At 42.6% G+C, this 144,179-nt stretch overlaps 1 protein-coding gene and 3 long non-coding RNA genes across 9 annotated transcripts; 1 reads left to right on the top strand and 3 right to left on the bottom strand.

Moving 5' to 3' along the window:
• Nucleotides 1-24,701: 24,701 nt before the first annotated feature.
• On the bottom strand, nucleotides 24,702-28,656 carry LOC131489922 (uncharacterized). Its single transcript, XR_009250823.1, has 2 exons — nucleotides 28,459-28,656; nucleotides 24,702-24,975 (listed from the first exon to the last, which is right to left on the bottom strand). It is a non-coding gene; the product is annotated as an uncharacterized LOC131489922 (long non-coding RNA).
• Nucleotides 28,657-28,663: 7 nt separating this feature from the next.
• On the top strand, nucleotides 28,664-29,385 carry LOC131489921 (uncharacterized). The gene is made up of 2 exons (XR_009250822.1): nucleotides 28,664-28,955; nucleotides 29,204-29,385. It is a non-coding gene; the product is annotated as an uncharacterized LOC131489921 (long non-coding RNA).
• Nucleotides 29,386-31,288: 1,903 nt separating this feature from the next.
• CBLN2 (cerebellin 2 precursor) lies at nucleotides 31,289-123,105 on the bottom strand. Of its 5 annotated transcripts, none has more exons than XM_058691827.1 (5): nucleotides 37,443-37,617; nucleotides 36,824-36,868; nucleotides 35,074-35,599; nucleotides 32,033-32,152; nucleotides 31,658-31,769 (listed from the first exon to the last, which is right to left on the bottom strand). In XM_058691827.1, exons 2-4 carry the CDS (start codon nucleotides 36,830-36,832, stop codon nucleotides 32,079-32,081), a joined length of 609 nt encoding a protein of 202 aa, XP_058547810.1. In that variant the 5' UTR covers nucleotides 36,833-36,868; nucleotides 37,443-37,617; the 3' UTR covers nucleotides 31,658-31,769; nucleotides 32,033-32,078. The 5 variants fall into 5 exon arrangements, with proteins under 5 accessions (XP_058547808.1, XP_058547811.1, XP_058547812.1 ...); XM_058691826.1 differs by lacking the exon at nucleotides 37,443-37,617 and adding an exon at nucleotides 37,204-37,427; XM_058691825.1 differs by lacking the exons at nucleotides 36,824-36,868; nucleotides 37,443-37,617 and adding an exon at nucleotides 122,981-123,105 and having other exon boundaries at nucleotides 31,289-31,769.
• A 17,994-nt stretch (nucleotides 123,106-141,099) lies between these two features.
• LOC131489748 (uncharacterized) lies at nucleotides 141,100-143,627 on the bottom strand. 2 transcript variants are annotated; one of them, XR_009250712.1, is made up of 3 exons: nucleotides 143,554-143,627; nucleotides 141,941-142,114; nucleotides 141,100-141,648 (listed from the first exon to the last, which is right to left on the bottom strand). It is a non-coding gene; the product is annotated as an uncharacterized LOC131489748 (long non-coding RNA). The 2 variants fall into 2 exon arrangements; XR_009250711.1 differs by lacking the exon at nucleotides 143,554-143,627 and adding an exon at nucleotides 143,433-143,501.
• Between the last annotated feature and the right edge of the window lie 552 nt (nucleotides 143,628-144,179).

Below are 144,179 nucleotides of genomic sequence, written 5' to 3'. Positions count from 1 at the left end.
GTGGCCGCAGATCGGGATTGCAGAAGAAAAGGTGGAGAATCGGATAGCCTGGGACTGATGCAAAACACACAGTTTTCCCTTGGTTTGTCCATAAAAGAACAACGAATATTTACATGGTGCTTCAATTTATGAGGCCATATTTTTTATACACTACTGCTTCCATACCCTTCTATTTAATCACTGTTCCCTGTGAATACTGTTTTATGGTTACAGTAGTTGCCCACGCTTAGAATATCGGTCCACGACAGACAAGCGCCTGAACTGAGAACTCTGATCTTCAGAGTTCTATTGCCACCATGACTGAATCTTACTTAGCATCCCTTTGAATGCTACCTGAGAATCTGGTTTCTTCTAGAGCCATAAAAAAAAAAAAAAAAGAAAAGAAAAGAAAAAAAAAGATAGAAAACAAGAAGAAATATACAAAACGGGAAAAATGGTTTACACACTCTCACGTGTAACCCATTAATGTATATAGCTGGAAACTAAAGACAGAGTTATGGTCCACAACCTTTGTTGAGAGATATTCAGATCACAACAATTCACTCAGGTTCCCAGTGTTCCTACCAGTGTGGTTCTTTCTTCTCTAAGAAAAGGATCCATAAACAATCCGTACTACTCACCAAATGGTCCAGTTCCAGGACCTAATTCAAGAGCTCTCTGATATCACCCAAAATCAGCAATTTGATATTCACCATTTTTAGGCTCAGGGTGGAGCTATTCTCTGAAACATTTTAACAAGAAACATTTTAGAGTTCTAGGGGTACTTGATAGATATATTTATTAGCAGCTCACAACCGGTACATTTTTATAAATTTTTATTAAAGATATAATTGAAGGTAGGGTGATCATGTACTTCCTTGGTTGTTTTTATCAAATCTCTTATCAAATCTCTCTCTCTCTCTCTCTCTCTCTCTCTGCTTTTGAATGAGAGTACTTCACCTTCAACATATTATACAATTTTCTTGAAAAAGGTTTATGTTAGGTTCATTTCTTCTTATCTATGATTCTATCATGTCCTAAATTAGGTTTTATGAAAGTTTAAAATCTCTTGTCATATTAAAAGACAAACTTATTCAATAAAAAATCATCCTAAGCTCGTTTGTAACTACGGCAATGCTACTCTGTAAAGTCCTATCGAGTCACTTACCCAGTCGTTGAAGTTCAAAGATAAAAGAGCAAAAACAATGTGTCAGGAGGGATCTATCATCTAAAGCAGAGCTGACGAATGAAATTGTTCAAAATTTCTACTGGCAAAAGAGAAAAACAGGAAAAGAAAAAAAAACCTCCTCAGATTTGAACATATTTAAAAATAAAGATTTGATTTTTTTCTGATTCATTTCATAATATTTCCTCATGGTATAAATCACGTAATAGGGGTGCCTGGGAGGCTCAGTTGCTTAAGGTTCAGACTCTTGATTTCGGCTCAGGTCATGATCTCACAGTTCATGAGTTCAAGCCCTGCATTTGGCTTTGCACTGACAGTGAAGGGCCTTCTTAGGATTCTCTCTCTCTCACTCTCTCTCTCTCTCTCTTTCTCTTTTTCTTCCCCTCCAGCACACTCTCTCAAAAATAAGTTAATTAACTCAAAAAAAAAAATCATGTAGCAAAGATAGCAACCATGATTTCCCCAATTCCTTTTGAATTAACCAATTTATCTTATATGCTAGCCATGTTGGTCTATACAACTTTTTTTCTAAGATTTCTGAAAGGCCAATTGCATGCCCTTCCTTCCAAGAGGGAGCCTATAAATAGTTTGAAAATTTCACAATGACCTCAGTTATTCAGCTCAAAATATTCACTGGTAATGGCCATCTATGCTGGCAAATCTTGTTTTCGACATCTGTACTATTTAAATGATAGAGAAAAGTACTTATGGTCTAATTTCCTAGGTGATGAGTGTGTGCGTGTGTGTGCGTGTGTGTTTAGAAATCACTGGAACAGAAAACATGGCTAGGATACAAGTAAAAAGAAGTCACACAGGAAAAAAGAAAAAGAAAAAGAGTTCCTTGTTCTGTTTTTCCTTGTTTTTAGTTTTTCTTTGTAATGTAGAACATTATACATCCCTTGTTTTATTTTCAAATTTCTTAAGAGAGCCATAATCACTTTAAGGAACCCCCTTGCTAGTATATATTAGTGGATCATAAAAAGATAAGTGGAAGATTAATTAGAAAGGACTCCTGTAGCCCCTTTCCTTCCCTCCCCGAACCCCACCCAGTGAGCAGTTGGGAAAGTTATGAAGACCATGGTCCGGGAAGGTTGATACATAGCAAATGAAGAGAGATGGTTTTGACTCCAGAACATTCCTCATCTGCTTGGCACTAGTTTGACTTGTAGTTTTGTGTGGGGAATAAGCCTAGGAATTCCCTGAGTTTGCATCAATGGTTAACAAGGCATAAAGAATTGGAAAGTCACGGGGTGAACACACCCAAGTTTGGGTAAACAAGATTAGGTAAATGGGGCAAAGGTCCCCAGTATAGGACAAAGGTATAGGAATAGGAAATCTGAAGATGAAAACATCCAAGATGAGGTAAACAAGATTAGGTATTCAGGGCAGAAATGCCCCCCAACTTAGTCCAATGGCAGAAAGGTGATTTCACAGAAAGGAAGGACCAAAATAGGTAAACAGGAAAACAGGACTTTAGACCACAACAGGGTGAAGTTGCCCAGGGGGGAGCTAATTAGCAAAAGAAAGGTGCCTTGTTGACCCTGAGGTAGCAAGCTGTCTTTCTTGTCCCCTAGGCCAGTTTAGGTAAACAGAGGTGGGGCCTCCTGTCTGCTGTAAACAATCATCTGCCCAGCTCCAGGATTTTGTTTTGTATTGACCTAAACCCCTAACACCACGTATCTTCAAAAACCCCCTTTTCCCCACGTCCATGAGTTAATGCTCAGAGTTTCATTGCCTCTTTGCGCACGTCCATCACGCTTGTAAGTCTTCTGATCCTAATAAAAACGGAGCAAGGACGCTTACTCGGGGTTCTTGTCTCCTCCCAGACAGTAGCCTGTCACATTTTCAATCCTGCGCCCTGCTCTCTTGCTGGACAAGAGAGAACTTCAGACCCAGAGTCCAGGATAGTTTTGTTTCATTTTCTGCTTTGTCTTCTTTCTTCGAAGGTCTTCTCAGCACTGAGCTCAGACTTCACTGGAAAAGCTCGCTGCCCTACCTGAGGGGAGGAAAGTCACACAGCATCGCAAAACAAGACCATTGTAATATTTTGATGTTACTGTTTCCAGACTTAACATTGCTATTTTTTCCTTTTTTTTTTTTTTTTTTCCCACCCTTGCCTGGAACAGTGATGTTTTTACTTAGTGGAAAAAAAGCAGAATCCTGTTTTTATAGTTTTGATAAAAAGTTCTCCAGATCCTACTGACCTCTTTCTAGGACCCAGCTGCAGTTACTGACCTCCCTTCTCAGGTTCATTATATGCTGCTGGAGGTTCACCTGACGCCCTCCTGAGCGTCCATTTCATTTTCAAAGGGTACTGAGGATACAGCGGATGCCTTCACTACCGGTCTAGCCCCTTGAGCAACAGCAGAGCTGTCCAGTTTCTGATGAAGCACACTGCATTCGGTTGCACGCAGCCCCGGACAGGGAACATTTCCGCGTGACTCCCGCGCTTCCTGGGCTTGCTGAACGCTCGGTGACAGGGAGGAGGGAGGATCAGGACCTGAGCTGCTCCCCGGGGCCACCCTTTACCCATCGAAATTCTAAACCATGCATTAACAAAAATGCTGAGACGAACAGAGGAAGTTTTAGCCTAATAGTGTATAATCTTCAGCCAGGAACCTGCCGTTTGGGGTCATTCTGTCATCCATTTCCTTCCTATTACTTCCCACTCTTCTCTCAAATCCAGTAAAAAAAAGCCTGTGCACGTATTTCTAACACATCCTAAGAGGTGAGCAATCAACTATTTCCTGTTTTCTTACGATCCTCATTTTATTCATCACCTTTTATGACATAATACACATGCAATGCTATCTATGTATAATAAGCTAACTGATTGCTAAAAATAAGTACATTTTAGTGTGCATTCTGCTAAGTGTAACAGTGTTCTCAAGTGCAACTTCACTGAATCTTGCTACATAAAAAAAAAAAAAAGAAAATTAAAGCTGCCTTCAGTTTAATTCTGTCTCTGGAGGCAAAAGGACTGTTAAACTAATAATAAAATGAGGGGCTTAAAGTGGAAGGCATGGTAAATTAGTAACTTACACTCAAATATTTACACACAATAAAAGAGCATGGTCAAAGTCTTTTAATTAACAAATTATTCTAAGCAACAAACTCTACATTTATAAGATATGTGGTAGAAAACGTTGGGTGGTGACCCATTAAACTCCACGTATGATAAGAACAACACTAAATGAGATAATATTTTTGGCAAAGGCCCTTCATATTTTTTTGGTAGTGAAACATCATGACTCGATTTACAATGTATTCTTGTAAGTAGAAAATTGATGCCTTGACTTAGAATTGAGGAAAATGTCTTATTAAAATTGATGACAGGCATCCTCAGATATGAAATAAAAGAAAGGAATACAGTTATTAAATTTAATTTTTTATCAGAATATGCTACTTAGAGACATGAACCATGTTGTTTTCAAGAGGGGCTAATATCAAAAACCTGCTCGATCAGGATATATATCATCCGGAAGGGATAAAAAACACTATCTCACGCGGAAAAGTTTTGAAATTCTTACTTTACTGCATGTTGTCCGACACTCATGTGTAAAGTAGGTACATGTTGGCTTTTGATATTTATCTTTACTAATTTTAACTTGACTTCATGCATGAGGTGTTCTGGGTCAGAAGCAGTTTTATTAACAAGCACATCACCCCCCTTCTTCAGAAGAAGACACCATGAGAGCCAGGCCACCTGTCCCATGCAGTAGCCAGGTGCCCCATGGTGGAGGGACAAGGAAAACTGACTTGTCCTTGCTTTCAAAGGGGCTGGAGGCTGCTGTTCCTCTCCTCTCTGAAAGCATATGTCCTTGGAAATGTAATGGTTCTGAAATCTAACCCTAGCCCTCGGTATGTCAATAAAATCTCTCCAGGATCCATCAAGAGTCGTTTTGTTTTGTTTTGTTTTGTTTTGTTTTGTTTTGTTTTTGTTTGTTTTGTTTTGTTTTGCTTTGTTGTTTTCCGGTTTATTTATTTGGAAAAAAAGAGAGGGAGATCAGGCAGGGGAGGGGCAGAGAAAGAGAGAATCCCAAGCAGGCTCTTCACTGTCAGCAGAGAGCCCAACACGGGGCTTCAACCGATGAACCAGGAAATCATGACCTGAGCCGAAAGCAGAAGTCAGACACTTAACCAACTGAGTCACTCAGGCACCCCAAGAGTCTCAGCTTTTAAGATCAAGATAGGTCGGGGGCATCTGGGTGGCTCAGCTTGTTGAACAACCGACTTCGGTTCAGGTCAGGATCTCATAGCTCATGGGTTCCAGCCCCGCATCGGGCTCTGTGCCGACAGCTCGGAGCCTGGAGCCTGCTTGGGATTCTGTGTCTCCTCTCTCTCTCTGCCCCTCCCCAACTTGTTCTCTCTCTCTCTCTCTCAAAAATAAATAAACATTAAAAAAAAAAAAAAAAAGATCAAGATAGGTCAGTCTCCAAGTTCCGGGGCTTCATTGCAATTTTCATCTCTTCTATAGACCAGCAAGGGAGCCCTGGATGAGAAACTCCTGGCTGACCAGTGCTGGGGCACTGACTCATCTTTCAGGAGTCTGGCTCAGGCAGCTATCAGGCAAATCACAGTCCCCATGCAGGCCCCACTCAGAGTCACAGTGTGATGGTGTGTCATCCCAGAGGTCCAGCCAAGGGCTGGAGCCCAGAGTCTATGCAGAGGCAGGGGCACCCAAGGCCAGGACCCAGCGGTGAGCTGCAGCAGGAACAGGCAGCAAGTCTATCACCTTCCAGGAAGCCGAAGACCACCCCCCCACACACACACCCCATCAAACTCCCAGGCAATGACAGGGACAGCAAGGCATGGAATCTTGGGTCCCCCACCCCACGTCTGCCAAGGTCCAAGGCACTAGCGTCTTGAACACAGGGTTCCATTGCACATCCTTGCAGTTAATTGTTCCTCCAGGCAGAGAGGCATCCAGAATTCGTTCCAGGAGATCTTTCTGCCTGTACCTCTAGCTTTTCCCCTGGAGAACAGCCTCAGAGCCTCCATGGTCCTCTCTTTCTGACCCAGCTCAACTGTCAGCACCCTGTAAGAGGGGAGCTGGGTTCTCCACCCAAGCCCTTCAATCAGGAAATGTTCTCTTTTGGACACTGTGGTGTTGTTGGCCTTCATTTCTTGGAGACCAGCATAGGTCTCCAAATTCTAGGGCTGCATCTCTTACCATAAATATTGAGGAAGAAAGTGCTACGGTCTCAGGTATTCTGGGACTTAGACCGGGCTGTAACCATTTGGCCCTATCCGGGACAAAAGAGAAGCCTTATTATCTATCTTTTCCTTTTGGGGTCAGAGAAATCAGCTATATAAGTGGCTACAGATGTAATTCTTGTGATATTTAAAGAGCCTTTAGCCCTGTGAAAACCAGGGAAGTTTCATTTTCCCATAGTATCCCTCAATATTAAGTAATTTTACTTAATGAATCTAATTATATTAGAAGAAATTGAAGAATGATCGCTCTTTATTGTAAAACTTGTATGGGGCGCCTGGATGGCTCAGTCGGTTAAGCGTCTGACTTTGGATCGGGTCATGATCTCATGGTTCATGAGTTCGAACCCCGTGTCGGGCTCTGTGCTGACAGCCTGGAGTCTGGAGCCTTTCTCAGACTCTGTGTCTCCCTCTTTCTCTGTCCCTCCTCCACTCATGCTGTGTCTCTTTCCCTTTCAAAAATAAATAAACATTAAAAAAAATTGAAAGTACTTTATATATATAAAAGCACAATCAAACAGTTAAACAAAAGAGACATTCAACTTTGAAACAGAGAAAAGGGGCCAGTTCAGATATCTTTTAAGCATTTAGAAAATATATTTTAAAATCACACTCGTGTCAAATCACCCATCAAGAAAATTACTACTAAGTGAAATAACTACTCCCTTTTTGTTTATTAATTCATGGCAAATCTATACTTTTTAAGGACAACAACAACAACTATGCATGGTGTGCAGATTGAATAGAACATGTTTCCCTGGGCTTTCTCCAATTAATGAGAACACATTAGGGCGTCATGCAATGATAATTTAAATCTATAGTCTTATATATATAACTGAGAACGGTTCTCAAATGTCTTTACTTACCTCATAGCAATGCAAATTGCTAATGATAGGTCACTGGGATAGATAATTTGCAAGATGCAGAGTCTGGTGTCATATGTTTCATACAATACCTCTTTTATTAATTTCAAATTCCTGATATATAAAAGCATACTTTATTCTATGAGACTCCATGATTAGAGTTAACAGCATTTGTTGTTAGAGTATTGTTTGCTCATGCCTTTTGCAAACATGGGAAAAAAGTAAAGTCAGGTGCAGAAAAAGGAAGGTTTCTTTATGGAAAAAAAAAACAAAAACAAAAACAACCATAGCTCAGGGCCCTGATGATACATCATCTAATTAGGTGAGTCATTAACACCTCATGATACTAAGGCTTACCTACCTAAGTGTTAAGTGCATTTCAGAAAATCAGGGCAGTTTTCTTCTATAGTAAGGTAAGGAAGGTAAGGAAGAAAGTATTTTAGAAGTATCGCACGCTAAAATTATGCTCAGTTGCCGAGTAGGGTGTAGAAAATAACCTGGACACTCAGGTCCTGAAAACAAGCTCCGTGAAAAGGCACCTAATGAATACAGATGCTCTTCTAGCCTCATTACTGCCTACAAACCTGCACACTTGCTGCTCCCCACACGCTTTTCCTTTATCATACGGGACACTGTCCTGACTCCTGATGTCATTTAGCTGATCTAGAAACGGACATTTAAAAATGCAAAGGATCCTTGTGTTCCCGGTTAATCGACATTCCCTGTTGACATTTCCAACAGGGTATTTGCAAGGAAGTTGCTTTTTAACCAAATGGCTGACCAGCCATCCAAAAACGGAGGGCGCCTCCCAAATATGGAATTAGATATGGGAATATGAATAAACGCCTTTGGAGTTCACTGAACCGCTTTGTACACTCCCTTTTTAGCCACCGGGGTGACTATTAGAGAGATGGCTTGGACACTTCTAGGAAAAGTCATAAGTTGTTCTGATGGAGGACCAAATGCAAGGTCAAGAACTACTGCAGCCTGGGCCTTGCATCGTACATCTTTCTGCCAGGAGAGCCAAATATTTTCTGCAGACAGCCACGCACTGACATTGCTAACTTCCTTCTTAACCACATCAGTTAAAAAAAAGGGGGGGGGATTATTTTCATCAGGTGGTCTTGCAGAGGTGTAGAGATGAGCTATTTGTTGGTCCTAGCCTATCAGTTACTCCAAGAAAGTTTTCTCATTAAGAGAAAACAGACAGACAGACAGACAGACAATTAGTCCTAACTGGGATTCTTACTAGCAACCCAGAAAAACCCAGTAAGCAGAGAGAGTTGATCCTTTCAGCTAGGAGTGGAATGGGGCCACCGTAGCAATCGTTGAGGGTTCTCGGTGCCTATCAAGGGAAAAGATAAGATCACGACAGGCAGTGGCACACATTTTGTTAGGTCATACTTAAACAGAGTGGCATGAGAGAGGCGGTGCCTCCCGGCATGGGACTGGTCAGGAGTGTCTGGCCAGGGGGTAACCGGGCAGAGTGGGAGGGGCAAGGGAACTTCCGGGAGAGAAAATAAAAGACGAAGCTGGAGTCCAAAAGGTGCTGCCAGCAGCATGGTGGGGGGGTCTCCGGTCACAGACCCTGAAGGACAACAGCTGCTTGGGTCTTGTCATCACAAGAGTATTCCATCAATGGTCACTAGATGCTGAGTGTAGGTTGTGCAAAGCAGCCAGGCACTAACATGGCTAAAGATCTACTTTTCTCCTCTTCCGGACTAGTGGAAAACCACTGAACGTGCAAAATTTTGAATCTGGAGCCTGTGGGGTTTTGAGCTAGTGGGTGTCAGCCTGTTGCGAAGTGGCCAAAAATGCCTGGAAGCCAATATACAGAGCGCCTCTTTGGCTCATTTATGTAACAAGCCACCGTCTCGAAAACAATGAGAATGACAGTCCTCAGTGCCACCTCTTGAGTCTGAGGACTTTTTCCAAAACGATAGATTAGTGATAAAAATGAAGATCCAGAAAGCACGGTATTCATACAAGTCCAAGCAGAGAATCCCTAACACTGAACATTTTACAAATTAATGACCTTGTCCTTGATCAAGCACTTAAAAGAAAAGCCTCCCATATCCGGTTACTTTCACGTTATTACCATTGTGCATCGAGTCCCATCTGCCACTTCCCATTGAATAGTTTATCTGCCTTCCAGTGTATTTTCTCCTTATTCTTTCCGTAGGCAGTATCTCCAGAACAAATTTTCTCTTCCTTTCCTCCAAAAGCTGCGTGACGCATCTCCTCTTTACTTTTTCTTTGCAGGAGATCTCCATAATAGTTGCCCTTTTCCTGGTAAGAATCCTTCAAAAGCGGCTCAGCAGGAAATATTAGGCTCTTCTTTTCATCCCTATACACTCTGGCGTTTCGTCCAACGTCATGACATTGCTTAACGTTCCTGAGCTACGGGAGGGGCGGAAGAAATAGAGGCTCCACATGCGACCCGTGGGACCCAGGGACACAATGGCTGCTGAACACTGAAGCTGAATTAGAACATCAGAACATACTCTCCCCAATTCTCCGCCACCAAGTTGATGAGCCCCAAGTAACAAGTTAGAGCGTTTTATTGCGGAAGGCAGGACTATCCAGGGAGACCCTCTCCACGGCACCGCGGAAAGGGGAGATTTAAAGCTAAAAGTGAAGCCGATATTGAAAAAAAAAAAAAAATCTTCTGCTAAAATAACTCACCCTAAATACCAGTTAATGTGGAAGAATTTGAAGCATGTGGTATATTCAGAGTAACCAGAGCCACAATAAATTACAAATTCAGCTCCACCCCTGATAAGGCTGATTCAATACTCTGCAATAAAGGCCTAACAGAAGAAAAGCCTGCCAACTTCCAGGCTTGATAAAAATCTCTTAAAAAAGAGATATCTCTCCATCAACGAAAATTTATAAGGTGCAAAAATGAAAGGAAACCAAACCAAACCAGGCAAAACAAGGAAAAGAAAGGAAAACAAAACCCACATCCACGAACAAAATAATCAACATAATCAGGGTCAGGTATGACACAGATATTAGAATTACCAAGAAGGAATTAAAAAATTCATAGTTAATATGTACAATCTTTAATGGAAACAATGGAAACATGAAAGAGCATGAGGGCAATTTCATCAGAGAGACGGAAAGTATAAGAAAAAAAAAAAAATGAGGGGGCAGGTGGATGGCTCAGTCGGTTAAGCGTCTGAGTTTGGCTCAGGTCATTATCTCATGGTCTGTGACTTCGAGCCCCGCGTCGGGCTCTGTGCTGACAGCTCGGAGCCCGGAGCCTGCTTCGGATTCTGTGTCTCCCTCTCTCTGTCCCTCCCCCACTCACGTTCTGTCTCTCTCTCAAAAATAAATAAACATTAAGAATTTAAAAAAAGAAAAAAATGAAATTTCTAGGAATAAAAAATAGTAAAAAATATTTTTTCTTGTAATTTTTTTAATGTTTTTATCTATTTTTGAGAAAGAGAGAGAGAGAGCAAGCAGGGGAGGGGCAGAGAGAGAGGAAGACACAGAATCCGAAGCAGGTTCCAGGCTCTGAGCTGTCAGCAGAGAGCTGGACGTGGGGCTCGAACTCACGAACCATGAGACCACGACCTGAGCCGCAGTCAGACACTCAACTGAGCGAGCCACGCAGGCGCCCCATAAAAGATGTTTTTTATAGGCTCATCAGGCTCAACTTTGTCAAGAAAAGAATCAGGAATTTAAACATAGATGAAAAACATTATCCAAAATTAAAACATAAGGGAAAAAAGTGAATACACACATACACATGCACACCTATGTGGGAAAACACCAAATATGATTAAAATACGTGAAATTGGAGAGAGAGAGAGAGAAAGAGAGAGAGAGAGAGAGAGAGAGAGAGAGAGATGGGGACAAAGAAATATTTGAAGAAACAATTCCCAAATATTTCCTAAAATTATTGATAGACACAAAAACACAGATCCATCTAGCTCAGAAAATATCAAGTGAGAAAAATAAAATGCACACCTAGGGGCGCCTCGTTAGCTCAGTCGGTTAAGTGCCCAGCTCTTGGTTTTGGCTCAGGTCATGATCTCGAGGTTGGTGGGTTCTAGCCTTGCATAGGGTTCCACACTGACAGCGTGGAACCTGCTCTGAGATCATTTCTCTGCCCCTCTCTCTGTCCCTCCCCTGTGCTCTCTCTTTCAAAATAAATAAATAAACTTTAATAAAATGTGCCCTTGGATTTATCCAAGTCAAACAAACTGCTAAAAAGCAAAGCCAAGAGAAAATCTTACTGGCAAATGAGGACAAATAAATATTACCTGTCACAGGTAATAAGTACAGACTTCTCATCATAAGCCCAGGTAAGGAGGAAGACAAGTGTTTGAAGTGTTGAGAAAATATAAAAACTCAACAACCCAGACTCTATAGCCAGTGAAAGGATCCTCCCGAAATCAAGAAGAAACAAAGGCTCTGTGACCAAGATACACTAGGAGAATTTATTGCCAAAGACTCGCACTCTGAGGGATTTTAAAGAAAGGTTTGAATGCAGAGGAAATGGAAAACCAGATGGAAACAGGGATCTAGACAAACAAATGAGGTGTGCCAGAAATGGAATAAGTTACAGTAATTTTGAAATTTATTTTTTCATATTATTGATTACTCTAAAGGATGACTTCACTGTCTAAAGCAAAAATAACAACATATTTTGTGTTTGTGATGTATGTAAAAGTAAAATATATGACACAAATCTCAAAAAAAAAAAAAGTGGCAGGGAGGAATTAAAGGTATAGTGTCTCAAGGTCCTTAAACTACATGGAAATTATTTGAAGGTAATTTGATTAATAAAGGTGTATATTTTAAATCGCAGGGAAATCACTAAAAGCAATTTTAAAAGAGAGTTATAAATAATGACCCAAGAGTAGAGATAAAATGAAATCATAAAAAATAATCCAAAACAAAGGTAGAAATAGATGAAAAAACAACAACAAATAAATAAAATAAATATAAAACAGTTAGCAAGATGATAGATCTTAACTCAACTATATGAATAATACCATTAATGTAAATGGTCAAAAATCACCAATTAAGGGACAAATTGTGAGACTGGTGGGGAGAGGAAGGAATATGTCCCAGCTGTAGATTGTCTACAAAATAACACACTTTATGTAAAGGCATAAATGGGTTAAAGGTTAGGGAATATGTTTCAACACTAATCAAAATAAAGCTGGAGTGGCTATCTTAACGTCAAACTTGTCTTCTGAACAAGGACCACTGCCTGGGATAAAGACAGACATCACATAATAACAAAATACTAATCGTCCAAGAAGACATAAGAATCTTTAACATGTAGGCACAGAGTTTGAAAGTCCATGAGGCTCAAACTAAATTTGAAAGGAAAAATAGGAATTAAAATAGCCAAACAATTTTGAAAAGGAAGACAGAAAGAATTGGGATGATTCACACTTCTTTATTTCTGGACCTGGCAGAAAGCTGTAGTCTAGACACTTTAGACAGGCATATGAATGACACAGAAGAGATTCTAGAAGGAGACTCACACATACACAGTCAATTGATTTTCAACACAGTCCCAAAGACATTCAATGGAGAAAGCATAGTCTTTTCAACAAATGCTGTGGGAACTTATGGATATTCTTATGCAGGAAAATAAACATCCATCTATATGTACACCTTGTTCAAAAATTAATTTAACATGAATCATAGAAAGTGCTGTGTTTGTAAATGTGTAACAACCGACTTTGTTGGGGGAAGAAAGAAAGCTTCACATTTCTGCATTTGTTGATTTTCAGAGTGTGAATAACACTGACGTGGCTTACCTTCAGTTAATAATATCATCAGAAAATTCACAAAAGTCTGTGGCTTTAACAACTGGTTCTTGAGAGCCAATAGGGTCTAAGTATCCAGAGCATAACACTTACTCCTAAATGAAAGACATAAACTAGAAATGACCAAGAAGAACTGAAAGGAGAAAATGTTGTGCCCTTGGATAAGGCAAAGATTTCCTAAATACAGCTACAAAAGCATGAGCCGTAACAGTCACAGGTTCTTACCCAAATGTAAAGAAAACGGCTTTAAATAAAACCTGCACTTGGATGTTGATGGTGGCAATATCGGTAATTGTTGAAAAAGAGAGTACTGGTCAGCAGTTAGAAGAAATGAACACCTATAGACACAAAAATGTATTTTACTTTATTTTTTTTTATTTTAGTTAAATCCAAGTTGATCAACATATAGTGTAATAATGGTTTCAGGAGTAGAAGTTAGTGATTCATCACTTCCATATAACACCGAGGGCTCATGGCAGAACTCTAAAGCTGCATAGATCAGTGGGTTCTAGAGATTGGGCGTGGAAGGGAAGGCTGACTATGACAGGTAGGTTGGAATTATCGAGAGTGATGACACTGCTCTGTGCCTTGACGATGGTGATAGCTAGACTCCACAGCTGTATCAGAACTCTCAGAACCGCAACTTAAAAAGCTGGGTTTTCCTCTATGTACATTATGGTTTAATAAAAAATGGAAAATATCTAAACATTCTACAAGTTTTAAAGAAATGAATGAATAATCAAACATATAAAGCAAACTATAGCCACCCAAATATAGCACATGTATTTGTTTAGGTACAACATGGCTTATGCATTGGCCTCCAAGTTATCCTGGAAATCAGACTAAAGTTGCCTTTTTTCATACTACTACTAGTTTTTCTTTGAAAATTACATACGCTGCAAGGGATAAATTGTGACAGGCTGGGACCAAACGAGTGGTTACTGGGCATGTCTTCTGTGACTTCACGACTAATCCGTGTTCAGCTGGGACACCAGTACGTGCACTTTTACAAGGGACGATGGAGGAAGGTGTGAAAGCAGAATGTTAAATGTCAACATTACGTAATTCAGCTTCTCCAAACTATGCGTTCTTATATTCGTGTTGTAACAGCCTCATCAGAGTGATTTAGATTTGATCTTAGCACTTTAATTCTTGGGGCACCTGTGTGGCTCAGTCGGTTGAGCATCCAACTCTTCACCTCGGCCAAGGTCAGGATTTCATAAACCAAACCATGAGATCGAACCCCCACATTGGTCTCTGTGCTGACAGCATGGAGCCTGTTTGAGATTCTCTGCCTCTTTCTTAAAATAAATCAACATTAAAAAAAAATAATTCTTAAAACTGTAAAGAATTTGCCTTTAAGCTAAATTCCAGATTCCTTTTCATGTCTCATGGGCTTTTTCTCTACCTTCCTATGTCTGCTCCAGCTCTTCTCCTCAGGGAGACTGTGCTGATTATACCTTACCTATCCCTCTCAACCTTCCTAGGAGGTAAACATCACTTCCCTAGGAAGGTTCCCCTATGGATAGGATGATTGTTTCTCTCATGTGTCTCTGCTCTGGGAGCCCTATGCCTCTCAGTGTCCCAACACCTGTTGTACAGAGTGGTAGTTAGATATCTTCTTAGCAAAATCCCCCCAGACCACACGCCCCATGCATCGGGACTGTTTATGTCATCATCTAACCCCAGCACCTAACCCTAATACATAAATAAGTGACATATTGGGAACCTGGGTGGCTCAGTTGGTGAAGTGTCCGACTTCTGCTCAAGTCATGATCCCATGGTTCATGGGTTCGAGCCCCGCATCGGGCCCTGCGCTGACAGCTAGGAGCCTGGAGCCTGCTTCGGATTCTGTGTCTCCCTCTCTCTCTGTTCTTCCCCTGCTTGCTCTCTCTCTCTCTCTCTCTCTCTCTGTCTCTCTCTCTCAAAAATAAATAAAGATAAAAAAAAATAAGTGATCTATTTGAGTCTGGCTGGCAAATACATTAAGCCATCAAGTTAAGCACTTCAGTGCTGGGATTTAATTTGGCATTGTATACTTGGCCAAAAAATATTAAATTCATAAATAAATTTTAACCTCAGATCCATTTAACTTACAAATGTGGTGAATAATTGATTCATGGAGTGAAAAGGAAAACTTTTGCAAGATAGGCGTCTGGCCACAATAATCAATTAGAGAAAGGAGTTTTCAGCCCTTACTGAATTTTTCCGAGGCCAGCTCCCCACACGGGATGATGCCATAATCCACAATCATAAGGATCCTGAGTCAGTCAGTCTGGGCTCAGACCTTGGCTAGGATGGCCAGCATAACCATGATGATCAAGTTGACTAACCCCTCTACTTCGGCTTTCTCTGAAATGGACTGGAGAAAGTGATAGAACGGGGCTCATGACAAGACATAATCCCAGTTGAATGCTTACAATGGTGCCTGGGACCTGGCAAGGTTTTAATAAATGCTAGTCACTTACACTAGTGATATTGATTAGCCTCTGAGGGACAGAGTTATAACATAGAGGCCAATGAAACAAACCCGCTAATAGTTAACGTTTTGTTTTGACGTTAACGTGTTTTAGGTAGAGTCTGAAGCCGGTTCAGAACTGAACTAATATGAAGCAAAACTGCAGGCATCGTTACCACAATTAAGACTGAAAAAGCATCTTAATACCGCAAGTCAACTGTGTTCCTCATATCTCCCGGATAGGTGACTGGTTTTCTGGAATTCTAGCTCATGATATTTTATAGTTCCCTAGTGCCAGGATTGGGACTCGCAACCAGCCCCAGGAGTCAGTGGCTCAAGCCTCAAATTTGACTTGACAAGGAATATTAAACTGCCATCGTGGCAGATTCCGTTCCACGTTTTGGACCTAAACTCCCGTGTAGTTAGATGCAAAATAACAGGGGCGCCTGGGTGGCACAGTCGGTTAAGCGTCCGACTTCAGCCAGGTCACGATCTCGCGGTCCGTGAGTTCGAGCCCCGCGTCGGGCTCTGGGCTGATGGCTCGGAGCCTGGAGCCTGTTTCCGATTCAGTGTCTCCCTCTCTCTCTGCCCCTCCCCCGTTCATGCTCTGTCTCGCTCTGTCCCCAAAATAAAAAAAAAAAGAAAAAAAAATAACAAAACCCACCAACCATGCATATTAATTTAAAATGAACCAGTCTTGACAGGTAGAATTTGTTCATTTAGGATGCCTCACGGAGGAAAGCGGGCTAAAGTGTTTCATCCCTAACTCCCCGAAAGTTACACTGAAACAGAGATGCCTCTGTTTCAAAATCAGAGCTTCACAATATCTCAAGGGTAAAAGATTCTCACTAAGAATAGATTTTACCAAGATATATATCATGCCACATCCCTGATTTCCCTAATCCTATCCTACGTCCCATTATGTTGCTAGTTACCCACGTCCTAAGCCTACCTGGATCTGTCACCAAGCCCAGTTTCCGCCCTCTGTGGCCTCCCCCGTTTTTAATCAAAGATTACCAAAGTTTACACACAGGCGTCTGCTGTCATTAGAGCGGGCCTGATGTTTGCACAAGTGCAACAAGCATGGTAATTGACCACACAGGGCTTTTTAGGTTTGCTTTGCTGGAACTTCTCATGAAAGATCGCCTCTCTTTGGAAGCCTCTCTCGGCTACAAAGACAAGCCAAGAACTCACCATCAGGTGATTTGGGAGAATTCCTCTCTTTTTGAGGTCCCCCAGATATCCTCAGATTCCCGGGCCTGCCAGGAAGTAAATTTCCTTCCTCACTGTAAGGTTAGGAAACCCGTCAGTCAGGTACCAGGCTGTTTTTTCCAGAAGGGCTTTGTAATCATTGGCTCCATAAAGTCAACCTTAGTTCCATTAAACTTTGTGGTCATATCTGATTCCATGCACATCGTTCTCAAATATGATAGGCCAAAGTCTTGGTTATATAACCTTTCGTTTTCTAATTATGTCCTGTTATAAAGAGAACAGATTCCTATTGAATTTCTGCAAATAATTATATTGGCATGAAAATTAGAACATTCAATAAGAGTTTGTAAATCCTAGAGGGATCAAGCAGGGAGAAAAAGAGAAATGACTCGTTTCTCTTTACAAAAGTATCCTCTGCTACATTGTTACTAGTTATAGATAGCTTAAGAGAAAAGCAAAAGGGGTTCCTCATATCCAGAAAACAGAGCATAAAAGAATCAGCACTGTTCCGCACAAAGGCTGTAAAAAAATATTATCATTCTTCATCAGTTAATTTAGTCCCATGTAATTAGGTCTTGTTCGGCTTGATCTTGGATTAGCAGTTTTATGAACTTGTCAGCTTCTCCAGGAGAGCACTAGAAATCCTCACTCAGTCCAGTGGGATGGTCTGAAATATATTTAAACAAAGTCACAGGAAGTCTATATTCCGGGGTATCTGTCATCATTTTCTCTATGGGTCTCTGAGACAACCCCTTTTTATTGAAGACAAAGCATTCTGGTCTGCAACTGATTGCAAAAACTTTTGAAAAAGAATAAGAGTGAAATAAAACCTATCTGTGGATGTCAAAAGACTTTAAATGACTGTGGTTAAAGATCTGGTGAGAATTCATTTGACAAAGAAATTTGGTTCTTTGTTTCTTTTTTTGTGTTTTTTTTTTTTGCTTTATTTTTTTATTTTATTTTTAATGTTTATTTTTTTATTTTTTTTATATGTATAATTTATTGTCAAGTTAGGTAACATACAGTGTATACAGTGTGCTCTTGGCTTTGGGAGTAGATTCCTGTGATTCATCACTTATATACGACACCCAGTGCTCATCCCAACAAGTGACCTTTTCAATGCCCATCACCGATTTCCCCTGTCCCCTTGCACCCCCGCCATCAACCCTCAGTTTATTCTGTGTATTTAACAGTCTCTTGTGGTTTGCTTCTCTCTCTGTCTGTAACTATTTTTTTTTTCCTTTCCTTCCCCAGTGGTCTTCTGTTAAGTTTCTAAAATTCCACAGGAGTGAAAACACATGATGTCTGTCTTTCTCTGATTGATTTATTTCACTTAGCATAATACCCTCCAGTTCCATCCACATTGTTGCAAATGGCAACATTTCATTCTTTCTCATTGCCAAGTAGTATTCTATTGTATATATAAACCACATCTTCTTTATCCATTCATCAGTGGATGGACATTTAGGCTCTTTCCATAATTTGGTCATTGTTGGTAACATTGCTATAAACATTTGGGTACATGTGCCCCTATGAACCAGCACTCCTGTATCTTTGGAATAAATTGCTAGCAGTGCTATTGCTGGGTCGTAGGATAATTCTGTTTTTATTTTTATTTTTTTAATTTTTTTAATTTTTTTTAATGTTTATTAATTTTTGAGACAGAGAGAGACAGAGCATGAATGGGGGAGGGTCAGAGAGAGAGGGAGACACAGAATCTGAAACAGGCTCCAGGCTCTGAGCAGTCAGCACAGAGCCCGACGTGGGGCTCGAACTCACGGACCGCGAGATCGTGACCTGAGCCGAAGTCGGATGCTCAACCGACTGAGCCACCCAGGTGCCCCATGTTTTTAATTTTTTTAGGAACCTCCACACTGTTTTCCAGAGCAGCTGCACAAGTTTGCATTCCCACCACATCCTCACCAGTATCTGATATTTCCTGAGTTGTTAGAAATTTGGTTATTTCTGTGGCATATAATGTTTTTAAATAATAGCCAGAAGTAGGACTGATAACATTATACCAGGACATGTCATGAACAGCAGGGGCCTTGGCAAATGTCTAAGAACTTCATATAATTTCTGAAATATTTATATTATTTACATCCACCCATCTATATAGAACCTATGGGGAAGGTTAAGCATCTCTTCCTTTTTCAAAATAATTTTCATACAATTGAACATACGAAGTAAATTTAATTACTCTTTTTGCAGGATGAAAAGACAAGTCCTTTGAGATTTTCCAGGGGCCCTCCGATAAATCTCAAAGTCGGTTTGAGATTACAAAAGATCTCACAATTTAGAATTTGACTTTGGAAGGCAAAATATCAAAAATGTCAAAAGGTTTGAACTCTTGAATAAGTAAGACCCTGGGCCTAAAAATATAGTTACCTACCTATTTAACCAAAGTAACAATACAATAATTCAAAAGTAAACATAGAAGGGAATAAGATTGCAAAAAAAGCAAAAGAAGACAAAAGCTTAATTCAGTATAAACGTGAGAATATTCAGTTTTCTTAAATATTGAAGAACGTAATAAAGTCAATACAAAGCACAGGAAGTTGTTCTGCTAAGACAAGAATCTTTGTTTTCTAGGTAGGTTACTTACAAAGGTAATAAATAAACAAATAAACAAACAGCAAAAACTATAAACTTTTACAATCTCTTCTTGAGAGAAGACCAATAATCAAAGAATACTTTGTTGCTATAACAGAGAAAAAAAACAAATTCTGGTTTTGCATTTGTGTACTATTAATACTGAAACTCTTTAAAAAAAATAAGAAAACAACTTACAAATAAAACCACCTAATCTTATCCAGGTTTGATCTCACAGGACAAGATTCCGTTTTCAAGATTCCTTTTTCCCAAACTGCCTGTAACTTTCTCTTTTTTTCCTATTTTTTTAAATATTCTAATTTTTTAGTTTTTTTAATTTTACTTTATTTATTTATTTATTTATTTATTTTGAGAGAGAGAGAGAGAGAGAGAGAGAGAGAAAGAGAGAGCTTGGGGGAGAAGGGCAAAGGGAGAGGGAGCATATCCCAAGCAGGCTCCACACTATCAGCACGGAGCCTGATTCGGGGCTCAATCCCACAACCCTGGGATCATGATCAGAGCTGAAATCAAGAGTCAGATGCTCAACTGACTGAGCCACCCAGGCGCTCCTGCTTGTAACTTGCTTATACATTCGTTTTTGTCCTTTATTTTCACCTTTTACTTTAGAACAAAATTACTCTTTTCCCAAAACAAAAACACACCCTATATACTGTGCATACTTTGCATACAATGTTTCCCTTCACCCTGATCGTTACTAGTAGTTTTATTTTCACATATTGATTGTAGTTTTTAGCCATTAGTAACCTTTACTTTCTTACAGAGAAAACTAGGAAATAAACGGTAGTGAATTGCAGCAGACTGCTAAATTTTATGAACACACATGTCACAATTTTTATAAGTATATTCTTCCTTAGAGTATATTTTTTCAATGTGACAAAAAGAACATGTTTATTAACAGATTCAAATATATTTAGCTTCTCTATACTGTATAAAAATATGAAGCCCAACCTATAAAAACTTTAAGTGTAGTCTTAATAATTGTTTCAGTAGACTCTCTTACTTAGAAATTATTAACTGGGGCGCCTGGGTGGCGCAGTCGGTTAAGCGTCCGACTTCAGCCAGGTCACGATCTCGCGGTCCGTGAGTTCGAGCCCCGCGTCAGGCTCTGGGCTGATGGCTCGGAGCCTGGAGCCTGTTTCCGATTCTGTGTCTCCCTCTCTCTCTGCCCCTCCCCCGTTCATGCTCTGTCTCTCTCTGTCCCAAAAATAAATAAAAAACATTGAAAAAAATTAAAAAAAAAAAAAAAAAGAAATTATTAACTGTTACCTACTACCTAACTCTAAGGTTATAAGTTTCCAAACAGATTTTCAGGCAGACATGTGACAACACTAAACAAAGCTAGACATCATCTGGAGTTATTATTCTGATAACTCTTTGTTACGGCACATCCATGTCAGGCAAGGATCACAAAAGCAAAAACCTAAAGAAAGTTAAATACATGGGGTTTTTATTCGTTTTACCTCCATGCTTGATCTCCATCATCTATCTATCTATCTATCTATCATCTATCACTTATCATCTATCTATTATCCATCTATTATCTATCTTTCTATCATCTATCATCTATCTATCCATCATCTGTGTATCTATCATCTATCTACCTATCATCTATCATCTATCTATTTTCTATTTATCTATCATCTGTCACCTACCATTTATCTATCATCTATCTATTCATCTATCATCTATCTATCCATCATCTGTGTATCTATCATCTATCTATCTACCTATTATCTATTAGCTATTTTTCTATCTATCATCTGTTGTCAACCACCATCTACCTATTGTCTATCTATTCATCTATTATCTATCTATCTATCATCTATCTATCCACCTATCTTCTTCACATATGCATTTAAATCTCCATATCATAATCAGCAGCATCAGTGCCCTGACGTTTCTGCGTAATACACGAGAGTGCTTTTAATTCCCAAATGTATGTTCTCAGTGTAAACGCTGGTGCGCTGAAGGTGATGCACTTTCTCAAAACATGCAGGACGGAAAATGCCACAACCTACCAGACGGGCAGGAAGGCAACAGTGCTGGCTCATCACCTTCTGTGGCGACGAAGCCTGGCGAGACGTGTCACATTAGAGGAATCCTTACCTTGTTTTCTAACTACAGGAAAAAGCACCAGGGTTGGCGGGATCAATTCCGTGATGCCAAAATGCCATCAGCAAACCCCAGCTGCCCGTTCTTCAGCGGTGCGATTATGAAGTAGCATTAACTGTCTTGCAGGCCAACAAGCTGAACTTCATGATATTTAAGGGGCACTGACCCATCCCAAGTCATCCATAGAGAGTTCTCAATATCTTCGATTCGAAAACCTTACATTATCGAAATCTATGTTTATTTTATGTTCATCTGCGATTTTATTTTTTTGATACCCTATCACGCTGGAAAGTAAAAGATCCCTGTATGTAACTGTTACACTTTTAGCTAACCTACCTTATTTTCAGTTGTATTAAGAAATGGAGGGTCTGTCTGAGGTTCTCTCTCCGGTGGGAGAGCCCAGCAAGGAGCCCAACGGATACCGGCACCCAGTAGGTACTCACCTCTTCAAACAAACCACTTCATTACTCTCCAAGACTAAGCCCCTTATTGTAAACAAATAGCAAGTTGTGAAAGGTCCATTTTGCCTGACCTTTTTGAATGGAAATGTGGCACTTCTAATATTTTATAGGGTATAAAAAGATACCTGTGAAAAAGCATTTTATATAAATATTTTATATTTACATCTAATATCTAACAATATAAAAGATAAAATGAGAGGCACCAAAAAATAAAGTAACATTCTCAGAAACACATTTGGTGACATATTTTGTATTGCCTTCTTCCGATGTGACTCCTAAAATGTATTTTCCTCTGATTAGAATATAGCAAAACCACTCAATCCAACCAAGTGACATTTGCTATTTCCAAAATCGACTTTAATTTTGTTCAGTTAGTTTTAACTTTATTTTTAAAAACTAATTTTAAAGCTAATTATGTTTTCAGGGCAAGAGATCTAATCTCTTAAACACTCCCTGACTCCATGTTCTAAGAGATTTCTGTAGCCAGAGGTTAAGCTTAAAGCTTTACGAACAGCTTTAAGACAAGATGCTCAATTCAAGCCTAGCTTATTTACCTTCTGTCCCGGATTTCTCAGATTTTACTCTAGAAATCTAGAGAGTGACCTGTGTCCTTTAGAAAATATACAATATTGTTGAGAAAAAGAGCTATTTATATTTATATATTTGTGTATTTTCAGTTCCATCTTTGCAAAAAGTTTTGGGGCAGAACTAAAGGGAAAGAAATGTTTCCAGCATCAATTTCTGCATGAAAATAGTGAGAGCTCAGACTGTGGTGTTTCTGGTACAAGAGGGTCAGTAAATTCACAGCAGCTGTTGTAATTTTTCTCTTATGATTACAATCAAGCAGTTTGTTGTCCTGGTGGTTTAATTTAAATATTGGTTAGTTAATACACACCGCAATATTGGTTTTAGGAGTAGAGTTCGGTGACTCATCACTTACATAAAACACCCAGTCCTCATCACAAGTGCTCTCCTTAGTACCCAACACCCATCTAACCACCCCCCCACCACCCTCCAGCAAACCCCAATTTGTTCTCTATCCTTAGGAGTCTCTTGTGGTTTGTTTCCCTCTCTTCTATTCCCCCCCCCTCCCGTGTGTTCATTTCTTTTATTTCTTAAATTCCACCTGTGAGTAAAAACAGTTTTTATGTTTGCCGAATAGAAAGATAAGCTGTCCCGTTTTTTAAACAATGAGTTTTACTGAAATAACCAGGATGCAAACAGTTTTGATTAATCATCGCACATACAGAGATCTTCTTCAAGAAAATCTTTTTCTTACTTTAGCTCTCCAGCTGAGATACGGTAAAATACAATAGATGAGAGAACAGGTTCTGAAGTCAGAAAGCCCGCAGTCAGATTCCTACCTCTGTGACTCATCTGCTGTGAGATCTTGACCACATCCTCGAATCGCTTCAAACCGCATTCTCCACCATCTAGAAAATGGTGATAATGAGAGTGCCTACTTTGTACAATTCTCATAATGATTCAATGGAAAGGTAACTGTAACATGCTAGACACAGTGCGTGAGCTGTGCAAAGGGTTGATGTATTATGGTTTCTCATTAACAGCGGTGATGGCATCATTCTGCCAGGATGACTCTGGCATCTGCAATTTTTCCCCGTAAATATGAAGGAAGCACTCTATTTCTCATTTCTACTGTCCTATTCACATTAGGGCTTTACCTGATAGATCCTTGAAGCATTACGGGGGGGTACAGAAACTTGGAAGGCCATTCAGTACACTTTTTGGCAACACGCAATTTCGTTGGAGGTTATGTTTCAAAGAGACTTGTGATATGAACAATGGAGATAAAAAGTAATTTCTTGACCTCAAAAGATCAAAAAACCCTTCTAGTTTTCAAATTATACAATTACGTCAATTTGCGTTCAGCAAAACCGAAGCCGCGTTTTTGTCTTTCTATAACTTGATGTAAGGGAATTCCCAGAGGCCTCTCTCTGGAGCTCTTTTGCATACTAATTATTCAGCGGTTTAAATCACAGCAGCAGCACCATCTATTGGGGAGTTTTTCCTGAAACAAATGTTTCTACAATTCTGGAAACAAAAAATATCACAAAATAAATTTATGTTCATTTCAATTTTTCATCGAGATAAAAAGAAAATTTATTTCAGTAAAAGAATTTCTTCCAATGAACATAGTCAGGAATTGGTAAGAATCGCAAGTCAATGTCTCATGACAGTCACTGTTGAGACATTACAACCAAAAAAAGGAAAAATTAAGTATCAAAAGTAATAGGCCTTAGGGGAGAATACTTCTTCCCTAATTATCACAGTCTGATGCACGCATGCCTTTTGCCTGCTAAATGACTGGGGAGATGTGACAATCTTCGCTGAAAATCCAGCCCCTTGTCACTCCTTTGTGCCAAGGTAATTCAGATGCAATGGATGAAGACTAGATTAGACCATGATCCACTGATCATAGCTTTCTGTTGGGTTTATAGCACCAGATGGCTTAATTATTCTCAACAGTTCTCAATCTCTGTCTGTCAGGGAGACCAGATGTAATTTCTACCTTCTGGAGAAATAGATGCCTACGATTGAATACAAGAAATAAAATATGAAACAGACCCAAGAATTGAGGTGAGTTAGTAGAAGTAAGTCCACGTACAAAGCAAAGTCCGTATCACCTCCCTCTTCCCTGATAGCAAGGGTTCAGTGCTGGCACAGCTGGAGGCACATGGGAAGCATTTTGACAGAGGTAAGTTGTGGCTACACCCATTCGTTTATATTCAATGTTCGCACACTCACAAACACACACATATTTGTGATTAGCTAATAAAACACACATAATTCATGTTTTCTACCAGTGCAATTTGATTTCACGTTTATTTTTTGTGTCTTAAGTTAGACATTGAGTAATGTCCCAATGTATTCATTGGGTTAATAGCTTGTAAAATACGCCAAAAGGCTAGATAAGGTCCTCCATCCAGCTCTGTTTGTGATGGACTTCACATCATGCCTTACTTGTGTCTTGATTTAGATCCATCTTCTAAGGGTTTGACTAATTCTAGCATGCCTTCTGTCTTCTCCAGCAACTCACCACACAAGGCAAACAGAAATAAAACTGTAAAAAAAGGGCTATTATATCTTAACCTTCATGTGTTAAAACAATGGAAATTCCCCATATCTGTCCCATTCCACTTCAGTACATTCAAGGTTGGCTCATGAGCCCTAGCCTGCCATATGTCTGCCAAATACCCAACCACATTCAGCGTGGGAGGAGAGGTCGCAGGGAGCCTTTTGGTCGGAAGATTAATGGATGTTCAGTGTATTCAATGTCAACACCCAAAGAGCATTCTCCTCTTCATGTGTGAAAAATGTTTTTCACTTTAGTAAACACGCATTCAAATTTCTAAGGTTCCTCCTAAGCTCACCCCAGCCTACCCCTCACCATGAGTTTACCCTGGATATCCTCCAGGCTATATATTTAGCGAGGACTGCAAACTCTTGGCACACACAATGTGTGTCTTTATTTTTCTATCATCATCCCTAAGCACGCTATCCAGCCCCTAAGGAGCAATATGTAAATGTTATGGAATGAAAAGGAAACATCTACACCTTGACCACAAAAGAATGGATTTTTTTAATAAATGACGTAACTGCTTTTTCCGCTGAAAGTTTATAGTTCCAGAACGAAACTATGTTACAGTATCCCTACATGGTGCTTGGGAATATGAAAAAAAATGATAGTATCACATTTTCATGTCCTATATTTGTTTTTCAGTGATAGACGTCTCTCTAAAAGTATACCACTTATGATCTAATAATTACATGATTGCAAAAAAAAAAGATATGTTAGCAATTCAAAGATAAATATTGATTTTAATTCAATATTTATATTTATTTTAATGTTAATTTGAAAGCCGTTAGGAATCTTTATGATCCATGCAAAACATTGTAAAAACAAACCACGTCAAAAAACATTGCAAATGAGGAATTTCAGTAGTAAGGAATCTTTGCCAATTTTTCTGGTTAATTTGGTTATATTTAAAATATTATTCTTAAGTCAGTTCCATAGCAAAGTACCCAGAGTCACAATAAAAGCTCATAGATAGTACAAAGTCAAGGAGATGGGAGGATGCTCCATATCCTGTTGGTCTTTAAAGAGCATAAGAAATTTAAGGAAGCATTTTAAGATGAAAAATTAAGAGCAAACAGACTTAAGCAAAACACTCAGGAGTCCCACATCCCCAGTGCATTGCCAACATTCTCCACACTTTCCATCTCAGGCGGGGTTTGTTTTTGTTTTTGTTTTTGCCACCTGGAACAAATTCAACAAGAGAAATGAGCACTCCTGAAAAATACGAGGGGGCAATAATAAAAGTTAAGGCGTAGCCAGTGGGTCGCAAAACTGGTGGTGGCTCATTACTAAGTAGGTTCCATTGTGTTAGGATGGCTCCAGTGCAAAGCAGCGTCCTAACCCCGGGGGGTTCCTGCTGGAGGCATTAAGAAGAGGGAATGAAGATTTCTTTTCCAAATTAAGTTGTCAAGGAGCTCATTTACACTACACAGTGAGTGTATGTGGGCGAGTTGCTGAAGATGATGATTTATGAGGCTATAGACACTTAAGTGATTCTGGTGATGGAAATCCACAGCAAAATCCACTTAGGAGGACAAAACAGAGCTCCTATTATCTGTGGGAGGTAAAACCACACGGCTTTTGCCCTCACAAATTTCAAGTTACCCTACTGGGTTTGGGAATGGAAAGAAAGCTCATTTACTTAGAATTCATGTTTTGGTGTAATATTATTACACAAAAAAGTGTTTTTTTTTTTTAACTTGATATTCATTGGATCTAATTTAAAGGAATTTTGAAAAGATGTTTCTTCTATTTTTGAAGGGAGGATGAGGACTGGACTGACCAATCACATCATGGAGAGCTAGGTAACAAATACACAGTTAAAATATCTAAAGGTGAATGAATTGTAGCTCTCCATCTTCAAAGGCAGTAAACCTCCCCGCAAAAAAAATTATGTCTTAAAAGGCTAGGCAAATACATAAACGTACTTGATTAGTGTATGTGGCCATTAGCAGTTAACCTCTTCACGGTGTTTTCTTTAAAAAAAAAAAATTCTGAGCACAAAAAATGTAAAATGATAAAACCAAAATGGAAATTGTAGCTTAGCTTTCTCCACTCTCTTTGGTGTGCATGCTCTTTAAATGCCAAGAAAATTAATTTTAAGAGTCTTATGAGAACTTATAGGCTTTGATCTTACATGTTAAGTATATTTGCAATATCCTATTTTAGTAGCAAAGTGTGAGTCCCCTTGACAAGTAAATTCCTATGGAAACAACGGAAAATGGAAAAATTCACTGTAGTGCTATGGTTAATCTAGTCTTACATTTTTTACAAGTGTTTCTACAGAGTGCGCGGACGAACCTTTAGAATAATTCTATGTCCCCTGCTTCTATGAGTTCTAACTTTTATATACACCACCTTCAATGTAATGTAACAGCTTCTCATTCATGTGCATTCGATTATTATATACTTCCTATGCTATAGGAATGGAAGCACTAACTACTTATTCACGCTGACATTATCTTATTGCATTATTCATTTCCTTATAAAAGATTACAAAACCGCGACCCCAATTGACAGCTTATTCTCTGCTCCTTTTGCTACGTATGAGACATGCTGAAGCAGCCCGTGCTTTTGTTTTGCTTGTATGAAGGAATTCATCAAGGTCTCCCCTCACCTAGTTCCAGATTCCAGGGGAACGTGACCAATCTGCGCATTTTATTTCATTCACTGATAAAAATCGGATGTATTTGTTCATGTATTTAAGGGCAAACGATATACATGTTACTGTGTATGTGACGATACCAATTAATACAAATAAAATTAGGGATTCGGGAAAGGTTTTGGTTTGCTTTTATGTATCTTTTTTAACTCTTCTGATGCTTGATATAACTAGATTCTCCAAAAAAAAAAAAAAATTACAACATTTTTTTCCCAAACAAGTAAATATGTAATCTCTATAGGATTCCATGAGTCTTCATGCCAATATTTGATCGACTTTTATGACCTTTGCTTGAAGAAGTCATAGTAATCACAAACTTTGAAAATGTAAATAATTTCATTATGCATGAGTACATAAATAAAAAAATATTAAGATGCAAAAAGGGTTCAGGAATTATAGACAGTAAATACAGTTTCTCAGGACGTAGAGTTGAATCAGGGTCATATTTCAAATTAGAATAGATTTTAAGTTAAAAAATAGTATCGTTTAAAGGCATTTACACTTTAGTACGATTAACGTTTGTCAGCTAGACCCACTCGCTATTATAATGCCAAAATGTTGATAACTCAATTTTTACTCGTGTTAAAAATATTAGTTTTATATTTTTGTAAAATGTGGATATCGCATGCTGGAGCAGAAAGGTGGGCTTGAGCCACATAGGACAGTGCAAGAACATAATTCAGAATTGAGTTAGTATGAAAATGCATAGATTTTGACATAGTCATATTATCATCATTCTTAAAAATCAAATTAAACTTCTGGAGTGCTACCATTTTAATAAGCTCGTGGGGAATATGGAAACTTACTTTCACATAAAAGTGTCCTCCTGTCGGATGTTCATTTTAAATACTTTTAATAAATTGCATATTGAAAAAAATCTCACTTTCTGGAAACACCCTCCCTGCCACATAATGCCTCTGGTCACCACGGTGTCCTGTAGATCTCACAGAGTGTCCCTGTGATCTCACGATAGCCTCGTGAGTTGGGCAGGAGGTGTGGGGGTTCCTGAACTGGCTCCACAGATGGGGAAACTGAGGCCCAGAGCCAGGGAAGCATGGATCAGATGGTGTATATTCCAGATGTCACTCTTTCCTCCCCAATTAAAGGAAAACACATTTCAAACTTTGCTCTGATGATGTATATTTTTATGGACCACACACAGGAACTTCACCTCTGTCAAAGATCCTTAGCCAAACAACCCGCACAGCTGTGACTGCGGGTGACAAATGACTTCGGCAGCACGACTGTCATGGCTTCTCCCTAATGCAGTGTTTGGCATCCAGCTCAAAACAGAAATAAATAAGTAAGTAAATAAATAAATAAATAAATGACAGGAGTGGAATCAACAGGATGAAGCTGTTTTCCTAATATAAAACAGACTCCTGAAATATACGTCTTTTTAGCTTGATCGATTCAATAACTTATTTATTAGACAGCATAACCAAATAACAACCTGTATGTAGTAAAACTGTAAATACAAACAAATATATGCGTTACATTTTAGTAAGCAATAAAAATAACAAGTACTCATATATTTTTCAATCTCCAAAGGGCGGTATGATCCGCTAATGAAGTCTGCTGCTTGTTTGAAACCGAACACTGAACAGAAGGTTGAAAAAAATGAGGGACCAGAGGACTAACTCACCAAAGGCAGTAAGACACAGATGAAAAATATTCGCTAGCATCGAGCTGTTGGTGTTATCAGCATTAATAAACAATGCCCGTACTTAGAAGCGTGTCTCCTAATCACAGAGCCAAAATACCCAAAATGATGTTTCGTTGATGTTTCTTGATTTTTTTTTTTTCCTAACAAAATGTGATAGCATTTCAATTCAAATTAATTAGATTATTGAGTATCCTATTATGCTGTCCATCTAAGACCAGGAAAACTTAGAGCCTTCATCAAAGTATACTTTTTTCATTTCTCTAATCCTCACTGCATTTATTGTTTGAAAATGGAAGCCAATGTTTCCCCATGTTCATACCTATCTTAGAAACAACTGATGCCATATTGAAATGTCAGTTTCTTTTAGACCCATGCCCTCTGACTGAAATACTGGATTGGACCTTGTATCACATCAAGAATTCTATGTGATAAAAGCAGACTGCCTGTCCATAAAGCATTAGCTGTCTGGTTCCCATAATATCTCTCCCAAAAACCTTCCTGGGTGACAAATACATATGTATAAATAGAAATGTATTTCAGTGTGCAGTCTCCATCTAGACCCACGGCTAGATCTCCACATGGGAGTGTGCATTGGAGTGTGTGTTTTCAAGAGGTACGGTGTGCATTTTCCCTTCCCCAAGTCCTTCATCCTTGGCCTTCGCTTGCACACATTTTAGGAGTCGAGAGACAATTGGAAGGCGTTAGAGCAAGCCAGACATCAAACCCATTTATTCTGAATCTTAAATTATGACTCTTTATCATCAATATTTTGGTTACAGTGTTACACAAAAGACAAATTAATGTCCGCTGTGAGGTCTCTTCTTGGATTGCTTTGGGATTAGCAACATTTCCTTGGCCTATGAACCCTGCACCCATCATCTCCCAGCCGCGTCTTAACACTATTGTTGTACAAGGTGCCCAAACAGGAAGGCTTTGCAAAACTGCTCCCAGGGTGCCTCTGCCAATACCTGTAACCGCTGTGACTTCCAGGTGGCTTCTCGCCAGGTGCTCCCAGAGAGTGTCAACACGCCTCTTTCCTTGGAGGATCAGAGGAGGATCCTGGAGGAGAGTAGCCCGTCCTGCTGGCTTTGAAACACCTGATCCGGATGCACTCACGGAGGGGTGGACACAGACAGATGAAGACAGGCAGCTGGGAAGACCGAAGCACGCTGGGCCAAGGAAGTGTGTGTTTAGAACACTTGGTCATTACAGCTCCCATGCTTCTCTTACGTGATTCAGGCCACCCAGGAACATCAAGTTGTTAAAGTATTCCAGAGAGTTAAAAAAAAAAAAAAGAGAGAGAGAGAAAGAAAAAAAAAAAACAACAACAATCCAGCTGGTTAGTTCTAAAGGTGCATCTGAGAGAATGTCTTTGAAAGAAGCAGAATTGTCCGTCTGCTACTTGGACTCTGAGATACGGGTACCTTCTGTTTGGTGCGGTCTCATCCACAACAAAATACACAGGTATGTTTCTGTTTTGTTTGTTTGGTCTCATTCAAGAAATCGACGTATGTTTCTCTCCCCCATCCCAGGACGAAAAATAGAAGTAAGGGTAAGGAGGGAGAGCTGAGTGTGGAAAGAAAGCAAAGCTTTTCCAAAAAAAAAAAAGAACAGCGACAACCAAAAAAACCCACACACACGTAAACAATACAAAGCAAAAGTCGCAGTCCCATCGTGCAAAATTTGCTTCTCCAGATAAAGCGCTTCTTGACAGATTCACAATGTCCCCTTCCCCCTCCCGAGGCCTCCCGTCCACCCGGGGGCAAAAACAGAATGAAAGCAAAGCCGTTCTTTTCCTTAAGGCGGAACAGACACACAAAGAACACATTTCAAGGACTATCCTGCCGGTGGTGATTCGTGGGGCTCTTGCTCTGAGCCCCGCCTGCAACCTGCAATCCATCCTGGAGATCGACGGCACTCCTCGCGTGGGGCAACAATACAACGTACAAACAAAAGGAAGAAAAGTCAATAAAATCCAGTATTGACTTTACGATCACAGGTACAAATTGCTCAAATCGATAAATTCGTTTCTCCTTAAGACCTCGTCGTCTAAAACTAATTAGAAGCCAGGTTCCCGAGGAGTGGCCGATATGCAAAGAAAATACTGGAGATTTAGAAGGAAATCATTCTTCTACCTCAACAGTCTGAAGGAGGTTGGAACCAAGTGGTCCTGTTCTGGCAAGTTCAAGGTGTTCGGAAGGGCAGACGCCTGGGTCCAGATCGCAACTTCCCCACCGTCTGGGGGCTCTGTGTTCATAGAGGGAAAACCAAGAAGCCCGAGAATGTGGAGTACTTCCAGCCTCCCATGAGGTTGCCCCTCTCCAGTTTGAGATGCACGGTGTCCTCTTTCTCCATCAGCAGCAGGACACCATTGCTGGCGGCTTCTCTGGTGACGTCCTGGTCCCCCGCAAAGGCTGAGATCACTGGGTAGCCGTTCTGCATCAAACTGACCTGCAGGGCAGACGGTAAAGGTCAGCAGACTGTGCAGGACCCCACCTGCCCGCACTTGTCCTCACCTCCCCCGCGCCCCACCCCTTCCAGGGGAGCCCCGGCCAGAGCCTGGCCCAGAACGCGAGGCAGGCCCTGAGCCCAGAGCCCTGGGTCAGCCAGCTCCCTGGCTGGCGCGGGGTCACAGAGGGGGCGCCAGGACCTGTGGCCACGGGGCGTTAGTAGTCCGACGCTGGAAGGGTCCAGGCAGCTTGGGAGCTACCCACCTGGATGGTCTGTCTGTTGTACACTTTGACCACGTGGAAGCTGAAGCTATAAATGCCTTTTCTCGGTGCTACAAATATGCTGGAGGCAAGATCGAAATGGTTGCCAATATTTACTAATACCTGAAAGAGAAGAGGGAATACAGCACAAACGTGGCAAGCCCCTCCTCAGCATCTGTTTTACCCAGACTGGCAACACCTCCCACCGCCAGGTGCTCCAGGAGCCGCCGAGCCGCAAGCCAGCGCCCAGGCAGCGAGCCAAGGCTGCCCCCGGGGGGAGGAGCTGGTGGTAAAATGCCCTGCATGGGGAAGGGGCTGGAAAAGAATCCTCATGGATCGCAATGAACAAGGATGTTTAAAAATGTATCTCGCCTGTGGATTGACAAGGTGCGTGCAAATTTCGCGCGGTGAGGGCCAGGGCGAGGGAGAGGAACGGAAGACGATAAGGTCAGGACACGAGCAAAACGGAGTCTGTTCAGACGTGTGTGGGATTCTGGGGACTTCGAGGTGAAGTTCAGTTTCGCAGAAATAGAGGGCCGCGCCAGACTGAATGGGGACAACCGGGCCACGGGGTCATCAATACCAAAGCCAATTCAATGAGATAACCTCCAGCCTCTCAAGCTTGGAACTCCACTCCATTGAGCCCAGGAGAGAATGGACGGTGTGACGTTCTTGTCCCCACGTGTCCCCAGCCCCTGGCACCCTCCGTGGCAGTGCCCAAGAGGTTCTGGATCTCGGGTACTCAGTGGAAGACCCCACAGGGGTAGGCAAACCCTGGCTGCAGCTGATTCCCTGCACTTTCCTCTGAGCCGTGCGCTTGCTCCCTTGGCTGAGCTATGATGTCATGCAGAAAGGCTTGAGGAAGCAAACGGTGTGCGGGCAGCACTTGGATACTCCGAGCTCAAACTGCAGGAGGGAGTCTGCAAGACTAATGACAAAATTAACCGGAGGATACGAGGTCACGTGACCCTGCAGCCGCCTTTTCTCAAACAAAAGGGGGGATGAGGGTGTTACAATGCCATAAGCAGACTTTGAAGAGTGGAGGACCCCTCATAATGACCCAGTGCCCTTTCAGATGGTTAAGGCAGAATCTGGCCACTCTATCTGGATCCTGTCCCCATTCCTACTCACACACAAATGCACAACTCAGTTAAAATCATCAAACGGCCCCCCTCGGTGCTCTTGGGCTTTTAAAACAGACAGCCAGCAACAACAAAACCCGAGATTAGGGATCCTGTCATCTGTTCAGAAAAGGAGTCTCAGCTGAACACCTTCTGCTGTTATTTCTCACACACTCATCACAGATGAATGATGTGCAATCCCCCAGCCGTGTGGGAGGTTGCCCCTGAGAAGCGCCGTAAGGACTCGGGAAATAAGCCTGGAGCCAGCTTCTTCGACACAGCTCAGGGCGCCACTCAGTCCCCCTGCCTGCCGGGCTCACGCAGACACTCCGGGCTCTATTGTCCGAGACCTTGTACTTCACAACGCCTGTCTGTCTCTTCAAGCCTGTGCTCTCTCTCTGTCTGCCTTACAACACTTTATGAGAGAATAAAGCATTCTCCTTCCAAACCCTCGGGGCTGTTTCCTCCACCTCAACGACCTCAACTCTTTTCCATCGTTTACATTCAGGGAACTGGTAACTTTGGGGCCCTGTTGTCGATGAGAGGACACCCAAGGAGCCCAGAAAAGCAGGTTTTCCGTACACCCTACCTGCGGAGCCAGGGAAACATCGTTTAGCCTGTCCTGCCATAGTTCGCGTGTCTATAAAATTAGAATCTTCCTACAACGTGTCTTGCCCTACATCACACCAAATGACACGATGGATTAGCAACGCTGTGAAAACTATTTGTAGGACCTCGGGAGATGGCTAATAATAAGGCACGAAGAAAGATGCATTAATAGTGTACAGAGGTTGCAAATACCCATTTCATTATTGTCTACTGTACCTGGACATCATTAAAATAAATAATTTTATTTAAAAAACAGATTAAAGAACCACCCCCCCCCCCAAACCTCCAAACCTCAAGTAGATAATCCTTAGCAAGAATGAACATAAATTAATACTCTGGCCTAAAAAGAGGCAGTGGTATGTGTAGGTTTACTGGGTGTGAGAATCGGTTAACAGAAAGGAAGTTAATTAAGTGTGGCTGGTGAGCCCAGCCCTTTGTTTTAGTGGCAAAAGGAAGGCACTGAGCAGGTAAAGTTTGGGAACCGCTATAAGGTTTTCCATTTGTTTCTGAAAAACAACAGTAACCAAGACGGGAGGGCACAGGACGAAGGTCACAACCCCCCATCCTGAGCCCAATGACCCAGAGAAGGGATTGCCAAGGTCTGAGCATTCAGTGACCCTTGTGATTTGAACCTAGAAAGAGAAGTGGAATGGCCTAGGGCAACATAAGTCACTAATCCCTACTTGTTTTTTTCTTAATCTATAGAACCACACTATATATAATATTTACGGGCAGGGTATATTTGCGCATTACAATGCATGTATCATATTTCCTATCTATTCCATTTCTCTAACCACACTCTATTTTGTTTTGTATTTATATAGCCATCCCTGTTGTTGCCTCCACATTCTTCCCAACTTTTTTTTTTTTTTTTGAAGATAAGCATCCTGTCCCCAAACCATCCCCCAATAAGCAATAAGCACATAGTTTCTGATCGAGAACCCTCTCTTTGGGTGTGTTATCAACGCGCTCAATCCTCAAGTTGGCCACCTGGGGGGCTGAAACCCATCCACCCCAAACGACAGCCCTCACCCCAGAGGAGAGTAAAATGGTCAGTTTCCTTTTGGGGAATGCATTCCAGGTCTCTCGGCTTTAAGGGACTGTCAGTCGTCCCAGTGCGAACGGAGCTGATGGTGATACAAAAAGCTACAATGTGAACAGGGGAAATGGCAAGGAGGGCTCACTCGAAAAGGCAGGAAGGACAAGGGCAGGGCGGAGAGGCAGGGAGAGCCTGGAAGTCCCCAGCCCACGCGCCGGGGCCCCCGCCCTCTCCACCCCCGGCGGGAGGCGAGGCGGCCCGGCCGGCCGGCTGACCTGGTCGAAGTAGATGGTCATGGTGCGGTTGCTCATCTCGGACGGCTCGTGGTTGGTGCTCCGCGTGGCGGAGAAGGCCACCTTGGCGCTGCCCGAGCGCACGGAGATGCCCAGGGAGGAGGTGACCGCGCCGTCCGCCGACGGGCTCGAGTCGCACACCACCAGGCACTTGCCCTCCAGCACGATGGGCTCCGTGTCGTTCTGCGCCCGCACCGGGCAGCCGGCCGGCAGCAGCAGCAGCAGCAGGGCCAGCGCCGCCCCCAGGCAGGAGCCGCAGCCAGCCGGCTCGCGCAGCGCCCCCCGGCGCCCGGGCATGGTCAGCGGCGGCCCTCGGGGGCCCCGGCCGGGCGCCGCCATCCGGGCAGGGGGGGGGCGGGGGCGCGCGAGGGCGACGGCGGGCAGCGGCCGGAGGAGCGCGGGAGGGCGCGCAGGACTGCGCGGGGCCCGGGGAAGCCTCCTTTGGCCTGCGTCCCCTGCTCTGCTGGTCAAGGCCAGGGTCGTCCTCAGAAGAAGGGCGCCAGCGGACCTGTGAGGGCAAAGAACCCAAACCCTTAGACTGGGAGGTGAAGCTGGGGGGGGGGGAGGGGAGGGGACGCGGGGAGCAGGTGCCTGCAGCGCCAAGGAACCCCCCTCCTCCCTGGAGGCCACCCTCTTAGTCCCGCGCAAAGCTACCCCCTCCCCGATTGGCACAACAGGTCGGAGGAACGCCCCGGCGCACTGGGCTGGGCATCCCTGAGGGCTCCCGGGCTGCGCGCGCCGGGGGTGCGGTCAGGTGCGCGGCCCGAGGTTCTGCAGGGCCTCGGCCCTCAGACTCGGTCGGTGACCTCAGAGACGCCGTCAACGCCACCCCCGGGCCCATTCTGCAAAGGTGGAAAGGGGCTAGGATGCAGGCAAAGGAAAAAAGAAAAAGAAAAAGAAAAAGAAAAAAAAAACTACTAAAGGTTTATCGCCTTCATTTTAGAGGCATTTTCTTGAAAGCCACACCAAGAAACCTCTTCCTCTCTCTGCTTTCCCTTTCATCCTCTATTTTTCCATCCTGGAGATTTTCTTTTCTTTTCTTTTTTTTTTTTTTTTTTTTTTCCTTAAGCAGTTCACTTAGTTAATAAGATCGTATCCATTTTCCGCCCAACAAATCCCAAGGAAGCTCCTTAGGGTGAGTAAGATTAAGAGGAAAACATTTGAAAAAGAAGAGAGACTCTAAACGCAAACACCCACTTCCCATGTCCCCAGAGCCAGCAGCGAGGTCCTTCGTTCTCGAAGCCCCTCCGATCGCCCTCTCCCGCGCAGGACCAGAGGACTGCACCGAGGAGCGTCCCAAGCTTGGCTTTATGGTGCGGCTTTTGTTCCTAGACTCCGGGCCCTTTCCTTCCGGCCTGGGAGGCAGCGCCGGAGCTCTCTGCTAACTTGCGCGCGCGTTTGCACTTTTCCCCCCCGGCCTCTCTTCTCCCACGACACTAGATAGGTCATTTCCATGCCCAGTCGGGAAAGGAAAAGCAAAGACGCCTCTCCCCTCACCGCCCACAGCTCCGCACAACTCCTCCGACAGTCCCTCTAACCGGAGAGAAGTTGCTTCCCCAGGAGTGGCCTCTCCCCAGCCCCACTACGAACTGATTTCGATATGCTCGCTCTCTCTCTCTCTCTCTCTCTCTCTCCCTCTCCAGATGGCAGACTCTCGAAGGTCCTTATTAAAATAGATGCATGGATGCAATTAACGTGCGGACCGTGGCGGGCAGGCTCGGGTTTGGGTTACCTGGGACATCCATGATGAGCGAGCAGCGCTGTCCTCGAAGTTGTTCTGCTTAAAGAAGACGAGCGGGAGCTGGCGGGAGGAGACTCGGAGCGCAGCCCTTCTCCCCGCGCCTGGCCAATAACCGCGCCGCCCCGCCCTGCCCTTTTCCCGCGCCGGCCCGCGCCCGCTCCGGGTACGCCCCGCGCCTCGCACCCTCGTGCATCGCGCCGCGCCCGGGATCCGCACGCCCCGCGCCCCTCGCAGCGCCGCGCCTCCGATCCGCCGGCCCCGCGCCCCGCACCGCAGCGCGCCGCGCCCGGGACCCGCGCGCCCGGCGTCCCGCACCGCGCAGCTGCTCAGACCCTCGCGCCCCGCGCCGCGCCGCGCCCCGCTCGTCGCACCGGTGTGTTCCGGGCACCGCCCCCGGACCCGCTGCCCAGGAGGGCCCTTCGCGCCCAGCGCGCCCCCAGGGTGTTGCTCTCCGCCGGGCCCCCTCAATCCCGGCCTCTCCTCCGGTCTCCGGACGGCACAGCCATCGCGATCGCCCGGAAGACGCCGCGCACCGCCCCCTCCTGGGTTCCGCACCCGCTCTGCGTCCGCACCCCCGCCGCACCCTGCACCACCCAGGGCCGACTCTCACCCAGACACCCCGAGCGAAATCCGCCCAGACGCCTCGCTTTTAATAATTAGGCACCCTCAAGGCACCGGTCGCGCCTCTTCTTTCCAATTCCTTCTTTTCTTTTCCAAATTCCCTCCAAGTCTTTATCCTTAATAGCGTGACCACTTTCATAATTAGGGGGTAAAGCAGTTTTCTTGGGGGGGGGGGGGAAGAAAAAAAAAAAAAGGACTGGGATGGAGAGGGGAAAAAAAAAAAAAAAAGCGCCTGGGATTTTAATGGCTTAAAGGCGGTGGTTCCGGAATCTCCAGTTTGGGAAATGTCAGCTTTTGGCAGGGATTAAAGAGGCGCCTGCGTCTGGGTTTATGTTTCTGCTCCTCTGAACCTCGGCGCTCCCGGAGCGCGTTGGCACTCGCGCTTATTTATTAAAATGCCTACTCTGAGCTCTAACGACCTGGGGAGACGCGCCGCTTTCCCAGCTGCGTCCAGAGCGGCGGCGAGAAGCGCCAGCACGGACGAGGGGCGCCACCTACGGGCGCTGGGGCCTCCCTGCCGCAGGCTTGCGGGCCAGCCGGCTGGGCCCGGGTGGCGGAACCCTAGGGGCGAAGGATGAGGTTTGCTGATGGTCTTCTTTGAGCCCAAAGAGCAGTCCTGCCCTCTGCCAAAATACAACAATCAGCGATCTTGCCGGTATCCTTCGGTGCCCTCGCTGTGACAAAGCGTGGCGGCGCTCCTGGTTTTGCAGATCTTTCGTGCTCGACCCAACCAGTCTACGCTGCAGTCCGTTTATCATTGGTTAGCACGGTCCGCAAAACGTTTGCACAGGCCACTGAGCTGCAGTCTGTGCCTCCCTTAAGCAGCGTTTAAACGTACACTCGCTTTATGCCCGGACTTTTAAAAACATTGTTAAAAAGATACTGAAGTCTTTTGACTTGCATAGTGTGCCCTTGACGACAGGCTGATCAAAAATAGACTGTAAATCGGCCAATGCCGTTCACAAGAAGGGAGCGGAAGTATTTCCTATTCCCCCAGACCTCACACCAACCCTCTTTGGTGTGAAGGTTTCAGCCAGTGTGCCGGTTCCACCCCACGGGCTGAGTCTTTTCAGGTAGGGGGGTTGCAAGGCTTTATTTCCCAGAGGCTCTCACGTGGCTCCGCTCCCCATTTAGAACTGACAAGGCCTCATATCTAAGCACTGAGATTAGATTCATTTCGAATTCGTTTAACCGAAATGGATGCGTGGGAAGACAGGGGCCAAGTAAAAACAGAATTGCGTATTGTTACATGAGACAAAATATTTAGGATGGTTGTAAGAATGTGATGAAAAGAACTTCTGAGCCAAATGTTTTCCACTTAACATGCAACATACTAAAAATGTAAAACGTCCTCCAAATCTGTTATCCTCCCTAGGATATGCGCTGAAAATTAAGTGCTTAATTTCAGCGTTTGCATCACATGCACATCAGACGGACTGGACTTTGCCAGGAGACTGTTTCAAAACCATCATGTTTCACTGCCATTTTTTTTTTTTTAACGTAGCGGAAATGGTGAATTCTTACTTTCAGGTAGTTACATGATTTCAGTGTTGCATCGACTTGACAATTTCTTATTGTCAAAATAGGCACAGCTCTGTCCTTCCATCATCGTGAGAACTGGTTTGCGCGCAAAACTAAACAGCAAAAGACACTAGGTCTATGAAGAAATGTGAGGCACAGACTGACAACTAGACCCGTTTGGGGATGCTAATTAAGTAGCAGTACCTCTCACACATCTATAAATCTTTAAATAACAGCTCTATTAAGCAACTGTCTTAAATGTTGTGCCATAAGCCTTTCTTTTGACTAACGCAAATGCGAACGCACATGAACCAGATTATTATCATCACCTTTGGGGGGGAATAAAACAAAAGCTCTTTTCCATGTGGCAACAAAAGTATTTACATTCCATAAATCAGGAAACCTTTCATCGACATAGGGAGCTAAATCATGGACACAGAGCAGGAAGCATTCTTATGTAATGGGGGAAAAAAAACAGGTTAGGCTTACATTTAGGCTTGAGGCTTTTTTTTAAGAGAAAGTCATTGTGAAAAGCAGCAGACTGACAGAGAAAGGGAGCATTATTTATTCACTGATTGATTCTTCTATCCATCAGGAGACATTGAGGTTGTCTCCTTAGAGGTTGTAATGGAATTACCACCCATAAACATGCTTAGAAAGATTTTCAGAATATAACTTAGATGTAAAATGTAAATGTCTTCTGGGTATCGCAGGAATTACTTCTGTTCTCTTTTCACGTTACTAGAACTTTCTGCCATTACTATTAAAACAGTGGTAGAGCCTTTTGTCTTGAAGTCTAGGGACATCCCCATACACAATAACCATGCCAACCGTGTCATTTACTGAGGATCTATTATGTCTCAGAAATTGTACCATGCCTTTTATCTGCCATCTAGAATACAGGGTAACACCCGCATCACCCTGGGGTAGACAGATGGCCACATAGAGCTTAAGAGAAAAGTATTCTAATGTTTAAAAGAATGTGGGAGGGGAAGGCTAGGACCATATCGCCCTTTCTTTCATTTGTCCTAAATATTTATCTGTAGTGGAGCTTAAAATTGGTTTCTTTGTATGGAACCCATCACTGAAATACATCTGTAGCATGCATTGCAGCCTTTTCTTGCTTCTTTAAATTAATACATAATACGTATGATTGTATTCTAAGCCTGTGAAAACTGCAACCTGCTACGTGTTTCATACTCTTGGATGTGAACGCCGTGTACACACTTTTACAGCATAAACGTGTAAGCATTGATAAACAAAAATTAATTTTATTTTTAGGGTTACTTTTTTTTAAGAATAATTGGCAAATATAACCGTATATATTTAAGGTGGACATTTTGATGATTGGATATACATGCACACTGTAGAATGATTACCAAGATCAAGATAATTAACACGTCACCTCACATAGGTAACGGAGTTCACTCCTTTTTTAAATTTATTTATGTGATGACAGTGCTTAACAACTACCTGCGGCAACTCTCAAGCCTACGAACGGTATCAACTATAGTCATCCTGCCGCATAGGAGATCGTCAGAACTTACTCTTCTTTTTTTTTTTTCAACGTTTTTTTTTTTTTTTTTTTTTTTTTTTTTTTTTTTTTTTTTTTTTTTTTGGGACAGAGAGAGACAGAGCATGAACGGGGGAGGGGCAGAGAGAGAGGGAGACACAGAATCGGAAATAGGCTCCAGGCTCCGAGCCATCGGCCCAGAGCCTGACGCGGGGCTCGAACTCACGGACCGCGAGATCGTGACCTGGCTGAAGTCGGACGCTTAACCGACTGCGCCACCCAGGCGCCCCAGAACTTACTCTTCTTACAACTGAAACCGGGTACCCTTTTTCACCCACATCAACCGTTTCCCCCCCGCCCCAGCCCCTGCCGACAACCGTCCTATTTTCTATTTCTAGAATCACATGTAAGTGATGTCATGCACTGTCTTTCTCCGCGTGAATTATTTTACTTGCCATAATGCCTTCAAGATCCATCCATTTTTGTCGCAAATGGTAGGATTTCCTCCTTTTTTTTTTTTTCTTTTTGGCTGGGTACTATTCCATTGGGTAAATATGCCACAGCTTCCTTATCTATTTATCCATTGACAGACACATCGGTTGTTCCCCCACCTTGGCTATAGCGAATAACGTTGCAATGAACACGAGAGTGCAAATGTCTCTTCAAGATTCTGATTTCACTCCCGTCAGATATATGCCCAGGAGTGTGATTGCTGGCTCATAGGTATTTCACATTTACTTTAAGGAAAGTATACATTTCTGAAATTATTAGTACAGACACTTCCAATACAGTATAATGTTATTCTCGCCGGTTATTAAGTTGTAGAAAATAATTAATAATTCAAAATATTGCGTACCTTTAAGTTATACATACCAAATTGTGTAAATATCCAGGCTCACATTTATCAGTGCAATGATAAACACATTGACATGTGTATTAACTCCAACATGTATAACAACAATGTAAAAGTATAGGGGCATTTGGGTGGCTCAGTTGGTTAAGCATCCGACTCTAGATTTTGGCTCAGGTCACGATCTCACTGTTGGGAGTTCAAGCCCCACATCGGGCTCCATGCTGACAATGCAGAGGCTGCTTAGGATTCTCTCTCCCTTCTCTCTGTCCCTTCCCGTCTCTCTCTCTCTCTCTCTCTCTCTCTCAAAATAAATAAATAAATAAATAAACATGAAAAAAGTATACATACCCCATGTTATGTGGGCATTTGAATGAATTACCAACATACAAAAAAAATCTTTACAAATTGAAACCAGTTTTCATTCAGTTACAGAAAGAACAAAAGTTATCAAAGAAGCAACTGGTTGATAATTGTTTACCGAAATTACTAAATAATCATAAGATTCCAGGCAAATTAGCTGAGAATTCCTTGACAGTTAAAAGTCCAGATTAGCTGAAATCAAGTCAATTATGACTCGGGCATTATGTAGTCATGTTAAATGAAACAAATTTCTTCTGTCATTCAAAGATCACGCTGAAATGAACTGTTTTCGAAAACCTAAGCCACTAATTTTTCTTATATGTTTCAATATCCCATAAATATTCTTTAAAATATGATTTTTAATTTTGCTTTTGTGAGCAGACTGATAAAATATAGAGCAACCTTTGACCACAACATACTATTTCTATGGTATTATGAAGTGAACAGATTACGTTATACAATAATCCACTTTTCATTTTCCAATGCCTTTTAAACTTCAAAATATGAGTCTAGACATCTGTGTGAGGGTAAATATTAGAGTTTATGAGATTTTATAAGGCAAGGGTATTCAAAACATACAAAGCGATCTAGTTTCGTGCCACTCCAATGTCATATGCTACTCGATTCTTAAAACGGCATATCTGAAAATCAGTATACAAGGCAAATTAGCAACTTTATGGACTCCTAACCTTTTGAAAAAGGACATATCATCAGACATAGAAACTACTGGTTAGCGAAGAAAACAATTTTTCAGCTACGTCTCATTGTCTTATGCAATCCTAGGATTTAATTTCTTCTATTTTCTGATAGGAAATGTCTGTATTGCTTTACCAAATTGGGTCAAGTGCCTCACGTTAGTCATTTTAATTCTATCAAAATGCAATTTTTTATCAACAAGGACACTGTTTGTCAACTCTTCTTTCTCAATCCAAGATAGTGTTACTAGATGAAACTTCCTTCTGCAAGATCTTGCTAAAACAAACAAAATATCTAGTGGCCGAGAAGGTATAGAGAATCATTAATATGCACCTAAAGCATTTCCTAAATTTTAGCCTAAGCACTATTTCTTGTAGTGTCATTGTGTAACTTTCTTTTGGGAATGAGCTACCTATATGTTTTCAAGGCTCTTTATACCCAGAAAATTTTGCATGCATGTAATATACATGAATCATATATTTTTACTAGAAACTGATTTCAAAGTAGGAACGTGATTTAAGAAAAAAAACTGTTTGCTGGTGTACTTTCAGAAATATTCATTATGGGTCAATGTGTATTTTTCTCTCATGCGTTCCTTCCCCTATAAGAATAAATTATAAAGGCAGGTTGTGTTTGTAGGTGTTCAATAATGCTTTAAGTCCAAAATTTTTGTGAACACTCAAGAATATGGGGCATGCAACCATTTTAGCCTTCTGAAATCTATTTTATTTTCCAATTGTTATTTAACAGAGAGGCTTTTTTCTCCAAGGACATGCCCACGTCCTCAAAAGCCAACCTATCAGAAGATATGATGGAAGCAAAGGAGTGAAGGGTCGGTAGTTTAGGGGAGAGATATCTGGTAGGTTCTGGGTTTGAAGGTGCGAGATCTGAATGTGGGACCAGTTTTTGCAGCTGGTGATCGGCAGTCAGCAGCTCCTTAATGAACTCCTTGTCACCGTTTCCTAGCTGAGTCCCGCTAAGCTCCCTTCCATCACCCTAGTGACCTGGGAACCGGAAGGAATTCCTTTTGGGTCACTGCAGTGCACTGGACTACGGATGGGATTATTTTAGTCCAACATAAAATAAACGTGCAACTCAAACATTGCCTAGATCTGAATAGAGTCTCTTCGATTGTGGCTTCAGAAGCTATTGGATAGCAGTAACTTTTTCATGCTTGATATTAACTGTTGATCGTGGGACCATTCTTTGGAAATAGACCCTCCCAATGGAATATTAAGCAGACATCCATGGGATTGTTATCTTTTAATACTGAGCAACCTGAAGGCTCAAGTTTCAAAGAATCACATCTTGCCTAAGCTAAGAAGAGCTGGGTATCTCTTAGGAGCCATTTTTTTTTTTTTTTCTGATGTAACCCACTATAAAAACTATTTTACACTGATCAGGAGTTTTTAAGAGAAATATGGTTATCCGCTGCATGGATATCACAGTGCAGGAACTCATATATTTTAAGAAACGTTTCTCCACCTGAAAGCGAATGATGCGCTACCTGGTTGTTTGAGCGAGAGCGAGCAGTGAGCCGGCAACTACTGAATTCTTTTTCTGATCCGGTACCCGCAGCCTCGGTGTTTCATGACTGCCCCCTGCCCACCACGTTCACTTGCTACCTTCACCGTAGGTCGCCCAGATGATGGAGATGTATACACAGTATTCGAAAAAGAAAAGAAATCACAGTGGATTGCAATCCTATACAATTTTTTTTTTTTTCTGGAAGCTCAATTTTGGCAAGATAAATTAAGGACAATTGAGAAAACAGGAGAAACAGCTTTCTAAATGCATTTTTAATTGACACCGAGGGACAGTTTATCATCCTACGTAAGATGGTTCTACGAGGAGTTATTACCCCATAAATGTCATGACAGGGTTTCAGTTCACATGCATGTCACCAGGTAAATACTTATCCAGGGTTGAAAGTTTTATGATGTGTTTTGGGAAATGTGTAATCTTCCTCTGTCTCCTGTTTCAAAGGTGTCATGGTTCGTAGCAGCAAAGGCAGAGGGTGGTGAGATTAGTATTTGCATCTGCTAAGAACTAGTAGACAGAAATCCTGCAGACTGAAACAGGCGCAAACATTCTCCCGGTTGCAACGGCAAACTATTCTTCTTTGTGTGGATCTCGGGCTTCATTTGCTCGCTGCCGGAATGATTGCAACTTAAAAGTTAACTTTAAAATAAGCAAAATCAAAACCGAAATTGATCCCTTACCGGGCTGACTAGATTTCTCTTTGATAAATCATCATTCTGATTTCTCCTGATAATCTACAAAGAAGTATATGGGTCTCCCTTCAGGAAACTCCTCGTTTCCAATAAACATAACCATTTGTTAAATTTCTAATGTATCTGAGGCACAGATTATATTGTATTATCATCTCTCCAGAGGAAACTCTAACCGCATCGGGAGGTAAGGAAGACATTTGAATGAGTCAAAATGCAAAAATTCAGGGAAGTGCTGACTTACCCTCCGTGCTAAGAAGTCAGAGGATGGAAAAATGTTTGAGAGCTGGCACTGTTGCATGGGGTCATGGGGAAGGTGGGCTTTGAAAAAGACAGGTACTTGCATCAGTAAAGGGATATTCATATTAAATATCCTAGACTGTGAGCCCTAAGCCACGAGATATATTTTTACCTAGATTTCAAACATCTTGTAACAAAAAGTTTGTATCATGAAAAATAGTATAATATGAATTGCCTCACTTGACAGTGAGATTTGTTGCTTTTTTTTTTTTTTTTTTTTAGTTTTTTTCAAATCTTCTATATGCCTTCAGGAAACTTTCAGCGGATATTAAGAATTAGATTAAGTTTTGGCTTCATTCATAATGTTATTTCACGATGTTCTGAGCGGAATAGTTTCTGAATGTTGGACTAATACTAATATATTCCTTGATTTAGTTCTATGTGTTAACTAATTTCCTCAAATGATATATGGTTATATGTATATCATCTAGTTCACATTATCGTTATGGTGCTTATGTGAGTCCTACATTCGGATTACTTCTTTATATATCTTGTCCATTCACAGACTGTAAATCCTTTGCAAACAGGTACCGTGACTTTTGTGTCTTGCTGTTTTTCAGCACATCTAACATATACCTTTGCTTGTTGGGAGTTCTACGTATATTTGCATATTGATAAATGGATTCAGCTGCTCATTAAATAGCAATTTTTGGTAATTCTATCATATGTCTTCCTGTGTAGTTTGAGAAATGCCTAATGGGCAAAATGATTTGAGTAAGTCAAAAAAATACCAAATCCTGATAAAATATATTAACTCATTCAGGAAAATTAGATTGAAGAGATCTTGATTTTGTTAGTGGACTGTTTTTTGTTTGTTTGTTTGTTTTGTTTTGTTTTGGTTTTGGTTTGTTTTAGGTTTATAGAGGTTTCAAATTCTGTAGCCTGGCCCAGGGGACACCTATATGCAACCAGAAGATTGGAGCATACTTGATTTTTTTATTTTTGTAAGTTTATTTATTTCGACAGAGAGAGAAAGCATGAGCAGGGGAAGGGGCCAAAAGAGAGAGCGCAAGAGAGAATTCCAAGCAGGCTCCCTGCTGTCAGCACAGAGTCCGATGCTGGGCTGGAACTCAGGAACCGTGAGATCATGAGCTGAACTGAAACCAAGAGGCGGATGCTTCACTGACTGAGCCACCCAGGAGCCCCTGGAGCATACTTCAATCTTGTTTCTGTTTGCTAGCATTTGTATTTCTGAGAGATCCAGTTCTAGCCTGAACTAGAATTGAGTGTAAGACCACAGAATGGGCAGACTGCAGGTTTCACAAAGCCTTCAGAAATGGAAGATCTGTCCCCTCTGTGCCCTTCAAGCACACATCATCACTAACCTCTATACCTCTTCATAGAGCAGGACTGGGGTTTGGGTCTCTATTCCCATGTCTCCATGTGGTATGGCTTCCATAGAAACAGGAAAAAAAAGAACAACTATCGATCAACTGTAGTACAACAACACTGGGGTTTTTCAGATATGTACATATCATGACATTGTGTAACACCATGTATATAAAACACGTATTAGTCGTGGAAGTTTATATTCATGAACTTGGCTATTTATATCCTTAAATACATAAATCATCCTAAGCTGGCTCACTGGCAACAATTGGAAAGCTCAGCTGGAACTTTGAACTCAGAAGTGCAACAGCTTGGGGAACCCGGGGGGCTCAGTCGGTTAAGCGACCCACTCGATTTCAGCTCCGGTCATAATCCCAGGGTTGTGAGTTGCGGCCCCGTGTCGGGCTCTGGGCTGACAGTGAGGAACCTGCCTGACATTCTCTCTCTCTCCTTCTCCCTCTCTGCCCCTCCACTGCTTGCACACATTCCCTCTCTCAAAATAAATAAATCAGCTTTTTTTAAAAAAAGAAGTGCAACAACTTTATCTTTTATGATTTTGTGGTTGTACAATCGTGCCCATCTTTCGTGTAAAAGTCAACTATTTTGTTGTTGTTTTGAGCTTGTTATCCAGTCGCTGTGTTCTCTTAACCTTTTGTTTCTCTTTTTTCTATCATGTTCTTTCAGTGTTTTTGTTTTGTTTAATTTTTTTTTTAACATTTATTTATTTTTGAGACAGAGAGAGAGCATGAACAGGGGAGGGTCAGAGAAAGAGGGAGACACAGAATCTGAAACAGGCTCCAGGCTCTGAGCTGTCAGCACAGAGCCTGATGTGGGGCTCGAACCCACAGACCGCGAGATCATGACCTGAGCCGAAGTCGGACATTTAACCGACTGAGCCACCCAGGCGCCCCTCTTTCAGTGTTTTCTGAATTTCACTGCTTATTAGCATTTCCCTCAGAGAGGCAGATTTTTTTCTAATAGAAGAAGAAGATTTACATAAGGTCATCAAACAAGTATCTAATATTTTAGGTTTCTTTTCAAAATGTATAAAAACCAACACACTCCTTGCTTAAATGCTTGGTGTTTTTATTTTTTAAAATGTTTACTTATTTATTTTGAGAGAGAGAGAGAAGGAGCATGGTCAGAGAAGGGGCAGAGAGAGAAGAGAGAGAGAGAGTCCCAAGCAGGCTCCTCTCTGTCAGCACAGAGCCTGATGCAGGACTCGATCCCACGAACCACGAGATCATGACCTGAGCCAGAATCAAGAGTCGGACGCTTAAGAAACTGAGCCACCTGGGCGCACCTTAAATAAATGGTTTGAAACAAATTTTTCTATGATACGATGCTAACCATTTGGTAAAGGAAAAATGAGAATGAACACACAGATATGGGGGACGGCCAGTGACACTTATGCTCTGTTTCCATAAAAGATGCTGTGATGCTCACTGAAATTATGGTAAAAGAGTACATTATATTCAAGTACAAAGAAAATCAATAATATAATGAAAAATAATATATTTCTCAAATAAAAGAGTCTGGTGCCATTGAGCTAAATACCCATCTTTTATCAGGAAATAAATAGACATTGAATAAAGTTGATAAAGTTAGGACTAGACTGCATGATGTAGACTTTGGGAAATGGGGGAAAGGGGAAAATCTGTTTTAAAAAAAGATCGCTGTGGGGTCGGCTGGGTGCCTCAGCTGGTTAAGAGACTGACTCTTGATTTCGGCTCAAGTCGTGATCTTATGGTTGTGAGATTGGGCCTTGAGTCAGGTTCTCCGCTAAGTGTGGAGCCTATGGGGGATTCTCACTCTCTCTCTGCCCCTTCCCTACCCTCTCTCTCTCTCAAAATAAGTAAATAAATTAAGAAGAAGAAGAAGAAGAAGAAGAAGAAGAAGAAGAAGAAGAAGAAGGTTGCTATGGGCATTAAGCTGACGTGAGAGGAAGCTGCTATTAGCTTCATATAATCCTGTGTGTTTCTGTATTTTGTAATTTACGGCCATGTGACTGCATTACTTTGGACTTCCTTTGTATTAAAAGGCATGAAATACATTTTCTTAATGTATTATTTTGTGATATAAGTGCAAAGAGAAGGTGAGGAGAACAGATTGGATTCTTGAGATCCCCCCTATACAAGCAGAAAGAGGGAGACTCGCTCAGGGGGCAGAGAGGGAGGGGAAAGTGCACCCTGGTTCTAGTTCTTTCCCGGGGCTTCACCCCCAGGACCAAGATTTTCTCTCAGAAAAGAACAGTATGGGGGTGTCAGTTGGGTAAGCATCCGACTTCGGCTCAGATCATGATCTCACAGCTGGCGAGTTCAAGCCCTACGTCGGATTCTCTGCTGTCAGCATGATCCTCTGCCCATCCCCCCCCCTTGCCCCCCCCCCCACTCATTCTCTCTCTCTCCTAAAAAAAAAGTCAGTATAGATCTCAGGGCCAGCAGTGCCAAAGGAGTTTTGGAAAATAAAACTGGAGCCCATGTGCAGAGCCCCACTTCCCTCCAGGGGTTCAAAATGGAAACAAGTAAATGAAAGAGGCTACCAATTCCTTTTTATAGGTATCAAGGGCAGATAAGAAAGATAGCCCAGGAGGGGCGCCTGGGTGGCTCACTCGATTGAGCGGCCGACTTCCGCTCAGGTCATGATCTCACGGTTCGTGAGCTTGAGCCCTGCGTCGGGCTCTGTGCTGACCGCTCAGAGCCTGGAGCCTGTTTCGGATTCTGTGTCTCCCTCTCTCTCTGACCCTCCCCCGTTCATGCTCTGTCTCTCTCTGTCTCAAAAATAAATAAACGTTAAAAAAAAAAAAAAAAGCTAAAAAAAAAAAAAAAAGAAAGATAGCCCAGGAAAAATAATGAGGCATCAGAACAGACCAAGTATTGTCAATGGACGACCAATTTCCAACACTGTGTGTGTTTTAGGGAAGGCTCATGCAACAAACATGTAATTTTAATAGAAAAACAAATATACAACATATTTGAGAGATGCAAAGCTCCGATAAATCTCTATGTTTGGATAATTTCAGTACCAACAGCTAATTTACCACCTGGTGTATATATGACCCAGCTGTGGGAAAACCACCTGATCCAGGCCACGGGATTCGAGATGCCACAGAAAAATGCAGGCAGAGCAAGGTTACAGCCCGTAATTCAAGCCTGGAAAGCCAACCAAAAATATGTAAATTCACCCCCAAAATCACACTATTAATTCTGATTGATGTGATAAACTCTCATAAAAGGTTTGGACTAGGGGAAATTTGAAACATTTGGCTAAAACTAGATTTGAAGACACCTGTCAGATTCAGTTTTCAGCTTTCTGCCTATCCCTCATTACCATGCCTCAGTGCGGACTGATTGTCACTGGGGAAGCACATATCTCTGTAATGAAGAAATATTATAGCATCCTTTGGTTCTCAATCCTGCAGGGAAAGAATTAATAACTAATCACATAATCTCTTCTATAATTTATTCTTCATAATCCTTGGAGTATAACAGGACTAATAGTGTAAAGGAGGTGAAAATCATGAGACTATTAATATTTGTTGTTTTCATTAGACTCTTCTTATTTTGGTTTGACTGTGATGAAAGCAGTCAATTTGAAATGTATTATAAAATTTGAAATCTATTATGCCTGATTTACCTAGCGGATGTTCAAAAGAAAGTGACAAGAATAATTTTGAAGAGCAAAATAAACTCTTTTGTGAGCCTTTTGGACTTCTGCCAAAACCAAAGCAATAAAGAATATGAAGGAAAAGAAAAAAAAAAAAAGAAGAAAGAAGAGTTTGAGGATAATGATTTCTAAAGTTCCTTTAACTGGGGACATTTTTTCCCTTTCCTTCCAAGTTTCAAGTAATGGAATTGAGTGATGGAGTTTAGAATTACTTCTTAGAAGTGGTTAATATTAAATAGTTGTTCCCAGGGCGCCTGCGTGGCTCAGTCGGTTGAGCGTCCGACTTTGGCTCAGGTCATGATCTCATGCCTCGGGTGTTCGAGCCTCGCGTCGGGCTCTGTGCCGACAGCTCGGAGCCTGGAGCCTGCTTCGGATTCTGTGTCTCCCTTTCTCTCTGCCCCTAACCCACTCGCATTCTGTCTCTGTCTCTCTCAAAAATAAATAAGCATTAAAAAATATTTAAAAAAATAAATAGTTGTTCCCATTAACTGGGTGTGTTAAAAGAAAAGATTGCCATAAAGGACTTTTGAGCTTAGATAACTCACCAACTAAGCAAAATCAAACGCCTTCAGAGAAAAAATAATAGGAAATTCAGTGACAAAATATGAAATATAATCTCTGAATTCTCCCAAGCTGAAATGCCAGGCCACGCACTGCATAAAAGTTGAATTATACACGGGAAAAAGTAAGAGGGCTCATCTCTCACCACTGCAACCCCTATTTCTCCTCAATGTTGATTAAAATGAGAAAAAATAAAGGGCAAAAAAGGGCATTTACATCCCCGAGCCCTCCGTATGACAAGGGTTGTGTTTAAGACGGGGAGACACTTTGCTCTGAATATGCCCGTTAGTGGCTTCCACGGATGCCACACAACCATTTCCCAGTGTGTTCCAGACCTTCTGTTGTGTTGTCACTTCATGAACTCAGTTAAAGGAAACTAGCTACTTCTGGAGGAAAAAAATAGACTCTAGTAAAGAACATCAGGTGAAAACATCATGAACGTGTGTGCGCACGTATGTGGGTCATGATGGAGGAGGTATAAATATAATACACAGTACGTATATATAAATACATATATATATATATATTTTACACAAAATCCAGAACCACATTTTACATTCCTATTTAATTTATCACGAGCACTTTTAAGAAGTCATTTACGGAAATTAGCGTTTGTGTTGTAAGTTACTAGGGTTCGGGGACCGTGGGTTACTGCAGTGTGCCCGGGGCTCTACTGGTGGGGATGTCCGATTTGCTCCGTCCAACAAGCTAATAAATGTGGAATTTTTATGTCCCAGGCCGTAGGCAAAAAGAAAAAAATAAAATATTTAAGGAGACTAATTTGTCTAACTAGCAGATGCCAGATCTGTGATTCCACACCGACCCTTTCTATTATCAATTTTCTATGTGTATGTCCTTGAATGTTTCATTGCACGTGTGTGAGTTTCAACTAGGAATTGCTACTATTCATTATTATCTCAAAAAAGAAAGAAAGGAAAGAAAAGAAAATGCCACACACGTGATTTAAAGGCCCATTTGCCATGAGTTTGGTGGGTGTGAGGAAGAAGTATTCAATACTAAGCACTAGAAACAGCCCTTTCCTGCCTCTATTTCTGTTGGGACCACTGCACGGTAACAGAAAGATGTTACTGTTGAGACAATTGGCTCTGCGAGTGAAGGGAAATGTAGGTTTTCCTTTAGACTACCTTGAAAAAAAAAATGAGGCAAGTGAACAGTAAACCAACTGAAAGCAAATGACGGATAGACCCATTCTGAGTGTTTGTGACACCCAGGAGCTAAAAATGCAGACCTCTAATGAAGGACATGGGACAAAAGCCCGGGGCAGAAGGAGTCCTTCCAGCAGAGTAATAGTTAAGGATGGGAGATAAAAGAGACAAATCATACACGCATACACGGAGGTATGTTTTCATTTTTTTTAATGTTTATTTATTTAGAGACAGAGAAAGAAAGTGCATGTGCACAAGTGGGGGAGGGGCAGTGAGCGGGAGAGAGGGAATCTCAAGCAGGTTCCGCGCTGTCAGCACAGAGCCCCATGCGGGGCATGATCTCATGAACCGTGAGATCATGACCTGAGCCAAAATCAAGAGGCGGACACTTAACCCACTGAGCCTCGCAGGTGCCCCCCGATGTATGTTTTCAAACCACACGTAACAACGGAAAATGGTTTTGTTTTTCTTACATTGACATCTAAAGAGTTATTGAAGAAGGAAAATGTATTATTTTCTATCCCCCCACATATCAGTACTTTGAAATCTACTACAGGGTCTTTCTCCTGCAGTATTTCCGATGCAACACTTGTTCCTGTTTGAAGTATAAACATACAAAAACATGACACAGAGCATGCCAATTTACTTTGCTCTAATTTTATTTACTTATTTTTTATTTTAGAGCAAGAGTGGACGAGGGGCAGAGGGAGAGACAATACCAAGCAGGCTCCATGCTCGAGGTGGAGGGAGCCTGTCCTGGGGCTGGATCTCAGGACCCTGAGATCATAATCTAAGCCCAAATCGACAGTCTGACAGTTAACCAACTGAGCCACCCAGACACTCCTTGCCCTAATTTTAATTTGATATTTAAATGTAACATCTTTGATTTTCTCATCAACTCAATTCAGATCGAATGAAAAGGACAGAACAGAAAGACAACGAGGGTCAGAACGTGGGAAGAAGATTAGGCAGACTGACCACTCAAGAGCAGAGAGACGACAAAAGGGAATAGGTTGTATGAAATATGTCAGTGAAAGGGACCTTGACGAGCAGGGTGACCAAGAAGTTAACATCCAGGACTTCCCTAATGAGCGTAGGATGTCTACAACTTTCAGATCCCGTGTGGAGGTCTACGCCAATGGTGTGCTTTACGGTGGGGGCCATGTCAGTCAGGTCTATGTGACCAACCCCCAGTAAAATCTCTGGACACCATGGGGTGGGTGGGTGTCCCCAGTTGGCGATACTCCATGAGTATTGTCACACACCCTTGCTGTTCTACTCCATTCAGGGCGTCCAACTGGAATCTCCATGCCCGCTCTCTCCTGACCCTGCTCTAGGCACCTTTTCCACCTGCTGGCTGTAATCGGTATCCCTGAACTGTAATAAGATGCAGTTGTGAAGGTAACAGCATTACCCAATTCCGTGAGTCTTCTCATTAAACCTGAGGGTTACCTTGTGGACTTTCCAAATTCACAGATGTTCTTAAGGGCGAATGTGGGAAGGGTCTGCCTTTGTCACTCCAGCAGCCCATCATACAGCTGTCTGGAGGAGCACAAGAGGGGAGGCACACGTTGGAGCAAAGGATGGACGTGAAAGCCAAGGGCTACTCTGGTGTCAGAAGTCAATTGATAGGTAATCTTCTAAATAATGTCTCGTGTTTTTGTACACGTATGAAGTTTTAAAACATTGCCACAAATGAATATAAAGTGCAGTCTCAAGCAGTGTGGTATGGCACAACCCACCGGTACTCCCTGGGCTAGCAAAGTGTCTCTGATGGGATTGTTCTGGAGGTGCACACAGCTAGGCGTTAGACATTTTGTCTAACGTGCAACACAATCTGCGGGGGGCCAACTACCAATGTTCTTGGCAGTTTGCAAGTCTGCTTTTCAGAGGATGAAAGGATGGTTTCCCTGCAGCCTGATGGCCCCAGATGAAGTGAGGATTCAACAAGTTTGAGAAGCAGAGAGAGACTTGCTCGGACGACACCCCCCAAGGGGTGCCATTTTGGATTTGATGGCGCTCATGTGGGTACAGTGTGCTTTCATTTTAATACAAAACGTAACTTTATTGAATATTCAAATAAGCAAATCCTTCAGTGATAATCACAGCGGAGGATAGCCTGAAAGAAGGGTAGATGAAACACAGTTAATGTGGGGTTGGGTGTGTGTTTGAAAACTAATTTGGGGGAAGCACCTTGTGTCACTGGCCACCAGCCTGGATTCAAAATGGCATCCAACGAGAGCAGATCCATTTGACTTTTCTGAGGATAATGCAAAACTAGGTAACACACAGACACAGATGACATTATTTTGTTTAGACTTTTAAAGGGCACTTCCTATGGTATAGGAGATGAAAAGCCATTTGATGAAATGCAGTCTCTTGAGGTTGGTGAAATCAAAGTGCATTGAAAAGTGGTTAAAAGAAAGATACAAAGCACCTTGATTTTGTGGCCAGTCTCAGGCACGCTCTTCGGTGACATTTGTTAATTTTTTATACACTCATTGATTAAATATCTATCATTGTGATCCTTTTCTCCATGGGGATAATAGTGTCAGCTCTTCACAATGAACCCAGGAAGGAGCTCATTGAACAGGGATTGGGCAGAAAAAGGTGCTTATTCTACTCAGCTCCCGATTGTTCACTGTCTATATGCTGCTCCCAGGACCTAACAAAGCTATTGTTCTCCAGGAGCTGAAGGGCGCTGGGCACACACATCCAGCAGCCCCCTTGCCTACCCTCCCTTTTTTAAAGAGAATGGGTGCTGGGTGGCTGGGTCCCCTCTTGCTTTCAAAAACGAACCCGCCATGGAGATTGACCACCTATGCAGATGGACAAGGGACTCCTTCTGGTCTCTGGTTACACGAGCAACCCACATGTATCCATGCAGAAAACTGTGCTGTCTTCAAGCCTCTAAAGTATAAGACGTTACACACTTTTTCAGCCAAAGGAGAATTCCCGAAGACTTTTTAAAAATGTTACAATGACCCGGGGGGGTATAGGAAAAATTCGGAATGAGCTTTAGTTTGGATTAACTTTTCCTTAAGATAGGAGATGACAGGCTATGACCCAGGGACCAAAGCACAGTCCCCCTGATTCATTCATGAATTGTCCTCTGATTTCATCACAGCGGCAGAGTTGAGCAGTCGTGACAGAGACAATATGGCCACAAAGCCTAAAATATTTACTCTCTAGTCCTTTATTGAAAAAGTTTGCCGATCCCTGTATGAGGAAATGTACACATACGTGAAGGTTGATATTGTGAGAGTTAGAAAATAAAACACAGTTATTGCGTATTCCATTGTGAGATGTATAAGTAGTATTGGGATGAAAGACCCTTATAGATATATGTATATGTATGATATATATCATTTATAATACATATACAGTGGTGCATATTTTCATTACGTTAAAAAAACAGTAAACTAGAAGTCATTCCCGGGACACAAACAAACACAGCTAAACCCCAGGTATTTGAAATTCACTTTCATAAAGTTATGGAGAATATGAAAAAAATTAATTTTCAAACCAGAAGGGAAATAAAAGACAATATTATATAAAAATATTCAAGGCTTGGAACAAAACTTTTTGATTACTTAAAATTTATTTCTTTTAGTTCTTAAAGCAAAAGTAGCATCCATGACGTAAACACATCTTCAGTCTTCTTCCTCCCCGCCCCCCCCCCCCACCCACTCCAATTTAATATAACACTTCTCCGATGATTTGGCACAATTTTCTCCCTAACAGGAACTTAAGATTTCGGATCTATTAACAGTGCATACATTATTTATTAACTTGAATCAGGAGTAATTTTGCAATTGGCAAGCTTCAGAAAGCTCCAGAAAATTATCATACCACCACCATCATGTGTATTACCTCTCAGCAGTCCATGACAGATAAAAGCATTTGAAAAGAACCTTTCTTTTCTGTCCGGTGGATAGGGAAAGTATAACCAATCGGCTGTTTCATTCATAATCGCCCCTCTGTCTATACAGCAGTAACTCGTGCATTAGCACAAAGGCTTAAAAGTACATAAACATTCATCTTAAAATGCTCTGGGGGGCCCATATGAACTATTTTTATTATGCATCAGGTAGGGGGAAATAAAAGGTGTCCTAGCTGTGTTTTTTGCAAACTTTGGCAGGCGGCGGGTCGCTCGGCCACAGGACCACTGCCAGGTGACCCAGTCGCCTGTGATAACTGATTCCAAGCAGAAGCAGCTCACAGAACTAGGTCTACAAGCGCATTGCTTGTTCTGTGTGCCTGCTACTACCTTTAGGGAGCAGTCAGCAACGCGCACGTTTGGGACTTCATTTACAACAGATGACAGCTATCTAAAACCAGCTACGTATCAGACAAATTGAGTGCATGCGTGTGATAGGTGAGGCTTGATATCGTGTGTCAGCGGCGTGGCTGTGATCGAAGCTGGCAATGCAGAAGATGCGGGGGCAAAATAGAACTGAGAAATGGTTGCAAAGGAGGACGGACTACACAGGCTCAGGAATGCACCGCCCAAGGAAGAGAAGGGAAACATCCGAGAGTGAAGACCATATTTGCTCTGCCCAGGTCCCAATTTCGCATCCGATCACCATTTCTCAGTGTATCATTCATTTTATTAATGTGGCAGGAACCCATGCGACCTGACGTGACTGGCGGGTTAAGGCACCTCTCGTTGACTAGCTTTGATACAAAAAAAAAAAAAAAAAAAAAATAGTAAAAAAAAAAAAAAGTCTCACTATTTTGTTTTGCTTTTATTTTGAGTTTTAAAAGAAACCAGGATAGCACAAGTGCCGAATGCATATTTAGAGCCCTTGGAAGCAGACAATAGTGGAAAATGAATCCTACTTTTAAGGAGGCAGTTTAAAATTTCAGTCTTCTAAGCATAATTTAGGTTTGACATTATGAGAAAATGCCTTCATGAGTCACAGGGTTTTGAGAAGCTGGTTACCTTAGTGATTTTATTTATCTCTCTGACACTTGAAATGTGCTTGGTGATACCTGCTGGCAGCTGCTAGTTTTAAACTACAGGAAATTGAAATCAAGTTGCTTCTCGGACATTGGGCTCAGAATTCCTTTTCCGTTTCGGCAAATGGAGCACAAATAGCATCAGTCACCCCTTTGCAAGACTTTTGTCTTAATATTTAGGGAAAGCTCGCCTGGAAATCAGCAATCTTACAAGACTTACATAGATTTTTTTTTTCAATATATGAAATTTATTGTCAGATTGGTTCCCATACAACACCCAGTGCTCATCCCGACAGGTGCCCTCCTCACTACCCATCCCCCACCCTCCCCTCCCTCCCACCCCCCATCAACCCTCAGTTTGTTCTCCGTTTTTAAGAGTCTCTTATGCTTTGGCTCTCTCCCACTCTAACCTCTTTTTTTTTTTTTCCTTCCCCTCCCCCATGGGTTTCTGTTAAGTTTCTCAGGATCCACATAAGAGTGAAAACATATGGTATCTGTCTTTCTCTGTATGGCTTATTTCACTTAGCATCACACTCTCCAGTTCCATCCACGTTGCTTGCTACAAAGGGCCAGATTTCATTCTTTCTCATTGCCACATAGTACTCCATTGTGTATATAAACCACAATTTTTTTTATCCATTCATCAGTTGATGGACATTTCGGCTCTTTCCATAATTTGGCTATTGTTGAGAGTGCTGCTATAAGCATTGGGGTACAAGTGCCCCTGTACATCAGTACTCCTGTATCCCTTGGGTCAATTCCTAGCAGTGCTATTGCTGGGTCATAGGGTAGGTCTATTTTTAATTTTCTGAGGAACCTCCACACTGTTTTCCAGAGTGGCTCCACCAGTTTGCATTCCCACCAACAGTGCAAGAGGGTTCCCGTTTCTGCACATCCTCTCCAGCATCTATAGTCTCCTGATTTGTTCATTTTGGCCACTCTGACTGGCGTGAGGTGATATCTGAGTGTGGTTTTGATTTGTATTTCCCTGATGAGGAGCGACGTTGAGCATCTTTTCATGTGCCTGTTGGCCATCCGGATGTCTTCTTTAGAGAAGTGTCTATTCATGTTTTCTGCCCATTTCTTCGCTGGGTTATTTGTTTCTCGGGTGTGGAGTTTGGTGAGCTCTTTATAGATTTTGGATACTAGCCCTTTGTCCGATATGTCATTTGCAAATATCTTTTCCCATTCCGTTGGTTGCCTTTTAGTTTTGTTGGTTGTTTCCTTTGCTGTGCAGAAGCTTTTTATCTTCATAAGGTCCCAGTAATTGATTTTTGCTTTTAATTCCCTTGCCTTTGGGGATGTGTCGAGTAAGAGACTGCTACGGCTGAGGTCAGAGAGGTCTTTTCCTGCTTTCTCCTCTAGGGTTTTGATGGTTTCCTGTCTCACATTCAGGTCCTTTATCCATTTTGAGTTTATTTTTGTGAATGGTGTGAGAAAGTGGTCTAGTTTCAACCTTCTGCATGTTGCTGTCCAGCTCTCCCAGCACCATTAGTTAAAGAGACTGTCTTTTTTCCATTGGATGTTCTTTCCTGCTTTGTCAAAGATTAGTTGGCCATACGTTTGGGGGTCTAGTTCTGGGGTTTCTATTCTATTCCATTGGAAGAGTTACATAGATATTGACACAGACATACATAGACCTGTATCTCCACACACACCCTCACACACCCCCCCTACGTGTACCTTTAGAAAATAATAAGCATGTACTGTGGATCCAGAAATTAAATTACAATTGAGTAAATCCAGGTTTACATTACGAAAAGGGAAATCTAAGATGTGCAATAGACACAATTAAATTAAAGGGAACCTGTGGAATGGTTAGTTTCATCAAACCAGACCAATTTCATGAGTCGTTGATATTTGCATTATTTTTATAAGCCCGGATAGATGAGTAGACAATCCTCCTCAGTGGAGGGGGCTGTGACCTGAATATTTTGTCCCCACTCAACTCACATGTTGAAACGCTGTCGCCTGATGTGATGGGATACAGAGGTGGGGGCTTTGGAGGTGATTAGTAATGAAGGCAGAGCCTCCCAAGTGGATTAACGCCTTAGGAAAGAGACCTCACAGAGCTCTCTAGCCCCTGCACCATCTGAAGACACGGTGAGAAGGTACCCTCTGTAAACCCTGAAGCCCTCCCTGAACACCTAATGTTCTAGAACCTGGCCCTAGACTTCCAGTTTCCAGAACTGTGGGAAATTAATGTGTGATACTCATAAACCCATCTACGGTATTTTAGCTGCCCGATCAGCCTAAGACATAAGAGATGTCAAAAGTGTGGTTTCACTTAAACTAGGGTATCTCTGCTTCTGGAAATTAAAAAAAATGAATTCCCTCCAAAAATCCATGCCATACTGAATGGAAGCTCGAAGCTCTTCCTAAAATTTCTGTGAGTTCTTGAGAAGCTTATATTCTAGCAGTCACCTCTTATTCCAAAATCTTTCTCTTTTTTTTTTTCTCCCTTATTCCAAAATCTTGCCTATGTGGACTTGTTATTTCCATTATGAGTCATCTCACTGCTGTTATCTGAGTTACCAGCGTCAGGCAACCCAGCTTCCTGCTCAATCCATACACCTGCCCAAGCGCGTGAGCAGACGCGCGCCCGTGTGCACACGCGGGCCCCAGCGTGCAAGGGATGGGAAGTGGAATACGGAGGCGTGGAAGGGACACGGACAAAGCAACGTCGTATTGAACGTTTGCTAACCTTATGCTTCATTTCGCTGAGACCCCAGCCTCTTGGACCATTTCTCCTCCATCATCCTCCCTTTCATCTTCGAGACTCCTCCCCCCCGGATACTCTTAGAACTCCCAGGCCTATGATGCGGAAGAGTTTGGGTCTTTCAAGCCTTCAGGCTTAGGTGAGACCCTTTTTGCCTTTGAAACCTCTCACAGTGTTTAGCTGATCCAAACGTTTCTCTTGTAACGAGACGTTAGAACGCAGTTGTAATTACCCCTTGCAAGTACAGTCTGCCTTCCTGTTCATCTTCCGCACGAGTTAAACCCACGTAAGGAGCAAACACTTTCTATAGAAATGAAGGATTACATTAACTTTAGTGAGGTTAACAGGACCTATCTCACTTCTTTATTAAAAAACAACAACAACAAACTTCGTTCAACTCCTTTTCTTGCTCAAAACCTTCACTTCTTATCACTTTTTTTTTTTTTTTGAGTCCTCACCTCCTTTGTCAAATACTGCTGTGCCTGTTATCCTCTAGGTATGGAATCTGTGTTTAATAAAATCATGCTCTGAACCACTGAGACTCTCTCTAGGATCATTATTAATCCGCGCACCGGCTCCAGGCTTCAAAACCAATTAACTCGCTAAGCACTAACTCAGCAGTTCTCCAAGTTTGGTCTCAGAACCTCTAACCCTCTTAAAAACACGGAAGGCCCTCAAAGAGTTGTTGTTTGTGAGGGTCATATCCAGGGATGCGCTGGGACAGGCCGGCAGACTCTCAGAACTGATTTTGCGCATTGACTCCCAACTCTGCATTTGGCGAGCCCCCTTAGCGGCCTGCAAACGCCCATCCAGGGAGTCTGCCGGTAACGCGGTGCATTCTATCTCCCAAGAGAACGACTGTTAAATTTTCCAAAAAAATATTTCAAGGCAGTCTTGGCAAAGATTTCTGGTCAAAAATTAAAATCCACAAACTTACAAATACTTTATATTAAAAACAAAATTAACACATGCTACTACATTTTTCTATGATGTTCTCTTGAGGTTATGCGCCGTTTGTCAGTTAAGTGGAAACATTATATGGTGTTGTGCTATCATGCACCTCTTCACGACTCCTTACTTGGTGATGCGAGGTCGCTTGGAATTGGCAGAGGTGAGAATATTTACACCACAGCAATTGGCAAATGCTACCAGGCACGGCTTGATTTGTTGCTTTGTTGACGTAAGAAGATATTAAGAACGAAGACTACGTTTACGGTGTTTCGAGTCTGTAGCCGTTATATTACGAAGCATGACAAAAAATTGAGGAAATCACCTTCTATGTTATTCAACCTAAAAGCCATTCCCATGTAGAAGAAGAGCTCCAATTCGGAGATTTGTTGTTTCGTGGTTGTCTCACGTGTCCATGTAGACATTTATATTGGGATTCTCTCAGAGAACGAGTTATTACATGTTTGCCATCAAAGCACTGGAGTAGTTACTGCAAGGAAATTGGCACACCTCAATCCACATCAGAATTTTTTCTCCCACGGACCAGATTACCAGCTCGCGGCTGTTTGTAATTAACCATGTTCACTATTTGTAATTAACCACATTCACCGGATGAGAACAATTCTTATTAAATTTAAAAATAATTGGGGCGCCTGGGTGGCTCAGTCGGGTAAGTGTGCAACTTCTGCTCGGGTCATAATCTCACGGCTTGTGAGTTCCAGTCCCACATCGGGCTCTGTGCTAACAGCTTGGAGTCTAGAGCCTGCCTCAGATTCTGTGTCTCCCTCTCTCTCTGCCCTTCCTTCGCTCTCATGCACACACTCTCTCTCTCTCAAAAATAAATAAACATTAAAAATATATAAAAAATAAATAAAAATAATAGCCCAGTAAATGTTGACATGAATAATATCACCAAGGAACTGATAACATACCTATAATTTTAACAAAATTAACCGTATTTACCAAAACAAAAAAAAATAACTTAGAATGGTATTGGCTTACATTTTTACAAAAGACATTTTTAATGTCTTCTTAATGGCTTAAGAGAAAACAGCTAGACAGCTAGATTCTTATACCTGCTTTTGCAATCAATGTTTGCAATAAATTATTTTGCTTTAACTATATGAAGAAACATCAGTGTTACTCAGATATGTAGTTTAAAAATAGAGAAACTCAGTGGTGCTCTGATGGCTTCTCCAGGGCTCTGTTATTTAATAGAGACTGGTGATTCATCAACATTGAACTCGAGGCCAACCGCACTATAGCTCATGCCTGAAGGAAGCTTATGGAATAGCCATGTTTTCTTTATAAGGCACACCTTAGCCTTCTTGTGCTCCAGAACTGTTAACTAATCAGGGAGGTCGTTCCACGGCTGTGGCTCTGATGCCAAGTGGCCTTCCAGAACAAATCGAAGTCTAAGCCTATGAATGCCTCGAGTTTACGCAATTGAAACACTAAGGAGAACCAACCACGAACAGCCAGCAAGGCTTTAAACTAGAGCCGGTCAATAATTTCCCGACAGTGCTTCCGTCTTTGTTTCCCTGAGGTCTGGCTGGTGGAGGGCTCCCGACCACCTCCAGAGGGTGCTGCCCAATTGGAACCCAGTTTTGCTCAAATAAACCAAAATGGTTAGTCTGCCTCAGTTTATCTTTTAGCGGAACACGAGCCAGCACTTTGGCACTAACTCTTGGGGGCCATTTTAAATAGCGACATCACGGACAAAACCCCACAAAGCCCTAAAAGAACCTGGCAGAAAGTAAGGTGCAAAAAGGAGACTGGAACACAGCATGAGAGCTGAGACCTGCAGGCCGAACCTAGAGCAGCCCCAGCTGGGCGTGTGTCTGCTCTGGGACATCCGAATGACTGAGCCCCAGTCTTGATTTGGGGTGACAAATAAATTATGGCGAGCGGGTGAATTTGCAAATACAGAATGCATCAGTAATGACGATCGCATGTATATGTGTGCATATATAGCGTAGATATTTTAAGAAATTAGAAAATACACATCTATCATATATAGGATGCCAAGTATTTTCCTAATTTCTTAAAATACACAAAAAGCAAAGCATGTCTGGTTCACCAGGGCTCACTCCGTTAAGCATCTGACTTGGGCTCAGGTCGCGATCTCACGGTTTGGGAGTTCGAACCTTGCATCAGGCTCTGCACGGACAGTGCGGAGCCTGCTGGGGATTGTCTCTCCCTCTCCCTCTCTCTCTCTCTCTCTACTCCTCCACCACTTAGACGTGCTCGCTTTTTCTCTCAAAATAAATAAATAAATAAACTTAAAAAAAAAAAAGTGAAGCGTGTTTTCAAGGGCCTTGTTTATCGAACTAGTACAGCATGCCCGAGATTTTTAAAGTCTGCAATGCCAACACTTCAGAACCATTTTTCCGGCACAGATTTTAACAAGGAAGTCTTAACACACGAACGTGACAGAGCAGTCAACACGGGAACACAAATCAGTTATATTAAAGCTTAAAGAAAGTGCAATGCCATAGATCGCTTCTTCAGTGAAAATGAAGGCAAACGCTCATTGCCGGGAAACGGGTACAAAGGAAAGCTGATTGGTAGCAAATTTAGAGATGTGGGAAAAGTTAGAAAACAGGAGGGGGGAGACAGTGGAGAAAATCGCCTCGAAGGTGGTGGCCACGGAAGAGACAAACGTGGTGGACAAAATGGAGAAATTGACGGAGGGAGTAAATTACAGACACCCCCTTAAATGCAGTGGAAGAAACTACGAGGTGGGAAAAATGAGCGGAGGGATGGCCACGTTGGCGACTGGTGCATGTATTCTCACACCGTAAGGTTTTGTTCAGACAAAAGAAGGCACATCAACTGCTTGATTCCACCCCTTTTCGTGAAGATTCCACTCGGGACGACAGCAAATTAAATCATGAATTCTAACAGTGTATTCACGTATGCACAAAGAAATTCCGGGACAGAGCTCAGTGTATTCTAGCAGAATGTCAAGCACGTGGATTCTTCCTGTAAGAGGCAAAGAGAAAAAAAAAAAAAAAAGCAAAAGACATAGTAAAACCGACAGATGCAAAAGACAACTTTGACTTCTTCACTGACAGGGCTGAAAGCATTTTTAATGATGTTCTTAATTTAAGGTAAACGTAACAGGACCCCAAACAGTCAAAGCCAACAAGTGCCTTCCAAATCGCTGAAAAGAAATCCCTCATTTTATTTGATGGCACGAAGAGGTGACAGGCCCCGCTTGAACACACATTGCTAATTTTAACACTAAAGGACAGTTGTTCCCTAAATCGTGTCCTGGATGCTTTTGCGCTGACTAATGTTGTCGAGTCGACCATCCGTGGTATGCTGTCTCCAGGCACGACCTCCGGCAGCCGCCCCCCCCAGCCCCCTGCCTCTTTATATTCTGGACTATCTGAAAACGTGGGGCATTGCTAACTCATGCACTTGGCTCAACGGAGATTTGCTCGGTGATAACAACCGAGGATCGAGTTTCTCACGGGATCGTTGACAAACAATTAGAGCGTTTCATGCTCCAATATGAATATATTTTTAGGGCAGTGGCTTTGGCATTTCAAAGTCATGATGCGGCAAGAGATGACTAGTGGCATATTTTCAACTATAATTAGACAATCACAAAGTTGAAAAATAATTTAGCACTGTGTTAGGAGACGTGTTCCTGACTATTGTGTGAAGTCTGTAGAATTTTTCATTGTGAGTTCATCTATCCTGCTTCCTGAATGGCTGCCAGATGTGTCCACGGCAGTAATCAATGCAATGGTGATAACTTGAGTTAGAACAGCGTTACTGGTTTTAGTGAGATAAACCTAATAAATCTCATTTTTTAAAAAGCACTTGGTGATTAGAATGTTATTATCTGAAGTTTTTAAATTTAGCAAATCTTACACATTTCTTATAAAACACAAACTTACATTATATTACTTTTTTCATTTTATAGGAAAAACAAATTGTCAGACTGCAGGCATATCAAAGAATAGGGAAGACTGATCTGACGGTGTACAACTTCCTTGCATGAAACAATGTGACATTTTTTAATTTATTCCAGTGTCATTTTTTTTTTTACTTACAATATTATATGCCCATTTAAAAGTTTTTATGTAAGGACTTCCATAGAAAGCTAGATTCATCATTCATAGTCTATAGAAGACATTTGATTTTATTAGAGAATGATATATTTAAAAAAAAAAATTTTTAATGTTTATATATGAGAGAGAGACAGAGTGCGAGCAGGGGAGGGGCGAAGAGAGAGGGAGACACAGAATCGGAAGCAGGTTCCAGGCTCTGTGCCGTCAGCCCAGAGCCCAACACGGGGCTCGAACTCACGGATCGCGAGATCGTGACCTGAGCTGAAGTCGGATGCTTAACTGACTGAGCCACCCAGGGGCCCCTAGAGAATGATATATTAGTGGGGGCATACTAGCTGCTCTAAGAAAGAAATTCCCAAAAATTTAATTCAGAATGAAAAAGTTCATTTTTATCTTTCATATGAAGTAAAAAAAAAAATGATGTTTTCTTGGTCAACAAGGAGGTTTTCCTGCAAGACGTAATTCAAAGACTCGGACTTTTTCTCTTTTGTGGCTTTGTGATCTTCAACAGCATCGCCACGCTTGTCTTCAGTAAGTCATTGGAAGACGACGACAAAGAGACATGCACATCTTAACCGCCTGGGGCACGAGCACATCACTTCTGCTCAGACTCGGTTGTTAAAAGCTGCTCAGACAGGGCAGCGTAGTTGTGAGAGCAGTTGGAAACTGTAGTCCAAGTTTGGTTGCTGGTATCTAGCAAGAAACCTGTATTATTTAGGAAAACAATTTGGGGGGGGTGCGGCACTAGAGAACAAATGAAATATGAACTTTAATAAATTAAACCTGATATCTTATTAAAAGGGGAATAGTCAGCAAAAGGGTGTAAGTATCTGAACAGTTACACTGCCCTAAAAGTTCTCTGTGCCCTGCCTACTCGTCTGTCCCTCCCCTCAAGCCTTCTCGACCACTGATCCTTGTACCGTCCTTTCTCCAGAATGTCATAGATTGGAATCCTACCATATACAGCCTTTTCATATTGACTTCTTTCACTTAGTAACATGCATTTAAGGTTCCTCCATGTTTTGTTCATGGCTAAATAGCCCATTTCTTTTTAGTACCGAATAATATTCCATTTTGCGAATCCACCACGAATAGTTATCCGTTCACCTACCGAAAGACATCTTGGTTGCTTCCAACTTTTGGCAAGTACGAATAAAGCTGCTATAAACATCCATGTACAGGTTTTTGCGTGGACATATGTTTTCAATCCCTTGGAGAAATACCAAAACGCATGATTGCTGGGTCATCTGGTAACAGCATATTTAGTTTTGTGGGAAGCTGCCAAGCTGTCTTCCAAACTGGCTGTGCCACCTTCCTTTCCCACCAGCAATGGATGAGAATTGCTGCTGTTTCACATCTTTGTCAGCATTCGGTGTTGTCAGTGTTGTGGATTTTCACCATCCTCATGGGGGTATGGTGGTATCGCATTGTGTTAATCTGCACTTCCTATCGACATTGGATGGGGAGCATCTTTTCATATTCTACCGGCCTTCTGTGGATCCAATCGGTGATGTGTCCGTTCAGGTCTTTCGCCTGTTTTTAAATCAGGTTGTTTGTTTTCTTACTGTCGAGTTTTAAGAGTTCTTTGCATATTTTGGACAGCAGTCCTTTATCACGTGTGTCTGTTGCAAATGTTTTCTCTCCGTCTGTGGCCTGTCTTCTCATTCTCTTGAGGGTCTTTCAAAGTTTTTAATCCTAATAAAGTTTTATTGATTACACCTTTGGGGTAGTATTGAGAAAGCCAGCACCAAACCCCAAGTCATTCGGCCTTTCTCCCATGCGATTCTCCAGGAGCTTCGTACATGAGTTACTTCTTTCGGGGGGCTCTGTTACCAAGGGAGCAAAGAAATGTGGTGGTAGCTGGGGGCGGGGCGGTCAGGGGGTGAGGCCAATAGCAACGTTAATGAAGTGATTATGTCAGGAGCAGGGGATTACTGAAGTATATCTCTGTACACGTGGGAGGCGATGGAAGCTAGTGCACAGATGGAGGGGACAGCCTTAGATGGGATCATGGTTTGTTCATCTATGTGAACAGCAGGGACGCAGAGTATGTGGGTGCAGATGCCGGAAAGTGAATAGATGTGGTAGTGGGAGTTTGCAAGATTCTATTCTGAAGCTTGATTTCCTCGGTGAACAGAAAGCCAAGAATAAAAATGAGAAAGTGGTGCCTGGGGTTTGGGGAGAGAGAAGAAGAGAATGGGAAGGTAAGCGAAGTAGAAAAGCAGACATGGCTGCCAGAATCAAGGGCCGGTTGGAGCTCCCAGGGATGAACTGAAAGGGCACGTTCAGTCCTCACGGTTGTGTACAGTGCTTGAGCCATGTTCCCTGTAGAAATGCAAGAGGGAGATGACGGGTTGGTTTGGACTGGCGTGTTCTCAAGAGAACAATGAAGCGAGGAGGAGGGAGAGGGGGAAAATTGAGAGTGTTAACATGGAAGTGACTATATGGAGTAATCCTAACACTTAAGCTAGGTAGTCCAGGAGAGGGGCTCATCGAGGACACACGGCCAAGAGATTTAGGACCTGGTGAGGTTGAACGACGCTAGGAGTCAGCTGCCAAAGGGACCGGGAAGCCTTGGAAGGGAATGTGCTGTGTGAGGCTGACATCACAAAGGATCTGCACTTCTGTGGGGGGGGGGGGGGGGGGGGCGGGGGTGAGCCAACCAGGAAGTGAGTGTGGGCTTAGCAATCTCGGCAGGGTGCGTGGCAAGGTCATGGGAGATCATGTAAACAGTTGATTAACACGTATTTGGTATGTTATATGTATCAAATACTGTATTTCTACAATAAATTAAGCCAGAGGGGAAAAATGTTAAGAAAATCACAAAGAAAAGAAAATCTATTTATAGAACGGCACTGCAAAAAATCCACATATAAGTTGACCCACACAGTTTGACCCTGTGCTATCCAAGGGTCAACTCTCTAAGCCTGGAGCTGTATATATGCTAGAAAACAAAGCACATAAAAATGTTGAACTTACAGCTAGAATTTACACTAAAGCTAAAATGAAAAACTAAGGAGTTGACAAAATCCTGGAGTTTTGATACACGAGCTTCTGGAGTCTCTGTTTCTCTCCGTGGCCTTAACATGCATGGCTTATTAATGGGAAATTTGCACCCCGTTTTCTTCCAGAACGCGAGCATTGAGCTGTGGAACAGACCAGTGAGAGAAGCAACGGGTATGGGAGAACGTGAGTTTCGCTCAGAACATGTAAAGCAGCTTCCTGGCTTGGTACCAGCCCAAATGCCACACCCAAGGGAGGTCACAGCTTATACACTTGAACTTTTGCCAACAGTTTTAAAGTGTGCAGTGAAATATATCACAGTGAAGACACAAATAGGTTAGAAACATATAAAAATGTTGCCTCTCACCGTTAAGCAAAAGTTACACACAATGAAATGAGAAAACGCTAATTCTGAAAGCTAGAAATGTTTTAAGATGAGTCTCATCAATGCTGTGACAATAGCATTTTCAGTGTTTCTGGCAGGACTACAAAATGGTTCCGTTTCTCAAAACAATATCAGTCAACTCAGCTCTAAAATCATTTTTATTAAGTACCAATGCTGTGCCAGATACTGTACTGGGATCTGAGGAAAGAAAGAAAAATGCTGAATACTTTCTCCCTAAAGGAACTTTTGAGATTTTGGAAAATTACTCAGAAAAGTATTTCAAAAATTTTAAAGATATGTATCCTTGAAAACTCCGTAACTCTACGTCTAGAAAACTGTCAGAGCATTATTTTTAAAACATGAGTGTAATGTATGTACAATTATTTTCAACTTAGAATTATTATAAAAAGATTTTAATGGAGATCATGGAAATTGCTTGAGCATATTTGCTAAATTCATAAAAAATAAAATCATTAAAGATTACATTAACAATGTTAATGGTCATGCAAATGTTTGCAATTAAATATTAGCTGGAAAACATGCAATTTCAAAATTATATAAACATATTTAACTATATATGAAAGAATAAAAAATGTAATGTTAGCAATTGTAATCTATAGAATATTTTGATTTTCTTACATATATACTTTATCTTTTAAAAAAGATATTGTACAACTGCCATAAATTAGCTTTATGTCATAAAAACCATGTATTTTATTTATTTTTTTAATTTTTGTAATGTTTATTTATTTTTGAGAGAGAGAGAGAGAGAGAGAGAAAGATAGAGACAGAGTGTGAGCCAAGAAGGGGCAGAAAGAGAGAGGGAGACACAGAATCTTGAGAAGGCTCCAGGCTCTGAGCTGTCAGCACAGAGCCCGACACGGGGCTCGAACCCATGATCCGTGGGGTCACGACCTAAGCCGAAGTCTGGCGCTTAACCCACTGAGCCACCCAGGCGCCCCGAACCATGTATTTTAAAAGTGTAAAGTTGAGGAGAGAAACTTGCTCATCTTTGTACTTTATCATCTACATTTTTATTGTATTAGTGTATCATGACTTAACGTAAACAAACGATGATACCTGAGGAAAAGTCAAGTCTAAATCAATCCATATGTTTATGGTAACTTCTCTTTACCACAGTAAAAACCCCCATTTAACTTTGAGCCTCAGCAATAAAGAAAAGCAATTGCATTGCTATCCAATATCTAAATGATTCTATCTTATGTTACGAAATTAGCGCTCTGGTGTTTCTCAAAGACGTTAACCTGTGCGACGGCTGCAGCCGGGCGTAAAAGTCCCCAGGTAGGCTTTGGCATAGTTCCTACTGGTCTCATTTTATTTCTGATGTACCTTTTGCTGTAATGATACAGATGGATTCATCATAACTGAGTTCACTTCCATCTCAAAAGTGCATATGTAAGAACTATTAAGACATATGTCGGTCTCCGCATATGAGGAACGCTTCTAATGTGATGGTCTGTACGAAGAGTAACTCTGTCACAATCAATAATATAGCGGGGTAAAGTGAACAAAGCAGATTCAGGCCATCTCACATCCGGTTCTGATCACTGATTGAAAGCGAGGTGTTACTCTTCAAACGTGGCGGTATGCGTCCTTTAGTAGTTAGCATTCAGGCTTTACCGTGGGACAGAGCAAAGGAATTACTACCAGGTCTTTAAAGACACTTACATGTTATTCAAGGATGATATGACCCATATATACAAAATATCTCCACCTGCCTTGAGATAATAGAGACACTGAGCATTGAGACACCGAGCAGCGAGAAGAAACATGGCTCGAAGCCCTTCCGTGAGGCACAGACGTGTGAGAACAACATCCTACACTGTTGAAGACCACCCTTCCCATTTGTTCCCTCCTTCGTCTATGAAACATGCTTATAAAGTTTGCTTTGGAGAAACCTTCCCTGCTAGTTTCTTTTCGTGACGTTTGCCATTTAAACCATTTTGACTTTTGTTTTTCAGAAGCCTTATTATCGAGCTATGAGAGTTCATGGTCTTTACTACACCGTTGTACAGAAAAAACTCAATGTATACATTTTTCATACCTCGGTCCTATAAAAATTATTTAGTGTGCTTATCTGCCTGGCAAATGCAATAGCGGTGGAGGTTTAAGGAAAATGTGCTTCCCCTGAACCATATTTCATTGCAATATATAAAAGCACAAATAAAAATCATGATGGGGCTCAACTTTTTTTTCTTCCTAAATGTACCTTCTCCTCTCATTTTCTCAAAGTGGTTTAAAGGTTAAACCTAACCATTAACTGGGACGCTCTCTCTCTTCGATTGAGGCCATGTGTCACCAAGCTTCCATTTCAGATGGATCCTTATGAGTTATATCTTCTCCATTTTTACGCCCCAGATCTACTGCCATACTTGTCCTTGATAGATATTCATGTGTTGTTTTTGAGTGAGAGAATTAGGACAAAGGGTCAGACCGTTAGTTGGACCGTTAGGGTCAGAGAATAACACACCTGCCTTTTTACTCTTAGGAACTATTTCTAAAGAAGATGGTAAAGTCTTCTCTGGAATTTGAAGTAGAAGCCATTCTGATTTGGGCAAGAGTTCCCACCAATGTTTTCATGTTCCCAAAAGCGTAATAAAAGTACCAATTAGGAAAACAATAAACATATAACCCCCACCCCCTTAACTAAAATGGATCTATTTATTTGACGTAAGGCTTTTAGGCGAGCTTTTGGTATCACTAGGTCAAAAAATATGGCTAGTAATTTCCAGTTTCAAAAATACAAGGTATCATCGATCTTGAAGAACTTAGGCACATTCTAGAAACTAGCAATTGGAAAAAAGTTTCCCCATGGCTTTTCAAGGCCTCTCCAGAAACCACTGAGTTGATCAACATAAAGATTTCTCATCATACTTATGTGTGTTGCAAAAGATTTAGCAAAGTCAGTTTTGAATTCAGAGAATGTAGAATTTAGGACAGAAAGAAAATCTTTTGGAATTGCAATGGTCAATGATTAATACTCCTGGGTAGAAATATGAAGCCTGGAGTTTAGTCCCCCTTTCCTAAAGGTAGTACAATTGTAGAGGCACGGTCTACCCATTTAAAAAATATAGCATAAGGAGGGGCGCCTGGCTGGCTTAGTTGGTAGAGCATATGATTCTTGACCTCAGGGCTGTGAGTTCAAGCCCCACATTGGACGTAAAGCTTACTTAAAAACAAAACAAAATAAAATAAAACAAAACTCTAAAAATTACAGTGTAATATATACATAGGAAAAACTAGGAAAGTTTTTGCCTAGGGTCATCCCAAAAAGTGCCCTCTGTAGTACGCATTACAATTTAGCCCATCCCCCTGACCACCTTTCCTCCAGCAACCCTCAGTGTGTTCTCTATAGTTAAGAATCTCTTATGGTTTGCCTCCCTCTCTTTTTTTTTCCCCTTCTCCTACATTTATATGTTTGTTTTTTAAATTCCACATACAAGTTACATCATACAGTATTTGTCTTTCGGTGACTGACTTATTTCGCTTAGTATAATATACTCTAGCTCCATCCACATTGTTGTAAATGGCAGGATTTCGTTCTTTTTGATGGCTGAGTAATATTCCACTCTATCTATCTATCTATCTATCTATCATCCATCACCAAAGTATGGAAGGCACCCCGATGTCCATCAACATAAGATAAAGAAAATGTGGTGTATATATCTTCTTTATCCTATGTTGATGGACATCAGGGTGCTTTCCACACTGTGGCCATTAGAAAACTTAATTTTAAATATTATACTTATTAAAATGCCTAAAATTCATTTGGATAGGTTTTAAACCATTTTAATGGGAGGTATAAGCTCATGCAGAAGAGCGCCTTAAAGACAACTATTCAGCATATTGAATTATTGCAGAGTAAACCACCACCTACAGCAAGGGCTGGACCCTCACCAGGAAACTGGCATGCCATCACAGGTTTGTTTCTATCATAACCTCCTTCCTACCTCCTAAAAGTAACCACTTACCTGAGTATGATGTCATCAATTCATTGTTTCTTCTTTACTACCTAAGTATATATCTCCAAATATAGTATAGCTTTGCCTGCTTGTAGATTTTATATAAACGGCATCGTGCACACATATTTTTTTTTACCTGCCATTATTTGCTTATAGTAAACATGCTTTTGAGATTCATTTATGTTTTTTGTACAACTCTCAGTCATTTCAACATTGTAATGCACTGCATGGTAAGTCATGCCATAGCTCATCGGTTCTGCTACTGTTGATTGATATTAGATTATTTTGCCTTTTGCGAAATTATGAATAAGAATACTGTCAGCGTTCATGTTCGTGTCGCTCCTAGGTTTGGGTGGCGTATTAGCAAAGGCTCTTCTTGACCGAACTTTCAACAGGCTCCCCTGCCATCTTCTCGACTAGACTTCAGCCTTGACCTCACCCCTCAGATTCCGTCTACCTGAGTCTAAGTGAGAATACTGTTAATCGGTTTAGCTAGAATTCCCCAACGTCTGCAATCCGATCACTCTTGATCTCTAATTAAGTTCTTCATCCTCCACTTTTGATGTCTGAGTTCTTGACCTGCCTTTAGCCAGAACCCCCTACCCTTGACGTCCCCCACTCCGTTATTTTCCACCATTGACCCCTACTTTGCCAGTTGGCTATCAATCCCCGGCTTTCTTTACTGTAATTAGGAGTTGAGTCCTATCTCTCCCTTACTGCAATGACCCTATCACAAGTAGTCTTGAACAAAGTTTCCCTGTTTTAACGTGTGTTGGAATAATTTTGTAACAGTATATGCTGAAGAATGAATTTCTCAGTCATAGGGTACCACACCTTCAAATTAATCAATCTTTTCTATTTTCTGCAATGAGTATAACAATTTCTACCTCCACCATCAATATATGAGCATTTCTGTGGTCCCCCATTTCTGCCACACCCCATTTCTGCCATCTCCCGGTGGTGGGAATTTTAGCCATTGTTGGGGATGGACCGTGAATTTTATTGCTTAGTTGATATTTCTCTGGTCACTGATGAAGTTAAGTACCTTTCCATATGTATACTGACCACTGAATCATTTGAATAGCCTTCTTTATGTCTTGTTATGTTTGCTTATGCTTGTTTGTATTTTTACTTCATCTTCTCATGGGTCTTCTGTCTCATTGAAATGTAGAACTTTCCTATATATTCTGGAAAGGGCACTTTGTGACTATGTGTGTTGCAAATAATATCTTTTTCACTCTTGTAATGCTGAAATTGGCGAATAAGAGATCTGACGTGCAATGCCGTTCAGTGTCTAATATTTTTCTCCACGGTGAATATGTTTGTATTATGTTTAATATTCTTCCGTTCTGATGTTATGAAGATAGTCTATTAATTGCATTAAATGTACATATTTGTTTAGTTAGTTCATGTTTGTGTGTATGGGTGGGTATTGCCTTTATACTCACAATCACTGTGGAATTATTTCTTTGTGAATGAAATGCAGGAGGGTTCAAGTTTGTTTTTCTTTTTTGCCTTTGAGGACGTTCTTTTGTCCACACACCATTTGTGGAAGGACCACGTTTCCTCCACTGCTCTGATGTGCCATTTATGTCATAAATCCAGGGTCCACACACACGGGACACTTTAGAAGCTATTTTCCCCTGTTCTCTTTGTCTACCCTTGCCTCAGAACATATGTTTTAGAATATGTTTTTATATATGGCAGCTAAGTCCTCCCACAGTCTTGTCCTTCAAGAGTGCTTTGTCTATGTTTGGAACTTTGCATATCCATGTAAATTTTAGAAACATGTTGTCAAGCTCCATCTACACTTTTATTTTATGGAGATTGTATTAACTATATCGATAATTTGTGATGATCTGACATTTTTGCTGTGTTGAGTCATCACATACGAGCATGGTCTATAGCTCCAATTATTACGCTTATTTTAAATTCCTTAATAGTGGTCAAAAACCTTCTGATATTCTGTGCACCTTTTGTTAGACGTATTTGTAGGTCCACGTGATTCTCATTACTTTGGTCCTTACGTTCCATAAGGTCGCCAGAGACCGAAGCTGCAACCACTGAACCACCACTGGTCCCAGGTTCCTATGAGCCTCTGGCTCCCATTTTTGTCAACTGATCCAGACACACCCTGGTTTTATGTGTGTTTCTGTTTAAACACATCTTATTTACTAACGAGTAGCTAACTCGTCCATGAAACTTAACCAGTAGTAAAGAATTATAAATATATTTGGTTTTCTATTTTGGAAAGAAGAGAGATCATGGCTATTGGTCCAGCCTCATGTAAGGTTTGCTTTGAAATTATTTCATTCAGTACTTATTTAGGATATATTTGTCTCCTACTTGCAAAAAAACTTAAGAGAGTTTAGAGATTTTTTTTTTTTTTTTTTTTTTTTTTTTTTTATGTCAAGGTCCAGCGTGCCTGGATGGCTCAGTCGGTTAAGCATCCGACTCTTGATTCTGGCTCAGGTCATGGTCTCCACCTGGTTTGTGGGATTGAGCCCAGCATTGGACTGTGTGCTGACAGCTCGGAGCCTGTTTGGGAGTCTCTCTCTCTCCTTCTCTCTCTCTGACCACCTCCGTCAAAATAAATGCATAAAATAAACTTGAAAGAATGTCAAGGTACGAACTTATACGTAAAGGAAAACAGGAGAAATTTAGAAGATTAAAAAAACCTGTTTAACTGAGCGGATCAACTTAATAAAACTTAAGGCAAGTACAGGGACGTAGAGTTTTCTGAAAGACACGGAATAATGTAAAAAATTCACATTACGTGCTTCAAGAGAAGGCACAAAATGCAGGCCAAAGAGAGAGTCAAGATCTCGATAGACAGGGGTTAACGAATGACTCGATGTGCAGCCAAAGGCCATTTTGTGTCGCCTCGGGCAGTGGCAGTTGGAGGAACAGCGTGAGGTTTGCGAGGAAGAAAGATAACATCACCCACCATGACTTGCTCCCACCACTAAAGGCTTCCTCGATCTGAGACTGGTTCATTCACGTGTGGGAAAAGCATGAGCCGTTGGGCGCCGGGGTGGCTCAGGGGGTTAAGGCTCAGACTCGGGCTCAGGTCCTGATCTCCCAGCCCCTGAGTTCCAGCCCCACCTGGAGCCCGGAGCCTGCTCTGCATTCTGTGTCTCCCTCTCTCTCCGCCTCTGCCCCCACTTGCACTCTGTCTCTCTCTCCAAAACAAACATTTTGAGCAATTGAAAAAGGAAAGAAAAGAAAAGTATTAGCGGCTTCATGGTGTGTGCAGGCAGACGCATCTTGTTTCCGTGCACGAGGCGAGAGACGCGGAGCACCTGTTCCAGGGGCCTGGCAACCGGGTCCCGGAGGGAGGTTCCCCGGGGCTTGTGCTTTGCCAGCCCTGAGCACGGAATGCTGAGTTAAAGAGCTGCCCGGGGATGTTCAGCCGATGCGCGTGATGTGCGTCAGGTGCAGGACCCAAGAAGGAGCGGACGGTGGGAAGCCCGTTGGCAAAACAAAACACTGGAGAGGACGGGCGAAGGGTGTTCTGGGCGTCGACACAAAAACATGAGGTCTAGGGCCGGACGGTACTTAGTTGTTAGGGAAAACACCGCGATCTCACTTGGGGTCGGAAGGCTCAACTTAGACCTACAACTGACATGTGTACCCTACGTCTAAACGTGAAAAGGTTCCAGTGGAGCTCACACGGCGAGGCCTGCACCCCCCCCCCCCCCCCGGAGGAGGACCCGGACCGGCCTTCTCCGCGGTGGGACCACCTCTGCGGAGGCTGCACGTCAGAGTCCTGTCCCAGCCATACCCCCCCCCCGACCGCCTTCATCTCTGGGGGTGGCCCTGACACCGTTCACGAGTTCCCAGAGCAACTCCGCTGTACGGACAGGGCTGACCCCACTGGTCGCACGTTTATTAAGCGCTTGCTCCTTGCAGGATAGTCTGCCAAGCACTTTGGACGTATTTCCCTGCTTGCTTAACGAAACCTCTCCTCGTCTTGTCACCATGACCTGCAGGGCCCGACGTTCGCGGCCTCTTACCTACCAAGCTCACTGAACTGACGTTCCTCCCCCCCACCGCCCATTCTCCAGGCAGTCCGGCCTCTGAGTGTTCATCCAGGCAGGAACATCCAGTTCCTGATCTAAGGCCTTGGGTCACACGTTCCTGGGGCCTAGAAACGTTTCCCCAGGAATCCACGGTCATTGCTACCTCCTTGTTAGAGCCTCGGTTCACAAAGCTCGTCCTCAGTTGGGGCTTCTTCACCACCTGTCCCTCGTTCTTCCTGGTCTTCCTAGTCCTTCTTACTCTTCCACAATTTAATACCCCCTCCAGCGGACCATTTGAGTAGAGTATACTGAAGGTGGGGAAACTGCTGCGGTTATCTTCACCATGGTGGCCGTAAGCTCCCAGATGGCTCCAGGAGACCAGCGGGGGACAGCAGAGGGCAGAGCAAAGGCGACATCACCACCAAACCAGTCGCCAGTCTTCCCAAAGAGTCACCACCGCAAGAGAAGGAATGGCCCACCTCTCCCAAGTATTCTCTCATCTCATTTTAATTCATGAACTGTTCAGCATTCAGCGTAAGGCGAACTCGAACACTTTATTGATCCGCTCAACGCTATTCATGAAGATCATTTGTACTCACACAGTCCGCCCGTGAGTGATGTTATTAGGTGAAAATGGGATCTAGCTGAAAGGAGAAAAAGTAGACGTATATTGGGGAGAAATTACCATATAAATAGACATTAACTATCTAAGAGAGTTCTCCAAGGTGGAATAAGTGAAGCAGGCCTTTGGGGGCGTGATTTCTGAGATCTCAAACTGGAATGGTATTTCAATTCCAACACTAGTTTTTTGGTGTGTTTTTTTTTTTTTTTCTTTTTCTTCCTTTCTTTTTCTTTTTTTTTTTTTCTTTTTCTTTTTCTTTTTTTTCTGCACTAACAGAAGAATAAAACTCCAAATGAGAGGCTGAAATTTTCAGATGTTCAAATTATAGCTGCAAAATGTCTATATGAACCCACTATCACGTTACAATGTGTGTAAAGGTAAAAGGTTAGATAAAAAGCTCAGCATTTTTTAAATATGGAAATGACAGTACAATACCGTCAATATTCAGATAATACAAACACATGTATTATAGAGGTTTAATAAAGTTGCATGGATTCAAAAACATAGCTTTAATTTATTACTCTATTTTTTTTTCTTAACGTTTATTTTTGAGACAGAGAGAGACAGAGCATGAACGGGGGAGGGTCAGAGAGAGGGAGACACAGAATCGGAAGCAGGCTCCAGGCTCTGAGCTGTCAGCACAGAGCCCGACGCGGGGCTCGAACTCACGGACCGCGAGATCGTGACCTGAGCCGAAGTCGGACGCTTAACCGACTGAGCCACCCAGGCGCCCCCATTACTCTATTTTTAAAATCTGTAGAAGCACTCCCCAAAACCACTCTGGCATGAAGTGACAATATTTTCCAGATAAATAGAAAATATGAGAGAAAATAAAGTCTTTTAAATGTAATTCCTTATGGAAGTGAAAATACGCGGATTGACGTCGCTGTTCTCTTAATGTGTAACTTGAGACCGAAGTCACTCTGTCACTGTTCATCTAAAATGTGAATTAACGTTCTTACCCCAATAAAACAACATATAAAGAACAAGAAGGATAAGGATAATTATCAGTTAGATTTGATTCTCTTTATGTAGATGGACCAATTTTTCTGTAGCCAAAAACAATAACAAAAAAAAAAAGTGAATTAAAAATATTTAACTGTAAGCGCAGCTGATATAAAAAGACTATGGAGTTAGAAAAGTTTTTTTTTCTCTTCTTTTTTTTTAATGTTTATGTTTATTTTTTGAGAGAGAGCATGAAGAGGGGAGGGGCAGAGAGAGAGGGAGACAGAGGATCTGAAGCGGGCTCCTCACTTACGGCAGTGAGCCCCATGTGGGGCTTGAACTCAAGAACCTCAAGGTCATGGGGCACCTGGATGGCTCAGTCGGTTGGACATCCGGCTTCAGCTCAGGGCATAATCTCGCAGTCCGTGGGTTTGAGCCCCATGTCGGGCTCTGCGCTGACAGCTCAGAGCCTGGAGCCTGTTTCGGATTCTGTCTCTCTCCCTCTCTGCCCCTTCCCCACTCATGCTCTGTCTCTCTCACTCTTAAAAATGAATAAATGTTAAAAAAAAATTTTAAAGAATAAAAAATAAATTAAAAAACCCGCAAGATCATGGCCTGAGTTAGAGTCGGAAGGTGCACAAAACCACCCAGTCGCCCCTTTATTCTCTCTTCTAATTTCTGTTGTTTATATCTTTAACATCCCATAACTCCTGCATATTTGTGGAGGACACAGACTCCTCTCTCTGACGTCAAGGGCAATGATCATTTGCATCTGGACAGGGCTTCACATTTTAGGAAACAATGCAACATACTATGAAACGTAGTAACTCCATGAAGAAGGAAAAGCTCATGGAGCGTGTGCTATACGCTTATAGTCCAGAGTCACGAAAAGCTATCGCTGGGGCTCCAAGCTATGTCTTCTGGTCTCAACTTCTGTATTCTTACCGCTATCCTAAGCTGCCTCGGAAATAATGTAGCTGGTAACTGTTTAAATTAACGGATTATGTCTCTCCTGCAAGCCTGTATGTCAGCTACTGTGAACAGAATCCCTGAGTGTTGGCTCAGAGGGCTTGGCCTTATCTAATATCCTTACAATAATCTTGATAAAGATTACTTTGCACTTGAACAGGACGTTAGAGTTTATAAATTGCTGTTACGTAAGTTGGCTCATTTAGCTATAAGACAAATAACGTGGCTTAGTAATTCGCCACATTACCTCACCCTAAACAAATTCACATAGCAAATTTCCCATCTTCTCTCTTGCTCGGAGCTAAGATTGGCGAGGGAGTCTGTTACCACGGACTTGGGAAGCTCACACCAGTGAGGAGGCAATGGGTGTTGTGCACCGGTCCCACCATCAGTGGGTTCCTGCCTCTGAAATGCTTCACTGTCTCCCTGAATTCAATTTTTAGTCACCCACTGAATCTAAATGTTTTGAATGCACAGTTAGACAAATGCATGTATTAGTTTTTCTCTTTTATTGAGGTGAAATTCACATACCATAAAATTAACTTTTTTTTTTTTTAATTCGAGTTAGTTTATATACAGTGTAGTCTTGGCTTCAGGAGGAGAACCCAGTGATTCAGCTCTTAACATACGACTCCCAGGGCTCATCCCAAAAAGTGGTCTCTTTAATGCTTATTACCCATGTAACCCATCCTCCCCCCACCACCTCCCCTCCAGGAGCCCTCAGGTTGTTCTCTGTATTACCATTTTATTATTTTTTTAAATTTTTTAATGTTGATTTTATTTTGGTGGGGGGGAGAGAGAGGGAGACACAGAATCCAAATCAGGGTCCAGGCTCTGAGCCATCAGCACAGAGCCCAACGCAGGCCTCGAACCCACGAACCGAGAGATCATGACTTGAGCCGAAGTCTGACGCTTAACCGACTGAGCCCTCCAGGCACCCCTGTATTAACCATTTTAAAGTGAATAATTCAGTGGCATTTTGGACACTCACTATATTGTGCCAAAGCCACCTCCATCTAGTTCCAAAATATTTTCTACTTTGAGCTTCTACTATGTTTTGTGCTAAGCTCTGGCAAAAGGCTAAAGGGACCCCCCTTCTGAGCTCAAGAATCTCCCATACTCGTGGGGAACTTCCAAAGGAAGTTTTCAGTGCTCTGTGGTGGTGCCATCAGGGGTGAGTGAGCAGAGGGTCCCATGGGGTTAGGGGGGTAGGAATCTATGCTGGGGGGCGGGTACCAGTGTAGGCCAAAGTGCAGCTGGTCACCTCTGAGTGGGTCTTTGAAGACCAAAGGACTTAGTCGTCCAAGGAGGGGGAAGCTGGGAGGTATCTTATGCAGAGCATAATCTGTAAATGACACACAGGAAGAAACCATGGGAGGAGATGGGACTGAACCAGGGGCAGAGGCAGATCACAGTGCCCTGGCTGGTGGAAAAGCACACTTGTTGGGCGCTGGCGAGCTCCGTCTGGCCTGTGATAGGCAGCCACGGGTCTATGCGAGCTGCGCTGGTCAGAGACTCGTGTTAAGTACATCATCCGCGGCAGTGTGGCTCAGGGACTGGAGGAGGGCAAGGGTGAGGCAGCATTGGGACAAGGCTAGTACTTGCCACAATTATTGATCTCCCTAGTGCCCAAGGTCACTGGTAGGGGCAAGAAAGAGAACAGTTAAGAAACATTTAGGGAGCAAATTCCGCAGAACAAGAAAAATTAATTCCATACGGTTACTGCGTGCAAGAGAAGTTAAGAAGAGTACCAGGTTTCTGGTCTGGTTGACAAGAAAAAGCTTGTAACAGCCTTTTTGAGCTCATTTGCTCAAAGGTAAAAGAGGGTAAATGAGTTAATTGGGCTTATAGTGAGTTTTAATTCAGACCAACTGCATTTGCGTTGCCTGTGCGACGTCCTAATGGAGCAATCCCGGAGTTTGGGGTAGAGGTTACTGAGTTAGCAGATGCGGGTTGTGGTGAAACTCACCCGCAGGCAGGGGTGAAGCAGCTTCAGGAGTTAATGCAGAATAAGTAACCGGGTAAAAGCAAAACCAAGGCATAGAAGTATCATAAAATAAGGGCTAAAAGCGAACATGTAGCAATTGGCATGCTGTTATTGGTGAGACCACTAGAATCGTTCTGCATTGAAGACACAAGGACTTGAGACGTGAATTTCAGGTAAAGAGGCTGAGACAAGATACGATCCAAAGATCGCGGCAACCATGGATGAGACAGGAAGGAGTAGTGAAAATAAGATACCGCGTGAGATCTACAAAGGCGAGTGTGGGGGGCGGCTATCTGGGGCCCTTGTTACTTCAAAGTTGCGATAGTATTGATCATGGCAAGTGAATAGGAAAACAGATAAAAGATAAGATAAAAAGATAAGAAAATATAAGATATAAAATATAAGAGAAAATAAAGAACAATTGTGTACTGGGGCGCCTGGGTGTCTCAGTCGGTTGAGCTTCCGACTTCGGCTCAGGTCATGATCTCACGGTCCGGTGAGTTCGAGCCCGGCGTCGGGCTCTCTGCTGACAGCTCGGAGCCTGGAGCCTGCTTTGGGTTCTGTGTCTCCCTCTCTCTCTGACCCTCTTCCATTCATGTTCTGTCTCTCTGTCTCCAAAATAAATAAACATTAAAAAAATTTAAAAAAAGAACAATCACGTACATAATATTCCAATAGATCACTTTGTCATATTTGTCCTGCTTAATTCATATTATTTCTCTAGAGAATACTTCTTGAACATTTATGACTCTATCTTCGTGGCATTGCCTAAGACAAAAAGCTTTTGGCGTCTTTGATGGCTCCTTGATATATTTGGGCAATTTTTAGCCGAAAGGATGTGTTTTCTGAAGCAAACCATCAATATGATAGAAGGCAGCGAGATAGGTTTTTTTATCTTCAGCAAAGTTTGTAGGAAAGGGGGATTAAAATCAATTTTTATCATGTAATTGGTATACTGATGACCCAGCTAGATATAAATTTTGAACCACTAAGTACAGTTACTGTCTTCTTTATGAAGCTTACTCTAACCTGATTAACTTGAAATGATAAGTACTACAATGTGAAAAGGACAAAGGATAAAAAAAAAAAAAAAGCCCAATACACCTATGAGAATCATTATCAATGCCATTACTGCATTGCATAACTTAAAAAAAAAAAAAGCTCTAAGGTGTCAGGGAGTCTACTGTGGTGGTATTGCGGAGTTCTCGGTCATTATCGATTTTAATTTTTTAATGAAGTATTTTTTTTTGTGAATTTACTCCTTGAAATGTCTATCATTAAATGAAAGCAAGATATTCTTTCTCTAAATTTAATTTATTAAATTTCATTTATTAAAAATAAAAACATTGGAAAAAAAAAATTTAAACGGTATTACTAGACAAGAATGGCAATTGGACCACCCGACCAGAAAGGTCATGGAGATGAACAGAAGGATGTCATCATATTGATCTCTGATTCTGCTAATGCAAATCCTGACAAGAACGCTAACTTAAACATTTTTAGTACACGGGTATATAAAGAATATGATCTTTTTGGGTGTATCTTATTTTAATTTAGATTTGAACTTTTCACTTCTGCGGGCATAGTTTTGTATTTCTCCTAGAGGCATATTATTTGCTCCTGAATCACATTAGATAATCCTAAATGACAAATAAACTTCTTGAGGTTTACCCGGGGCATCGGCGTCAGGGCTCATTTTTACAAGGCTGTGACAAAGAGCCAGTAGGAAAAGAAACGAGCAAACAAAAAGCAGCTGACGACCCTGGGGGAAGAAAGATCTGATAAATCAAGTTCCTCTGAAGCAATCTGAGGGACGAGGGTCAAGGGCACCAATGAGGGTTTGAATTGCAATCCTAGCTGGAGATGGCAGGAAAGGCGCTGAGAGACGGGGGGGGGGGGGGGGTTCAGAGCTCTGCTCTCTCCAGGGTAGGAGGGGGCGTGGTCTGCAGGGGGCGGAGCTGCCTGAGGGGCGTGGCCTGCGGGGGCGGGGGCGGGGTGTTGGGGGGGCAGAGAGACTGGGGGCAGCTGCCCAGAGAGGACCTGGCCTTGGCTGCTGCAGGGAGGATCCTGGGTAGCACGAGGCCATGCCCGATGCCACCACTCGTGGCCTGGCATTTTTTTTCCAGCAATGCACAGAAACCCAGACTTCCCACTGGAATAAATTAGGTAAATTTAATGAAATGTTGGTATTTGAGTTTATTTTCTTTAATGTTACAATACGTTGATCATTGGGGAATGTAAACGTAGGCATTAAAATGATTGAAAGAGAAGGGAGAAAGATGATAAACTCCATCCTGAGCTCTGGGGTGTGTGAGGGAGGTGGCTGTGAAAGCCGAGAACAAAAGGGAGTTAGAAGGGGGTAAGTAGGAGCTGGGCTGATATGGGCTACACATGGGGGGTGAAGGAAGAGGGGGAAACCAAGGTAGAGGACCGCCATAATGCATAATAGAAAATACCACAGGGATTTGGATATAAGCTAATAGTAAGGCCATGTGACAAAGTGTAATTTATTAGAGGTCAAGGTTTCAAAAATGAAAGCTTTCCACGTGCAGACAAAAGCCAGCTCACGGTGTGGGAGGTAGTGGAGAGCGGGACGTCGGTTCAGCAGTGTGAAACTCTAGGAGGTGAGAGTTTGGGTACAAGGACTCCTGCGTGGTTCCCTAGTGTAATGATTAGCCCTGGGGACTCTGCCAGAAGGTAGGATTCTCCCAGGTGGGTGGGAAGTTTGAGCGGAGGAAAATGTAAGGGCGTCAGTGTTCGAGAAGAATACAGATTACTTCCTAACTGAAAAGCATGGGCCTCTGAGAGCAGAGGGGAGGGTCTCCCACTGGAGTGAAGGAAGTAAGTGCAGGAAGCCCAGTGGTCTGCTAAACCTGCTCTCCCCTCTTCCCTGTTTACTCGCTGCCATAAGCAACCAACCTGCAGCTTTCCCCAAGCGTTGCTCCTGAGATGTCCTCACTGTACGTGAGGGAGAGCAGGATAGTTCTGGGTTACAACATGCTAACCCTCTCACTTTGTGTTCTAGTGATTCTTTGGAAGGCAGGCTGCTTGCTGACTGCAACCGATTCCTTCGGTTGGCACAGTAGAGACAGAACAATTCATTACCAATTAATAATTAACAATTTACCCCTTTCTGACACCCCCCCCCTTTAGTGAGGGTTCTCCAGGGAAACAGGACCAATAGGGTTTATACAGATATATGTAATAGGGGATTTCTAGAAATCGACCCACATGGGAAGCTGAGATATGACATGATCTTCCCTCAGAAGGCTGGAGAATCAGAAAAGCTGGTGGTATAATGTAGTCCAAGTTCAAAGTTCTGGGAACCTGAGCGCCGCTGGTGTAGGTTACAGAGTCTGAAGAAGTTTCAGCCACAGGAGAGGACAAAATGAATGACCCAGTTCAAGAAGAGAGAGAATTTTCTCTTCCTTGGCCTTTTCATTCCATTTGTACCCCCAACAGATGGGATGTTGCCCACCCACAGTGGTGAGGGCAGATCTTTTCCTCCGTGTACTGGATCATGCGCTAATCTCTTCCAGAAACACCCTCAAAGACGCACTGGAAACAATGTTTTACCAGCTGTTTGGGCCTCCTTTAGACCATTAAGCGGACACGTACAACTCGCCATCACATACCCTTTCCCCAAAATGAAGGTGGTCAGCCTTTTAGATTTTAGTTTAACTTCCATGCATTATTCATATGGACACATAAAGGACTTCTCCTTTCAAACACATTCTGGGATCCAACAGGTCCTTGAGAAGATAAGGGAGTGGAGGGCAGGTTATAAAGCTCATTGCCCGTGGCTGCCCTGGGTCTGGAGAGAAGAAGGATTCTGTTCACAGTGTCCCCCACACTTCCACTGTGCTTCTGTTTATCCTATTCAAATAACATTCTCACTGTTTTCCAACTATTTCTGATTTTTTAACACTCTTTTCTCTTTTTCTTTTAAATTTTTTTTAACATTTATTTATTTTTGAGACAGAGAGAGACAGAGCATGAACGGGGGAGGGGCAGAGAGAGGCAGACACAGAATCTGAAACAGGCTCCAGGCTCTGAGCTGTCAGCACAGAGCCCGACACGGGGCTCGAACTCACGGACTGCGAGATCGTGACCTGAGCTGAAGTCGGACGCTTAACCGACTGAGCCACCAGGTGCCCCTCTTTTCTCTTTTTCTACTCACTTCTATTTCTAGTTTTTACTAAAGCCTTTTATCACCCCTGTATCCCCATTCCCACATTCAAAGACACTATGATGGTCAGTTTCATGTGTCAATTTATCCAGGCTCCAGGCTCCAGTCGATCCAACAGTAACCTAGGTGTTGCTGCGAAGGCATTTCGTAGATCTGATTAAAACACATAATCACTTAGCTAGTTTTATATATGGAAGATTATTCTAAACAATCTGGGTGGGGTCATTTAGTCAGTTGGAAGATCTTAAAGGGGGAACCGAGGTTGCCCAGAATTTCTGACTATAGGCTGCAACTTCAGCTCCTGCCAGAGACTTTTCAGCCTGTACTTCCCAACAGTCAGCCTTGAGGATTTTGAACTCACCTGTCCAGCCTCCCAGTCATGAAAACTGATTTCTTGCAGCGAATCTCTTTAGATAGATAGATAGATAGATAGATAGATGGATGGATAGATGGATAGATGGATGGATGGATAGATAGATAGATGGATAGATAGATGGATAGATGGTTGGATGGATGGATGGATGGATGGATGGATGGATGGATAGATAGAGATAGAGATAGAGATAGAGATAGAGATAGAGATGATAGAGATACACACATTCTTCTGATTCTTCTCTGGTTGAACACTGACTAGCACACACACCTTTATATATTTTGCCCCTGTATATTGTGGTGGGGCCAACAGAGCATTGCCACTTACTGCCACCAGTAAGGTCACATAAGTGGTTTGATCACCTATAAAACATAATAAAGTCTGTCTTCCAGACTTACTAGAAGGATTAAATGAGAGTACTTCTACATATGTCATACCATAAGGACGATCTCAATCAATTTGTTTCATTTCTTACCCCTGCCCTGTTTTTCCTTTAATTATTTACATATTTCCTCTCCTTGTGACATACTTTACAATTTGTATTTAGATGGTGTAAAAACCTTTCTTTATTTAAATCTCCAATATCTATAAATAATAAAATATCTCTTCAATGGCATGGGGCCATTCGCACTGGCCGGGGGGGGGGGGGGACAAAAAAAGCCTAAGGTCGTCAAGACTTTTAGTCAGACCTCTGCATTTTTCAGGTTTTAATTCCATAAGTGATTTTTTTTTTCTAGCCAAGGATTCACGATCTAAATTACTAAATAGCCAGCATACTGCAGATCAATATGTGAAAAGTGGTCACTGTACAGTCTTGAATCATTCAAAGCTTTCAAAGATTCCCTTAAAATGCTAACCCAAGCATTTGTATTTTATTATTTTTCTGCTCTTGCCTGGTTCAGAATAATAGACTTTGGATCATGGAAATTATACCATTTCTTTTCTTTTCCTTGAGGCCACCAGTCCTCTCTCAAATCCTTTCTCCGGTCACCTGTGTGAGAGCTTGACTTCCTTCCACACATGCTCTTTGAAATATTTACAAGCTAGGAGTTCTTTCTTTTTTTTTTTTTTTTTTTTTTTAATTTTTAATGTTTATTGTTGAGAGAGAGAGTGCATGTGAGGAGGGAAGGGGCAGAGAGACAGGGGAGACAGAGAACTTGACACAGGTTCTGCATTCTCAGTGCCACACCCGACATGGGGCTCGAACCCACGAACCGTGAGATCATGACCTGAGCCGAAGTCAAGAGTCGAATGCTTCACCGACTGAGCCACCCAGGTGCCCCAACGAGCTAAGACTTCTAATCCCAAATGATTTCCCAGTGCATCATCAAAGGAAATAAACTGATAAAATAAAAATTTATTTATAGTTTACTGAATATATTTCGATAGGAAACCCAAAACAGAAAAGACATTAAACAATGATTTGAAAGTGCCGAGAAAAAAAAAAAAAAGGAGTATTGTAATGACTCAACTGTCAATTGGAAAAATATAGCTTCTGGAACTCACTTTCTCTGAGAAATACTCCCTGTTATTTTCTAAAAACCAGAATATTACTCACACCGGTAGCTTTCCAACTTCTCTGCACATAGAATCACAGAGTGTCCTTCCAATACCCTGATTCGCAGGCTCGCATCCCATACCAAGTACAACAATGTCTTGAAGATGGGGACCAGGAGACAGTTTTTATCAAAAGGTACAACCAAATCTGAGAATCAGTGGTCTACTTGGATCTACTACTCTTCCTCAAAGTGTGATTCAAGGCCCACTGGGGTGGTGTCACCTCACGGGGACCTTATCAGACTTGCAGATACTGAGTTTATCCCAGACCTGTTGAATCACAGTCTGCTTTTTAAAAAGACCCACAGATGATTCTCCTGCTTTTGCTAAACCACAGCTTTGTTCCCACTCATTTGGCCAAATGCCTTCCATAATTTCTTCATTATTTCCAACAAAATTAGGACCAATAAGGTTACATTCTTCAAGAATGTAAACGAAACCCTAATAGATCACTTTTCAAAGTATATTGATCTTGCAAACGCAAACTCTTTATCTATCTGCCTATCGACCTGAGGAGCCAGCTTTTTAAGGTGAAGTAAATGCGTTTTAGGAGACACATGGCTAATCAGTCACATGCTGTCCTTAGAGATCTTTTCTGGTCTAGCCAGACCAGGAGGAAAGACATGCACTTCATTAGAATAAAAGGCCAAAATGGTATTGCTTTAGACCTAAGCCTGCCGTGGAAGAAAGGAATTGGGCAGATTAGAGACAATTTCTAGAATAATCACCCTGTATTGTACGTAATTAGAGAAATTTTCTAGGAGCATAGTCACCCCGTATTGTACATATCGTATGTCATTGTCAAATCTAAATAGTTCACCCTATCTTTCACGACAAATTTACATTTCCTTCTTCCTCTCTCAAAAGAAGTTTCATTGAAATCAATTCATCGTCAAGCAAAACGTGATGGCTTTACCCACGTCCCCACTTGTGCATCTTGTGCTGCAAGGTGACTTTTGAACACGGTGCAGAACTGCAGGCATCCTCCTGTTTAACGAATCTGCACAGTCTCCTCTCTCACCTTCCCCTCTTGGTAGGCACCTCCGTGATTTCTGCTTAACGCGATGCAGAAGTTAATTACTGACCTTCTGCTAACAATACCAAGCAAGTCTGGGAATTGAACCCAACTGGCGCCTACTAATTTCTTTCCATTTCGCATAACAAATGCATAGAGATAAAACAATAAATAGCTTGAAACATGAAATAATGTGTTTTTATTAATAGATTTTTTCTAACTCGTGTAATGTTTTTTACTATATGCCAATGGTGCTGTTTCATACTGACAATAAAGAGTGAAATATAACAGCAATTTAGGGACTGTTTTCCAAGGGGTCTCTGGAAGACATTGATTAGACATCTATCTGGGGCTACGTCAAATCCCTGTTATGCGTGGGTGGGCCAAGAACTCTTATGCACTAGCTAAGAGTCTCCCGACTTACGGTGCTTCCCCCTAATGTGAGTCACCCCCGAAAGGCAAAATCTCCTCAAAGAGACAGCTCACAGCCTATCTTTCCTTCTCCGCTTTTCAGGGTTACTTTTATGTGTACACATCCAGGCTCATGGATGCCACTAAATGCTGCAGTGGCACAGAAAAGGTGTGGTTCCAGCCCTTCTAGAATGATGCCCCCCGTGTCACTTTTCCCGCCTGGCCCTTGTCACTTTTTCCACTAGGTCCTTGAGAGTCTTCCCTGAGGTGAAAGCTTTGAATATTTGTAAGACATCCTTAGCCAGAATAGGGACGTTGTCTTCTATCTTTTTCTCTTATATTCTCTTTGATCTAGTATAATATTTTTTTAATTATTTTTTAGAAAGAGAGAGAGAGTGTGTGAGAGAGAGTGGGGGGACAAGGGCAGAGGGAGAGGAGAGAGAGAGAGAGAGAGAGAGATAATTTTAAGTGGGCTCCACACTCAGCAAGGAACCTGATGCAGGGGCTTGGTCCCAGGACCCCGGGATCATGACCTGAGCCAAAATCAAGAGTCAGACGCTCAAATGACTGAGCCACACAGGAGCCCCAATCCAGTAGAATCTTAATACTTTAGTTGGCCGCTATTTTAATCATCGTTACACCATTTCAACACAATAGTCGTCAGAAGCCATTGTTGCCAAGTCTATGCGTTTTCTTTTCTATTAATCCACAGCAGGTTAATTACATACTAAAATAGCCACTTATAGAAGATTTAATTTCTTATATATTTTATATACCCTGTAGACGTTAATGTATTATATACCAACATACAATTTCTCATTTATTAATCTGTTCCTTTTTCTTTGGGAGGTGGCACTCCCCTGTAAACATACCTCTGTGTGCCCCAAATTACGGACATATCTGGGCGTGGCTGAGGCTCCCGTGGAGTATGCTGGAAGTGATGATTCTGAGTGCACCGAGTCCTTCCTTCCCTTAGCTCAAGTCCTTTGAGACTCATCTAAAATCTCTGAGATATCCAAATCAAAGAGCAATGATGTTCTTGGTCTGTTTTGTGGTGGGCACAAGTGACTTCCTATTTAAGCATAGAAGGGACGTCACTGCTTGAGAAACAGGCCACAGCGGACCAGCCCGGCCTGGAGAAGACATCAGCTCGGGTGGGCGGGCGTGCTGCCCGGGGTTTCAGTGAGGATGGGGCAGGGCTCCGGTGGCCTCAACAGAGCCTTGGCTGGTGGGAGGTTTTACAACAGCCATTACACAGGAAGTCAAAAGCGATGAGACAGAAATCGGCAGGCTCCAAAAGGGAAGAAATGGGCTTTGCTCTTTGAAACACCCATCATGCGTCCCCGATACAGGTTGATTTTGTTTCCCCCACCCCAAATTCACATATGGAAATCCTAACCCCTGGAATGTGACCTTATTTGGAAATAGAGTCTTTCCAGAGGCGACCAAGTTAAAATGAGGTCGTTAATCTGATATTGGGCCTTAAGCCAATATGACCGGCGTCTTTATAAAAATGGGAAATTCGGACATGGGCACTGAAACAGGGAGAATGCCGTGTGGACAGGAAGGTGATCATCCATAAAGCAAGGAGCAGGGCCTAGAGCAGATTTCTCCTTCACCACCCTGAGCTCACCCCTTGATTTCAGACTCCCAGCCGCCAGCCTGAGGGACACATGTCTGCTGTCGGAGCCCCTCCCGCCCCCCTCCCGGTGATGTCAGCCCTGGCAAGCTCATGCAGATCCCATGGGGTTTCCGGGATCAGAAGCCACGGAGACGGATCTCCCTCCCTCACTTGGCAATGCACGTGTTTGCATTTCTCATTCAAGAGATAATGAGCATCTTTTCTAAGGAGAGAGATTAGCAGGTGTTTGCTTTCTCCTGTAGGATCCGCAGGGGCTACCTTGTTACTCAAGCCAGGACAAAAGGAGAAGAGTCCCCGGGCTTTCTCCTTGCTTCTAGACCATCCCAGCAAACACAGGGTCCGGGCTTCCTTTCTGACACCGGTGCTAACCCCTTCATCCTGTAGCATTCCACGTACGTGCGTCACCAAAACGAGATGTGACCCAAACCAGTGCCGAGAGGGGCTCTGTCGATGTGTAAATTTAAAAATCTGAGCCGGCGATTGAGTTTGAGCTCATTTTTGGTTGAGTTTTTGAATTCCCTCATTCCCCACCAGGCTGTCACATTTGTTGGGAGCATCCAACATATTACAAGCTTTTTCTCTAGCCGCGACCGCCGTGGTCTGGTCAAGACCTGCTTGGCAGTTGCTTTCTTTCCAACATATTTGAGACATACGTGAAGGCATATTCCCTTAACTCTTTCAACACGCTTGCAACCTCGTATCTGACTGTTTTTGCCAAAATGAGCCATCTATATATCTGTAATTTTCTCTCTCTCTCTCTCTCTGAGGCTTATACGACTGTAAAAATCTCTTAGAATTATTCGAGGTGAATTTATAATAACAGTCCCCGCAATACTTTTCATCAGGCAGCTGCTTTGTTCCTTGTGAGCAAATCTTGGAAAGAGAAATCCTTCATAAGAATCCTTTCTTCTCCCTTATAGCTTTTGAAACGTGATATAAATCTCCATTTTAACTTCCGATTTCTGAAGAATTGAATGCAGGGAGAAGAAAGAAGCAGCAGGTCCTGTCCTCTTATTATACTTCTCTCTGCCCTCACTTTGGGGACCCCACGCATCACCGCGCCCTTCTGAGCCCTCACCTAGCCGCCCGTCTTTTCCCTGGGGAGTTGATGCACCAGGTGCGAGGTTGCAGGTGGAGTCATACGGACCCACCCGTGCAGGCCTCCTTCCTGTGGGTCTCACGCGTCTCTAAATCCCTGGCTAACGCTCTGTCAGCCAGCAGAAAGGGCGTCAGGCAAGCCTGCGCACCTGAAGAAAGGACACGCTTCTCACCCCCACGCCTGTACGAGGGGCCCCGTGCACCATGACAAGCACTGCAAAGAGGTTTTGCTCACGTGTGCCTGGGGCACAGGTGTGGGGCTGACTGGAAGCAGCAGAAAGGAGGGAGAGAAGGTTCTGCGCCCAAGCACAAGCCTAAAAGAAAAGGTGACCGACTTGTTTTCACTATTAGAACATCGATACATTTTCACGGGAAATGTTCCGGGCTGGATTGTGTCCCCCACGAGTTCACGTGCTGATGTCCTAACTCCCAGGGACCTGGAGCACAAACTGCATGTCTGTTTGGAGAGAGGGGGTCTTTAAAGAGGCGATGAAGGTGAAGCGAGGTCACATGCGTGGGCTCTACCCTCATACGACTGGTGTCCTTGCAAGAATTGTTAATCAGGTCACAGGCGCAGAGGCAAGGCCACGTGAGGACGCAGGGAGACGACAGCCGTCTGTGAGCCAAGGAGAGAGGCCTCAGGAGGAACCAGCCCCACTGACGCCTCAGTCTCAGATCTCCAGCCTCTGGAACTGAGCGGCAGTACGTTTCTGTTCTTTAGGACACCCAGGCAGATGATTTGCCAGAGCAAGCGGTTCTAGAAAACCATCTTCCTTAGTCTCTACTTCAAACTAAGAGAAGCTGGGGCGTCTGGGTGGCTCAGTTGGCTAAGCATCCGACTCTTGATCTCGGTTTCAGGTCATGATCTCATGGTTCACGAGACTGAGCCCTGCCTGGGGCTCTGCACTCATAGCACAGAGCCTGCTTGGGATTCTCTCTCTCTCCCCCTCTCTCTCCCCCTCCCCTGCTCTCTCTCTCCCCAAATAAATAAATACACATTTAAAAAATAAAAAATAAATAAAACTAAGAGAAGCTTTAAAAGGCAGGGTTTCTTTAACATTTAATGGATCGATTTAATAGAAGAGGCTCCAATTTGCCACACCGGGTTCTCACCCCATCGGGCCTTATCATTCCCTATAAGCTGGATGGAGACTTAATCCCTTTCCCAAGCGAACTTGGGGTACACTGACTTCTGGAATGTCTTTCCGACATCTGGCAGTCCTTGTCACTAGCTGGTGTACAGAAATGTCACTCCCTTCAGTATGTCAGTCGGTCTTTGGAGTGGTTTTACCTCCTTCACAACTGTTTTCCGGGAAGGGAGGGTCTCCCTCTGCTTCCCACGGTACTGACATTCTTGCCATCATTCCTCGGGGACACGTAAGTTCACTAAAAGCCTCTGCTGTGTGATGACCTCCCTCCCCTGAGTTTCAATCCAAGGCCCACTTGCCACCTTAACTCTCTGCACCATGAACGGCCTTCCCGGGGAATCGTCCTGAAACTGTATCAAATATCCGTGAATCTATTTTTGGGTATTTCTCTCCATTGCAAGGTGCAGTCTTGCCTCCTGAAACACGTCCATTGGCAGTGAGTGGGATTTAAAGAGTCAGATGCCTATTCATCCACGTGTGTGTCTGTGCGTGTGAACGCGTGCTCGCATACGCTCGTCTATGGCTTTGTGCCTACGTGTGCACTCGAAGAACATCAGAGGTCCACTGTCGCCAGATTACAGGTAAACCCCTCAGCCTGACATCCGAAGACCTTTGCGGAAGGGCCCCGGTTTCCCTTGGGGGGGGCCTTGTCTTCCTAGGTTGAGATGTACATTTTTTTTTCCTTTAATTTTTCTGTGCTTGATGTCTTCCTGTAGTCAAACACCTCCTCTCCATGCTACGCAAATCCCTGCCTCACCTGCCCCAGTTCCGTCAGTTGCCTCCAGGTTTCCTTTGACTGTTACCCTTCTCGGTGGAGATTTTCCCGGCCTGCGACGCCCACCTCCCCCCCCCCCCCCCGAACTTCAAAACCTTATTTGACCCTGCTTCCTCTTTCCTCAGGACTCGTGTTCTTGCTTTGTATTTCACGTATGGGTTTTTGCATCTCGTTCTCCCCCAGAATAAAGGTCAAACTCTGTACGGGTTTGCTAGAGCTGACCCAACAAAGTAGCCTAGACAGGGTGGCTTAAATAAGAGAAACAGGTTTCTCTGCAGTCGTGGAACTCAAGTTGCAAACCAAGGTGTGGGCTTGCGTTGCTTCAGAAGGCGAGTCTGCAGTCCTCTGTGCCGGCGCTTGGTGCTTGGCTGGCAACCTTTAGCCTTGCACTGTTCCTGCTCCCTCGTCCCAGTCTCTGCCTCCATTTTCAAATGGTGCTCCCCTTGTGGATGTTCCTGTGTTCAGCTTTCTCTTTTTCCTAAGGACACTCCCGTTGGATTAGGACCCAGCCTACCTCAGCATGACCTATTCCGACTAATTACATCTACCGAGGCCCTACCTAGTTCCAAATACGGTCACCTTCTGAGGTGCCGAAGATGAGGACCACGACATATGAGTGGGGGTGGGGGACCCAGTTCAACCTGTAATTCAACGACCTCCTTTGCAAAGGCTCTTCCTTTCCTTTCTTTGTACACCACAGCGCCCCACCTGGTTTCTCAAACTATAGCGACTCCGTAATTATGTCACTGAATTGAAAGATGCCATTTACACTGGACCGCAGTGCCTTTCCCAACAGCTGGCCCATAGTTGCTCTTCAGCAACATATTTTCAGTTTTTCTTGGCCACAGTGACTTTGTTCTTATATATTCTGCTTGAACGTTTATCCTGCCATCTCATCTCCAGTTTTCTGCGGCATGCCCTACTGATGCAAGCCTTCGTAGAAGCTGTGCACACTCACAATAACCTAACACCCAATCGCGGTGCGGTCAGGAGGAGGGTGGTTTTAATTGGGTGAGCACGAAAGGAGATGAGATGGCAAAAGGGAGGAAATATGTCTCTTGGCAGATATTCAGCTTGCTCAGAATGCAGAAAACCACCGATTTGAACAGTATCACCGCAGTGGGCCCCAGGGACACAATCATTTACATGTTTTCCTCAAGCCACTGCCCATCCGTCCAATCCTTTGAAAGCCTTCTAGATCCCAAGCTTGTTGACTCCAGAAGGGAAGTGTCAGATTTGTTATACAATGTTGCCTTTCAAATTTATATTATTGTCTTCCTTTTCAATGTCTCGTGGTATATGCAATTTATATTCCAAACGTCTGTTCAGACAACATAACCCTCTCACCCAACGAAGTACTTTGAAATCTCTTTGTGAGATACTATTTCTTCTGTTACTTTCTGTCAAAGAGATTTCCAACGGGCCTCCAGGATCATGTTTTTCCTATCACATAATTTTTTACAGCCCTGGTTACAACTCACAGTTGGCCGCACATCGGGCTGTCACTCAGGAACGTTAACCTGAGTCAACGATGATTGAGTTTTACTGGAAAACGATGCCCATTACCTTCAGACATGAGTGGCAACTTTATAAACAAATGACAAGGTGCATTTAGTTTAAAAGTTACTTATGAATTTGGGGCTCCTGGGTGGCTCAGTCAGCTAAGTATCCGGCTCTTGACCTTGACTCAGGTCACGATCTCACGGTTTGTAGGATCGAGCTTCATGTCAGAATCCATGCTGACAACACAGAGTCTGCGTGGGATTCTCTCTCTCCCTCTCCCCCTTCACCTCTCATGCTCATGCATGCCCTTTCTCTCTCTCTCAAAATAAATAAATAAACATTTTAAAAGGTATTAATGAATTTTAGCATAAATAACAAGTCAACTAAAATAAAATAAATCTTAAAGTGAAAACAAACAATACATTTAAATAATTTTCATGATCTCTATTCATATATATCACTTAAATATCATCTAAGAATTAATTTCACACAGAATCTAAACAGGAGAACAATTGTTGGAACTTCCCAGATAATGCTATTAATTTTGAGGTTTGAGGTTTTATTTCTCCTTTCATTGAATGCATTAGGATAGCCAAATAAACTTTTTCTTTTTTTGGTGTGCATTAAGACTTCATTAGAGAACAAATTATGTGGAAAGTAGAAAGACTTAGTCCATTGGGTTTGGTGGTTTGAGAATTACATGTCTGATCTTAAAGAGCCAAAGATTTATTTTGAAAGTGTGCACTATTTATATACCATATCCACAATAATCAAAGTATTGGCATTAAGATGTAGTCTATGTAAAATTCTAGATTGCCATCTGAAAAAGCAATTCTAAGGAGGAAGTTTATAGTGATAAATGCTCACTCAAAAAGACTAAAAGAATCAAATAAAGCACCTAAGTTTACAGGTCAAGGAACTAGAGGAAAAAAAAGAACAAATGAAGCCTAAAGTTAGCAGAAGGAAAGAAATAAAGATTAGTGCCGAGATAAATGGAATAGAGACTAAAAAGACAATAGAGAAGTTCAGTTAAACTAAGATATGTTTTTTTTTGAAAAGATAAATGAAACTGACAAATCTTTAATTAGACTCATCAAGCAAAATAGAGAGGGCACGAATAAAATCAGAAATGAATGAGGTGTTACAACTGATACTACAGAAATAAAAGGACCATGAGACTACTGTTAACAATCATATACCAACAAATTGGACGACCTAGAAGACAGAGATGAATTCCTAAAAACATGAATCATGAAGACATAGAAAATCTGAATAGACTGACTACTGATAAGGTTACTGAGTCAGTAACCAACCCCCTCCCAACGAAAGTCCAGGATCAGATTGCTTCATGGGTGGATTCTACCAAATATTCAAAGAATTAATATAAATATTTCTCAAACTCTTCCAAAAAATAGATAAGAAAGGAATTCTACCAAGCTTATTTTATGAGACCAGCATTACTCTTGTGCCAAAACTAGACAAGGATGTCACACGAAAAAGAAGATTTTAGGCCAATATTACGGATTAATATATATGTAAAATCCTCAACAAAATGTTAGCAAACTGAATTCAACAACATTAAAGGAACATACACCATGATCAACTGGGATTTATTCCAGAGATCCAAGATTCTACATCTACAAATCAGTCAAGGGGATACACCACATTAACAAAATGCAAAATAAAAACCATATGATCATTTCAATAGATGCAGAGAAAGCATTTGAGAAAATTCAACATCCATTTGTGATAAAAAATTCTCAACAAAGTGGGTATAGAGAAACCACACTTCAGCATAATGAAGTCTATACATGACAAGCTAACTGCTAACATCATAACCACTGGTGGAAAGCCGAAAGTCTTTCCTCTAAGGTTAGAAACAAGGCGAAGACGCCCATTTCCAACACTTTTACTCAGCATATTTATTGGAAGTCCTAGCCATACCCAGGAGACATATTAGAAATAAAAGCCATCCAAACTGGAAAGAAAGATGTCACTATTTTCAGATGACATACTTTTATGTATAAAGAACCATAAAAACTCCCTGAAAAACTGAGAATTCACAAATTCAGTCAAGTTGCAGGATACAAATCAATACACAAAAGTCTGTTGTATTTCTCTACACTAATAATAAGCAAACAGGAAAAGAAATAAAAAAAAAGAAAAGAAAAGAAAACAGTTCTATTTACAATTGCATCCAAAGGACAAAATACTAGGAATAAACTTAAATGTGGTGAAAGACCTATACTCTGCAAACCATGGGACACTGATGAAAGAACTGGAAACAGATACAAATAAATGGAAACACTAACTAGTAAATGTACCTGCATTCCCATAGTCATTGTAGTGTTTTTCACAATAGCCAAGACGTGGAAACAACCTAAGTGTCCGTTGGGGAATAAATGGATAGAAAAGATGTGGTCTATACATGCAGTGGACTATTAGTCAGCCATCAAAAAGAATGAAATCTTGCCATTGGTGACAGCAGGCATAGACCTCCAGGGCATTATGTTAAGTCATAAATCAGACAAAGACAAATACATACACCCCCCCCCCCATCTCTTATATGTGGACTCTGAAAAACAACAACAAAAAGGCTCGTAAATACAGAGAACAGACTCTTGGTGGTTGTCAGAGGGGATGAAATAGATAAACTGTTTTATTTGTTATTAAAGAAAAAGATAAACTTTACTATTAAAAATTAAGATAAATGTAGCCTGTGTGCAATTCCAGACTGTCAACTGAAAGAAAAAAAAAAAAAAGAACAAATCACTAATTAAATATGAAGTTAAATATAAAGTCCTTTTTTAGACTTTGACTAACTGCCTCATAGCTAAATATATGCTATTACATTCTTTCTTTTTTATAGAGTTGGTGGATTTTTCTTGATAGCTAAAATATGCATTTATCAAGCTAATGTAATTTGTTTCAGAAAAATATAGCTACTCTGGATCTGAAGCAAGTTTATGTTAATAGCGACTTCAATTTACCATGGCTAGGTATTATAAGGGTATCTCTTACTGTAAGCATAATGCACGTATATTGGCTGAGTCTGACTATTTTGACTATAAATGTGAAACAGTCTGTCAGTTAACAACTCAGGGAGATGAACAAAAATCTTTTAAAATGCAGATTAGAAGATATAGAATGAATTGTCATTTTTATATTAGCTATTGAAATACACATTTATATTGCATGATGCATGTGTTAAGTACTTTCTGTTTGGTCTTATTTTGCTTTTGGTGATTATCTACGAAGAGTGACCAGTAAAGTAAATGTCCTGATTTCATGATGTCTCACGAATTTTTACAATGTAACAAGTGATGCAATCTAATTAACACTTCCAGAAAGAGAAGAGATTTAGGCCCCTTCTCAAAGGCTGAGTATTCTAGCGAATCGTCTTCTAAAATGTAAGTTCCAGTTCACGCTGGGTGGCTCAGTCGGTTAAGCATCCGACTTTGGCTCTTGTCATGATCTCACAATTCACGAGTTCGAGCCACACTTTGGGCTCTGTCCTGACATGACAGCTCCGAGCCTGGAGCCTGCTTCGGGTTCTGTGTCTCCCTCTCTCTTTGCCCCTGTCCCACTCACGCTCCGTCTCTCCCTCTCTCTCAAAAATAAATAAACATTACATATATAATTTAAAAAATGAAAATAACAAAATGTAAAGGTCCAGTCCTATTAGTTTTTAAATGTTCTAAGAGAATAAACCTTTCATGTGTCTGACTCTTGCTCACCTACCCATGGATTATTTTTCAATCCAAAGAATTCCTGGTGACCCTCAGCAGTGAAAAACCTTTCAGAATTTTTCTAGAATAACTTGTTAGTTCTCCTGTTTCTAACATTATTATGCCTGATAGTATTAAACTTTACCTGACTTTTCATTTATAAAACTTCGAGACCCTACCGGTAGGCAGAGTCAGAAATTCCAAAGCTCTAGTGGAGAAGCATAGATTCACCGTAACGGACCCTGAGCAGAACAGGAATTAGTTACTTAGGATTGAATGACTAAGTATTGAATGACTAAGGATTGAATTAGTTACTTAGGGATGATTGTGGGGTTCGTTTGTCATATTATTGATGCTTTGATTTTCTATTTTTATGGCTATATAAGCGACCCTATTTTTTGAAGTTGTCTATAACTCAAAACAATTTAGTGCACTCTGGTTTTTGTAAAGAATTTATGAAACATTTTTATATATTTCTCCCTGCCCCACTCTTTCAGAATTCTGAAACATTTTTGAGTATTTTTATTCTCATAACAATATTACTATTTGTAAAGTTTAATGTTACCTACTATAGTTATTTGCATGTCCTTGTTATAAGAACATAATTGGAAATATTGGTGAGGCAACCAAAGTGTTTCCTGGAATGTAATATTTGAGGATGATGATCATTTAATTAGATGCAACCACACAACTTTAAGGAACTGGGGTCACCTTTTGGAACGAACACTTACAGAGCCTTCTTAAAAAACTGGAACCTGGTTTCCAGGTTTCCAGCTGTGATGACTTTCCAGCAGGTAACTTGTGACTTACTTACATGGTGAGCAAGACGGTGGGCACCTTCACTGGGAGTCTGAGAGCCGTGAGAAACCCAAATGCTGCCGATAACCAAATACTTCTCTACCCCAACCTCTTGGGATGTACTGGACTGGTTTCTTTCACAGTTCAACTCCTAGTTCTTTCCTTTAATAGAACCTTTTAATGACTATTTCTGCTTCTCATTTTAGGAATCTCTCTTTTATCTAAATACCTGATCTCCAGGACTGGGAAACACCTGCCTGTCATCACCACTTCTTGACAGACTGTTCACCTCTGTCCCCCAACAAGAGCCCCTGAGAAAGACTATTTCTTAAACTCTTTGCCCCACTCAGGAAGCCTCTGACGTTCTGTGTGTTATTCGGGGCTTCATCTTGAACAAGAGCAGGGACAGATGATGTTGAACTTTATTGAGCCCTGTGCTCCCAGAAGACAGTGATGGTTAAGAAATCCCCCATCCGGGGGCACCTGGGCGGGTCAGTCAGTGAAGCCTCTGACTCTTTATTTTGGCTCAGGTCACGATCCCAGGGCGATCAACTCATGGGATCAAGTCCCGAGTTGGGTTCTGCTCTCACAGCATGGAGACTGCTTGAAATTCTCTCTCTCACTCTCTCTCTGCCCCTCCCCTGCTCTCTCTCTCTCTCAAAATAAATAAACATAGAAAAAATTCCCCATCCTTTCTCATTCAGTAAAATGGCTAATCACGAAGGACCACAGCATCCTCAGATGAAATTCTGACAAAAGAATCACTTCCACTCTCCCTCATAATTCCCTTATTTCATAGAACCCCACCTCCTCCCCCTTTTTTGAGATGTTCCACTCCCTATCGCCATACCCGGATTGAAATGATCTCCTTAATTATCTCGTGCATAATCATGCTTGATATGCCGCAATATTATCACGAATGCTTAATATTGGTGAGATAGTTCATCATTGAGCTGGCACTGTGCAGCTCACCTTGCAACGTGGGGACAAGGAAACTTGAATAAAAAGTGGTCAATTACCAAAAGAGGCTGGTATTAAACTAGTGTTGGGGCAGATGGTAATTGGAAGCAGGCTTAGAAAAATAAGTTTGAGACGGGCAAAGAAAGCAAAAATTGCTTTTCCAGCCTAAGAATGATCCCAAGAACGTGAAGTTGGTTGGTAAAATCGTGTCGACTACCAGGCGGGTTTTTACCACCCTTTGTTAATGATATGGGGATGATTTGGGAAGCATATTTTCTAGCTCATATAAAGAAATTATCTCAAAATTTGCTGGAAAATAGCAGCCAGGAGTCTGAATGTCAAAGGGATGACAAGCTGATCTAGAATCTGGAAAGGAACAGCCAGCTGTGTCACATCGACTTTATGTATTTAGTACTTAGTCGCCAGCCTCTGTCCAATTACGTCTAAGAGTAACTCAGGCTGGGGGAGAAGCTCGGTAGGGTTCAACAGTCAAACTCCTCTCTCCCTCTCTCTAAATTGAGACCTTCCTTGTTTCTGAAGCAAAAAGTTTCTTTGCAGCTATTGCAGACATGCACCTATGTCTCCACCAGCTGATCCTTGTATTATGATAAAAAAAAAAATACTGGGGCTCCTGGGTGGCTCAGTCGGTTAAGCGCCCGACTTCGGCTCAGGTCATGATCTCGCGGTCCGTGAGTTCGAGCCCCGCGTCGGGCTCTGTGCTGACCGCTCAGAGCCTGGAGCCTGTTTCAGATTCTGTGTCCCCCTCTCTCTCTGACCCTCCCCCGTTCATGCTCTGTCTCTCTCTGTCTCAAAAATAAATAAACGTTAAAAATTTTTTTTTAAATAAAAAAAATACTCAATTTACCTCTTTACACCCACACTAAGTAGAACCACTAGATTATTGCTCCTAAAACATATCTTTGTTTGTGCCATTTTCCAACTGCTGATGGAGAAAAATTTGTAATTACTGGGTTATCCTAATTGTTGTATGTGACATATAAGTAAATTTACAATATTGCTTTAAATTAGCTTTACACACACACATACACACACACACACACACACACACATGTATTATATATATATATATGTAACATCTCACAACTCTTCCCTATGTAGTCTCTGTTCCAAATAGCTTGGTCTATTCATGGAACTAGTTCAAGCAAGTTCTACCCATGAGTCAAAGGCAAGCTGAGGTTGTTTATAAGTGACTGCATGTGTCTTCATCCCAGTCAAGTAGACATAAATTGGGTTGTCCTGAACCAAGTACCAGCTGTGTTCCTCTTCTTAAAGTCACGGTATTATGCAGCAGCAACAAACATGTAATCCTATAATTGGATTTTTTAAAATATTTTTTTATAAAATAACTTCCAAGGTAATCCCTGTGAATCTTGTCCCAGTATGATGTAGCATGCCTCATATCTTTTCAATGATTGCTATTTGTCTTCATTGTCTTAGGAAACAGGTTTTTTTTTTTTTAGTTACATTATATCTGTCTTACTCCTTTCCACACTTTAGTTTGCCAAATTATATGTATATATAAAATATGTTACATTTGTAAGCGAGGTGGAAAACTAGATATCTGAAATTGGTTATACTTATAAAATGAAACACTGGGGTACCTGGGGGGCTCAGCTAGTTCTGGCTCAGGTGCTGATCTCATGGTTGATGAGAACAAGCCCTGAATTTGGTTCTGCACCGACAGTGAGGAGCTTGCTTGGGATTCCCTCTCTCCCTCTCTCTCTACCCCTCCCCTGCCGGTTCTCTCTCCCTCTCTCTCTCTACCCCTCCCCTGCTGGTTCTCTCTCTCTCTGTCTCTCTCTCGCTCAAAATAAAAATAAATAAACATTAAGAAAAGAAAGAAACACTCCAAGAACAAATCCAAAACTATAAAAACTATTACCTATAAGTCATAGTAGGAAAGAAAATGGAGACGATAGAGAAGCAAAAAATATTCCTCGATGGATCTTATACTGTTGTAACTTCAAAAAGTTTAAATGGTTCACATATTTAAAAATGAAGCTAAATGAAAGGAAAGCAATCTCTCAGAATAAAAAATCAACCCACAGATGAATGTTGAAGCTTGTGAGATACAAATCAAGCCCACAATGAGATACCACCTCACGCCTGTCAGAATGGCAGAAAATCAGAAATCAGGAAATGACAGATGATGGTGAGGATGTGGGAAAAGGGGAACCCTTTGCACTGCTGGTGGGAATGCAGACGGGTGCAGCTACTCTGGAAAACAGTATAGAGATGCCTCAAAAAGTTAAAGTTAAAACTACCCTATGACCCAGCAATTGGACTACTAGGTATTTATTCAAAGGATACAAATATGCTGATTTGAACGGCCACGTGCACTCCAACGTTTATAGCAGTGCTATACTATCAGAAAAGGCTTACTATCAACAATAGTCAAAGTATGGAAAGAGCCCAAATGTCCATCGACTGACGAATGGATAAAGAAAATGTGGTGTGTGTGTACACACACACACACACACACACACACACACACACAGAAAGGAATACTATGTGACGATGAAAAAGAATGAAATCTTGCCATTTGCAATAACGTGGATGGAACTAGAAAATATTACGCTGAATGAAATAAGTCAATCAGAGAAAGACAAATATCATATGATCTCACTCATATGTGGAATTTAGGAAAAAAATAGAAGAACATAAGGAAAGGGAAGGAAAAATAAGATAAAAACAGAGAGGGAGGCAAACCATAAGAGACTCTTAGATACGAAGAACAAACTAAGGGTTGATGGAGGTAGGTGGATAGGTGATGGGATAAATGGGTGATGGGCATTAAGGAAGGCATTTTTGGGGATGAGCCCTGGGTGTCATAAGCGAGAGATAATTCACTAGGTTCTACTCCTGGAACCAAGACTACACTGTATGCTAACTAAATTGAATTTAAATTAAAAAAAAAAAAAAATGAACATAGTTAGAATCATTTTAAGTAATGCAGGAACACCAAGGTTATGTATCCACAGTGGTAGGTTTGCAAAGATGAATAGAACTACAAACACACACACACACACACACACACACACACACACACACTTAAAATTTAATTTTAGATTTAGACTTTGTTTTTTAGTATAAGTATAAATAGTAATAGTTTGAGATTATTTTGAAACTATTTTGCAGGTGTAACTGTGGATCAGCAATTCAATAATGATGTCGGGATTGTTAAAGATCTTTTTTGTACGTGTGCAGGAGAAAATCCACTGATATAAAACTCAGAGCTGTTACTTAAAAATCTGAGAGTGCTTAACTTGAATTGGAAGTAGATAAATGAAATCCCAATTTATTTTAATCTCTAAAAATAAGCTGTCTTAAGTCTGTCTCCAGGAGAACCTAGACACAATGCCAATGGAAGAGTACTGAGCACCTCCACACTCAGAAGATGGTTTCTAAATACCATTCCCCACCGTGAAGAACCAAGGATCCTCAGAGAAGTGGCCGAGCCCAAGTGTCGTGTAGGAAACACACAAGTGGTAATGCCAAATGACAAGAAAGCCTAACGACGAGGAAGCCGACACGATGAGATTCCCGTGGCCTAAAATTGCGAGAATTAAATATCAAAAGAGAAAAATGCCATTTGTTGAAATGTATCACATAATCCAAACCCATATCGGCATTTAGGTAAGACAGACGTGGACAGAAATCCAGCAAGGCAGCCTCAGTAAGAACATTTTGGGCACTGTTGGAAACAAGCATATCTCATCTTCCTCAAAAAATCAGATCGATGAAGGAAATAAGTAAGCCTTTTCTGTATACACTAAGTTTTATGATATCCAAACAGATACAGTTTATTTGCAAACGTACTTTACAGAAGAATTCTGCCTATTACGTGGGACAGGAGTGACAAAATTAGGAAGTGGCCATTTTTCAACACTTAATAAAAATTCAGGCATGTGAAGTCCATCCCCAAAATTAAAGGAACATTTGGTACTGGGCTTCCCAGGGAAGGAATCAACCTGTCAACCACTTGAACTCACAAAACTACCCGAGCGTCACTAAACGTGGACCCCGATGTGATTGGAAATGAAGTACTTTCACATCGCCGTGAAAATATCCTTGCCAAAATGGCCAACCTTATGAGTTCTTGAAAGCTAACTTGAACTTGTGAGCAAAATGTGGGTAAGAGAACAAGTTAGGCGACCCCAAGAAACAAAGCTGATAAATCCAGAATATGAGCTATTTTAGAAAACAATTTGGTTTACGCAGCACATCAGTGGCATGACCGAAAAAGAAATCAGCAGCAGCAGCAAGGTGAGGACTTTGAATCCTCCTTCAAATAAACACATTCTAAAAAGATAGTTTTATTGTGAATGCAAATTTATTGTGAATTCGGTATTAGATATGCATAAAAATTATTATATTATGAATGATACTTTCATTAGGCCTTATTGCATTAGGTGTATCATTTACATTAGACACGAGAGCATATTTTTAAAATTGTTTAAGTTTATTTATTTAGCTGGGGAGAGAGGAGAGAGAATGTGTGCACAATTGGGGGGAGGAACAGAGAGAGGGAGAGAGACAGAGTCCCAAGGAGGTTCAGCACTGTCAGCGCAGAGCCCGATGTGGGGTTCAAACTCACGAACCACGAGACCATGACCTGAGCAGAAACCAAGAGTCAGACGCTTAACAGGCTAAGCCACCCAGGCGCCCCTTAGCGGCGTATTTTTAAGAGACATGTAGTAAATAATGTACATGACACTGGACGTGTTTCAGCAAATAAGATTTAAAAAATAAAAGGATGAAACAAATTTGGCAAAATCTTGAAAATTGTTGTAGCTCAGTGTCTGAAATTCCCTAGACTGGATCAAATGCCCCCGTTACATATTCTCAGAAGCTCTGGTTCCTTTCCTTCTTAGCATTTGCCACTGCTGAAGTGTTATTTTTATCTGTACAATTCCTCCAATTCCCTTACCCTAGATAGTTAAGCTCTGGGGGTACATAAACCATACCTGCCTTTTGTTCATTCTGCTATCAGTTATGGGCAACAAAATTCTTGGTAACAGTGCCGGTGGACCAGTTATTTCTTAAATAAATGAGTCTGAGGTGGTACAAAAATTATAGATTGCCTTGGCTCCTGGACGAAACACTAAATATTTTGTTTTACTGTGGTTTGGGATGCATTAAGGTCAAGGCTATTCCTTGGCAAAATTGTATGGAAAACACAACTTACGTTCACATTTCCAGCCTTCATCTCCATCACTTATCTCCGCTCTCCAGCTTACATGATGTCCCATCTTCGTGGTCCAGTGACCACAAAGACTTCTCTCTCTTGTGCCTCTGATAGAAAATACCTCTGAGGTAAGAATATTGAAGACTTCATTCGTGTCAGCATGTAACGACTGAGGATCTCTCTCACGTTCAGCAAATGTTTACTTTTTTACTCTTTTATTTTTTTTTTGGTCAAAACTGATATAAGGCACATGCATAACATTGTACTCACAAAGAAGAATAAGAATGATCCGTGCCCTCAAGAGGTTGTAATTTGTTACTACTCCTGGAGGGTTTTTCATTAGTAGGGCATAAGGTCATAAACCAAAGAAAAGATAATTTGTTATATCAGGACTGGTAGAATTTCAGAGATGAGTCACGTCGGGAGCTATTTTAGTGATATCGAGTAAAAATTTTCCTTAGCTATAAACACGTGTGAACACTTATCACCAATCCTCAGTGGGTGAAAAAGAAGTCAGGCTTGTGATGCAGGGGAAGCCAGACAGAAGGCAAATTAGCAAACAGGGAGTCTGTTTTGATGACCGCTAGTTCTCAGAAAGGCCAGAGACTGACTTATGACTTTTATCCGATCTCCTCCTCAGATCTCCTGCTTTGTGTGGTTTCATCTGAACATGAGGGTTCTTCATCGTCCTCCAGATCTTGGCTTCTAACACCACTCAATCATCCCGCCTGTGTATAAGCTTTATATGAATTGACTCATACAGGGAGTATTCTTTTGTGTCTGGCATTTTCCACTTGACATTGTTCTTGTGAGATTCATCCACTTTGTTGCACACGGTTACAGTTGACTAATTCTCAGTGTTGTAGAGTATTCCATTGTGTAGAAATGGGGAATATTCAAAGGCATGTATCATTAGTCATCAAAAGACTACGGATAGGAACACCCACGGCAGCTGACATCTACCCCAATGCCAATCAACAGCGGAATGGATAAATAAATACATTCTGGATACTATTTTGAATTTTTAAAGCAAATGTAGTATAGCACAAACAGTAGAATAGTTATTTTCTAGGAGATTTTTTTTTAAAGAAAATGATCAAAAAATGCTTTATATTTATACAAGAGACCCGTAATGTCATCATTTGTGGTAAGGTAATGCTTTTTACTATTTTTGTAAGGTGTTTTTGCTTGGTAGGTCCTGACAGGACTAGGCCTGGTCAAATTCTATTCCCAAAGGGATCTGTGCTTCCTGCTTTCACTCATCCCTCAGACACTGGCATCCTGATTGTGAGTGTCCACTGTTGTCCACTACGTCTCAGGAATTATCTCTAATGATCCACGGGACTGTGAGGCCAAGGGGAGGATGTTTAGACTTCAGACTCCACGTTGCTAACAAGAGAGTGAATTGAGAAGGAGTAAATCTGCCCTGCGGAATGCAACCTTACAGAGTTTGTTAATCTTCTGTCCAATCTTCAATGTACAAGGGATGTTGAGTGAATGTACGTGCGTATTCATCAACAGGAAACCTATTATTATAGGAAACCTATTATAAGGGTACCCTTGGGATCACTCCAGGGTGTCTATTGATCTCCAAACTCTTTCCATCAGAAGTTGGATCACTCTTCAGCAAGGCAAACCTGAGAGAATGGACTCTAGACAATTCCAGTGTGGATTACCTTCTTTTGTTATTGTTCGAGTTCTATGCTGTGAATGATTTTCATCTTCGTATGGTGTAGGATTTGAAAAAGATGATGGAGGAAGATTTCCACTGATCAAATTCTTACCTTTCTGACTTGCATGATTTTGCATTCCTTTCTCTGCCTCAGTTGCCTCACCTGTAGAATTGGAAAGACAACGCTCAATGTGGGGCTGGTTGGGGGCTGGGATAACACCTAATGTATAAATGCAGGCAAAACACATGGGACAAAACCTTGCACATATTAGCAACAGTTGTCATATTAGCTTGCATAAGATCAGAGCCTTTCTAGAAATATAAGTGATTTCATTCTTTTGTGCTATAGGTGCTCAAAAGTCAACATTTTATTTTAATTTTTTAAGTTTATCTATTTATTTTGAGAGAGAACAGAAATGGGGGAGTGGCAGAGAGAGAGAGAGAGAGAGAGAGAGAAAGAGAGAGAATCCCAAGCAGGCTCAGCATGGTCAGCACAGAGCCCCACAAGAGGCTCAAACTCATGAACCATGAAATCATGACCTGAGCCAAAGTTAGACGCTTAACCAACTGAACCACCCGGGGGGCCCAGTGGTCAAAATTTTAAATGGAAGTCATTCTAATCCAATATATTTATAGCTTCAGCCATTGCTGGTCTATTTTTTTCCCATAAATTAATGAAATTATGTTTCTTGTCAAATTGTTTTATAAAATGCTTAATGTCTACTATTTATTACAAAGAATCTATTCCCATGGTTCTAAAATGATTATTTTGTTATCTTTGTATCATCTGTCCCAGTAAATCTTCAGAAGTATGGTTTTATATTCTCTACCTTCTTTTTAAAAAAAGATTTTATTTTTTAAGTAATCACTACACCCAATATGGGGTTCAAACCCACAACTTTGAGATAAGAGTTGTACGCTCTACAACTGAGCTAGACTGATGCCCCTATAGTCTCTAAATTCTTGATGAGAAGAGTCATTTCTACTTAAATAGGGCTGGTTGCATGGGTGTGGGTGGGACCTGTGTCCTCCCACAGGTCATGCACTCAGAAGATCCCACACTTGCTTTAATGCCCTGCCTTGCCATCTTGAAATTATTCATACTTTTTAAGGAAAGTGGCCTGCATTTTCATTTTATGCTAGGACCTGAAAATTATGAAGTCATTCCTGACATTAGATAGAAAACAAAAATATCTTTGCCCCAGTCAGGTTTCCCAGAAGGTAGTCTCTGTACTGGAGTGTAGGCCATAGAATGTGTATTAAAGGGTACCCTTGGGATCACTGTCTGCAGGAGGGAGTGGAAGGAAGAAAACTGGGCAGAGAGAGAAATTGGGCTGTCGTCCAGGACCACCCACAGCTGGAGCTGACCCCCACAGGGTGCTCTGCAGCTAGAATGCCCCTTCAGAAGTGTCCGGATTTGAACGGAGTTGGCCATGCCTTTGTCTCTCTCTCCCTCTCAATAATCAGTTCACTGAATTCAGGCTGCCCCCGCGGAAGGGTGAGATCCTCGGGGGTGGAGGGAGAGAGACAACTCTCTGTGGCTCAGGCAGTCGTTGGAAGACGTCAGTGCCAAAGATCCATGCCAACAGCCTTGACGACGCCTAGAACAAAGGGTCCTTCATTGACAAGGACGTCCATAGCACATCACCCTGTCCTCTGTGGTCTTCTGCATTTGGGAGCAGGCCCTGGCTCTTCTGAAACACCTGGGTAGCATTCTCAAATATCCTGCTGGCTCTGGCAATCAGCCAATTTGCTCACTGTTCAGCCATTTTCTGGTCCCTATTTCATAAACTACTTTTTTCTTCCTAACTTGTGATGAGTTTTTATGGATCCATCCACACATGCTCATTATTTCCCCTTTGGCCTGTGCACAGATTTAGTTGTTGGATGGAAAACTGTACTTAAAAATTCAGCCCATGGCAATGGAATGGGGCAGGGCTAATTGAAGTGGAATTGAATCCAGGACCTGACCTCATGAATGTACCTCTTAGACCAAGAAAATGACCGCATTTGCTTTATGAAATTAGGCTTTCCACTTGCCAGCAGAGGAGTGAGGACCATTCAACCATCTACTATATTTATACATGTAGCTTATAAAGTCCTGCAAATTTAGGCAACAATCCATCGGCTCTCCATTTGAGCATAACGAAATCAATGCCTCATTATCAATTAATAACAAAACAAATCAATACATGCTTAAGTGTGTTAACTACGCAAACAAATTAGCAGAATATGAAATGCCAGCTAATTCTTCCGCTCTGGCTTGCTGTATAAAATCAGAGACCGCATTAAAACACATACACCCGCACACACGTGTGTGGGACCAAAAATTTACCGTCATGTACCAGAAACTAAAATACCAAAAATTAGACACCATATTAGGCTCTTGCTGGCGTCTTCCTTTAGAGAAAACAGAGGGTAAAGAAAGCAAAGAAGAGGAGAAAAAGGAAGTTCATTAATTTTAAAAAATAATGAAAATAAACAAAAGATGTCCTGGTGACTGTACCAGGCAAAAGAAAGAGGACAGATTTCATTGTTCTCTAAAAACATACCTAAAAAAAATAAAATAAAACATAAAATACAAAATAAAATAAATAAAAACATTCCAGAGATGCTAAGTGAGGCGGGAAGAACACATTTAACTTTAATTGTGCACCTGTTGATTACTGCTGATTTGGATCAATTCTAATTCTTTGAAATTGAAGCAAGAAAAATTATTGCTTGCAAATTCTATGTCGAGACTCTCAAAGCCTAGAAGGTATCGATACTTCTCCGGCAACTTTACTCCTTTTTTCTCTAGGATCGTGTAAAATACCAGCTAGGTCACAGTATTTAAAGAGCAGAATGGAAGATATACTAAAAAACATATCGTTGCCTAGATGCTTTCATCATCGTTAGCAGTTAGAATAAACACCTCCACATATATCCAAGTATTCTGATACCGCGTTTTTTAATATCAGATTCCGGAGATACTGGAAATCCATTTGAACCAAGTCACCTGTCTCTGAAGCAAAAGATATCACCCTGGAAGTTATAAAGTTAGCATCCAAACGACTATTGCTTGAAAAGGGAAATGAAATCTTACATGATATAATTCCAGATACACTGGAAGGATCTAATCCCACAAGCTGAAAATGTGTGAATTCCATTACAAGAGGTTCACACGCTAAGATTTTGTCCCTGACAAGATTGTTAATCCCCTAGAGGACTACACCCCCACCCTGGTCATCACTTTTGATACCACAGGATAAATTATCGCATGGCGTCTAGACAGAGGCACTAGGGATATAAGGTAGGACAGGGAGCTTACCTGGCTCAGAGAATGACTTCGGTGCACCAGACACTGAGGGAAACATTGTGACTAGCCTGGTTCTTTCTCCTAGCTTTGCAGTTGCACCCCAGTATTTCAACTGCTGGCTGCTTGCTTATCTCTTCCATTACTCTGTGACCTTTCTGAAGTCAAGGACTTTTTTTAAACCTGAATTTTCCTAGCATAGTGCCCGGTTACAGGAAATCCTCAATGAACCATTTTAGAAGGAAGAAGTGACAGAATTGATGAACACCTTCCGCTCCAGCCGACACACAGGCATGTGCACACACACACACATGTGCACACACGTGCACACACAGACTTTTAGGTATTTAGATGAGAGACTTGAGGTTCAGCGTTCAAGGGACTGATGCAAGGATACTCAGCTTGTTGGCAGTTCTGATTATAATGCAAAGCCTTCTCCTTTGGAGTCCAGTGTTCTTTCAAAAACACGAGCTCTTCTGTCCTCTACAATCATTTTGATATCTGTCGAATTCTTTCACTGTCTTCTTTCACATGGACCTGAAGAAGACAACCTTACACTAAAATTACTCTACTCCACTCAAACGCATAACAGATCCATTCCTATTCTGAAATTAATACAAGCCATTGCTGTGTGAAAATAGTTCTCATTGAATTCTCCAGCACAGAAAAGTAAGAGTTGTTATGAAACTGTTTCTGCTTTAAAACTAAAGATTTTGTAGGAACTCCAAGAAATTGTTACCTATCTAATAATAGGATACTTTTTCCTCTCTACAAGGAAATCGGTAAAATATGCTTTCCTGTGGAGGGCCTCTGTGACACAAACATACTAACAAGGAGATTAGATGCTTTGCAAACTTCTTTAGTGAAGAGACTGCTCTTTTTTTTTTTTTTTTAATGGGCATTTCTGTTTCCTAGCAACTGGAAAGTTCTACACTAATCTATATCTGCCTTCTTATGGGAATAGATCAACTCAGGTGCTATTTATGGCACTTGTGCTTTGGATAAAAAGGAGAAAGACAACCTAAAAAGAATGTATCATTTTGCTTTGATCCCGAGTGTTGGTTTAAATTATATGGTCCCGATTCAACTTTCTAAAGTTTGTTAATCACAACATCGAAACAATGGTAGGGGAAGAAAACTTTTTCCCTCTTCCCTTTTAGGTTCTTTGGCTCATCTAATAATTCAATTGACATAAGACAAGATTCACAGGAGTAATAGAAATTTAATTTTGTACATATAGGAGCTCACGAAAACATGAGACTCAAAGAAGTGACCAGAACAAGCAGCTGTTATAACTTTTAGACAAATAATATGTTTGTGAAGAATTGGTAAGACAAAGAAGTTTGTACTTGGGGTAGCATATTAGTGAAGAAGTAAAAAGGTCTGTTTATGCAGCCTTCTCAGCCCTGAATTCCATGTCTTTGGTAATAAATATATCTCTTTACCTCCTGGAACAATGAGGGTGCCTTTCACATGAGAGATTTATTTCTTACTTTGAGGGAGACAAAACAGGGTCAGAGTGTCCTTTTAGCTCTGTTTCTTCAGTAATTTTAATTTCAAATAACCAATATGGCAGGGTGCCTGGGTGGCTCAGTCGGTTAAGCGTCCGACTTCAGCTCAGGTCACGATCTCACGGTCCATGAGTTTGGGCCCCGCGTCGGGCTCTGGGCTGATGGCTCAGAGCCTGGAGCCTGCTTCGATTCGGTGTCTCCCTCTCTCTCTGCCCCTCCCCCATTCGTGCTCTGTCTCTCTCTGTCTCAAAAAATAAATAAACGTTAAAAAAAATTAAAAAAAAATAAAATAAAATAACCAATATGGCAAACTGACACATTTGGGGGCCATCAACCCTTAAACCAGAACAGATGATAAAAGTATTCCATAGTTATTACATAAGAAAGACGTGTGTGTGTGTGTGTGTGTGTGTGTGTGTGTGTATTTAATCTGAACTAGTATAGCTATTTGTTTCAAAACCCATTCCAGCTTTAGAAAGCATTTTCTGAAATTGTGTACTTGGAAAACATGTGCAGGCCACGGAATGTATGACTCTCCTCATTTCTCCATCGCTGTTACTAAAGAAATGTGAGCATGGGAAATCACAATTGGCTTATTTATGCAAATCTTGGAGCAGAAGTCATAGAACTAGAATGTCAGGACCACCGTTTGTCAAAATCCATCTCTCATCAAGCCTGGCACCCTTTCCGTATGCCAGATCTCCTCAAAATATCTCACCAACAATAGAGCTACAAATTTCCATCTGAAATTCATTCAGGATATGCAGTTCAAACTTGCACAAATTTAGACATTACACAATGTGCTAGGGATGCAGTTTGAAACAGAAGCTTACAACCATTACATATGTATTGTAGGGGAATAATATTATGACATGATTGATGATTTTGATAGGACTAAAATACTTCTTTCTGAATTAAAATTAGGCTTATTGCCAGTAATGTTTCTTCATTATCATCCAGTTGAGGAAAAAAACAACTTTTGTCTTCTCCCTTCTAGGTTCTCTGGTTGGCCTAAAAATTCGATTGATATAAGACAGACTAACAACAGGGAAAAATGCGAATTTAATTTTGTGCATACGACAACCCCAACATACGAGCCTCCTGGACAGTCGGGGCTCACGTGACTTCCTGAGCGAGGGCGAAGGGGGTAAGGGTCTGGGTCTTCAGAGAAGAGGAAGACAATTCGCCGGAAAACAGGAAGAGCAAATTTCATTCAATTGAATACCATGGAATCTTTACCTACTATGTGAGCGAATCTGTCGTATGTGTGGTCCGGGGTGTACTCAGACATATTAGATAAGACCTCACTAATGATTAAATCAGAATGTAACTGAAGCTAATTTTTATTTTATTTTATTTTATTTTATTTAAAGAATTTTTTTAATGTTTATTTTTGAGGGAGAGAGAGGGAGAGAGGGGCAGAGCGACAGGGAGACACAGAATCTGAAGCAGGCTCTAAGCTCTGAGCTGTCAGCACAGAAACTAACATGGGGCTTGAACCCACGATCCGTGAGATCATGACCTGAGCCAACGTTGGACACTTAATCGACTGAGCCACCCAGGTGCCCCAAAGCTAATTTTTAAAACGTACCATCTGTTAATCATGAGTCACTTTGTCATTCATTTGTCCCTTTCACATAGACTGAGTACCATATACAGTATATCTTTCCTGGGCCTATGGAAAGAAACAAGACTCGAGGGCTTACAATAAAGGGGTGTGATGTCTGTGTAGGGAAGTATTTGACGATGTTATATGAGAAATGTTGTACAAGAGGCATAAACAGATGCTTTAGGAACCTTGAAGAGGAACGGTCGAACTGTGGATTCACAAGAAGTCTATGTTATTTTGCAAGGCAGGCTGTTAACAGGGAGTCATAATTGCAGTTACAGTGGCCTCCTGTGGTCATGAGGTATTTTTACAAAGTGATAGCCTTTAGTTACTCTCAAAAAAAATCTTACAGCTTATTCACATACATTTTGGTAGTTACTGGGATTACCGGTAACTTTGGTAGTTTTGGTCTGTCTGGGACGTGAGGAGTGGCTGAGGAAGTAGGCCAGAATATCTTTCTTCCTTAGCACTTCTGATGGCCTAGAATGTTTGCTTTCAAAGATTTCGGATATCCAGCTGAGGAGAGAAAGAAAAACTGACCATGGTTGTTCTTTTCAAGACAAGCCAATTCTTTCTGGGTGCACGTCCTTATTTCAGTACATTATGATTTTCCTTCCATTCTGGTTTTTCATTTCATTTCCTTAAACCAACTGATTTTATAATAACACTTTATAAAAATATATATATATGGCAGACATATTCAGAAAAATGATCAACCTTAATATTTTATTTCATTTTATTTTATTATTTTATTTTATTTTATTTTATTTTTCAACCCTAATTATTTTAAAACCAGCAAACGAGTACGAAGCTAAGAGAGGGCAAGAAAACAATACTCAAGAGACTCAGATATTTATCTTTCAAAAATCCAACTGGGTTTGATAGAAAGGCCCTATTCAAAATGAATCTCCTAGGGTATCATTTCAAAGAAACAACATCTCAAACTACCCTCGATCCTGTCAAATAAGAAACCAGAGTCAGTAATCATTGCCATTTATCTTTGTGTATTTCCATGGGAAAGGAAAGAAAGCAGAAGAGAAACAATAAATGTCTCTATAAGCGATGACAATATCCTCATGCTGGCAAATTATTTCAAAGCAGAAAAAAAGAGAAAGATATGTAGTTTTGTTTTGAGTCAAATGGGTAATTTATTTTTAAAGTTTGATGTCCACTGTTTACAAAGAAAAATCACATTTTTTTCCCATCTTAGAAGTTTTTAAATAAAAAGTTCACATCAGAAATATCCAGGGGGTATTTATTCTATTAATATGTATAATTTATATTTTCCAAACGCAAACTTATTTACTTGTTTCTGTTGCAAGATAGAATAGTATCTAAAGGACATATTTCTCAGGGTATTCAAATACCAGGTATGTAGGCCCTGAAAAAAATATCCCACATTCTGTTATTTTTATATAAACAGACATCTGTTTTCCTTGACCCAGTACAGGTTATACAGCACGGCAGAATTGATTATTTAACGAGTCACGGCACAGTAACGTAATAGTATGTGGCCAATAAAATGACAAACAAAATTAATTAGTAAGCGTCTGATAGGCGATTCTGCTCCAGAGGGCAAAGTGGCCTGTAAGTGGGGGGTTTGCTTGTGTCCTCACCTACTGTGGGTCATTTCGTTAACCAGGCACAAATCTGCTCTCAGCGTTCACAACATACAGACATTCGCATGACAGCTCCCTCCACCCCAGGAGCCTCTGTCCCCTGGAGGTAAACACATATTCTCTGGGTAGCTTTGCCTTCTCATTCCCCCCAAAAGCAATAGAAACCCCACCACCCTGGTTTCACATTTAGTTTGAGAAACTGTCCGTGATGAAAGTTTAGACGAAATTCCATTGCAAATAGGAAAATGAACCTCATGCCTCCTATCTAAAACGGAAGGTATTTCTACTTCCTGTCCTGACAAGGAGCAACGTTACATTCGTAAACTTCTGGCGTCGAAGGTTCTCCTGAAGTTTTGTAACTCTGATCATTCTCACTATGACCCCAACATCAGCCTTGAATTTTCCCATCTAAAGTTTGGTTAAGATTCAGTCACATAGGCTTCTATTCATACGAAAAAAACAAATATCTGAAATGTTTATCCCATTGAAGGTGCATAAATCCTGACCAGGATCAGCTGCAATGAGAGAACAATCTTGGGGTGACCAGCTAGCAAGTGGGGGCGGGGACTTTTCTCTCCTTTCCCTGGACTGTGAACTCTAGCAGCTCTGACAAACCATTGTATATGTTCCCCAGATGTTTGTGTCTTCTGGAAGACAAACATCGTGCTGTGATCAATTGAAATACCTGTGCGCATCTCAAAGTCTGGCGTCTGTGCCGTGAAAGAAATAAAAATTAGTCCTCACGTAGTATAGCGTAGGACCTGGTCACCAGGGACTTCTTCGCTGAAAGAGTAAGTTTGCAAAGAATCAGATTGTTAAGCAGTCAACGTGATGACAGAGAATGAAAAACTCTTGAGACTCTGATTACATTTTCTGAGCCAAGCCACAGCCCTGACATGCCGGCAGCTGGTGGTTCTTTCGGGCACCCAGCCTGGTGGGAATAGAAAGTGACAGCAGTGTGCTACATGTCACATTTGAATGAACAGCTCCCGTGACAGGAAGACTTTTCTTGTCAACACGATAACTGTGGCTCTGTGAGAGCCCACGTTATGTGTTATTTTTCCCTGGGGGGAAGTCGGAGGCTGATAAATAGACTTCATTCAATGAGGTCAACGCTTATGTATTAAGTGGCTGCTGTTGCCAGGCGCGCCTTGGTTACCCCTTGAGATCAGGCGCTTACTCTCAGGGAGCTTTCATTCCCGGGGAGAAGTGGGGGAGAAGGGCATCAGAGAGAAATCAGATCCACAACTAAGATCATCTGGAATCATGGCATGAGCTATGAACGAAGCAGAAATGAAAGGGCGAGGAGACAGAAAGGCTGGAATGCGTTGAACACCACGGTCAGGAGAAGGCGGCCGAGATGAGATGAGAAGGATCCGTGGAGCTGCGGTGGGAAGATCAAAGAAAGGAACGTTCTAGGAGGGAAAAGAGCAGGGCAAGGTCGCTATGATAGCAAATCTTGGAGAGTTGGTGAGACAGGCTGGCGTAGGTGTTCCTGCACAATATACATAACATAGTATGTGACTGCATAGATGAGACATACATGCCATTATATGCAAGTACACATACACATTAGATATGATATGATATGTGATTATGTACACATAATATACATAAGCCAAAGGAATGTCCCTGAAATACATTGATCTGCCAAACAACCTGTGTCTTCCAGTAGGTTCGAATGCATAGTATTATTTTTTTTAATGTTTATTTAATTTTGAGAGAGAGAGAGAGAGAGAGACAGAGTGTGAGCAGGGGAGGGGCAGAGAGAGAGGGAAACACAGAGTCCAAAGCAGGCTCCAATCCCTGAGCTGTCAGCACAGAGCCCAACACAGGGCTCAAACTCGCAAACTATGAGACCATGACCTGAGCTGAAGTCGGACACTTAACCTCCTGGGCCACCCAGGCGCCCCTAAAGGAAGGTATATTATTAAGAAAACAGGTATAAGTATTTGGGTTACATTTAGTTCTTAGTTATTTATTACATCTCCTTTTTGTTTAGCCCACACTCTTCAGGAGCTGACTTCTTCTAGGACAAAATGCTTCAGTTCCCTCTAGCCCGTACATCCCTTTCCTTCCAGTACTCTCAGGAAATGAAAATATACCCCAGCAGATCTGGAGGAGAGTTGCCAAATAAATACCATTTATTCCATTTTTATGTCTAACTTTGCTTAGGAGTAGCCAGCCTAGTTACGGGCCGCTCTCCCCACTGGCGGACGCGATGACCTGTTGTACAGTCTTACTACATTTATGCTGGTGACGAAATTTCAGACGGTCCGTGAATCATCTGCTATTTCCCACATATCTATTTTAGACTTGCCAAGGGAGAAGCGGTGCTGAAATATGTTGTTCTAGCAGTGCTTTTTCCAAATGGCATATGCCACATAATCTCCCATGCCACAACAGGAAATCCTGGACATTTTTTTTTTTTTTTAATCACAGCAGCATCCACTGCTATCAATAGAGTTACCAGAGCAGTATTTAGCAACAGGGTATTACACTAACCAGAAGCAAGCAATATTGGGTGCCAGCAACTAACATTCAGCGGTATTTTGAGAATGTTGAGAGAGACGGAACTTTCTCCAGCGTGCGATGCCCGATTGATGCTTCACGGCAAGATCGAGACCTCTCTGTCCTCTGCTTCGGCGGCCCGTTGTTAGAGCGCTTGAAACATACCGGGCTTTGAGGCCAGGCTTCTAGCGTTTCCAGAGCCCATGTTTCGTTTCGAAGGCTCAGTTGCGAGCTCAGCTCATTATTTGTAGACATTTGTTTTGTTCGTGGCCAATTACGCTCACAGACTGAGATTATTTTTGCCAGCCATTTAACACAGGTTCACCGTGGGCATTAGAGTTGACAAGAATATTTCACAAGCCACTGGCGTACGGAATAACGTCTCTTAATAAGCCAACAAAGAAATAGCACACTCCAAAGGAGCGATAGGTTAACCGCGCCGCCGTGCCAGGCAGAGGGGACACGGAAGAAAGAAAATCCCAAATTAGCTGAGGCGCGCCTTTCCGGGGTACCTTTTCTCTGAAGGGTCACTTTGCCAACCAAGAGCGGACGACCAGCTGCCCGTCGCGAAGCCAAGACCCACGTGGCGAGAGGAGGATCCTAAGGTACCCACCGTGCCGGGCTTGGCAGGCAAGATGGTCTCCTCCATGGGGCCTCTGCATGGTTTTCACTGTTGCCAGCGGGAATAGCCGTGCCAAGGCAGGAGCCGAAGTCCCAAGGTCTTCGAAGTGCTTTTTATATCAGCCAACGGTAGCCTTGCCCAGACTGATCACCCTCACGAGTGCTTGGTATTTAAAGTTCCGGTGTCCATTACCTCATTGTCACGCTTCACATTCTTAGGGGTAAAGCACTCGGTAGCACAACAGTGTGGACCACATCATCGTGACGCAGCCTTCGCAGTGTGAACGAATTCACCCCCGGGTAAAACGACTTCACTTAAGCTGTAAAACAGGTGACTCCGAAACCGTAACAACGCAATATGCAACCACATTGCCATTCAACAAGGACGTTTTTTTTAAAAAATGGAAGTTTTGGGGCGCCTGGGTGGCGCAGTCGGTTAAGCGTCCGACTTCAGCCAGGTCACGATCTCGCGGTCCGTGAGTTCGAGCCCCGCGTCAGGCTCTGGGCTGATGGCTCGGAGCCTGGAGCCTGTTTCCGATTCTGTGTCTCCCTCTCTCTCTGCCCCTCCCCCGTTCATGCTCTGTCTCTCTCTGTCCCAAAAATAAATTAAAAATGTTGAAAAAAAAATTTAAAAAAAATAAAAAATAAAAAATGGAAGTTTTAAGGAACGTGCCATGTCATGACCTTGTCACGTAAGAGTCAACTTGCCATTTTTTTCCGAAGGTGAGTGATTTTAATTTGAAAAATGTGGCCCTGAGCCCAACTGGTACTTTTCTGATCATTAGCTTATATTGCGTGTGCGTGTGTGTCTGTGTGTGTGTATGCGTGTGCAACAAAGGACGGCTTCCAAGGACCAGGAGAAGGGCGGAGCCTGGTACCTTCTGGATGACAGACGCTTCAGACAATAAACTTGTGACAGGTGCTATGTAGGCTTCATATTGATCGCCCAGAGTGAGAGGAACCCAGTGGACAAACATGATTGCATGAACTCTTACTGACTGTACGTGAGACCTGGTATTTTAAAACTATGGCACCAAAACAGAATAATCTGGGATACTTGGACAATTGCATATACTTTGACTGCCATTCTCTTTGTTTCTAGAGAGTGTAGACACTCTTATTTATGTGTGGTAAGCTCCGGCAACATCTTTGTGCGGGGGGCAGCCCCATCGTGGGCCTGGGGAGAGGTGGAGGACCTGCCCACGTCAGCATACACACGTGCGTCATTAAGGATTCTTGATAGAGTTACCTCGCGTTGCGCAGACAGAGCACGTTTATGTCTCTTGTGTAGCTGATACGACGCAGGCAAAGTTATTGTGGTGTTGGGGTATGTGAGCATGACATGGCCAATGAGGTGGCCCCCATCAGGGCAGGCACGCAAGCCGTGGCCACTTAGCATTTGTAGTGGGATCACAGCGAGTGTTGCTTTTGGAGGTGTGGCATAATGAGGGCAGCGTTAGCGACAGAAAATTCCCGACGTCTAAGTCTTGGGGTGAACAGATGATTTTACTCTTTAGACTCGAAACCTAGAAATATGAAATACTAAGTAAGCGATTAGAAATATTTTTAAGTCTCTTGAGAAATCTTTTTCTTTGGAAAGCCTGCCACTAATTTTGCATTTTATATTAAAGATTAGTGCTCCTTGGTAATATTTATTACGCTGAGTATTAATGTTAATTCATCTTGGCTTATTTGATGAGAGTATATATTTCTCACTCAGTTTAAATGGTGCAGTTTTAAGACTAATGGGCAAGAATATTTATCATTTTTATTTCTTTAATGCTATTTCCATTTTTCTTTGATGGATTGTAAGTTCATGTCCATTCTTTTTACTAGGGTGTTGGTCAAAATACGCTTATAAGAGACTCTGAAGAATAAATCCTTTTTTGATCATTTTAGTATAAATATTTTCCTAAATTGTCATTTGCTTATGATATTATAGAACCATGGTTGTTTTGATGTTTTTGTGTGATCAAATACATTATGCTTTTTCCTTATATTTTTGGTAACATACTTGAGCTTTATACATGTGCATGTTGAAGCAATGATGAACTTTACAATAAAATTTGGAAAGCTCTACAAAAAAGAAAAGAATGTGTTTATAAAACATAAGAACAACTCGTATAAATGTGATAGATACCAGATTGGATGGGGTATCGATGGAAAATATCTTGGGAAAAAAAGAGAAAATGGGGTGCAATAAATTCCAACCAGGGAAGAAGCAAAAGGGAGGAGACATTTTAGAAGAACCAAAAAGAACATTCTGATTCCAGGGAAGAGGTGAAGTCAGCAAGTGAGAAAGCGAAATTCTTGGGAAGAGTGTATTCAAGGAGGAGAGTCAGTCATTTAGAGTGTCATATAATACAGGGCTGCTGAGAAAAACAAAGATTGAGGAAAAGGCACTCGAATTGATCTGCTATTTGTAAAACCCTCACCTGCCACTCCAATGATCCAGTTTTTTCATGATAAGCCCTAGCTAATGACTCAAACTATCATCTGCAAAGCAACAGGGGGATGTGGAGAATCCCATTTAATACAGTTAAGAAACTGACATTTATCACTCCATTCCCTGCAATGCAGAATTTGCTCAAATAAAATATCCTGACATGGGGAAGATTGTGGAAATAGGAACAGTGGCTATGAACATTCAAAATATGACATTTGTTCAAGAAGTTGTCATAACATTTTATAGATCTCTACTTTTAAAAATGCAATTCCAAGAAGCATTCTCCCAGAATAAGGACATCTCCTACAACAGCATCAATTGTAAAGTACAATTTCTATTTGGGGAAACTATGTGGATATCCGCCCTGGGGAAAGAATCAGCCTGTGCCTTCCTTGCCGAGTTGCGCATGTCCCTATGCTTTCCCCTCTGCGCCACCCACTCCTGCACGACCCTCCCGTGGATTCAAGGCACCGTTTCATACTTTACCTAATTCTCCACGTCCAACTTCTGCAAAAAATCGACCACCATCGCGACTCTTTATGTCCTCAATGCCTTAGACGCCTTTAAAATCTGGTTTATGTCTCTGACCCTCTACCCAACTGCTTTTTACGGTTTTCTTCACCATTTTTTCCCCGACAAAACTCAATGATTTTAATTTTTCCGTCTGTAACATTATCCTGTGTAGCACTTGACCTACAAACGATTTCTTGCCTTGGCTGCTGCGATGTGAGAATTTTCTTACACTCCTCTCTAATTTCACCTTCTATCTTTTAGTGGATCCAGACCCATTTTCATCCCCTGATAGTGCCAGTCTTTTCCAAGGTTATGAATTTTAACTCCTTTCCCTCTCTCTCCATACATTCCACCTTCACCCAATTGGCAATCTTATGTACTACAAAGATTTAAATCGCGGTTGTGCTATCATGTGTATGTTATGTCTCAAGAAAAAGCTATAAGAAGAGATGGCCAAATATGTTTTAAGGATTTGTTTCCAGGGGCATTTGCTTCTCTGCGTACTCCTAAGTTTAGCACCTGGCTTGCTGCATGCACATTTCTTATCCTCGTTTTTATCCATTTCCTAGAGACCATCACAACCCAAGGAAGAAAGCTTCCTCGTTTGTGGATTCATGATAGTTTTTTTTTTTGATGGCTGAGTGACCAGTAACACCATCCCGTCCCCCAAGGAGAGCAAAATAATGACTGAGCGTTTGCTATTAGAGTCAAGGGAAAAGACGTTCAGTGATTTTTAAGAGAAACATCAAGCTGTGGTAGTAGACGAGTCACATTTTTCTATTTTACAGTAATTTTTATCTAGATATCAGGACTAGTCATTAGCATCAGGGAATTTTCTTTCTGCCAGACGTCTCTGGCGTGATACTGACAAATCCTCAGGATCCAACCTCCTAACTCGGGGTTGCCTACCAGTCACCCGGTAAGTGTTCCTCATTATAAGACTTCCTTGCACTAGATCTGTTCCCATTGCCAAAAGCACAGCTTTGTCTTCATTTAGTCACACTTGGAATTGAGATGCTTTTGTAAGAAAAGACATCTGACCTCTTACTGACATCTAGAAAACTCCCTAGTTCTATTATCAGAACGCTGAATGATGGCTTCTAAGTTGGGTTACTTGGAGAAATGTTTATGAAAAGTAGCTCGTGTCACCCATCTTGCGTTGATTCTATTTGTCCAATGTTACATATGCTCACTTTACCTGTTATGCCGCTAGCCATTTTCAAAGGCTCTCTGTAGATCACTCTCTGCTTCCTACCTATCTTTTGCGTTCCTGACTGTTTAAGTTGACACATTTCCATCACGTTGCCAAAAATAACCACTTAAACGAAGGCACATTCAAAATCAAGGTCACCGCCGACCCTTCCCCTTCCATCCCTTCCTCCCAGAAACTAATAATCTACATTTTTCTCCTATATTATATCTCCTTTACTGAATATTGTTATCAGCACCTTACCGTGCTTTGAAACATCACCATTGCCTTCGATTTCCGATCTCCCATCTGTATCTACCCCGGACATACTTCTCCCGTGATGCCCTTCATGGTTCAAGTCCTCGATACCTGCACCCAATAGTGCAGGAACCCCGTTTGCTGGGCTCCAGCTTCTAATTTCTATCAAATTAATCATCCAACTCACTAGAGCCAGCAGAATCTTCCTAAATCACTGTTCTGTTTGTATTGCATTCCTGCTCTACAGCCTTTATTGGCTTCTTTTGGACTTACTAAAACCTAAAGTAGTAGGAAGGGAATAATTAAAATCCAGACTCAATCAGACAGAGCCATGTTTGAATACTACATACGCCACCTTTTAGATTTGTGACTGGCCTGAATTCCTTCATTGTTAATAGTGTAACAATATCCCTTACTCAGTGTTTGGTACACAATATGGCATATATTAAGACATTATTATTATTATTATTGTTATTGTTGTTATTATTATTATTATATCTTATTTCTCAGAATATTGAAGACATCTGGTGATTTGACCCCAGACAGAGTTTTTAATTTGCGCACCCTCAATCGATCTTTGAACCAAACAGATTCCCAGAGAGTTTCTCAACAGGCATTGCACTTTACCATTTCCATTATTTTCTTGCTACTCTGTTTTCCTAATACGCACTTCGAGCGTCCGCTCATCAAATTCAACTAATTCTTTCAAATCCAGATTCGTGGCCATCACCTTTAAGAGTCCACTTTCCCTCTTCCGGTAAGAACAAAATTGATAATATCTACAATATACCTAAGATTAATCGCACAGTTTCAACCTGCCATACTATGCCTTAAGGGCTTTACATATATTGCAACATAACTTCCCTCCCTTGGATTCTCCTACCTAGCTTTGAGCACTCCAACTCCTCTTAAGTACCAGGTGTAGAATGAGATTTCTAAATCACCGTGCAGATCATGGCATCTTCCTTCTCAAAATCTTTTGCTGGATCCCAGTTATACCCCCAAAGTAACGCTCGAATTCCTCGGCTGCGGATTCAAAACTACTACTCACTGCTCCGAATGTCCTCTGGCCACCTTGAACATACACACAGGCACGTCTCTCAATTTCAGCCGTGTGCTACATGTTCGTCTTGCTTGCCCGATGCAGAGTCCCTGCCATGCCGCCTCCCCTACCCAGGCACTCTCCCCACTCCACCACCCTGTCTTCCTGCCTGTCTTTGGAAACCACTTCAAGTCCTGCCCCCGAACCGTCTTCAGTAGCTACAATCCCCAGTGATCTCACTCACTGAATATGCAAGCACTGTCTGCATCACTCATTTGGAAACTAACAATACAAGGAGCTTTCAGTGTGTGTGTGTTTTCTTTTTTTGGTATTTGTTTCTTCTGGAAATAACTCAAGAGATTTTCAAGGACAAGGAATATGTCTTATGCTTCTGTGTCTGATCCGGATGCTATTTTAGGTCCGATGACATGGTGGGTCCTCATTTCCTCTTTACGCTGCCTTTGCTTGTGTTACCTTTTCTCCCCTTGGCTAGGCAAAGAGCTGGAAGATCCCAGGGAAAGAGAACTGGTATTGACCAAAGGAGCTACAGATCTGCCTTGAGACTTAAAGAAGACTGTTTTTGAATCCCACACTAGGCAACAATCTTGAAAGCTGAGTTTTGTTGAAAGGGAGCTACACGTTCATCCATGGTCCTGCTAATTACCTCCTATTTAATGGACCAAATGGCAGGCTTTGCCAACTTCATCGTAGACTCGATGAAGGAAAAACTTCAGCCAGACCTGAGGAGGAGGTAGAAAGCGTACACCTTCAGGTGTGGGGGTGGCTGAGAAAGGACTGGCTGGAGACTCCCCAGGAGAAAGTAGGGCTGAGGTATGGAGATGCTGCTCTTCCCTCTCTAGCGCAAGTCCCGGGGATGGGGGGCGAGGGCGGGCGAAGGTGCGAGCCAGTTGTGGTGGGTTTGTTATGTGCCACCCAGAAATGCAGTCCCCTTAACAGAGCTCGAATGTGCAGCCTGGCCGGGCTCCCCTCAACGTGTCAGCAGAGTCAACCCTACAGGGGGGCTAAAGTCATCGGAAGGCTGGTTCACTGGCCTCTTCACAGGGCAGGAAGACCCCAACAGGTGGGAGGGGGCAGCGGAGGCCCATCACCCATTTCTCTCTAACTCCAGCCCGATGAATTCATGGTAGCTGGACCTCTTACACAGTGGCTCATGTGTGAAGGAGGGAGGGAGGGAGAGCGGGAGATGGAGAGAGAGACAGGAAGAGAGAGGGAGATGGAGAAAGGATAAGAAAGAGAGCAGAGGTGGAAACAGTTTCCTCTTGGGCTGGCCAGCCTGAAAAGTAAGGTGTCAACTTACCAGACAAGAGTTATTAAGGATGACGCATCTGCAGTGGAAGAAGGTTAAATACCGTGGTTTTCAGAAGGAATCTCAAAGAATCTGTACATCTGCTTTGAAACCACAACAGCAGGTATGCGGTTTAGACAGAGACCTGAAAACCGAAGAAGACCACCGACCACTGTGCATTCATGGATCTCTCAGGTGACACCACACCATGGCGACCTTGGACCAATGTGGATGGGACGTTGCTTCCCTTGTGACAGCACAGCCTGACCGGACAGAGAAAACACATCAGTCCCCTGTGGGGCGGAAAGGATCCTGAAGTTCTCCAAAGCCTCTCAGTTGATGCTCCCAGGAGCTGTGTGTGTGGGGCGGGGGAGGGGGGGTAGAATAGACAAGAAGGAAACGTCTTCAGGGTTGACTTCGAGCCAGAGATAAATGAGAGCTGCAATCACATGTTGTCACCTACAAGACGTAAGATGTGCAGGGACCCGTGCGAGAGGAAGGCTGTGTCCTGAGCAAGTCACGGTCAGAAGATGTCAGCAGAGATCAGGAAAGGTAAGCAGATCAGAAGAGCTGCTTGGTGGATCCCAACAGCACCCACCCCCAAACCAACAAGACGTCCCCCCTCGAGTGCCCTGAGCCCACGGTACCACTTTCTCACCGGACCCCATTTTGGAGAGAAGGTGGAAGAGACAGAACTGGGAAAGACTGAGCGTTAACTAAGGGGCCACGTTATCTGACTGACATCATCCCTGACGTCAAATGTCAAATCACTTGTGCGAAGGGACCTGTGAACACGGAAAGCGACCACGAGGCTGTCTTAATCCCTCCAGCACCCATCGGAGGCGCTTACATCAGGGGGCTTACGAGAGAGACTAATCAAGTGGAGAATATGAAAAGCTATACCATATCTCCTTGGGGCATATAAGTTAATGTAAGTAGATTTTTGACAGAGGCATGGAAATATCCCCAGTACAACATGCTCTGAATGTCGTGCATATAGAATGGATTCAATAAATATGTATTAAGTCGGTCCTTAAAGGATTCTGCAAACGCAGAGGATTCCGAAAAGTGCTCCAACAGCGAACAGACATTACAAGCCTCAAACCCGGGACGTGTTTAGCAAGGTCGGCAGACAAGTCTTCGGGCTTCAGAGCTCTCGCTCATCTAACAGAGGACGTGGCACGAGGCTGGATGGCTCACGGGTTAGATCGTTTACACGATGACATGCATGGCGGCGGGGGAGGGGGCAGGGGGTCAGAGGTACGTTCCTGCCCACTTCTTGGGCTTGGGAGATGCACAGTGTTGCTTCGGCTGACAGTTTTGCTTCCTGGCTTCTGCAAACCAGCCCTGCGCCAGGGCTGCCGCTGGTCTGGCTTCTGTCCACCCGCTCACGCGGCCACTTAGCGACGTGGACCTCCAGCCACGAACACCAGGCTGCTAAACTCTAGCTACCCGGCTTCCAAATCGTGAATGTTAATTTTTCACTCTCGTGAAGGGAGGCTTGAACTTCCTCCTAAAGGAGCTGGCTTCACATTCTCGGGGACCGGGGAAGAATGACCAGCCCCTCTGAGGTCCTGACACCGGCCTTGCGTCTCAAAGTAGGAAAACGTCCCTGGCTCCTTTAAACCTGACACGGAGACCCTAACTCTTTGCGTGTGTGCTGCCCGTAAAATACACTCCCGAGCAGCTTTGATTTCCTCCGGGTAAGTACTTGCCACTTCCAAATCTCCCCTCCTTCACCCCCTTTGTAGAGAATTTCAGATGGCATTGCTGTTAAGTGTCACCAAAATGGATCCATAGTGGCCCGGGAGAGGAGGGAGGCCACAGAGGCCGGCGTGGCTTTGAAAAGCTGGGAAGACGAGAAGTCAGACGCAGGACGTTGTCCCCGCTCCTGCTCGCCGCCGGTGACCCCGGACGGCAACGGTCAGACGGCGGCTGCAGGTGGATGTGGTGCGAGGGGAGCCCCGGCTCCTCAGAGCTTATCCACAAACCTCCGAAGCGAAGTGAAGAATCGAACATCTCGTTCAGAGGGGTTTCCAGGTCCTTTTCTTAGGCCGTGGAGGCCTCGTTCGCCCACACCGTCCAGGCCGCGCCCGAGACCCTGGTCCACTCTTTTGGCCGTGCCGGAGTGGTTCATAAATCCCAGCGTCTTTTGCAATGTATTTCTTACAGCGTTGGTGCCCACTAGAGTTTTAGCGTGACGTTGACTAGGTGACTGGTGCGCTCAGAATTCACCCGACTGACTCCGCATGTATTTTTTTTTTTTTGTCTTATTTATTCTTGAGAGAGAGAGAGAGTGAGAGCAGGTGAGGGGCAGAGACAGAGGGGGACAGAGGATCCAAAGTGGGCTCGTGCTGACAGCGGTGCACCTGAAGCAGGGCTCGAACTCCTGAACTGTGAGGTCATGACCCGAGCCGAGATCAAGAGTCTGACGCTCAACTGACCGAGCCACCCAAGCGCTCAGACTCAGCATGTATTTTAAAGGTTTCGGTAAACGTTAGGGAGAATATTCACATGCAAGGTAATTGTCTGTAATCTCGGAAACCAAAATGGATATAGCAGACTATGGATTGAGATGATGGGACGAGACAGGGAGGAGACGTGGAGATACACAAGCATCTTCCGGGTCTGATGGGAAGAATTATAATCACCTGAAGAACGCTAGCTCTCCTCCCCCAAAACGCCAGACCATCACAGGACAGAAGGACAGAGGCAATGTCACCGAACACAGAGGGCCCAAAGACAAACAACTAGAACATCTGCGCCAGTGGCCAGAAAGAAATAAAGATAAAGAGAGAGAGAAAAAAAAAAAAAAAAAACAGTGTGAGAAATTAGGACCCTAATAGAAGTTTGGGCTAGAATCCAACATGGGCAGACTGTCTCCCCCCACCGCTGTCCCCTGTCAATTATTCTTTCTAAGATCAACTCCGTGGCGAAGAGCTTAGTGACGGAAAGTCAATCCAAACTTGAAGAGTGGAAGGAGAGTGGATCGCTTTCTAAAATGATTTCCCATTGACTTGGGGCCTCGGAAAGAGCCACAGAGATCTTAAAAATCCAGGTAGACTAGGAAAACAGCGGAAATGGTTAATTATGCATATCAAAACCTGTAGCTGACGACGTGATTGTATTTATATCGTACAGGTTCCTCGAGCTTAATTCCTCTTGTATAATTTCAGGGTCTTTTCAGACTGAAAATAAACATCAGGCCACTTCAAAGACACACACTTGGGCATCATGGAAGGGGGGGGGGGGTCATCCTCTGTCAATGGTTTTTTACATCTTATTGGTCAGTAACCTCTCTCCAACCAGAAGTTAAGATCTTTGAGGGCAAATGTTTTGGGCGTTTCTTTATGCCCCAGATTACCCACAAGAGCACCCTGCAGATAGACATAATGATATTCAGTTGATGTCCTTTAAAGTAATAGCCTCAGGCAGGGTTTATTACCTGCCATTTTCGGGAAAATGGAAAGAACTGACGATGTATAATGAAGGTCATCCCCTAATCCCCATTCAGGGCGGGGAGGAAAGAGAGGGTCAGACTCTGCAAATGTTTAATTTGTGTCAGGATCGGGTAGCCTCTATCAATGTAATTTCATGCAAAATAAGATTGGTGTCTGAACACTGAATAATTCATATGTAACTTACATAAATATATTTCCATTTGTGCTGAATTGTGCATATTTAGGTTAACTCGGGTTTTTGGTACTTACCCCCTAAAAAGACACTCTTATTAAATTAAGCATAAATGTGTTATTTTAAAATGGACTTACTGTTCCATAGGAAAAGATTTGCTGTGTCATTTTGTAACCATGGACTTAGCCAGACTGCATAATTTAAATGGCTATATGCAGCCACCATATCATTGCTTTATAGTCTGATGACACAAGGACCCCACAACAAATGAGGCACAGTTCATTTCTGATACGGGGAAAAAATGACTTTTATTTCAAGAGGTTGGTCTCACATTGTTTAAAGATATTTCCTGTCTCCTTTTCCCTATTTTTAACAACATTATTCAGAAACAGTTTACATGCCCAAACATTTACCTCCTTAAAAATATACAAGCCTGTGTTTTTTCGTGCACCCACGGAGTAGTGTGACCATCACAAAATCCAAGTTGTTTTCCTTTTTTTTCTTTAAAAAACATTTCTTTAATGTTTATTTGTTTTTGAGAGAGAGAGCGAGCAGAGGAGGGGCAGAGAGAGAGAGGGAGACACAGAATCCGAAGCAGGCTCCAGGCTCTGAGCCGTCAGCACAGGGCCCGATGCGGGGCTCGAACTCACAAACCGTGAGATCATGACCTGAGCCAAAGTCGGACGCTCAACCGACTGAGCCACCCAGGGACCCCTTTAAAAATTATTTTTTTAAGGTTTACAAGTTGTTTTCGTTTTCATCAACCCCAAAAAGGAAACCCCATACCTCCCTCGTGTCCCTCCCATTTCTTTCTCCTACCTGTCAGCCCCACACGACCCAAACCTACTTCCTGTCTCGAGCCCCAGTTGGCACCGTAGATAAAGGGGGTCCTGCAACTTACCATCTCTTGTGTCTTGCCTCTATCACTCAGCATAATGTTTTTGGGGCTCACTCATGTTGTATGAATCAGAACTTCACCCTTCTGGGGCACCTGGGTGGCTCAGCTGGTTCAGCGCCCGACTTCGGCGCAGGTCAGGACCACGCTCCAGGGTTCGAGCCCCGCCTCCGGCTCTGTGTTGACAGCTCGGAGCCTGCATCCTGCTTCAGGTCCTGTGTCTTCCTCTCTCCCTCTGCCCCTCCCCTGCTCACACTCTGGCTCTGTCTCCCTCTCTCAAGAATACACAAACATTAAAAAAATAAACAAAAAGAGCTTTATTCTTTTGATTGCAAATATGACATCACTGTACGGATATACCACTTTGTCAACCGCTCATCAATTCAGGGACGTGCCGATGCTTTGAGCTTTCTGTCTAAATTTTGCGTATTCTAAAGAGATGCGTTTCCGAACATTTCTGAAGCCTACTTTTGCTTTAACACTTTGGGGCGTGTGAAAGTCAGCATCTTCTTCGCGATCCAACACAGCAGTCTGCCCGGCTCCTTGGCAGGGCAATCGCACCAGACCCTGCACGGTTACTATAAAGATGGGCTTCCTTTCCTTCCCGTACATTCAGTGACATGATCAACATAACTTCCTTTTTTTTTTATTCTTTCTCTCATTCACTGGCTGGATCCGTTTCACCAATAGTCGTCACAGTGTGATGGAATAAAAATAAATACTTCCCCAGATTTAACACAAGAGCCCTGTACGGCAGCTAGAAAAATCGGTTTCTCTTCAATTCCGTTCCTGCCTGCTGGGGAAAATAAGCATTGTCTTCATTTTCTCCAGACCCACGGTTGATTTCTAGTGGAGTGACCTGGCTCATACTCTGCCCTAAGGAGGGAGAAACTTCACGAAGAAGCAGCAGTTCCTACAACGTAAACAGGCACCAAACAACCGAAAGAAAAACCAAAACTGACAAAACCCTCATCGCTATGCATTTTGTTTGCTAGCTATGCTTTCTGAATTTCTTAACTGCTCACATTTTCTTCGTCTAGACATGGGATTTTTAATGCATATGCACACACAGACACACAAACTCTAAGTGTTCAGTTCAATTAATAAACTACATTTTAGATTCTCCTTCCTTCCTTCCTTCCTTCCTTTTCCTCTCTCTCTCTCTGTCCCTGGGCATCGTATGAATTGAGACCTCACTATGTTTTAATTATTGCTTGTTTTGGGGGAGCGGGGCATCCTTCTGGTAAGTGAGATGAACACAGGAAAGCAACTTGAGTGGGCTGCAGGAAACAAGGGACACACTAAAAAGCTGAACGGGCTGGATTTACGAAGAGGTATTTGAGAGTACATATATGGCGTGCCTTTCCAACCCAGTAACAAGCTTACGTTGCATTTATCAGAAATATAAAATGCAATAAAGTGGCCAAACATAAGATAAATTTCTACCCCACGTGTAAGAGAGATCCAGATATCGGCAATCTATGATTAGCATGGAGATTCCCACAACTTATTCAGGACCACGCTGTGCTTGTTCCACACAACCATCCCAGAACTTGTTTCTATCCTTCAGATCAACTCATGACACAAGATGGCTACTGGATTTCTAGCCATTACAACTATTATCCCAGCTTTAGGATGAGAAAGATAAAGGACAAAAGGAGGCACACTCCATACGGTTCAGCCTCTTTTAAACTCGTCTTTCTTGATGTCGTAAACAATGCTTTCACCTACACTGAATTAGCTAAAAGTTTCTCACATAGATACATATCTACTTGGAAGGGAATGGAGAAGATAGTCCCTTACCTGACTTCACACTTGCCCCTTTTTAAAACTGGGTGGTGTTGTGAACGAACCAGTGGAGCATGTGTAGGGGGCAGTCTCGGTTGTGCCCATCTCCTCATGTCCGGACAGACAGAACCCAGGACCCGTCTGACTCCCCAGAGACTGTGGTTTTTGAATCTCTGTCCATTGATAGCAACACTGACACGGTGTCTGGAGCCTACGAGCCTGAGTGATGGCAAGAGTAAGGCCCAGTCCCCAGCTCTGGGACAGTGAGCATTGGCCCGGGAACGATGGCAGGATAGATCATGACTGAAAGTGTGTGGGCACGTGGTGAACAACACAGACAAAACATCTCATGGGTTTGTCTGCCAGTGCGCCGAGAAATCAAGAGACATTCTGAAAGATGAAAAAAGGAATGAGACCCACCACCAAAGCCAGCCAGGGTCTAGCTCTTGGAATGTGGGTGTGACTTGTAATGGGACCCCACCCCATATCACACGCTGGCGGGGTCTGGACAAGGTCATTGAACCAGTCTATTCGAGCGGCTCCAAACCCTTCGATTATGTTCATGCCTCTGTCAGAAAAAACAATAGAGCAACCACTCGCAACCTACGCATTAGAAATGACTAATGAAACGTGTCCTACGATAAATATACTTGATATTACAAATTGCTTGCAAAATAGAAAATTTTAAATAATGGCACTGAAAACAAATATTAAGAGAAGCTCTAATGCTTCCTGCCCCAACACCAGTGAATTATCTCACACGATGGTTGCCGTGAGCCTTCCCACCTAAGAGACCACAGACAAAGTTACCTTGAGGGTTGGATCAATTCAACACACAGTAGACATTCTGCTAGGATCCTCAATAAAAAATCAATGGCATGGTTTCTGATCTTAAAATAGTTCAAGTCCGTTTGTGGAGACAGAAGTATTGACAAACGATTATAATAATTATAATTCAGCGATAAACACAACAATCACGTTGTGCCGGGTTTTAAAAGAGTGATGAGTCCACATGACAGCATCAAAAAGCTTCACGAAGGATATCATGTTACAGGATACAATGAAGAACGAAGTTGTCTCACTGAGGCAACTGACTCCAGAGAAATGTCACTGGTTGGGGCATTCTGAAGATCGTGATCATTAAGCATAGAAATATCCCAAATCATGATGTGATTCTCTGAGCTCCCTAACGTAACACTGTATACCCAAGTGCAAGATACATTTGTATACCAAGTGCAAGATACCCAAGATACATAGGAGTTAGAAAGGTCATGCTCATTATAGAGTCAAACAAACAAAGTTGAGGACTTTGCTTCACTGATCCATTCATACTTTTATTGCCCGCATGCCTTCACGTGTTCATTTACATTTATTCACTGGACAAATAGATCTTGGACGTCTCTTACGTTGCAGACGTTGTTCTAGATGCTGGCATTTAAGAGGTGAGCAAGACAAAATGCCTGCCCTCGGGAGACTTATATTTCGACGGGGAAAACAGCAAAAGAAGGATGAATACACATACGGTATGGCAGGTGGTGAGATGTTCTCGGAATAAATGTAAAGAATAAGGAGACAGTGATCAGGAGGGGAGTAGAGAGGAGGATTGTCTGAAGAGGAATTTGAGCACTTGCTTACACAAAACGGGGACCCGGGATCTGCCACATTTGGTCACAAAACCAAAGAAGGTATCCTGTGGGACCAACTAAGTTTGGGTCAGATGCGCAAGTCTGCTGGCCTGGAGCCCCTCGGCTTCCGGACCTCATGTGGAGGGGTCTTTAACTCCAGGGACAAGGGAACCCCCTGCTGGGGTGGGTGCCCATGGAGGGGAGCAGAGTCCCCTGGGCTGCGGCAGGGAGGCGCCGGGAGGGGGAGGTGGGGGTGGGGGGAGGAGAGGAGCGAGTGCAGCCAGGGAGGTGGGCGAGCCGGGCAAGTGTTCCGAACAGGGTCTCAGAAAGAAGTAACGAGAAGCCCGTTCCAGGAAGGAGACATCAGCGAGGCTGCTAAGTGCTACCGAGAAGCAGAGACAAGTGAAAGGGAGATAATTTGCTGCGGATGAAAGACCTAGGATTTCCGTTCTCATGATGATTTCAGAGGCATTTCTCACCCCCGTTCGGTGGATTCGGACAAAAGCTGTTAGCGACTCGGAAGACGAGCTCGCCGAGACTGGCAGGTCCCTGTTTGCGAATAGCTTCTATTCCACACCATCTGCTCATGAGCCAGTGGAGTCACACATCGCAGAAGCAGTAGGAGCCGAGCTCCATGCACACAGTTCTTCTGTTCCGACTACTTCGAATGTCTGCAGCCTGTTCACACACAAGGCCACACTACGTCAAACAGCCCCCAAAAGCCATTGGGAGGGACCATAGCCACGCTAACAAAAGAATAAAAAGAGGAATCTGTCCTTTTTTTTTTTTTTTTTTTTCATAAGAACAGCCTCCAACGTCTTTCTTTCTCGTCAGCTCCTGGGCTGTGGGAATCTAGAAAAATCCCGGTTCCAAACACTGATTTTCATCTCAGTAGTTTTATTTTGAAATAAGCTTAGATTTCCCAAACGGTTGCAAAAAAAAAATAGTCCAGTTCCTGGCTCCCCTTGACCCAGTGCCTTCTGACAATAACATCTTACATGACCAGAGTGCATTTATCAGAAATTGGAAACTAACGGATACAACAACCTCACAGAGGTGTGGGCTTTTGTTCAGATTTCCCAGTTTTCCCCACTAACATCTTTCTTCTTTTCCAGGATCCCAACCAGAACCCCGTTTTGCATTACTCGTGTGGCCTCTTTAGAATGCCCTAACCCAGGACATTCCTCTGTCTTTCCGGGGTTTTTGTGACCCGGAGTCTTTTGAAGAGTGTTTACCAGGTGTTTTGGAGAATATCCCCCAATGTGGGTCTACTTCATGCTTTCTCCTAGACGTTGGGCAGAGGTTACGATTTGGGATAAGAATGACGCAGGGGTGACGTGCTCCTCTCCTCGAATCGTATCAGGAGGCGAGAATGATATCGACAGGACAGATAACCGTGATGGTCATGTTGCGCGCCTGCTTAATGTTGTCTCCTCTAACAGTTACTACTTTTCTCTTTGCGTCATCTGTTCCTGAGCAGAGAGTCTCTAAATACAGCCCACATTCAAGGGGAGTGGAGGAAAGCTCTCCGTTTTGGAGAATTTATGGTCAGGCGTGTTAAAACCGCCACAATGATTGATAAATATTTGGGGAAGGTAGCTGGAGTGCGTGTAGGTGTCTAGTTTCCCCTTCAAGTTCTGTCCACAAAGGTCAGCATTCATCACTGACACTGCCTAGAGCAGTTATGACAGCACTTTCTCTTTCTAACTTGTATCCTGTATTCATGAACTTGGACTGTTCCGTAAGGGAGATTAGTCGCTTCTTCACTTACGTATTTATCTGTTCATTCCTTCACATTTTTTTGCATTCATTCACTCAGTCATTGACGTATATAAGTATGGATCTATTTTTTTAATTCTTTGTGTTATAATCCAATACATTTCAGATCGTTTCTGTCCGTTTACGTTTTTGCTCAAATTGGTCCAGCTTTGGCCACTTGGGAACACTTTTCACGTTGGCTCCTATACGCTTCTGTCATGTTCCGTATCCATATATATGGCTCGTCTTCTGCATTTTCTGCACCAGCCTTAGCATCTATCCTTTCTCCAGGGAGCCTTAAAAACAAGTGGTGAATGTTAGAAACCAAGGTCTGGGCATTGAATGTCTGCACCACTTTAAGTTCATTTATTTATTTTAAGAGAGAAAGAGAGAGAGTGCTATCAGGACAGAGAGAGGAGAATCCCAAGCCGGGCGAGAGAGAGAGAGAGAGAGAGAGAGAACTCCAAGCAGGCTCCACACTCAGCGTGGAGCCCCACACTGTGCTCGATCTCACAATCACAAAATCATGACCTGAACTGGTAAGAAGAATCAGACGTTTAACCGACTGAGCCACCACGTGCCCCAAGATGTCTGTGGCACTTTTTAAACTTTACCTTCTTCTTTGCAAATATGGATCCAACGTTTACCAGTGAAGTCCATGAGAGCAACAGTTGTATTACTGGAGAATCTGAGGAAACAAACAAACAAACAAAACAAAAATCCAAGATATATTTGTTTTCATGGCGCTAGCTCTCGAGTTGTCCATAATGGGTCAAAATGGAATTATGTAGTCACCTTTAACAATAATGAAATAAGTACATTGGCTCACATTTCTAGGGCCACGTTGATTTTTAATATAAAGGAAAATATATCAGGAAAGTGGTGATTTCATAGTTGCATAGATAAATTCTGAACGTTTCCGAGTCAAACACAGCCCCAGGGAGAGGAATACACGTAAACGCAAATTTTGAATGTTCCGTTGGTGGTGTTGGCATTGCTGGTGTTACGTTGCGGGTAGAGATTTAAACCTTGCCTCTTAAATTCAGTGACTCCTGGTCCATGGGCATCTCACACTGAATCCATCCAGAAGGAATCCTTGCCTTCCCACCCGTGGCCCCACCAGCCCGCCATCTTAGGAGACCCCGTCTGCACCCACCCAGGTGCTCAAGCTGAAAAGCGTCTCAGAATCCCATTCAGCGTATGACCAAGTCCAAGTTTGCCTTGAGCAGAGAGCCCTGGTCAAAACCACTGTCATTTCAAAGCCACTGTTTTATCAGCCTCCTAACAGATTCTCCTGATTGCATTCTTGTACGAATTCCAATCTCTTCGTCACAGAGCCGTTGAGGATTCTTAGCACATAAATCTGAGCATGTCACTTCCCTGCTGGGATCCTTTCCACCATTTCACTTAGGAGAAAACTGATGCCTGCTCCATTTTGGGGGACAAGTGGCCCGACCTGGCCTCCAGCAGCCATGCGCCCTCTGCTGGGTTTACCACCCTGCACTCATCCATCCTGAGCCCCCTCACCCTTCACCCCTACTCCACATCTTCCCGTAAGCCACACCTCCCTCTTCAGAGAAGACTTTTCTCTTCTACCCTTTATCTGAATAACTTATCTCTACCTTTTTGTTTTTCTTGAGACTGACTAATCAGAGAGATGGTCAATGGTCACGTCATCAAAAACAGACTTTTTATTATGTTCACGCAGCATTTTCTATTTTCTCCTAATAATGCGTATCCTGAATACAGATCTCAAATCATCAACTCATGTGTCCAAAGATATAGCTGTTGATGTATATATCAAAAGTTTATTTTTCTTAATTGAACCTTTATTCTCTAGTTGTCATAAACTGAATCTTGAAGCTTTGGGAATGTTTTCCATTCTGTGGGTTCTTTTTTTAATGTTTATTTATTTATTTTGAGAGAGAGAGAGAGAGAAAGGGAAGGGCAGTGAGAGAGGGAGAAAGAATCCGAAGCAGGCTCCAGGCTCTGAGCTGTCAGCACAGAGCCAGACGTGGGGCTCGAACCCACAAGCTGTGAGATCATGGCCTGAGCTGAAGTCAGAAGCTTAACCGACTGAGCCACCCAGGCGCCCCAGTGACATCGACTGTTTGGAGATGCCGGGAATCCATTCTGTGGGCTCTAAGGGGCTTCGTTTTGCCCAAGCACAGTGGGTGTTAATTTCTGGGAGGCAACCTTCTGTTCCTCATGGTCAATCTCTGTTCCGTGGCCTCCCTGGGGACCTCCTGGTCTTCAGTGGCATCTGGTCTTCATTCAATGGCCTTCTCGGGTGCTGCTGGGCCATCAGTAGAATCTGCATGCGAGGCCTCTCCTCTCTACACACTCATCCACGTCACACGGGATGCATCCAATGGCTCACTTGTGACACAAGGGGACCTCTGTGGGGCAATTTATGATCCAGCTGCCTGGATAAAATCGTGGGCACTTTCTACACTGGGGTTCCACCTTCTTCTCAGATATTCTGCCGGAAAAACAAAAGCACCTCTTTGCTCCCAGGTTCCCCAAACCTACTTACAAGTCTGATCATTCCTCTGAGGAACTTGGTCAACAGTGGGTAGAGAACCAACCCTCTTTCTCAATAATTCTCCAACATAAACACCTTTATTTCCTTCTGAAGCTCACAGCACTCATGGACCACATGCCATTATGGGAGAGCTTTATTCTGACTGCAATGTGGGCACTTCTCGCCATTGTGTTGCCTCTCGCATCTGCCATGACGTTCTGGCTCATGATTAATACTGGCTACATATGAGCTTTGGGGAGATGAGATTAGGTTTTGGGGAACACACAGAGCCAGTGAATCCTACAACTGTGCATGATATTGATTTATTTAAAAATTCCTAGGAAACCCAGGTCAAGTAAATGAAAGCTTGTTTCCCTGAAAAATGTAAAGATAAACTTTTCATCAAGCCTCTGTCACTTCCTTCCGCGTCCTGAGCAGTTGAGCTCAGTATGCAAGTTCCACACTAACACACTGATGACATTAACTGTGGAATCTGTTTGAAAACAATTCTGCTTCTCGTTGTGGTTCAGCTTTCCCAGGGAGATAACCCGCAGTTACCTAGAGAAAAAGACATTCTTTTGATTCTCAACTTCAATTCACAGGTGCCACCTCAAGTTCAAGGACTGTATTTTTTTTTTTAAACACTAGATAAACTTTCAAGAGATACCCGGAGGAAGAGTAATTACTTTGGAATTGATTCTGCTGTTCAAGTGGCTTCTCAGTTTGGAGAAACAATTAAAGTTTTCCACTTCTGGGCCTCAGTTCCTGGAATAATTGGGCATCAGAATTCTTCAGGATGCCCTTAAGAGAAGACGCTGAGATGAACACACAAATATCTCACCCGTGCCGCATCTCTCCTTATGCTCTGCTGGGCTCCTGCAGTGCTGGGGGGGGGGGGGGGTGGTAAATTAAGAGATATCATGTGAATGTCAAAGCCCCATTGGCTTTGGTAGCTACACACACATTTCTGCATACGGAGTCCTGTGTTTCCGAAGGCCACGTGGGATTGACCCTGGCAAATCCAGAAATACTGATACGCTGAAGGCATGCAAAGAAAATTCCAAAGTAAGGGTGATTGCCCATTCTGTGGGATACGTCAGGGGCAGCTGGACACAGATATTGTCGAGCACGGGGTCAACAGGAATCAGAAATTATAGTTTATCGGTCCTCCACTTAATCATTTTGGATATATCTGGCCAGGAAAACGGTTCGTTGTTGTTTCTTCCTAGAATTTTTGGACAGTGTATCTCTGCAGGCAGAAAACATTTATAGGGATAAAAGGATTCGTGTATTTATTATCTAAATTCCAAGCCATCTTTACATAATATGAGATTGGTTCTACAGATACACAAGTAGATAGGAAGTCTCTGTCCATAGAATTATTTCTTCATCGTATGAGGTCATGATATTGGACTTCTTATCATCAAATTACCTCGTCTCGTCTTCTGAGATGGGGGTTGATCCCTACTCGAATGCATTTTCGTTCGTCAGTTATTTATATTATGTAGTAATACATAATATACATAAAAGTATAGGACATAAAGGACAGTTTTACTTTTAATATTTTCAACACGAAATTCTACTAATGGGATGCACTGAGTTCCTCTCTACGTCAGTCACTGTACTTAAACAATGGCACCAAGAATCAGGTGATATGATGACTACCCAACATGTTTTGGAAAAAAAAAAAAAAAAAAGAGGCACTAAACTACGGTTCTGAGAATACCTAGTCAAAGCAGGCGAGCTGTTTGGTGCAAACAGTCACAATGTATCGAAGGGAGACTAATTTTTTCTGCTCTTTTGTATTTCTTTTTCCCTCTCTCTTTTTCGGTAAGACCCTAGAAGAGAATACATTAGCTTAGGAAGAAGATTTCAGATCTTTTCATTAGAATAAGATGAAGAACTCAAAGAAGCCAACGTTGACAATGCTCTTGCCCCCCACAGTCGAAACAAACAAGTCTAGAATCACTACGAGAGCCAATACCAAGGAGCAAAAACGTGCAACTTTCTGCTGGGAAGACGATCAGGGCCTTCTATACTAATTAATAGCACATTTAGGAACTAAATCTTCCTGTCATATCAAGAGCAGAATTAAAGGGATAACAGCCCAAAGATTTCTTCCTGAGTGGCCTCTATGCCAGGTGAAGGTTACTTCCTTCCTTCCACACCTCGTATAGCGCTCTGTTCTAAAGAACTGTATTTAAATAGCTCTGAAATCACAACAGTGACAGATAAATAGATGAACTCCAATCTCCACGGAAGCACCCATACCGCTGAGCTTATTTTAGAATTTCTCTTAGCCTCCTGCTTTTAAAGAAACAATCTTCAGTTATTCATTCCTGAGAACACTACAGGGAGAGCCCTGAAACAAACAAATGAACAAAAAAAGGTTTGTAAAATCAGGACAACGTTACTTACTTACATTTCTTCCCACCTGTTATCGCTTTGGCTTCCCTCTTCAAACTCAAAAGACTAGTACATGGGAAACACAAGGGATTTGTCCTTGTTTGTTTCCGGTAATTTGGTTTCAGTCTTAATATAGTCCCTCTCTAATCCTTGACTGTTAAAGACAGCGGAAAATCTCTTTTTGAATTGTTTTCCATTAAACAATATTCCATTAAATATTGTTGCTATGATCCTCTAGCTATCAGGGATGACATATTCCTTGTTTCAAAAAGAAGGTGGATATCCCCTCTGTAAAGAATCCATGCTGACCTCTGACTTTCAAAGTGGTAACATGAGCCACGGCAAAGGGTGATTCAGTCTATATATGCGTAGCTGCTTCCATCACAGGAAGGACACAAAAGCCTCGAAATTGAGGAGAGGAACCAGAGGAATATGAGATCAAGGGGATCATGACCATGGAGAGGATTGTGTCCTTGTGAGGAGTGTGGCCCCATGGACTGTGGTGTGGGTAACACAAGGAAGAAGGTACATGTATACAGAGCCCTAAGGCAGTGGGGATCCTGTCCTCCTCTTGTCAGGACCCCTGGGAGGACACCACCTCCCTCAGGAAAATTGAAGGAAAGAAAGGAAGCCGGGAGAGCAGAGAAACCGTGGCAGGAAGCTGAAACTTATTTAATCAAGTTTCAATCATGAAATGACTGTGTAAATTGGAACAGACTAAATCTCAAAAAAAAAAAAAAAGTAAATTTAAAAGGTTTCCACAATCCAGCAGAGAGTGACTCACAAAGAAGCTAATTTCATCTTTTGAAGAACAAAGACAGGAAAAAAAATTAAATATACTGCGCCCATTTTAAAACAGACCCCTATGCTTGCTTGCACTTGACCTTGCTTGCTTGACCCCTAGTAGAGTCTGGTCGGTCTATCTTGACTAAATAAGAGCCCTACGGCATGTTGGATGACTTTCAGTTTCTGCAGGAATCTGCAGAATTGTGAAACAATCCGATTGCAGAATCAGAATGAAATTTTATGTTTTCTTCAATCTTTTAAATCTTTTACTCCTGCATAAACAGAGCTTTTCCCCCCCATCCATTCCTATCAATCTTTTCAAAACCACTCAATATAATTTTTACAGAAAAACAAAATCTCTCCATGTGTCCCCACAGTTGGTCCCTTTAGATGACAGTTGATTTCAACCCACAATGAAAGCAATAAACTCAGCCACGACGCACAGACATTGTGAAGAGACAAAACCGTCTCTCCGTAAGCAAACAAGGCCCTGCAGGACGCGGAAATCCCACAATCTAGAGAATAGAGAGCACTCAGCTACGCCAGAAGCAGCACTCGGCACCTTCATGGGCTCATGTCAGTCCTTCCAACAAATAGAGCAATAAAGAAAATGACAGGAATAAGGAAAAGAGGCAATCTGGGTTAAACGATAATCCATTAAGAGTACATCTCCATCGACTCCAATTAACTTCTGAAATAATTATTGCCTTAAACTCTTCCGAGAAGCGTAAAATAAGCTGACGTTTCCAAGACCCCACCGCAGTGCTTAATGGGCAGAAGCGCATAGGCCTGGAGGCCGCAGGGGTGGGGCAGCAGGTGCACCCTCCCAGGCCTGCGCGGACACTGCTTCCTAGCTGCCCCTCACCTGCCGGGTCCGGTCGTGCACCCACCCGCACGCACAGGCACCGCACCCGAAAGGTGTGCAAGCTGCTTGCAGCGCCCTCGCCACTCGATCACCTACACGCGAAAAAAAAAAAAAAAAAAAAAGTCGATTAAAATTTTTTTTCGTAATTACGAAAAGTTAATGCATCGACAAACCAGAAGCTCGCCATGAATTTTTAATGTGATTTGGAAACAGGATGCCGACATGTATTTCGCAATTAATGTTGCATTTTATTTTACTTGCGATCGATCTCCGGAGGGGCTGGGAGCGGAGCGGGGGAGGGGAGGCATTTGCTTGCGCCTGCAAGCGTGGGGGGCACTTTTGCCTTTACTTGTCATCCGGGTTCTACCCCTCCGTCACTGGAGGCAGAGAGGGAAGGGGCAGGCGTTGACATACAATAATGGTATTTGTGGCTCTTCATCACATTAAAAAAAAAAAAAAAAAAAAAATCAGCAAACGGTTCTGGAATGCTGGTTCACCGGATGAGACCCAGCAATCAAAGCGAGAGTTTAGGACCTCTGTGCATTAAGTGTCCGGAGTCTTTTCTATGGGAGCCGGTGTGGGTCTCTAGCCTCCTCTAGTGGTGGCCCTGAGGTACTACCACCACTCACCTTGCAGAGCCTCTGGCCTCTCTCTCCCTGGGAAGACTTTTGAAAGAAATAATTGAAAATACGCTCTTGTTTCCACAACTGCAGCCCATTTGAAACTCTCCTAAAGAATTTACATTACTATCATTTTAATAAACCAGTAATCCTTCCTTCACAAGTCTGCATTTCTTTTTTTTTAATGTTTAGTTTTGAGAGAGAAAGAGCGTGAATGGGGGGAGGGCCAGAGAGAGAGGGAGACACGGAAACCGCAGCAGGTTCCAGGCTCTGAGCTGTCAGCACAGAGCCCGACGCGGGGTCCCCACAAAATCGAGATCATGACCTGAGCCAAACAAAGTCCGATGCTCAACCAACTGAGCCGCGCCCCCCCCGCCCCAGGCGCCCCCACAGGTCCGCATCTCTAATAAATTCGAGCCATGTGATAGTTCGCATCGGGGATTTTTCAAGTGGTGTTCACCTCGAGCAAACCTTGAAGCGGAAAAAAAAGCAGAAGCACGTCAGCGACCGTCTGGAAACTTGGGGTCCAAGAGGCTGACACGGTGAGACACGAAGCCCGCCGCACTGGATCCTGCCGGAGGATGACGAAAGTACCCTAAACGCTGGCAGAGCTCGGGGCCTGTCCGGCCCGCACCTCGCATGGCACCGGAGGAAGGGCACCAGGGCGAGTTTCACCCAGGCCCGAGGCCCCACGCAGCCTCACCCTCCCAGGGGGCCACTGGTGCACGGCGATTGACCATATGGAGAATGTCACGGGCCTTACCTTAGGGGAGCACGCACGCAACACACACGCGAGGGAGAGCCGGTGAGGGAGGTGGCCCGCGGGGGTCACACCGCATCGTTCAGGTGCACCGGGCACAGGGCGTCCACGGCCCACGGGGAGGCCGTGAGACTGCACTCTGAGGTCTCCGAATTTCAAAACTCTCGATGGAAGTTTCTGTGCATGATAATAGGGCCATTTGAGAACAATACCATCAAAATACAGCTCTGGGATCATCGGGAGGGTTTTTTAGTAAAGCAATTTATATAATTTTTAACATATCATTTGAAGAAATCATGTCAACTTTATATATATGTGTGTGTGTATATATATATAGGTGTTATATATGTATATATACACATATATAAGCTATATATATGTATATATATGTATATATATAAGTTATATATACATATATATATATATATATACAGGAATAGATATATTTGTATCTATATCTATAAAACAGGAATATATATGTTTGTATCTATTTCTATAGATATAGTATATAGACAGAGACTTTATATATAGAGATAAGCTTTATATATATATATATAGATATATAGTCGAGTCCCCCCTTCAATTTTGCATACAGAAAAGAAGGGAAGAAGGAGTGACCTCCCATCACTTCTTCATGAATCACTTCTGTATCATCATATCTTGCCAGCCAAAAAAAAAAAAAAATTACTTTTGGAATAAGAAATTATAAGAAAAGTAGAATGTAGTTTCTTCATCGAAGCGTATTCTCAAAAAACTCACCATGTACTTAGACTTGACTCATTCCAAATCCAGAAATGCGTTCCACCCAGAATAACGCGCAGTGAGAAAATCAGCATGTTCTCCCAGAAGACAAACAATATTTACAATAAAGACACCTAATTTTGGATCTCAGTTGCTCCATTTATGAGCTTTGTGATCTTGGTCAAGTCAATTAACCTCAGAGCACCTTTAGCGTCCTCATTGCTGCCATGGGGACTGGCTTATCTGACACTTACTGTGATGAGTGAGTGAGACAGGGTTTGTGACAAAGTCTGGCGAACTGAGAAGCGAGGACCTTGCAGCCTTACAATCAATATGCTGGTACTGGGGGCAACTCTCATGAAAGGAGTTCAAGATCACAGTGCGGGGCACCTGGGGGGCTCAGTCGGTTAAGCGTCTGATTCTTGGTTTCAGCTCAGATCATGATCTTGTGGATCGTGAATTCTACCCCTGCGTCGGGCTCTGCTTGGTATTCTTTCTTTCTCTCTCCCTCTCTCTCTGGCCCTTCTCAACTCGTTCTCTCTCTCTCTCTCTCTCTCTCTCTCTCCCTCTCAAAATAAACAAACTTTAAAAAAGATTACAAATACATAATGTTTCCCGAGACCCAAGGAATATGGTGGCTCTGATGTATTACCAAACTTTCAAATGGTGATGAAAACAGTTTCATATCTGACAAGTATTTTTAAGAGAGACTATCTCTAAGACAAAGCCAAACTCATCTGTGGAGATAAGGTACCTTTGGAACAAAACGTCTGAACCAGGCAAGGTCTGAAAACACAGCGGTCCCAAAGCAGAATTGGCGGCCAAGAGCTGCCCTTACTGATCATGCACCTTCCTGTTCGCAGACCCAAGTTCACCTGTCTTTACGCCCTGGAGTCTTATCTTCACATGTGAATCTCTTCGGGTCTTCCTCGACAAGGTAGCCGTCAACTCATTGGATTTCTCATAGAAGGTACCTACAAATAGGCTTCTGCCTTTTATGACATCATTGAATGCCCTCTGAACAGATTTCTGTCAGAGTTTGGACAGTGCGTTGGGGATGGTTTCCCCGTGCGGATCCTTGGTTGCCAGCGACAGACATAGAAGGAGGCTGCCTTGGACAGAAAAAGAAAGGGAAGTCATTAAAAGGATCGGAGAGCACTCACACCATCACAAGAAAGCACTAGGTGTCGCTACATGCCGTAGGGTCCCAGAGGCGCACGTGGGGGGCACAGCTGTGTCCCGTGCAGAGGCGGGAAGACCTTGCAAACCCCACGAGCATTGAACGGCAGAACCAGCATCGCCCCAGAAACGCTGGTGCCAGCGGGGGCCTCCAGGAAGCGCACACCAAGGAGAATTAGAAGTGGGAGGAGGTTGATGGGGGGGGGGGGGGATGCCTGTGAAAGACCAAGGGCACAGGGAGCCGAGGAGGCAGCGAAGACCTCGGGCCAGAGGCAGGTCTGACAGTGAGGCAGGGAGGGAGGGAGGTCTGGGCAGGGAGAGC

This window comes from Neofelis nebulosa, chromosome 11 (assembly GCF_028018385.1).
Source record: "Neofelis nebulosa isolate mNeoNeb1 chromosome 11, mNeoNeb1.pri, whole genome shotgun sequence".
NCBI classification, from domain to species: Eukaryota; Metazoa; Chordata; class Mammalia; order Carnivora; family Felidae; genus Neofelis; species Neofelis nebulosa.
This window is presented reverse-complemented; position numbering and strand designations above follow the sequence as displayed.

Coding starts and splice junctions, on each gene's coding strand:
- CBLN2 (XM_058691825.1), bottom strand. CDS start 123,012: ATGTTCAAGGTGGCCAGAGGACATTCGGAGCA. Junction 35,600..122,980: donor GCCAGAGGACATTCGGAGCA/GTGAGTAGTAGT, acceptor TTGCCCTCACAG/GTCCGCTGGCGCCCTTCTTC. Junction 32,153..35,073: donor TGACCATCTACTTCGACCAG/GTCAGCCGGCCG, acceptor CTTCTCTTTCAG/GTATTAGTAAATATTGGCAA.